A 106577-nucleotide genomic window follows, 5' to 3' on the forward strand; every position below is an offset into this window, starting at 1 on the left:
TCTGTTGTTGTTGTCCTTTATACCCCATTGTTTTGATGTTTTTTGACACTTCGTATATGACCATATTGCGTTATAGCGAAACGATTGAACTCCTCGCAATACATTTTCACGACTTCTGATGATGTTATTTAAATTTACACATTTACTTTTTATCATTTTATCATTTTATTTATCATTTATCATAATGCATATAAATTTGTTGTTAATATGTTTGCTAAAATTGTTGTTTCATGAAAAAGATGTTGATACATCGATTGCGGTGTACCCAATGGGTAAGGAGCGAAATCCTTTACAGTGCCATTTTGACTCATCTTCCCCTACATTACTGCGGAGTGTTCACGCTGGTGCTGCAACTCCAGGGCAATGGCTTCAACTAATTGCGACAGTAATTTAGTGCTTGTTTGTTTGGGTGGCGGTGGTGGCAGTTATTTAAAGAGGTACTTGGGAAATGGTGGAAAAAGAATGAGAAATGTTCTCCAAGGGCTTGCTTCTGTCGAAGACCCGAATCCGAAATGAAATGAATTTTAAACAAGGACCAAAAACCTTCGCCATCTCACGGGATAGGGAATGAAAAGTTGCCCGAACACGGATTGTTTCGTTGCTTCCTGACATACCGATCGAACCTCCAGAACGCACGGATCTTTGAGCCACGCCGGAAGTGGGTGCTCGTGCTTTGTGCCAACTAATTGGAAAATTCCACCAATCCACCTTTCCACCTTGTGGTGCAATTTCAGTTACATATTAAAAAAATGCACAGCCGAACGGAGTGGACGTTGTGCTACCTGCACAAAACAGTAAAAGTTGGTTCGGGCTCCATTACGCGGAGCCGTGATGTCATGGCGACCACAAATTTGTAATGAGTATGGCCAAATGGTGCCAGCCGTAGCTATCCCTCGCCCTTTTTAGCCGGTACGTGCGCGACAAACACAGCACCCCAAGCCCCCAGCCAACCACAGAAGAAAAAAGAAAAACTTTCACGTTGTCGCCATCGAAAGTTTTGGGCATGTTTTTGTCGGAGCACAAAACTCATAAAAGTTCCAAAGTGAAAACGCTGTGTGTGTGTGTTTGGCATCAGTTTGCGCCTATAGGGTTCGCAGGCTTTTTTCGTCCCTTGAGCCTAGTGCCTGGAGCGACACCACCACCACGCTGCTGCGACGCCTGTAGTACGGTAGTGCACAGCTAAACCGTTCAGCGTGCAAGAAAGAGGAATGGCTGCTTTCTCTTTTCCCTGACTCTTTTTATTTATGTTGCAACAGCCATGCCTCCCACACACACACATCCCTGTAGTATCTTTTTTCTTGTGATACTTTTTCTTTTCTTCACCCTCGTATTGAATTGCTTCGGTTTTAACGTCTCGGCGCGGGTGCCGTACGCAACGAGGAAACTTTCATTCAATACGTGCGTCTTCTTACTCATTGCTGGTGTCTTTGCGTGCCCTTATCTTTTTTCTTACTCCATTCTATTCCCGAATGTAGTACAATCTCACTCTTAAAGTGGTGAGGCGGGAGAATGCGTCAGAAAAAGGAGGACGGATTTCCAATTCTAATTTAGAGTTTCAGATTTATAACATTTCTGCAGCGTTTCTTTTTGTCTCGCTTTCTGCTCTCTATTTCGTGTGCTTCCTGGTTTGCTGATTATACCAAATTTCATTAAGAAAGGAATGGAGTTGGAGGGTTGAGGGATAAAGTCTAACCAAGGAGTGTCTATGACAACAAACGCATTGACGGCACGGAAAAGTGCTTGGGCAATTGTTTTATCAGAGCGTTTGCTTCTTCCTTGCGCTGGCCCTCTGTTCCGGTGCCGGAAACGAAATATGCTGAACGAAGAAAGCTTTAACCAAAGTTGGGCAAACCACTTAACTCATCAACAAAAAACTTGGAAGCGGAGAGTGCTTCACCAAAGCAAAAGGTACAGGAAGTCAACGTAAGCGATTTGGCTGTGCTTGCCCCCGTGACTGTTCGGATCTCGCCGCAAGCTCGAGCAAGCCTAATGTATCCTGCTCCTGCCGTACCAGTGCGGCGACAAGTGGCTTATTCATCTTCGCACACACTTTGCTCGTTTTTTCGCTGCTGTCGCTTCGGTCACGTGGGCAGTTGCAAGCAGTGAGATAATAATGTGTTACGAACGTGTGCGGCTGATTGGACGTTTCGCAGGAAATGATTTCTGTTTGCTTCTTTTTTGCTCTGTTGAAAAAGTCTTCAAGTTGCTTTCCAGGTTAAAAAAAAAATGATTCCAGACAGGATACATAATTTCAACTTCATCGCTTGCTTTGACACAACCCTCCTACCCCTTCTCCACTCGTTTGATCAAATTTGCGGCCTTGACGCGGTGAGCAAGTTGATTCAAACGCTGCCCCACGCTCAGAAACACCTGTCGCCCGGCATTACTTTCGCGGGCTAGTAAAAGATAAAGTGAGCTCGAATCGTCCAAAACCAACCCTCATCAACGGCATCTGATGACGCTACCGCTCATTCCGGCGGGCAGCGGTTAGTGTGTTTGTGCAGTAATCTAATCAATTTCCACGCAGTTTTGCGTAAAGGCTTCTGGCTCAAGTTGTTTTCCGCTATCGTTATGTGCTTAAATAATGGCGCACACAGCGAACACGCAGAAGCGGACGAAGCGAAGCGTCCGATCCGCGTTCTGCTCGATAAAATGCGGAACGATGGTAACTAAGAACGAGTGAGATTTGGAGCGGGGAAGTGCAAAACTTCAAATTTCACACCCCACTGCCCATTTGATTGGCGTGCCGAATTGCCGGGGACGCGGGTGTGCGATGGGTTGGAATAATTTGCCGGATTTCCATGGCGGGCGAAACCCCTGTCCGAATCCCGAAACCATGATCACGGGGAATCCACACCTGTGCCGAACGCGTTAATGGGATTTTGCTTTTCACTGTTTCTGCCCCTTCAACGGACACCTTTCTGTCGCGTTTCGATGGACGATGCACACGCTTTGCGCTAGAGATGTGCATTTTTTTGTAACTGCTAGAAATAAGGTGTAAAAGTGTAAAGGATACCTAGAATAAAAATGTGTAGCCTATATAATTTTTCAAGTTTATTTGAAGAATAGCTACAAGAAACAGTTATATACCTGCTACTAGTTACCTCAAGTACTCCTTACGTTCCCCTCAGCTGACCAGTTTATCGTTATTTGTAACTTGTAACTCGTTCCTTGTTTAAATTAGTTGATTTTTCCAAAAAAAAAAAAAAAATGGTAGTATATTATCACTGCTCGCAAAGCATAGCAAGTTGTCTCATTTTTGTTTTCTTCTGTTCATAAAAACTGCCATCTCTAAACACTTCTTTGTGGAAAAATAAAACCAATTTTGCAGGTGGTGCGTGAATGAATACAGCCCTATAGAGGTGGTAAAAGCCATTCTGCCGTCAGAATCGGTCCGCGGGTTTAAAGAGTTTCGTTGTTGGTCTGAAGCCTTCGGGTGGCATTTTTGCACTCCCTGTCATACTTAATGAGTCCATCGCACCCGCAGACATTTCAATTTTTGCTTCAAAATGCCCCACGTTGTGGCGGGAATTGATTACAAACTTGTCAGTGGATAATTAATTACTGGTGATACTGAAGTAACGAGAACTCAGGAGAAGGTGAAAGAATGTAAGCGAGAGACCAAAAGCACATACGAGCGAACACGATAGCAGACCGAATCAACAATATACTGCTGACTTTTTTGGATAAAAAATTCGATTTTGGAACAAAATATTGAGTTCAGCGCACACTAAAGGCGTTATGCTTGAAAGAGATTATCAGAAAATTTTAAAATAATGTTCAACATCACGTGGTTGTGTAAAATAATCGCATTGGTTGGTTTTGTTTTGGTTCAGTTTCTGATCCATTTTATTTCTTTTATTAAATTTTATTTTATTTCTCACATGAGTTATTATAATGCTCCATTGAGAGCCACTGCCACAAACACACATACAAACACGCACACATTCGCGCCCAGTCCATTTCGCCTCCAACATTGCATGCGCCTTCGCTTCCAGCGTAGCGCTTGATCGTTGATCAACGATACACACATACATCGTGCCAACATCGTTCTCCTTTCTTATTCCTTTCTTTGTTTTTGGTTTTCTCACTCTACTCGGAGTTGCAGTGCAGGAGCTTGATAATGCTCACCGCTAGCGAGCAGCTCACGGTAAACCAGGATCCCGGGTATGTGCCTGATTCGCCGGAGTGCGCCACAAAAACGTGAGAACGACAAAATAGCCGTTGAAAGGAGAACAACTCGGGACGATGTATACGGCTGGGGGATTGAAGGAGGGAGATTTTGTTTAAAAGACGAGGAGAGAGTGTGAGAAGAAGGGCTATGAAGAAGGGTCCGTTGAAACTGAGGAAAGGGAAAGAATCGCTAACATTCGAAATAGCAACTACATCCGCTACTCCGCTACTCAGCTCGATCTCGCTAGCTCATATACTCCCCTTCTTCGTTCTCGGATTCTCGTTTAGCCTACAGCGTGTGTTTGCGTGTGTGCGGTGTTTACTGCCGTGTAGTGTAGCTTGTTCTGTCCTGTCCGGTATGCGCAGTTCGCGCTAGGCGGTTGCTTCCATTTGTTAAAGGTGGCTTGTCCGTGTATGTTTGCATGTACGTGTAGAAATATAGTTACGAGTGCGCATGTGTCTGTGGTTCATTATATGTGTAGGTGTGTGTATTTCTGTTGCTGCCTGATCTATGCTCTTTCGTATGCAATCTGTTAACAAATAATACCGTCATTTCTGATACTGTTATTTTTTCTTCGATTTTCTCGTGCTTTTCTGAACTGTTTACGCGTGTACGCCTTACGGTATACACCGCACATATATATGTATATATTTGTAATTTATATTCAATGTACTCTGCTCTTCGCTCTCCATCCCTTTATCTCTTTCTGTTGTGCTTTTTTTTAGTAGAAATAGGGAACTTTTAGAAATCGTTTATGCAAAACAACGAAACCAACACAAAATAAATATAAATACACAACATCTCGTTCGTCCGTTTATCCTTTCATCTGTCAAGATTGTTAGTGATTATGCATGATTGTGTTTTTAAAAAGATTCTCGCTCTGTCGCTCGCTCTCTCTTTTTTGCTCTTAGCTGGAGAGTTTTTTTTAGTATTTTTTTTAAGTTACTGCGAAAGAAGTAACATTTTTCCCATTTTCCTCCATCCTCTACTACGTACTATTTATCCGCGGACAGACGCCCGGTAGCTCGCGGTTCTCCGCGTGTAAACCGAACCTGCGCTCGGCTCTTATCATGCCATTATACTCTGCGTGCTGCATACTTAGATTTCATACCTCGTGCAAACCGTCGAGAGCGTATTCGCTTTATTGATGACCTTATCATGGGTATGTTCTGCTCACCATCCTTCTGCTTTTTTTCTGATTCTCAAGTAAGCGGATATGGGAAATGGGGAAATTTGTGCTGGCCAGCCGTTGGGTGGGACAAGGGTAGGGGAGGAAAAGTTATTCAACTGTCGGATAAAGGAGCAGAATAGGGAGTGTCAGCAAGCCTTCTAGCATACTGGCCGGGCACGGCGTGGCTCCGTCTTAGTGCAGCGTCGAGTACAGCGGTTTCGTCTCCGGTTCGTACTCCATCTCCTGCGGGAACACTACCTGGCTCGGTTTGTCCTTGAGGTACAGTCCATAGCGCGATGGGTATCTGTAACGAGCGTGTGCCAGCGCCAGAAAAGCAATAAAAAATAAATATAAAATAGTTAAGCTTCTCTATTCGTTATTAAATGAGTCTGTGTGTTATTACAAGTGTGTATCTTTCTCTCTCTCCCCTGCTCTCTATCATACTCCCTCTTGCTTTCTTGCTCATTTCCGTAACGCATTTACGAGCCTTCGGTGACATTTCGAAACGGCATCCGATGACAGCGTTCCCTTGCAAGCCGAATGGTCTCACTGAGAGCTCTGAGGGGGATGCTGTGCTTCATGTATAATGTACCCCCCAGTCGCGGTAAAATGTGCCGAGCGCACACTTTAAACCACGATTCAATTCACTTGCAGTGCAGATGAGGTATGATAAGGGCTATCTTAGGTGTGGAAAAACTTGCCCTTGCTTGTTTGCCGTGCGCTCAATTCAAACTTTTCTCAACATGTCGGATGGGCCACGACAACTTGGGAATGCTCTCCTTTGAAGACGGGTATTATCATATTCTTCATAAACCGCTTGGTTCGTTATGATATCTCGTGATAGTAGGGATGGCGAGAACGTAGGTGGCCAAGTTTATGTAAATTGTATAATTTTATGTAGTTTTTTTTTTTCAAGGAAAAGCCATTCATCTTTTAATAGTGGCGTCTGATTTTTCTGCGTTTAGGGGTTCCTCTCCCTATAAATAAGTGCGGCTCCATCGGTTCAAGCAGAATCGCTTTATGACCACTCTTGCCATGTCGCCACTCTCACAGTGCCATGATGCTAATCGCTGGTGAAGCTCAGTGCGCGATCCAATATCCTTTCCCGGGACGGATCATGTCGGTCCCAAGGGGAGGAGTAAAAGCGAACACCAACAGCGCACTGAATATTTTCAACACTCAGCATTCTTCTTCGTATTTTCGACTGCAAAAATGCGTCCCACTCCACGCTAAACCACCCAACCACTGGGGGCATCCCAAACCGTCGGACCAAACTTCATGTCGGTACAATTTACACTTTAAGCTCATCGTGAAAGGCCACCAGTTTTTACTTTTTATTCTCTTTTGCCACTGCACACAGCCTTCCCCTAACAGTCCCGTCGTTCATTTTTTACGTGACCAAGTGGAACTATTCCAACGTGAAGCACCGTGCAGTACTATGCGTGGTAGTACGGTGAAAGATTTCCAGCCATTTCCTCCCACTTGGAAGGAGGCAAAAGAACAAAAAAAAAACAAAAACAAAATCCTACCAACGCGACAGTGAGCGAAGTACCCGCAAGCCGCTGGTGTTTTTTTTATCTGTCTAGGCATTTGGGCCGGGTAGCGTTTGCCTTGCCGTGTTCGAGTTTTTGTTTTGTATTTTTCCCGGAGAGGGTCGTGGTGCTATCGGAAGCATTGTAGTGTATGGCGTGTGCTGAATTGAATTAAATTGTCCCCACTCGCAAGTTGGAAATGAACAGAGGTTTTATTTCGGGGGCTGCATTGTTATTGTCAATTATGTACTGGAAAACCGTTCTTGGGAAGCGCGAGCTGGTGGTGCATTTTTCTCGGGAAAACAATGTACGATGGTAGCCTCTGTGCTATTCTGGGCTTTCATTTCCCTTTTTCTTGGGTAAAAGCTTTTGTTTTAGCACAAACGATTCATAGGAAACATGAAAATGGCATAATTTTTGGCGCTTAGGTTATACCGATTGCCTACAAGCTAGGCAATCCATTCGCTGCGCCTAGAGTTAGGCATTTTTTTCCTCAGCAACGACAACTCAGAAATAGAGTTTTTAAACTGATTACTAGCCCATTTATCTAGTCCACCCCGTTCGCTGGAAAATTGCTTCCCAAAATTTAATTTAAAATGTTCTCATACAAATCCTGTTTTAATCTTGTAAATGGAACAGAACCCTACCTGCGGTCGATATCCCTCATCCGTTCCAAATGGTCAGCCCAGGCTTTCTCCGCATCGGCCAGTCTGTTTACGCTTGCTGTAACAAAAACGAAACGAAATAATGAGCATCAATGTAATAAGCCGCGCGACTGCCCACCATCGACACTGTGGAATCGAGAGCACGGAAAGCGGTTGGATTAATGTATGCAACAGAGGCGCTTCGTGATGGGAAATAGTAGCACTGCCGATCGTTTATTATCTGTGTTATTAATTTTCACCGTGTGTGTTTGACGCAAAATTACCGGCCCGAGTAGCACCGAGCGTTGAGATCGAAAGCTAGGGTGTGTAATTACATCCGGCCGCTTGCCGTGCTTGTGGACGGTAAATCATGTGAAATTAGATTAATCTTCACGAGTCAAAAAATCAATAGTGCGCGTTTTTGAGGGCAAACTTTTGCACCCTGCCCTGGGAGATGAGTTTATTTAATGTACGTTGCTGAGTCTCAGCTGGACGCGCATTGCGGTTGTTGGAAAACTAAATGAATAGCTAAATTGTAAAATTGAAAATAAACGGAACGGCCGTTTTCCATTTGCCACCGCCAAACAAATATAAATATTTAAAGCTTAGTAATTAGGAGGGTACGCTATAGCTTCCATTTCCCTTACTCGCTCCATTTGCATATTAATCGGAAATGAAACTAGCTCTGTTAGCTTTCTCCCGTAGCAGAGACAGGGGTCTCGTTTTCCTTCCACCGTTTCCGTACTTACGTGCTCTCTGCGAACGCGTGTAGTGATGGTCGTAGATGGGACGGGGCGAGTAGCCATAGGTTTCGCGGTGAACCGGCAGGTAATGGTAACCGGGCGAATTGATGCGACCGACAGCAGTGTCCGGTTCGTCGAACAGCAGAATCGGCCGCCGGTAGGCCGGAGTGTCGTGTGCACGAATATCATCAGATCCTAAAACACGGAGGAATACATTAAGACTCCCTTAAAAATGGATGGCTGAACGTCAGAACCAACTAGTCAAAAGCCCGTTTTGGCTAGTGGATTGCATACTGACAAAAGTGACGGGAAATTTCGAGCAAGGCGCCAAAAGCTACACTCCACATAAATACTTACCCTTCAAGGATCTGATGTATGACTGCCAAAACTTGGCCTTTTTGTTTGGCGTCTCATTCATGCCAATCATAGCAAGATGGTTCTTGAACATTTTGGGATTGTGTTCTAGTCGAGTGTTTCGTTCGCTAAAAGGAAAAATGAACAAGAATAAGAGCAACAAGTGCACCCGGTGAGCTAATTTGGCTTTACAACCGAGAGCGAGGTTCATTTGCATAAGCTTGAACAAAAAAATAATTTCTTCCTATTTTGCGTAAACCAGGCAAAGGTAACAAAGGTAAGACCGACAGCACTGTTGGTTCTATAATGGTAGTAGAATTGTATGTCTAGGTAAAACGACTTTATCAGGCAAAACCCAACAACCACATAGTAGCGTTCTGACAGGAATGTGAATTCGTGTGTACAACTAATAATTTTTTAGTGCTTTACTCTCTCTTTTTATTTCTGGCCAGTACGATCCAACAATCAGTGTACAAACAGTAACAAAATGGGTTACGATGAATTTCACCTTTGGACCCGTCACTCCCGTACCGATTACCCATAGAAAAACTCAACAAGCGGGAATATTTAATTGTGCCAAGAAGATCGTCACTCTAGCAGTCTTGACTGAAACACAACTGAAAAACTCTCACTCCAACAGGACGTGTCAACAATTAGCTTGATTGCCTAAGCGGCCAACGGACAGATTGCACGGAAGCGAGACAGTCGAGAGATGGAGATCGTTATCTTAATTAAAATAAGCTGATAGTGCTTTTCGCTCATTGCTGGTGCCCTGTTATATTCTAAGTGGCACACGATTTCACCCTAACCGACGAAAAGTCGCAACCATTTACCTTGGGCTCGATTTTTGCTTGAAACAGCGGTGGAACGCTTCTAAACGGTTGCGAAAACCATTAATCAATCAATCAAAGCCACGACTTGGCCCATCAATACTCCCAAACTTGCTGACCTTTCACCAAATATTGAAGTAAGAGGCAGGAAAGAGAGAGCTAGAGAGCAGCGGCAAAATTAGCACAAAAAATTTCGGCACACCAAATCACATCGTTTGAGCCCAAGCGGTAAGCGCGGAAATGTATGAAATCGAGCGCTACAGCAACCGCAACGGGCGAAAGACTACCCGCCCGTTTTCAGTTTTAGATGTGTAATTGATTACACACCGCACACATTCTCTTCTCCCCTCCTCCTCCCTATCCATTCCTCCCCATTCCGTGGCGTCCAGTGCAGCCGATATATTATGCTGTGGAACATTTCAAATTGCCCTCTTCACTCTCGTCCCTTGCATGCTTCTGCATTTCACTCCCAGCTGCAAAGGAAATCGCACCTCAAAATCGACACTGGTTGCCCATGGCAGGGCAGCTCTATTAAATTATTTTTCCACCGCACTTTATAGCGGTGCCCTAATACAACGCCCGGCGGGATGGCAGCTTCTAGATGCTCGGGCGCACGGTGCAAATGACGCGGCGTCCGGCCCCAGCGGAAAAAGGGTTCTTGAAGGAGCTGTTATAACCGTACCTAACTTTCGCTTATGCTCAATGGTACGGTATGCATGTGTGTGTTTGTGGGTGTGCTTGCTAGAAACGTGAGCTGAATGCCGACAATCCAGCGGACGGGTAAAAATGTATGCTAGACCGGGGTGTTGGTGTTTAAGGAGCCAGCCAGCGCTGCAATTGACACGTTCATGATTGAAGTCATGTGTGAGACTTTGGCACCCACTTGGATGAGAAAAAATAACTCTACGGGTACGGGTTGCACTTTTCCTACTGTTCATTTCATATCGCAAAACCACTGCAACTAATAAAACCACACACACACACATGCATATGTATGGAGTTGCGAACAGAGATTAAGTAGTGTTTTACTTCTTGTTTCCTACGTACTCCTATCCCCATGCAGCAAGTACATTTCCTTTCATAGGTAGGATATCCGCCGTTCAGAGGTAAAATCCTTCAAAATGATTGTTTTAACCACCCCTTCAGAGTAGCCGTTTGTGTCTATCAAGGGCTATTGATCTCTCTTTCCTACGCTCGCTGTACCTATGTACCAGTGCACAAGGGAACGGTTTTGCAAAGTTGAATAATCGTTTCCACTCCTCACATGCGTACAGCAATGCTGTCACGGAGCAGGTGAAACAACATTTCAACATCCACCCATTGCCATCGGTCTTGGAATCCTTAGATTGAAATTCCTGCTAAACTCCTACGGTAAAATATACATGAGTTCACACACATATACACACACATATACAAACACATACACACACACATACACACAATTGTGATCAAAGCTGAAGGAAAGAAAGACTCCGGCTCTCGCTCCGGTTGGATGGTCTAAAAATAAAATCTCATCCAAACCGCGTGATGATCGTGATGCGGCCGCCGTGTGTTCACGGAATTGAGCGATGGCGGCGAAGGTTTTACTGACATTCTAAACCTGCCCCACTGAAATCATTAGTTCTCAACTAATGAAACTAGTGAAATAGCTGTTCATTTCATAACAAATTTAAATATAAACAAAGAAAAACAAGAACGTGACAAATGGCAGGACATACCGTCCCTACCCACAGAGAACTAACCAGATCAGTAAGGTAGTACCCAAACAATCAAATAATATTTCACACAATTACACAAAAAAAACCAATCAAACTAGTACCACAATGCACCACAACTGGAAAACAAAATCTCGCTCACTGGACACCGATGCGTTTGATTGTGATGGCCTGTGCGTGCGTGCCTGCGCTAATAACTACCTACTTGGCGTAGTGCAGCTGTAACCTGTGGGTAAAACCTACTTCAGCAAAGCTTAAACCGTTTCGGTCGAAGGATACGATCGTTGTCGCCGGAGCGTTCACTGCCAACTAGCAAGCCTGGGGGTCGCTCGCTACCGTACTACTCAGATCACTCGTACACAATCCCACCCACCTACATTCCCACATACATATGCACGATTCACTCGTTGGGCCCTCCCTCCATCTACTTGAAAATATTTGCCACCTTGGTGCCGTGACCAGGATCCTCGCGCATCTCGGGCCAAATCCAAGGTTACGGAATGGAGGGGATAGACAACCGGTAAGCCTGTATGTGTAGGTGTGTTAGTTTATTCCAAACAGTAGACGGAGTCAGACATAACCCCATCCCCGCCCTTTTCCTCCACTTCACACGCTTTCCTCTACCACCTTCCACTGTAGAAATGGACAAGGAATAGTTGCGCAGTGGGCGAAAGAGATATTTATAGCCGTGCAGTGCAGCCGTGCAACCAAAAAAGATGGATAGGAAATGGAAACGAGAAGCACACACACACACACGTCAGGAATTTATGTTACTTTTCTCTTTCTCTAAATATCTCGCTCTCTCTCTCTCTATCTGTATCTGTATCTCTATCGCTCTGCTCAAGCACATACGCTTCAGGGTTAGACGAACGATTAAAAGACAATCGATTGTCTCGGAATGCCCTTTTGCGCGCATGGCGATGATCTCATTAATCCAATTTTAAGATTGATGGATTTTTCGTGCAGGATGTTAAAAGGGAAGAAGCGAGCACCAGTGCCGATGAAGATAACCGATCTTATCTTGGCCACAGTTGAAATAAGGAGACTAAAAACAAACCTGTGGCTCATCGCGAATTGCATTACCTAACCATTGTTTATGCCCGCTGTTTCAAAAAAAAATTATTGCACATCGTTTGGCTCAAAACTGCTCAAAGAGAACGTCATACAAACATCCCCTTAGACACACACCATTGCCTGACAGGCATGCAGCCCCATTTGTGCAGGCGCAACTATTAGTGGTGCAAAATAGCACCTGGGATGTGCGCACGCTCGGCCTGCTCACGAGCTGACCGCTGCAACACTGCGGCCACAGGCCCGTGGGCAATCGGAAAATTAAACATAAAACCCGAAACACAATTCCCCATCGTGGGAGGAGTGGTTTAGGAGGAGCAAAAACTATTTTTGGACGGCTTTGTCCAGGGGCTTTTGCGTTCGGCTGTGGATCAAACATTCCAATCTGTGCACACACAGCCGACGTAGAGGAGGTTGATATATCAGCGCACGACTGTGTGCGTGAGTGTGTATCACAAGAGTTGTAGATGGGTAGATTGATGGCAGTCTGCGCAGTATACAGTCCCAGCGATCATGGCCGTCTTTGGTGTTGGAGAGCAAGCGTATACGCTAGGTGCCCCGTCTCGAATTGACGTCCACTCCAATTATGGAGAGGGAACATCACGACACTTTTTTCAGAATGGCTTGCACAGGTTGATTGGAGCTCGGCAGGCAAGATAACACACATTTATGAGCCACCACGCATCTTAGCACATTGGTAACTACTCCAACGGTTCTGTGCGAATGTCACTTTGTTTTGTTGAGTGATTTTGGTGATCATATGATCCGTTCCAGAATTGCTGGCTCTGGATGCACACACACACACACAGTAGACTGCATATCAGTGTTAGAGTACTACCGTACGTACCGTGCATTGCTCACACCAAGCACATCAAGCACACAATCAAAGAATGAAACGTAATCAAACAAAACAGCACAGTCCAGGCCCAGAAACATTCGCTTGCTTTCCCATACCAAGTTAGGATTAGGTTCACGCGTAATCTCGCTTTCTATCTCTCTCTACCTCTATGTCTCTCTATCTATCTATCTCTCTCTCTCTCTCTCTCTCTCTCTCTCTTCCTGTCTATTTCTCTATCTTTCTTTCTCCTCTTTACTTCGTCCCTGCCCTTGACTAGGTGTACAGATAATCTGTCAACACACTCACAGCAGGCACTTCGCACGGGGATGCGGTTAATCGAAAACAGGACTATTCTCCTTGGCACACTTTGACCACCGAACACGTAAGCACACACACACACACAACGGAAAGCGAACAAACGGATGATGCGCTATCCTTACAGAGTCCGGAGGAGTTTGAGGATGGTGCTTTTTCGATCCTGCTTGGAACGATTCTATCGTAATACTGATCGTGATCGGATCTTGTCCCAGCGAGGAAAGGTGCCAGCCCGGCTGGGTCTCGGTCGGACCGCTCCAATAATTCCAACACTGTTGTCCGAACGGTTGAGAGGGAGAAGGAAATGGGAGAATGGGACAGGAGTGGAGGAGTGGTTGGAGTAGGGAAGAAGGATGCTCGCGCTCTTGTAGCACGTTACAAACGATGTTGTTGGTTTTTTGTTTTTTTTTAAAAGAAAGTGTGTTAGTGTGTGCTCGATTTTAAGCCAGGGCTGGTAAAGGTGGCAGTATTGGTCGTGCTGGTGGTGCTTGGAAGTAGTTGAACCAAAATCTGAACTGATGCCAAATGGGTAGAAATAAAATTCATAATACAAATCATTTGCCCTGACACTGATTCTCTCTTTTCTTCCTTCTCTCCCTTTTTTCGTCTCTCTTTCCCCCTCTCTCTCTCTCTCTCTCTGTCTCTCTTACTATCTTACTCTATCTCTCTGTCATGAGTAAGGTTCGTTGCTATTTCTACACCCCTTTATCGATACACTCTCTCTCTTTCTATGTCTCTAATTTCTCTACTCTTAATGCGCGTCAGATTCGCTTGCTAGACCGCTTGGTCTGAAAAACAAACGCACCGAGAGTGAGATGCACTTTCGGCCTAGCGGGGATTTGTTACTTTTTCCTTCATTCCCGCCTTACCTCGCAGGCAGACTCGCTGTTTAACTTTTCGGACACGCGCGAGTAAGCAAAAATCTACAAAACTCATACATACTCACACACACACTAACACACACACACAATGTAACCGAAAGGGGCAGCGGATAAAGAACACATCTTTCACCGACAGGCTCTCTGGGCAGTGGAAACCGTGTGCAACCGTTAGTAAACTCATCCGTGCAGCAATCAAAAAGTATTGCACTGGTGCATCCTTGAGGAAGGGTTGTGTGTGTGTGTGTGTTGTTATCCCCCGTGTATAACCCCAGCTTGCGTATACAACCGATGAGTGCGGTTTGACCATCTCCTTTTGTGCAACAACAGCAGCAGTAGCAACAGCAAATGGAAGATATTATTTATACCTTCTAACATTTTATTCATCGCAGCTGCTCTATCTTTTGCCAACGCGCATTTTGCTCTCTGGTTTCTGTAGTGTAGGTGTGTGTTTTTAGTTGTGTTCTATTTTCAACACAAACCGCATATCGCTTTTGTTCACCAGAAGGGTCAATCGCGTATGGAGACGCCCGGTTGATGGAGGCGCCCGGTTGATGGAGGTGCCCGGTAGGGGTGGAAGCGCCCAGTTAACCCCATCAGAAGGTAGCCCATCTCAAAGCACCGCTTGAGTAGAATCGCGTAGAGTACAGCCGTGCTTTCACGTACCAACTAAACAACCAGCACATACACGCACGCGTGTGGTTGGGGAATTGACAGGTTAATTTTTCGTGCATTGCAAGCGCAACGCGGTGATGGATGGAGGACAAGGTCCGTTGTAAAAATGGGAATTAAATGGAGCTCGGGTGTATTTTTTGAGGTTGATGCTGTTGCTACGATTTAAGGTTATGCTTTGAACAATGAAAACGAGTGTTTCTAAACTTTATCAACATCTAGCACGAAACTTTATCATTTTATCGCGGCAAGGCTCTTGTTGGAAGCATAATGAAAAGGGAATGATATAACAAAAGTTCATTACGTCTGAATTGGTATGAATAATTACTTCATACTTCGTTTACATTTAATGTAACATATTTTATCGGGAATCATTACACATCATCACCTGGCGTGATGGGGAGCAGTGATTTGTTTGTAGCAAAATTAGGAAAGTTAAATAAGAAACATAACATGATGACATTAATTATATGAACTACAAAACAATCCCGATACATGGCGAATTACAGGATTTTCCTGGGGATCTCATAGTTGTGGGACACTTACTTGACTCTTTCTTATAAGAAGTGAATTTCATATGATGGAAATTGCACTCTATGTCACCCTTTTTGGAAAAGCTCCTTGGAATTTCCTATTGGATTTGCTCAACATAGCTCTTTTGTTGTCGATTCCAATTCCAATTACATTAGGTTCGTTTCACGCAAGTAAGAGTTAATAAACTGTCCCACAGTTATGAGAACTCCTGGAAAATCCTGTATTATGGAAGTACTATAACCTGCACATTTTAGGGAAAACAAAAGGAGCATTATCTGTTTAATAACTGAAAGCAGGTACAAACATCGAAAAAAATAAAAACTTTGAAAAAAGGAATGAAAATTGTTCAAAGTACAAACATAGTTTCCACCAAAGGTCGATTGTATGCGAAATTATGCCACATCGTTCTTTAAACATGACGCAACAGTCAATATCAAAGTTTAGATTGTAAGTAAAAAAGCTTCCTTTGTGGATAAAAAAGGCTCATATTTATTTCTACAGCTCCATATGCTTAGTTAATCTAATCTATAATTAGGTATTTATTAAGATTTTTTTAAATAAAATGATACCTCTGCAATACAATCTCCTCCCTCCTTCCCCCTCCCGAGTTGTCTACCTTACTCATCGTTACATGATGCCTCCCACATGGATGGCAACACGCACACCTGATGCTTGAAGCTGTACAGGGTGCCCGGCGCACACGGTAGCGCCAGCGGGGCCCAGGTGCCATTGATCCTCCGGCACTGGTAGAATTTGTCCGATGATTCGTGCACCCAGAGTGTGTTCACCTCCTTGTACGTGCCGCAGCGTGGCGCCGCACACCGCTGCTCATCCGGCAGCGCCGCACAGCCCTTCCAGTACACCGGCAACACGCACACCTGCTGCTTGTAGCTGAACAGCGTGCCAGGGGCACAGGGCATCAGCTGGAGGGCCCAACCACCGGTCGCCACACGCCGACACTGCTGGAAGTAGGCCGCGTCCGGGACGGCCCACAGTGTGTTCACCTCATCGTACGTCACGCACCGGGCCACCGGACACAGGCCATTGTCGAGCAGGATCGGTTCGACCGCTTCCTGGCTTGGGTTGACCACTAGCAAAAGCAGCAAAATAATCGGGAGGACCATCTTCCATCGGCCCGCACGGCACCGCACTCACGCAAGTTTTAACTTCCATTTTTCCAACTGTTTTGCTTTTATATTGCTTCCTGCTTGCTTGCTAAATTCCATTGGAGCTGTAAAGACAAAAAAATGGCTTTGTCGGTGACTTTTTGACAACATTCATTTCATTCGTGTGCGCTTATCAGTCGAGCAATAGCGGGGGATGTTTTTTTAACAATCACGCGCGTGCACACACATACATGAAGACGAACATCCGTAATCTATATAGAGCCAACAAAGACGCATGTAATTAAGCTGTACTGATGTTTGCTACGCTGTGGAGGCGCAATTAAACATATTGTTTTGCTTCACAGAACAACGTGCGCATTCAGTCATGTGCAAACAGTATTTGATGACTGGTGGTTGACCAAAAATGATTTGTCTCAAACTTTTAAGCGTTTAGAAAGCGAACTAGTGCAAGTTGTTTCAGAAGACTGCAAAAATATCCTGTTGTATTTAATCGCCGAGAAAAGTTGTTGAAAGCATTATTGAAGCCCTGGTACAAAACGGTGTGCACTGAGTACTAGCTAAGAAATAAACTTAAACATGCAAAGGTTACACATAGAGTTCGTTGACGTTCAAACTTGGGTCAGGTAAAGCGAAGAGTAGGCATTCGGATGTTTAAACTCAACCGCACCGGTTTCTAGCCAAAATGTCAAAAGAATTTTTCGCTAGTATAGTTTCGGTTCATGGGAACCTGTACCGTTGAAATGGAACAATTGAAACAGACACGTTTCAGATAGTACAGGTTGACTCAGATGATATTTAGCACATTCTAACAACAGGGGGGCGGTCCCATGGTACAGTCGTCAACTCGAACGACTCAATAACATGCCCGTCATGGGTTCAATCCTAGAATGGACCGTCCCCCCGTAGCAAGGTTTTACTATCCGGCTGCGTAGTACTGAATTTAGTCTTGAAAGCCTGTATAGGCCGGCATGTTGGCGTAGGACTTTACGCCAAATAGAAGAAGAAGAAGAACAACAGGACAAGAAAATTGAAAAGAATGTCGAGACGGTATCCCTCATGGTTCCGAATTAAATATTAAGTTTATTGAATAAAATTTTCTTCTAAAATGTACTTAAATGGTATATGGTATGGTATGATTGTATTACGTGTCTGTACACGTGTCGTTACTTGAGTGCATTGCTGTCTAATCTTGCACAATAGGTCTATTTTCTACAGGGTCTATTCCTTGGTCTATAGAAAGCGGTCCCGTGTTACAATCGTCTAATCCCGGGGTCTCCAAGCTTTTCAGTTCACGGGCCGCATTGCCTCACGAATAACGTCATTGAGGGCCATTTGACGTAACTTTTAAAATGATCAAATCTTGTTTTGATTTGAAAATACTAAATACACTTAATTTATTATACTTACTAAATATAATAAATTTCCACAGCTTTTTTTACATGAATCTTGATTATCGTCTTTCAAAATTAAATAAATAATGTTTGACTGATTAGTAAAAAATAAACTATTTATTATCATCGCATCCTTTACAAATCATCGCAGACCGCATTACACGCTCTTGAGGGCCGTAGTTTGGAGACCCCTGTTCTAATCGCACGAATTAGCAACATACCTATCGTGGGTTCACACCTCATATCGACAACCCCCTCGAAGCAAGGACTCCGGCTGTATGCTACTAATATAATAAAACCAAATTATTAAAAGGAAGTTCAATACGAGTCTGTTAACTTGTCAGATTTAAAGATTGCGTCATCCTAGCGTAGTAGTCCATCACATTATGTTCTTGTTTTTATTGGTTTTTGTTGTTTTATCTTTGCGTAGGTGTGGACAATGATTGTGTTGAATGAAAACAGCATTACGATGTTTATAGAAATACTGTTTTTTATAGAAAGCCCCAGTAAAGCAATTGTTACAAAATGGTATAAAAAAGTTCCCGTGTATTTTAACCAACATGCCAGGCGAGTCACGAAACAGTACGCCTCAGAGGTATGCTCAAATTTCTCAAACGCACTCAAACGCTGCGTGGGATCAGTGCAGTGTTGTGTGCGTATGTGTTTTTGTGAATCTCGTGGAAGAAATATTTAGCACGAGTTAAACCGAAACCAACCTGGGCGCAACGCGTTCAAACGTTTTATGTAACTGCGCTTTAACCTTACCGGAACACACACACGCACACACACACATGTATATGTATATATACATATATATATATTTAATGTGGTGTGTTCTGAAAATAGCAATTCGACACTCGACACGAGTGCCGGAGCGAGTCGATCGCAAGGTATGTGTGATGCAGCGCGTCCAGCAAAGATCGTGCCTTCGGTGGGTCAGGGCCAGCGTACGGCCAACGCTGCTGCCGAAAAGGCCGTATGCTTTTAGTGTATGGGGTAAGTGTTAGAAATGGAAAGACTCACACATACTCAGGAAAAAAATATACAGTCCTTGAGACTCAAGGATGGCATTAATTAGCTTGCTGCTCGTAGAAGCAGGTGCGTGCGGTGTGAACGCTATTTTTCCTTTCCACTTAAAGGTAGAAACTAATTTTATAAAAAAAGGTACATTCACTACAAGTTGAGATTTGTCACTGTTACGGTCGAGTGGAAAACTTCAACGAATAAGTCAATGTATTGCTAGACACTAACACTGCCTTCGGAAGATCGAACACATTAAGGGTAAACAAGCAAACAAACAAACACAGACACACACACACATATAATATATATACATTGCAACAAAATGGCAACATTATGTCACACGTACACAAACAATCACGCAATAACGATTAATTGAAAATCAGTCGGAGAATCGACCACAATTTGAATTAATTGAGTTCTGCGACCACAACCATGACATTTCTCAAAACGTTTTCGATTGCTTCTCGATGGACAATTGGTTTTAGATTTGATGCTCCATTTCAATCCTTTCTACTTTGCTTATGTTTTTACTTACTCACTCTGTGCCCATTTGTAAGTATCCCATTTAAACGCAGAGTAACACATATGTAACAGGCTACATCTTCGTATCGTACATCTATTCCAATTATGGCCCTCGTTTAGGCACAATTGTTCTGCATGGAGTTGCTTGATTTGGAAATTCCAACAATACTGCGAATTCCAAGTAAAACCTAATGCTCCGTTAGTAAGAACAAAGTGTCATATCGACCAGTGCTCTCCAACATTCACAACTCAGCCTTGCATGTATGTTTTCCGCGGCCCACATACATTGAGGACATCGTCTTCTTCTTGATTGACAACGTTGTTCAAACCTTCGTTGAAAACATATTTTATTGTTATTCAAGACATGTCTATTGAAAATATAATCTTGGTTGTGGAAAAAAAACAATATGTCTTGTACATTTTTCTTCTCAGCAGCTATTAGCAGCACTATGTTTGCCCATATTTTTGGACATACCATTCATCTCTGCCCATAATTAGTAGATGCTGTTTTGTCCTCTATCACCCCCCTCTCTTTCTCCTCCTTCTCCTCCTTCTCCTTCTCCTCCTTCTCCTTCTCCTCCTTCTCCTTCTCCTTCTCCTCCTTCTCCTTCTCCTTCTTCTCCCATTCCTCCTCTTCCTCTATTAATCCTATCAATATTTCATTTGTTGATTGGTCTACCGCACTTTTATTTTTATTTACGGCCAGCTTTTTGTTCGTAGCTACCCCTTATTATGCTCTGCTTTTGCGCGAAATTTTTTTTTGTGATCCTATGGCTACGCGAGCGAATTTAGTTCGTACCGTTGTGCGTTTTGCTGACAAGATTTGCCAAGAACACACAAAATCACATTCATCTTTTTTTATGTTACTGCGATCGTTTATATTTTTTTTACCCCGTTAAAACGCACCTAATATGCTGTTCCAAATAAAAGCGACTACCAAAAAGCAAAGCTGGAGATTTATTCGCTTTCTCGAGAAAGAAAAGAAAGTGACTCAGACAGGTAAGGCAACCAGACGTGTGAAAAAATGACCGAAAAATCTTTTTCTTTGTCCTGGATTGTTTTTTTTTTGTGTTTTTTTACGCTCCACATCCGCAAACGTTGTAAAATTCGAAGGATATTCATTTGCGAGCGGTCAAATAAAAAAGGATATAAAATTAAAGCCCTCGTTTAGGGAGCGGGTGCTGTGGGCCTGTGCAATGAACGTGGAGCAAGTGAATCTGCACGGTAATTGGCAGCTTGGCTGGTATGTTATAGCATGGACCTATATTCCTTGGAAAGCAACAGTGGAGTACAAAAAATGCACACAAAAGTAAGCGAATAACCTTTCCTTCTTCTTTTTTACACTATCGTTTTTTCTTTAGCGCGTGGCGCACACGAGTTTGTTGTTAAACCGATCGCTCCTGACGGTCCAGAACACAGCATAAAACAGGCAATCGCGTGGGACAACGGACAACACTTCAATAAAGTGTTACAAGCAAAAACACGCGTATCAAATGAAAAACAAAAAAAAAACTAAATAAACACCAACGAGCAGCCAACTCTTTCACCATTTTTTAGCCCGTTTCATGAGCACTGACTCTTTCTCAACACTGGGATAGTGTGATACTATATTGAAAGGGAATGCGAGACAAAGTCATGCTAAAGGAAAGCAGGAGGACGAATTTCTTTCTTGCAAGTGCCCCGAAGGGATTAAAGCATGTTGCTTTACGCTCGCAAAACCGGGCATGAGGGCATTTTTATGCCGCCGGGCGAAGCGTTCCGTAAGATTTCCTTCAAATAACGTTGGTGCAAATAAAAGTGAAAATACTCTAGAGCCGTTAGAAGAAGGGTATAAAAGAAGTGGAGAGGTGGTGGAGGAGAAGGAGGAGGAGGAGGAGGAGTACGAGAAGAAGAAGAAGAAGGAGAAAGAGGAGGAGGTGAAGGAAAAAGAAAAGTATGAAGAACAAGAGGAGAAGGAGAAGAAGAAGTAAAATTGGTGGAAAACAAAAGTTGTCCGCCCCTTTATCTCTATTCCGTTTCGAGTAGGGTTTCCTCTGTTGAGCGCGATGCGTTTGTTTATTGTAGCTTTTTGGTATTTTTGTTTCCTGCAGATATACACACGCGGGCAGGACGAAAACACAAACCAAAAAATGGAAAATAATGCTGGTGCCAATAAATTATGCTGCCTAAATTACGTTCACCTCAATTTAACGGTTCAAGGTTTCCATCAGGGGCCGATCGGGTGGAATCCAAACCTTCAACCGACACGCTGGTATTACCAGCTAGCTATTTGTTTGCCATATTGAAAAGCAAGAGTAGAAGAACACGCTCAGCCCCGAAAATAAACACGCGGCCCTGGAGATGGTGTGATCGTGCCTTGGTTAGGGAAGAGCGGAGTGATCTCTCTGCTGTGATGATCGATGTGTGGGATTGGGGATGTTTTGATAAAGGTCACCGGATATGACCTTGGAGAGAACGGTGTGAGGTGTAAAAGACGCCGAAAGGTAAATTCAAGCTCCGAATGATTGCAAGAACATTTCTGATGCGTGACTCATTGTTGAATGTTGACGATGTGAAAGAATGTGGCTTTTTTTGTAGAAAAGAGCCGTGTGATTCACTCGACGTTAACATTGAGGAACACACTAACACAAACAATCTTCAAACATGCCTCTGGAGGACAACACCAACTCAGCACTCAGTTCAAACTTCGATGTTTAATGTGGTGGGAGCATCTCTTGAAACAGAACAGCCACAGTGAACTGCACATATAAACCCGTACGACTGTAAAATAACCATTTCTACGAACGAAACAGAGGCGTGCCTGGTTGGAGTACTTTCCGATGACTGAAATGGCTCATTTTCACTGAAATGGCTTGTAACATGGCTTATCACGCTAATTGCTATGGACTATCGCCTCTTTAGTATCTTTAATAGTGGCACTAAATCTTCCCAATTATTTTCTTAGATAAGCACAATTACTGGCTATAAAATGTCTTTTGTCGAGTTGGAGCACAAGTAAATTCTAGCTTCTTTTTATTCTCAAACACCCTCACCGTCATCCGACTGGGTCTTTTTGGATTTTTAATTGGTTGTCTGACTAAGCACTATTTTTAGTATACGAAATGAGAAGCAATAACTTAACGGAAATGTTCCTAATTTATATAACACTCCTACGTGCTAGATATTTTCAATGTTTTACTGAACGTCATCATTTCTGAAGTGAATAGAATTATAATACCGAGATGATCCGATGAGTTATTATAATAAACTTAACACCTTAAAATGATTTTTGGATTTCACTAAGGTATATCCGCATCAAATTAGACCTTAAATCTCTTTGTAGAACCTTCAAAAGCCCTGCAAATATCAAATCATTGACTTATACTAGAATTGCGACTTGCCGTAGAATAGTATAAACGGAACTATGTCATCTTATTGAAAAGGTTGCAACTTCAAACAACATCATAAGCAGCGAATTTTTTCAGAGAAATTATGTTTTTTACTGAGAACTAGGCAGACTAGACGGGATCCATGCTCATCTTCAAAATCCAATAAGAGGACCTAATCTGAAACATTTAGTGAGATATTTCGGATTGCTGAAATGTGCAGCCACGATCTCTAAAGATTTCGAGTGATTCCATGCCCATTAGATACAGTACGGTGGTACAACCTTATCTACTGCGCTATTCCTCTTTATCTCGATATGGCACGTGCCTTGAGGTACTGATAAACCTTGCAAAACTGTTGTTGTTTACAACTTTTCTGTTGCTTGTTCGTATTCTTTTTTAGAACATGACCTGTTCGTGCAGATATCCGTTTGGAAGCGGATCTGCCGCGTTGCTCTGGACCTCATGCACCGCTCCTTCATGCTGAACATTTTGTTTTCCAATAATTCAACGTCCGATGTACTACGCACGAACGTATAGTGTGTTCCAATATCCCTCTCCCGCCCCCAGATTATCCAGAAATAGGAAACGAAACGAGAAAACAGTCCGTGGTTACGATCGTACCATCGTGATCAACCCTGTGCGCGCACCCGTCGTTGCGATTGCGACTTAATTGTCTATTTATAGAGCAATGAACTCACTACGGCTGATCGAACTTGCTAGTCGCACGATGAACTTAAGACGATGACGACGACAACGAACAGCGGCCGGACGCTACCAAGCGGTGCCCAAGCGTCCACGCGATGCGCGATGCAATATTTATTTCCCCGCCTATAAATTTGGCCACCAGTTCGTCAGTCACAAGCGAAAATAAAACGCCAGGACGCCCCGAACGTTGACGTCAGATGGATCAGCTTAAACGCATGACGCGCGAGCAGATAAACAGGACGGCCCACTCACATCTGGTCGGTTTGCCCTTCGCTTTCCCTTTTCTTGCTCGTGTTTCCCTTTCTTTGTCATCCAGATGCCGCAAATTGCAATTGTAAGAAAAGAAGTTTTTTTTTTCATTTCTTTTAAATTAAAGCCACACGTATACTTCGCTTGCGTTGTTTTGTTTATCTTCGTTCTGGGTGCTGCGTACCGTCATTTACATACCGATGACAGCCGCACGGAAAGAGTAAAAAGCGAAAAGGCAGTAGAAATGGACGTCAGTTGCGTTTTAATTGTTGCACCAAGCGTATATTTTGCTAGCGTTGTCGGTGTTTCAAACACACATGTCAGTTTTTTTTAAATACAGTAGATGCAGATTAGCATGTAGACTTCACGCCACTCAAAGAACGATTGAGAGAGAGAATAAAGAAGAAGGGAAAGAATCAACCTGTACGTCCCTGCCAGCCCACTCCGGACTCGGATAATGTTGACCTCGATGATCGTAGAACGCATTTTGGCCCCTCTTACCCGTTCCTACTCATGCGCCGTGATTTCCTCGCCGTCAGCGACGTTTTTGAGCCGAGGATATCGCCGACTGAATTTAATCATCGTGTTTCTGTGCTAAACTCTGTCCCATAGTACCGTACAATCGTTGAATCCGTAAACTCTTTTCAAATTTGTAATACTAAGTTTCGGACCCAAAACATCCTAATTCGAATCTGAAAATCCTATTTCATCAGAGATCTGCGAAAACGATCAACTTCCCTTTTCATATATCAACACACACATATTGGTTACAGCTGCTGGTCGTCTTCTGGATATCCGGATACCGCAAATTGCAAAACAATCACGAAATGGAGATATACTATGCTACCAAGACAAGTTGATTGATCAATGCAAAGTAAAACACAAAAAGTTTTGAGACCAGCAATAATACGCAAAAAATTTAAGTACCTACTTAACAGTAGATAACAATATCACCAACATATCTATACCGACGGATCCGTTGCCGAAAAAGGGTATATCATAATAATATCATATCGACAAAAATGCATGTTCCATTAAACTCCCACACAACACTAGCACCTTTTCAGCAGAAGCGATGGTCATGATTATAGCAACAGAAGAAGCAACAATTTCTACCAATTCTAACGCTATGCTTCAATTTACAGCGCAATTGTATCGCCAGTGCTAGAGCGAGAAAGTTATAAAGATCGTCATATAAGAATCCTAGAAAAGCTTCTGGTCTCAACAATAATACTAAATTTGTTGTACCAATTTTTTTAAATGATTTTTTTACTATTTTTTTCAGTTGATATTTTAGTTATCATTAATAATTAAGTTTTTTACTGGTCTATTCAGTAATCTTGAATGTTGTCGTAAATGACAACTCGTTTACAGAAATCATAGTTAAGCCATGCTGATATTACTGATTGTTCGATAAATAATATCAAATAAAAAGAGGCGAGAAAACAATCCGTTCAACTCATGTTTATGAATGTTTTATATTGTTTGATATAGTTTTTATACTGTGTTTTGCCGTAAAAAAATGATGGTTCAGTATGCGCTCACAAACACCACGAAATTTCATCATGCACAGTGAATTGTAGCAAAGATTTTACAGACCAATACGGCTACCAATGCTTTCAAATTAATCCCGCAAGCCGAAATCTCACCTGACATTTTACCGGGGTGTCTGTATGCGCCTACCAAATCAACTTTTTGCACACGAGCAAGCGAGCGTCGCATTGATTTGTTTTAAGTCTCTGACTGACCGATGGATTTAACAGAATGAATTGCTACATTTTTATTAATTTGATTTATTGATATTCAGTGAAACGACATATTTAACACTAATTCAGAAAAAAATATCATTACTGAAATGTATTCAGTAAATGGATTTACTAGAAATTAGTAAAAACATGACATTAATGCTGAAATTGAGCAAAACTATCTATTACTGATAAGCTTTCAATAAAAAAAACCTAAGCAAACATAGAAAATTTTCTGTGTACCTTTTGTTGGGTTCCAGGCCACAGTGGAATAAAAGTTATAAAGACGCAGGCAGCAAATGATGGTTTGTACAAGAATATTCTTTATCAAGAAAAAACATGGTCAATTGGACTGATCTTCAGGCCTGACAAAACGAATGGTGGAAACTAAAAGAAAATAAGCTTCGAATAGTTAAAAGTACAGCAATACCTTATGTTTTTAAAAACATCTTCCGGGAAGGAGCAATTCTTACTGGATTCCGAATTTTTATAAATAATATAAAACAAGTTTACAAATTTTCAGATGATTCGAAAGTACTACCATTGAAATACACAAGAAACAAATGTTTTCAATTTATCGTAGGTCTTTGGAGAGCTCAATTTCAATGCCAATGGTTGCCCTATCTTTAATTATTTACTCTCCTCAGAGTGACATATACACCGGGCAGCAACAGGTACATATAACGGGCTCCACTACACAGAAGACGCAAATATGTTTTTTTAGATTTGAATACCGGTAGTATTTTTACACTACATGGCCGAGGCGATTTCTTACGAATTAAAACCTAGGTATGATATTTGCTTTTAATTATTTTTATACTCGGCCTCAGCACCATTTTTCGATAGAAAAAGTTAGATAGGCGCTCATGTTAAATTGACAGTATTATTATTTCTTTTATATCCCTGCAAGAAGTCGATTTCCATCGAGTTCAATATAAAGTGAGAGCAAATTATTTTTAAAAATAATTATTAAATTATTTTTTATCACCCAAAACATTGAAAAAAGCCAAAACTGTTACCAACTTGCTTTTAGATAACATTTTTTTAATAACATCAGCCTTGATTTATGACATTTTTCTGATATAAAAATGGCATTAAAATTATTAAAACTTAAAGAATTCTTCAAAGCAACATTTTTCACGTAGTCAAAATAATATTTATTACGATATGAATATTTTTTACTGTTCTACAAACTGTAGTGTCCTATATCAAAGCATATGTCCCAAAATAATTGTCTTTTACGCTTTCTTAGAAGATACAACATGTTTTTTTTAATACCAGTTGTATGAAGTAAACGTCATCCTACTTTTTCTGATGAACATAGTAAATTAAAAAAAACCAGCAATATAAGTTTTTATAGCCATAATCAGATTCAGTAGAAAGCAAAGATCAAAATGGGAAATCATAAAGTTTATATTTACAAATGTAAATGAACTCAGTGTCTATCATGTACTTTCATATGTCAGTGTGGTCAACTTGCATGACTTTAGAACATGCCCGTCGTGGGTTCTATCCTAGAAAGGACCGTCCCCCCATACAAGGACTTATTATTCAATAAGCCCCGAAAGCCTGTATAGGCCGTTATGTCCACGTAGAACGTTACACCAAGTACCGAAGCTATGGTAGCGACCATATCATCTATGGCATCTATATACACTCAGCCACTTGCTCAAACTCGCTCAAATTTGGAAACGATCGAAGCGATTGTCAAAATGACATAAAAATCAAAGGAAACCTCCAGCTTATGTCATTTTGTCATATTGTACGTATACAAAGTAGGACTCATGTAATAAATTAAAGTAATCATTGTTTCCAGGCAACTGCAACCATCGTTTCTCGTCCATAGAGTTAGGGAATGTGGCGGACTATTTATGAACTGCATCTTATGATTTTTGTGAATGGTAGAACGGTAAATACTTTCATTCATATTCCTGCTGTACCAACACTAAAACATTCCGTAAACAATATTTAAAAGGCCAAAACAGTGAATAACTACGTTGAATCGTAGTTTAAATAGAATATAAAATCCTTCTTCAAAACAAAATGTTATTATGTAAAAACAACATATCACTATCTCAGTGTATGCATTGGATGCGTTTACTGTGCACTGTTTAACCGACAACATATGCAAGGCCATCCCAGTACTAGGAAAACTTCTCCAATAACAAAGTTCCACCTTCCGGGTTCGGTTGAAACGCACCGAATGCAAACGCACTATAAAAGCATAAAATTACGTTCTTCCTACCCATATTTTATCCATAGTTTTTTTTTTGCTTTACTACACTAGACAAGATGTAACTAACGTTTGCTTCTGTGCATAGAAAGTTACCAATGAAAAGTGCCGCCCATGAGTACCGGGAAGTCTATTGTCGAAAAGCAAACGCTGCAGAGACACAGTTCAACTAAGTTCCGACTGCTCATTAAGGGATACATTCCTATCAGGGCAGAAACGCTCGGAAACAGTACGGGCGTTGTAAATTACGTTTCCTGGTACTTCTGTACGTCATTTGCAATTTCAATAAGAAGGCAATGGGTTTCGAAAGTGTAGGAAGCGTGATATGTGTTGATACATTTAAAGTCAAATGATGTTTAATTTAGGCCCGATCGGACAATGTTTCAAGAGTGAGGAACGTGCAGGATGGATTTATAGTGACTGAACTACTGAAGCTGTTACGGAGGTACGAGTGCTTTATTTTTGTGCTAGCTATACGTCTTGCATACGAAGCCAAACCACATCACCGTAACCCCTATTCCAATTTGCAATTTTGCTGCTGCAATAATTAGATTAATACTAAATACAATCTTTCAATCTTTCAAAGTTTTAAATGCTGAGGAAATGTTACCAATTGCTACAATATTCAAGGTAGGCTGAGATACAATAACAATAACGTCTCGATTAAGCGAGTGGCTAAAAAAAGACAAATGGGCAATTACTATGGTTAGTTTCAATGTCAGAGAATCGATAATGATGCAATGTCCTGTTCCAGACATAACAAACGGAATAGACAATACAGCTGAGAACAAATGTTATGAGCTAGGGGGTCGCAACAGAAGCTCATATCAAAAAATGGGATAAGAGAGAAAATAAACAAGAAATGGCATACGTAAGCATAGTGGAAATTTATTTGATACTTATCATTATTGGGCCCTTTCCGTTGTAAGTTCGTAGGCTGAAATTTCAGCCTGTCAGTTGTTTGCATTGTATAGCAGTTTTCGAGCAGCTATCTAAGTGAGTATAATATACAGTTGGGTTTATCCCAAGGTGTATGAATTTAGAAGGCTGATTTGTATCGCTTCTGCTTCTGATTGAAGATTTTAAGAGTGTTTTGAGTCAAGCCTCAAGAAAGCTTTTTTGAACAAAAGTTTTCACTCATCCTGTCACAAAGTGACATTCAAATTTGGGTTTAAAAAAACATACTATGATACCACCTGCATTACATACACTTTGATTCTAGATTCCACCACCTGATGTCTTTAATGCACTTTGGGATAAATGTAAACAACACCGTGTTTTCGAGCAGGTACTCGAATCTAATTCTAGCTTTGAGGCTAGAATAATCTAGACTGAAAATTGCAGGCTAGTTTTTGTGTAGTTTTGTATGGAGTGTTTACATGATTTCAGCCTACAACTGTCAAACTCGATACAAAAAGCTGACTAGAATCGTGAAGGGCCCCATTATTGGAAGAAATAATGAAGCTATCCGAAAAATAAATAAGAGCCATGCGAGTCAAAAACCGATCGGAGTCAGAGTCGTTTTGGCTGCCAAGAGAAAGGCATCAGGATAGCGCGATAGTTAGATCAAAATTTATAATCAATATTTATAAGTGTTCAAGAAATCTACAATGTATTACTTTTGTGTTTGTCAACGACGAATGAACAACTTAACTAACTTGATCTTATCTTTCTGTGATTCTTTAGCAATAATAATATTTGTTTACGTTTTTGTTATTGTTGCGTCTTGACAGCTAGGGCTACGTTCATCCAGCATATTGTGTACGTATTTTCACTGGGTGAAGCGTTAGTGTTGCGTTTTGAATTGTCGATGAATTAGTGTTGGGTCCGTTAGGCTAAGAACAAAATTGTCAACCATTGTCGTTAAAGGATTCGGAATATACTGACGCGTACGCCAAACACCTTAAAACCTGAGTAATTTTCACTGCACTTTAAACTCAAAATATCACAACGTAGGGCCGATCACGAACAATATTTATTTAACACATAACAAAACGTTTCACACATAACGTACTAGATGATATAATCTATTTTCTCTGTCTGGTTAAGGCATATGGTGGAGGCTCACATAACTGTTAACCTGGACTGATACATTACTTACTTACTTACTTTTCCGGCGCTTCAACTGCTTTCCGGTCTTGGCCTGCCCCGAGAGTGTTCGAATTCGCTCACGGTTTCGCGCCTTCGTCTGCCAATCCACTATCCCGGCCTTAATGGCGGAGGCCTCCACGCCATCTTGCCACCTCAATTTGGGCCTACCACGCCTCCTCTGTTCTTGTGGACGGCCTAACAAGACATTACGGGCTGGGTCGTCCGTTTCTATGCGTACAACAAGGCCAGCCCACCAGACCCTGGCGAGCCTGATACACTGCACGACATTGATGTTGCCGTACATCTCGTATAGTTCGTCATAACGGGGCCTCCAATGTCCTTCCACACATACGGGGCCAAGTATCCTTCTGAGCATCTTCCTCTCGAACGCGGCTAAGAGGGTTTCGTCAGATTTGGACAGTGTCCATGTCTCAGAGGCGTATGTGAGTACCGGTAATATATAGGTACTATATAGTCCCAGCTTCGTCCGTCGCGACAGGTTCTTTGAGATGAAATGATTTCTAAGGCTGTAGAATGACCGGTTGGCACCCAGCATCCTTGCGCGCAATTCAGAAGCTGTCTATATACTATTGCCGTTGCTGACATTTGACCCTAAATAGGTGATTTGAGGGGCGCCTTCAAAAGCGCGTTCACCTATCTGTACATCACGCCTACGTAAGTTTGGATTTGTTTTTGGCAGGGGCGATGATGTGGCCACCATAAGTGTGGACTCTGCCTTGTTTATCTGCAATCCAAGGTTTTCTACCGTCTGCTCAACCTTTGGTAGGCTTTTGTTACATAGGAGAGCCGCAGACCAATGACGTCTATATAATCAACGCATGTCAGGATCTGGGTTGACTTATAGAAGATGGTTCCCGTAGTCTCCACCCTCGAGTCGCGGATGGCCCTCTCTAGCGCCAAGTTGAATAGGAGACAGGCAAGCCTGGCGCAAACCTTAGCAAAAGGCCCTGACAGTTTTCCATCCACCTTCATCCGGCAAGTGATGTTGGTCATATCTGATCAGTTTGGCAGGTATTCAACTCCCTAATACCCCTATAGTTGTTGCAGTCCAACCAGTCTCCCATCTTGTATACGGGGTAAATGCCCAAGTAACATTTTAAGTTTTATCATAGTTCTAACAATGTTGTTATTATCATGGCATTAAGTATTCAATTCATAGGAGTTTTTCTTGTATGTCCTCATAAAACCATAATAAAACTCTTTTAAGCCTGAAAGGGCCCATCTACAGAACTCTATTAAAACTATTCGTTGCAACCTTCTCTAGACTTAAAGATCTTGCACCTTGAAAATTTAATTCATTCTCCAAGTACATGTTACGACTGAGATAATCATACTTTAACAAGATTCAATGATCTTTAGAAAGTCTTTAAAACACATAAAAAATGAAATCATGGGATAAAAAATCATAATCCGTTTCACTGTGAAATTGTTATTCTTGAAAGATTTCAATGACAATAAAAATACAACCATAACATTATCTGCCTGTGAATCGTGAAAGTCAACAAATTAAATAGTCGTATTTTTATGTTAAGCAATATAACATTGCCGAAGGGCAAATTTAAATGCCAAGAAAGTTTTACTGTGAAATATTACATTGTACCTCGAATTTAGACGAATCGCCGACATAATAATACACTTAATAAATAAATAAATAACAATAAAAAAATTTATTAAAAAGAACTGCCGAGTGTTCTGCTATTTTCAAATAATAAAAAAAAACCTTTGACTGTAATCCCATATTGTAGCATAGCAGAAAGTAATATCATGTTTAAAAAAGTCATGTATTATTAAATATTTAAATTATAAGCATGAAATCAAATACTTGCATACACAGAAATTCAATATGGCATACACATTTATGTACCAATAAATGTCAATTTCATTAATAAAAATGGTATCCATTGCGTTAAGACACTTATATTTTGATTTACGACTCTTTCACACACATTTTGATTTAACATGTATGGCAACAAACAATGTTTAGTCTTAAAACTCTTAGTTTACCTATTCATGTGCTCTGTTAAGCATAAATGACTGTACAGCACTGTACGCGATGACATGTAAAACATGTTAACCTGTTAGGCAGCACTGGCGCAAGCTATTGTGTCTTAGGAAGCTTCATCGTGTCAAGTGTCAAACTTATAAACAAAAGCGTCTGTCGTTGTAGTGCTCCCGAAAGAATTGGAAATTCAGTGTTGCAATTAAACAAAATTGTCCTGTAAGTTGAATAGTTGACCGGTATGGACAGTCATTAATTCAGTCTTAAAGCATCAAATGCAGCTTCCATTGAAAGAGCAGAGTCAATGTTCTACACCACACATCGTCTATGTCGATCCAGCTTCAACTGTGCAGAACCTAGAATCAACACAGCTCGCGACCATCATCAATAACCAAATGCATATAATGGAAACCCAGGACAAAATAATGCAGGCTCAAGCGATGCTGCTCACATATTCCGAGTACGTCTTACAAAGTATCAAAGAAAACCCGATTGGTGCATGGCCACTGCCAAATAAAAAATATGACAACCTTTTGTCAAGTAAACCCATAAGCGACTTCATAGCCTTTTTTCTTATGTAGAAACCCACGGACCAGCTTTGAAGATCGTTGTACAGTAGTTCATCATTATTAATAGAGTTTTGAACGGGAGTTACACTTGGGCGATGAATTTCATCATTTACAGCTGGGAAAAACATTTGCTGTTGTCCCAATTGTAGAGATTGTGTGGATTCCCGAGGCGTTCGTTTGATGTTTGTTGTTCAACTGCATTTTGAAAAGGCTGATTTACTGCTCGTAATGTTTCCACTATTCTTATAGGATGTGTTTGCACAATTTCCAGATAGTTTTTAGCTACATTTCGCCTAAAACTTCCACTCGATTTTATTCTGCTCGATTTGTCAGACATGATAGCTACTTTTGTTGGTACAAAAATATGACAACTAGCAACTATTCTTCCAACATTCTTTTTATAATCCTGACGTGTCGGTATTAAGAGATTATAGTTTTAACGAGCGTAAAATTAGACAGGATGGTCTTATTGCTTTGAGTTTTAGATAGATCTTAAATCAACGGTTTTTAGAAGCTCTTTACAGCACATCTACAGTGCGATTAAAATCACCCAAAAAAACAACAATTTTGGTTTTAATAGGTGGTTTTGTAGGTGTTTTAAAATGTTTTAAAGATGCTCGCATTTCAAAAACTGCTTAGCTAGTAAAAATTGTGTATTACGACATTTAATTCTTAGGCCAATCATGATAAAACTTTGATAAGACATGTTTAAGCCTAAAAAGCGTAGGAAATGTTCCTTGGGTGGGTACACTGATGTACACTGATTTCCAAGCTGCGTTTGATAGCATCAATCACAACACCCTTCTTGCAAAACTCCCACAGCTTGGTATTTCACCTCTTGTCATCGATTGGTTAAAATCATATCTGACGGACAGAATGTATTCTGTAAGAATAGATAACATCTTTTCGCAACCATTCACAAATACTTCGGGAGTTCCCCATGGCAGCAACTTGGGGCCGCTATTATTTACACCCTACATAAACGACGTGACTCTTATTCTCCCAAAACATTCTGTACTACTTTATGCTGATGATATTAAACTTTTTTCATTTATCAGCTCAATCGATGACTGTTTCGCGCTCCAGAACAATCTCAACCTATTCAGCAATTGGTGTGTGGCAAACCAACTAAGCCTCTGTGTGGATAAATGCAGCGCGATTACATTCAGCAGGAAACGAAACCCTTTAAACTTTTGTTACTCATTGCACAATTACAATTTGTCTCGCGTGTCATCAGTCAGGGATCTTGGTGTGATCCTTGATTCATCACTATTCTTTCGGGAGCATTACCACTCTATTATTAGCAAGGCCAATAGGATGTTAGGATTTGTAATCAGGCAAACTCTTGAGATAAAAGATCCAATATGTCTAAAAGCATTATATACCGCATTAGTACGTTCCATCCTAGAGTCTAATTCAGTTCTTTTCTCCCCATACTGTCACGTGTGGACGGCTAGGATAGAAAGCATACAAAAAAGATTCTCCAGAATAGCAATACACCGATTACAATGGGCTTCATCACAACATTTAGATTACCTGTCACGGTGCATGGTTCTTGGTCTACAAACCTTAGAACATAGACGTCGGGCATTGTAAGCTACATTTGTCGCGAAGTTAATCAGTGGGGACATAGACTCTCCCTACCTGCTTGAATAGCTGAATCTTTTTGCTCCTGAACGACCTCTCAGGATACGTGAGCTGTTAAGACCTACGTTCTCAAGATCTGCACATTCCTACAATGCGCCTATTAACCAAATGATACATAGCTTCAACAAATACCAAAGATTCTTCGATTTCAATATTAGTATAGCTCAGTTTAAAACCAATTGTCTCTCGTTTCCTTATTGATAGCGCTGTAGCTAAGTTTGTAGATGAATTAAGGATTTATTATATAAGTACGTGTCCCAGTAAATCTATGCAAGATACTAAATGAGAAATAAATAAATAAATAAATAAATAAATAAATAAATAAATGATGCCGAGATTCCAATCACAAGCAACGATTCGCTATTCCATACCTCAGTAACAATTTAATGAATCTGGTTTTCCAATCATGCACCAATCCATTCTTGATCAGTTCAGCTGCGATTCCATCGGTTCCGGATCCCTTGTTATTTTTCAGCAGACGGTTACCTTTTTCATCGATGCTAGGTGGCAATAGCATGACACTATCTGCTAGTGGAGCTAAACTGGTTCGTTAAACTGGTCGTTGAGTAATTCATCAAAGTACTGAGCCCATCGCGAGAGGACCTCTGGCTGGTTACTAACCAGATTTACATCCTTGTTGTGTTAGCAAGTTATCTTAGGTGTAACGTTGTTTTGGTAACCGCACGCCTCTCTGGTTTGCTCGTACGCCCAAATAAACATCTTAGTAGGTCGGCCGAATTATAAAATAGCCTAAAAGAATTTAAAAGAATCAAGCGGTGTTTGTTATGGAGCAACGACCTAGCAACAAGCAGTCCGTACTTGTATTTATTTATTCGATTATTACGGCACGTATAAATCCGTATTTTCAGCCCAATAATGCTGAATTACATTGATCTACAATAAGGTATTGCCTCCATGCGTAGTAAAATCATTGTGTGACCCTGAAAACGAGCTAGCAAATGTCAGCTAAATCAAGATAACGATTGAAACAACGACATCAAGCCATCTTTCCGTATTTATTTTTGAAAATGTTTCCAAAATCACTTCAAACAAACTTCTACTTATGAATTCCTGCTTCAGTGAAACCTCACACCCTGTTCTTAAAATTCACGCGTGAAAAAACCGTAACAATTCTTGAAACCATTGCCCATTTTCTCATTACTGGGGAATTCATTTCATGCACGACTCAACCGACGACTCAATTAGAATTTTCCTTCTTACTCAAACCCCCCCCCCCCCTCCCCACTCGCCTTCCCCTCCTCTAACAAGTAAATTTTATTTCCGCTACACATTTTCTACCTTTTTTTTTGTTTCTGTATATGAACCGTCACTATCCAATCTACTGGTATAAAAAAGTCACACTACCTTTAGTGTATGGCTTGAACGAGGAGCGGTGAGAGTGGTAATGGGATATTTTTTAATTCTCCTGTCTGTCCAAAAAAATCCACAAAAATATCTTCCATCCTTAATGAAAGGAATCGATTGATTTGTAAGAAATTGGTTATTGCCGGATGCTTTCCTTTTTTTCTTTTTAATCTGTATTTGCATCTGTCTTTGGTTTCAGCCTTCTGCTTTAGCGGTAATTCACACACAAACACAAACACACACACTTGGACGAGCGTAAAAGTATTGTGCGTGTTGTAAAAGTGTTTTGTGTTTTTGTACACGAATTGAAGTCAGCCTGTAACCAGAGGCGGATTTATCCAACTCTGTAACCAATAATTGTAATTTATCCAAGCCTGTAACCAGAGGCGGATTTATCCATCTCTGGGCCCTAAGCGGGAAAACAAATAGGGCTCAGAAAAGCGAACATGTCGATGTTTATGTAGAGGCCCTCTTTGGTCGGGTCCCCCCGCGACTCAGTCCACTTATAGGAAAATCCACCTCTGCCTGTAACTCAAGTGACCGTACTTCCGGTTCTCTGTGTTACAATACGGATGTTCCCAGGACTGTTGTAATGTCTTGCGAATGTCTTCCGTGTTTCTATAGCGAGATGTAATGCTAATCCATGGCCCTTCCCCAAGAAGCATACCGAAAGGTGAAACCATGGGGAAAAGCAAATCTTTCGAACATTCCCCCTCCTTGTAAAACAAAAAAAACACACACACACGTAACACAATTGTTATCTGCCAATGGTTGCTTCAGGAACTATCCAAATAGATTCCATCATGCAACATTGCCAAGTTGTCCATCTTGTGCGGCAGTAGACGAGACACCGGCGACCGTACTATTCGAATGCCGGAGATTTGAGGAGCAGCGTCGTGAATTGTACTCGATTGATTAGGCTGGAGCAACTGTAAACTAGGCAAATCTGGTGCAACTGATGCTGAAGAATGCTGAACCGTGGAGGGCAGTTGAGAACATCTTTTTTATCTTCAATTAAGCCACTGTGCCCGTTGAATTAAATCAGCTGTGTCAAACTCATTTCATCAGAGGGCCGCAAGTACAGATTTTCAGTGATTCGCGGGCCGCAAAGTTGAGAATAAAAAATATATCTCAATATTTAAATAAAATACTGTAAAATCATTATTGTTGATTATGATGAGTCCCACCTCTTTCCCCAACATAGGTTTGAGAAGGACGGAAGTATCTTTACGATAATATTACTCTGATAGGTATATTAAAATATATTGTACGAGCAAGTGGTGGCATCGGAAAACTCTCAGAGGAACTGTCCGAGTCATACACACATCCAAGATAACCAACATAGTTTTTTCATCAAGAAAAAAACGGGTCATACTCTATCGAATACAATGGTATTCCCTAGCATCCTTTACGTAGCCCGCCAACAACCAATAAATGGATCTGGCGCACCACTTATCAGGACACAACTGCGACATGCATATGGCCAGTTCCATTAGTGCCAACCGCTGGTCCCAGGGTCTCTGGCACCAATGGCAGGCTCCAGGGCACTACCTTCCGAAGCAGGTGAACCTAATTTATTGTATGTGGAATTTGCCACTTACAATCATCAATGAGTGAATCCTGTTGTGACCTCCCAGACCGTGTGCAAACCGTTAATTACCCCAAATAGATCCCGAATATCCACTTGTACGTGCGCGTGTCTCAAACCTATGTTGAATCTTTCTTATATTTTTCTAATTTTAATTATAGTATATAAAGAAAAATCTTATCAGCATCATAAAGATCGTGATGACAACTGCAGTTACACATCTAATAATGACATGGGACATCTACACATATTTCATTGTTAAACAAATTGAATTTTGGGCCGATCTGGTGTATTAATTGTAATGCAAGTCGTCAACTGCACGACTTAACAACATGCCCGTCACGAGTTCAAGCTCCGAATAGACCGTGCTCCCATACGTAGGACTGGCTATCCTGCTATGGTAACAATAAGTCACTGAAAGCCAAGCTCACTTCACTACTGGGTACAGGCAGGCCTCGACCGACAACGGTTGTTGTGCTAATGAAGAAAATGAAGAATTGACTTTTTGTACTCCTTGCTTCAAATCTGGAATCGTTCCTTATTTAAAAATGTGTGATTTTAGTTTTCATTGTGATCTTTAAAAAAAAATTAATATACTTTTAAAGTTGATCCGGTCTCGTAGTACAGTCGTCAACTCGTACGACTGAACAACATGCCCGTCATGGGTTCAATCCCCTAATAGACCGCGCCGCCATACGTAGGACTGACTATCCTGCTATGGGGGGGGGAATCAATTTGTCACTGACCTACAAGTGGGCACAGGCAGGCCTTTTGACCGACATCGGTTGTTGAGCCAAAGAAGAAGATACTTTTAAAGTCACTTGCTATTTCTTTTATCCTTATTATTGAAATAGCATATTTTTCATTTGTCGCGTTCTCACACGGCAGTTCTGTTAGAAAATATCGCTCAACCCTATCGCCTGTTCTGAGCTATCCATCGCTGGATGCATAACAAATAATATGTGCCTGCAATTTTTTGACAGTTTAAGAGAAAAATTGTAATAAATCGTGTTTAAACATTAGTTTTTGCTCATTTCCAAGTTCCAAATGTTCTGGTGGTATATTCATTTCTTATAACAAGAACCCGTTGTTTATGAATAATTTTGTTAAAATACGATAATTTTATCCGACGCAAATAGTAAGAACAGATTTTTGGTTTGCAGTGCTTACAGCACTTCTCAAAATATTCTCGCGGGCCGCATGCGGCCCGCGGGCCGCCAGTTTGACATACCTGAATTAAATAATAATAATAATGCGAATGGTTTTGAGTTAACTTGACCGGTAGTCGCAGGAGGCTCAGCTGACGGGACAAGCTTAATAGTGAAGTGCCTGTGCATTAATATACTTACGCGTGAACATTTACGGAACTTTCAAAAACATGAGCTGAAATTGTCTGTGTGTGTGCCGCTGCACTGCTCCTCTTGTGATGTTATACCAAAAGGAGTCTGTGAGTGCGAAAGAGTCAAGGAGAGTTGTTTACTGGGTTAGAATCCCATGTTCCCAGGTAAGGGTTCTGGGTTCTTCCCCTGGGTGTCGTACGAAGATTTGTCTCTCCTTGTAAAAAAGTATATGTATTAATTTATATACTCACACATACACATCCAAACAGTAGAAAGAAACATTTCACTCCTTCTCCTTGCATTTGTGCCTCCTTGCGCGCACGTGTGTGTGCGCGCGTCTATGTGTGTAATTAAAGTTACGCCAAAATTTTCAAATTTTCCAGCGAACGTACCTATCCTGTAATTTATCGCAACCGACGATGTAAACGAAGGAGTAAATATAATCTGACCACAGCCGGTGCTTAAGGTTTTGCTACTCAATCGCAAAAAAACACAACTGCATCACGATTGTCTGCAGCGTCTTGCCCCATAGGCGAACCTCTAGGGCAGACATGTCAAACATACGAAGACTTTCAATCCGGCCCGCAAAGAACTTTGGCAGTGATTTGAGTGAAGCAGGAATATTTTGTAGATTATGATGTTAAGAAAACCGGGTGTACTAATGTTTATCCTCTAAGGAAGAAGGTTTCAACAGTCAGTCTTTACAGTTCCATTAACGATCTGTGAAGTAAATTACATATTGTTGCTTGTTTGGGAAGGTATCCGCGAAGATGGTATGTAGGATGTGTTTAGTAGTTGTTTCTTGGCGGCACCCTAAAGTCGGACTCCCCATATTTTAACCCATTATCTGACTTTGAGGCTTTCCGGGAAGTTCGGAAACCATGTATCGGAATACCATTTTTTTAATTCATTGAGGAGGGTATTCTTTTAGCTATAGTTCTGCAAAAATCAGGCCGATATCTTTAAAAATCTTGACAAAAAAACAATCATTTTAAAATGGCATGAATTGTATGAGGTGGACTGTAAGTTGGTAGTCTCTTTTCCTTAACAAAATGGCCGCATAGCCAGCCAATATTTGCCGATTTAGTGCTAAAATTTTGAATTATCGTTATTAGTCGGTAGCGTTTTTTCACTAAAGTAAAGAATCAGTAAATTTCATGAACTGCTTTGGTTACTTACTTACTTACTTATCCGGCGCTACAACCGCTTTGCGGTCTTGGCCTGCCTCAGGAGTGTCCGAAACCGCTCACGGTCTCGCGCCTTCGTCTACCAGTCCGTTATCCCGGCCTTAATGGCGGACGCCTCCACGCCATCTTGCCACCTCAATTTGGGCCTACCACACCTCCTCTGTCCTTGTGGACGGCCTAAAAGGACTTTACGGGCTGGGTCGTCCGTTTCCATGCGTACAACATGGCCAGCCCACCGGAGCCTGGCGAGCTTAATACGCTGTACGACAGTGAGGTCGCCGTACATCTCGTATAGCTCGTCATTATATCGGCTCCTCCATTGTCCTTCCACACATACGGGGCCAAGTATCCTTCTGAGCATCTTCCTCTCGAACGCGGCTAAGAGGGCTTCGTCAGATTTGGACAGTGTCGATGTCTCAGAGGCGTATGTGAGTACTGGTACTATATAGGTACTATATAGTCCCAGCTTCGTCCGTCGCGACAGGTTCTTTGAGGTGAACTGCTTTTTCAGGCTGTAGAATGACCGGTTGGCTACCAGCATCCTTGCGCGCAACTCAACTTCCATACTGTTGTCGTTGCTGACCTTTGACCCAAGATAGGTGAATTCTGGGACGACTTCAAAAGTGCGTTCACCTATCTGTACATCACGCCTACGTAGATTCGGATTATTTATTGGTAGGTCCGCTGATGTTGCCACCATCAGTTTGGTCTTTGCCTCGTTTATCTGCAATCCGAGGTTCTCTGCCGCCTGCTCGATCCCTTGGTAGGCTTCTGCTACATAGGAGAGCCGCAGACCAATGATGTCTATATCATCAGCGTATGCCAGGATCTGGGTTGACTTATAGAAGATGGTTCCCGTAGTCTCAACCCTCGAGTCGCGGATGGCTCTCTCTAGCGCCAAGTTGAATAGGAGACAGGCAAGCCCGTCCCCCTGGCGCAGACCCTTGGTGGTAGCAAAAGGTCCTGAGAGTTTTCCATCCACCCTCACCTGGCATGTGACGTTTGTCATAGTCATTCTAACTAGCCTTATCAGTTTGGCCGGGATTCCAAATGAGCTCATGGCGTCGTACAGTTTTACCCTGGCTATGCTATCGTATGCGGCTTTGAAGTATATGAAGAGATGGTATGTGTCGTGTCTGTATTCGGCCATCTTCTCCAAGATCTGCCGCATGGTGAAGATCTGATCAGTGGTTGATTTTCCGTTTCGTAATCCTCTTTGATAGTTTCCTACTATCTCTTCGACGTGCGAGACAAGCCGATCCTGAAGGATCAGGGAGAATATTTTATAGGCGGTATTCAACACCGTAATACCCCTGTAGTTGTTGCAGTCCAACCTGTCTCCCTTCTTGTATACGGGGTAGATGATGCCGAGATTCCAATCACAAGGCATCGATTCGCTATCCCACACCTCAGTAACTATTTGATGGATTTCGTTTTCCAGTCGTGCACCTCCATTCTTGACCAGTTCAGCTGCAATTCCGTCGGTTCCGGGTGCCTTGTTATTTTTCAGCCGACGGATAGCCTTTCGTGTTTCTTCTATGCTAGGTGGCAGTAGCATGACACTATCTGCTAGTGGCGCTTCTAGCTGTTCGTTTAACTGGTCGTTGAGTAATTCATCAAAGTACTGAGCCCACCGCGAGAGGACCTCTGGCTGGTTACCAACCAGATCTCCATCCTTGTTGCGACAGCAGGTTACCTTAGGTACAACGTTGTTTCGGTGACCTGCTATCGCTTGGTAAAACTTTCGTGTTGGTCCGTACGCCTCTCTGGTTTGCTCGAGTTCCCGCATGTTTTGCTCTTCCAAAGCATGCTTCTTGGAGCGGTGAACACGTTTCTCTTCGCGTCTGAGCCGTGAATATTCCTCTGCGCATGCCCGCGTTCTATGCCGTTGCTGCATTGCTCGGTATGCAGTATTCTTACGTTCGGTCACTTGTCTGCATTCATCGTCGAACCAGCCAGATTTGGTGTTGCCACGACGTGGTGGGAGTATATTTCTTGCACAGTTTATTATTTTTGTTTTTAGACCGTTCCACCTCTCGCTCGTAGTTTCATATCTGTTTTCTGGTAGTAGAGACTCGTCTAAAGCGGCTTTGAATTCCTGTTGGACAGTAATGTCCCTTAGAGAGTCCGTGTTGAGCCGAGGCTGCGTGTTTTCTCCACCCCCATTGGCGCGGGGGCGGGCGATTCTACAACGTATCACTAAGCCAACCAAGTAGTGATCGGAATCGATATTGGCTCCTCGATAAGTTCTGACGTTTAACAGGCTCGACTGTCGTCGGCGGCTTATTAACACGTGGTCGATCTGGTTGAAGGATTCGCCATCCGGGTGCGCCCACGTCATTTTGTGGATGTCCCTCCGCGCAAATTTGGTACTTCCTACAACCAGATTGTTCGTTGCGGTGAACTGGACCAAACTACTACCATTATCGTTACTGTGCTCATGCAGACTGTAACAGCCAGTGTATTGGCGGTACATTGGCTCCCTACCGACTTTTGCGTTGAAGTCCCCCAGGATGATTTTGAGGTCATGCCTGGGGCACGCATCTATAGTTCTAGCGAGGCGGCCGTATAAAAGGTCCTTCTCCTCTTCCTCTTTATCTTCGGTAGGGGCGTGAACGTTTATGAGGTTTATATTAAAAAATTTGTCTCGCATGCGCAGGGTGCATAGCCTATCGTTTACAGGGTTTCACACTTTATCTCAAGACCGCGGGACCCCTTCCCGAATTTGTCTTAGCCAAAGCCAAGATTGCGGTATGATGCTTGAAATCGTTGATGATACCTGAATTCATCGGATGCAATGCTGAATCTGCGGCACATTTCTCGAAACACACTGGTCCGCGCCGAGGACATGCGGTCGAATATTTTTTTACACGGATAACCTTTGTGTACATCAGTCTATTAGAAACACTCAATTATCCTTTTCGTCTTTTAACCAAAAAAAAACAGTTTAATAAAATGAGTGAATGCATATTTGTTTAATTAAAATATTTACAAGTGTTAAGAAAGTAGTTTGAACTGTTTAAATAATATTTTCTGGTAAAAACACGAAAAAATAATTCACTGTTTTCAGTACACTGATGTACACAAAGGTTATCCGTGTAAAAAAATATTCGACCGCATGTCCTCGGCGCGGACCAGTGTGTTTCGAGAAATGTGCCGCAGATTCAGCATTGCATCCGATGAATTCAGGTATCATCAACGTTTTCAAGCATCATACCGTAGTCTTGGCTTTGGCTAAGACAGATTCGGGAAGGGGTCCCGCGGTCTTGAGATAAAGTGTGAAACCCTGTATAGCCTTGAAATCTATGATTACGGATTTCAGCCGGGGACCTACGGCGAAACCCGTTCCGAGCACGTGGTGGCGGTCGTGGCAGCTGTAGTAAATGTCGTAGCATTGCTTACCACGCCTGTTGTGCACACCGTTCCCTAGCCACCGAATCTCTTGTAGAGCTACGAGGTCCATGCTTAGTGTGGCTAGGGCGTCATCAAGTTGTTTCAAGGCTCCGGCTTTGCTAAGAGTGCGTACGTTCCATGAGCCCATTTTTATCGTTGTCCGGGGGCATTGCGTTGGGTCGGTATCGTTAAGTCCGTTTCGTATCCTTCTGATGCTTTCTGTAGTCAGTTGTTACGTGAGACTGGGTGACTGACCCTGCGCCCACGTGGCCGTTTTATTTAGCGTCGGGTTGCCCCCCCGACGTTCAGGCACCCAGTTTCCCGGGATACCCACCCCCCTCCTGGTTTGCCATATGTCACCATCCGCCCAAGGGGTTGGATCTAGCCCGTGTAGCCAAGCTAGGATATATAGAGGCACATGTTACCACTCTGCACGACGAGGACGTGTCGGAATAGGAGTTGGATGGGAGAGCCTATGTTATCCCTCGGAGGGCTTCGGATCCCATCCCATTAGCAGAGCTTAAATATTATAACCAAACATAATAATGTTATTTCCATTATTCCTTATTTCTACCCAATGAAATATGTATGATAGACAATCTGTTATTAAAAGCTTTGTTGGGGGCTACGAAAAAATATAGATAGATAGATAGATAGATAGGTAGATAGATAGATAGATAGATATAGTCCTAAATGATTTTGCCCGATGGAATAAACCCCCCCCTCCTCCTCTCAACAGCAGCCCGCGAGAATATTTTTAACCCTAATCCGTCCCGCGATCCAAAACAAGTTTGACATCACTGCTCTAGCGACTGAAACGAAAAGGGAAGAAACAAAAAAGGGTAACTGTATACCAAGGAAGAATGGTGGAATGAGCTGGGAGGGGCGACAATGTTTATATGCCATTCTCGTTCACGACTCTGTCCGTGTGGATCTAGCAGTGGAAAAAGGTAGCTAATGGCGAATGGGGACGCCGTGGGTACGGTGCGCATTGTGAATGTTTGGCGCGTGGTTGTGGTTTGTTCCCGTTTCTCTTTTGGTGGTCGGTCAATTTTGAAATAGAATTCATACCACCCTACTACAGTGGAAGTGAGGAAAAGAGGGCTACTGTGAATGGTAGGGAAGAAAGCATGGCCCCGTCCTCGATTCGGCGGGTTGACGAGTAAACAATTTTTAACGTCGTGAATGAAATGCCTTCGTTCCGTTACATTTAGCCAACACTAGCGACGCTGTTTCCTGACCCACCGCAAACGCAGGATTGAAAGTCAGTTAAATTTAGACCCCCTGCTTGGCCAAACACACTGCTGGCCATACACTCCCACGCGACTCTTGCAAACGCGTGCGAGCGCCCAACCAGGATGTTGCAGCACTGTGAATTTCACCTTTTACAAAGATAATTGTGTTTCTTATCTACTTTATCTAAAACTCGCTTTTCACGGGAGCAACTCAACAAAACGGATATTTTATTCTATTTCTAGTTTGAATAGATCATTTCGTCTCAGCTTTGCAAGTATGCTCACTTTTGCTACATTTTTACGTGACATTCCGCTGTACATAGCTTAATGGGTTGCGTTCGTCCGTCCGTTGGGCGTGTATGCGGTCCCAAGGGACCGACTAATCGTTGCGTATACATCGTGACACGCTTCTTTTGGCAAAGGGAGGAAAGATAAGGGGTTAGTAACTTCTTCTCTAACTTTAAACCTGTCGTTCCAGCGATGTTTTGCAAACTTTTTAAGGCATCCAACACGGAGTCTCTAAATTTCACTGGAAACAAAACAAAATTAAACAAAAACGAACAATGGCTGCGTAGGCTGTCCGTCAGTTGCTTTTAGGTGAGTGAGTGTTTGTGTGTATGTGCTGCGAAAGTTTGCCACCTGTCGGAAGGATTAATTTTAATTTGCAAAACTCTCTCCACATCCTGGTGTGGCCCGTATATTAAGTAAAACCTGCCAAAGCACTTGGTGAAAGTGATCGCAACCCAAGATATAAAAGACAAGAGAAAAAAATAGAGACAGAGAAAGAGAGCGAAGAGAGAGAGAGAGAGAGTAAGAGGGAGAGAGAGAAAGAGATTACCAAGATCCAGAGCAGCCAGGTAAATAACAAGGAAGAGACGAATCATTGTTAAATTGAAATTCCAAGAAAGGGAGCGACAACAAAAGGGTCCTGCGTCTAGATTCCCAAGCTTTTCTCTTCCCCGCCCTTCTTTTGCTGTTCGATTCGACTCCGTCTTCCTCTTAACCCTTTGACTTTGCGGGATTGCAAGAGCTCACCCTGGACCGAATTAGCAGGAGGGGTGCGAAAGCAAAGCAAATCCGAAACCATGCTTCATATGTCAGCCAAGCCGTAAATAATTAATCGCGTAACAAAGTCAACGAGCCGCCGAGCGGATAATAATTGAGCTTCACAGGAAGGACGTCCCGCCACAACGCAAGAAGTAGGTTGCGGGTAGCTGAAAAGGTGAACTGAACCGCGTAAGCTGATCATTTATTCAATCAGCAGCCTACTGCTGCTTGTGCTGCTGCTGATGCTGCTGCTATACTACTCGAGAGTTTTTCCCTGGTCGACGTTGAATTGAGGAACAAGATATGAAAGAAAAAAGAAGTGAAGTGAAAGTTGGTGTGAAAAACGAAAATACCAAAGAAAGACATGAAGCCCTCATAGACGAGAATTGTTTGATTAATATTTTTGTGTTTGTCAAATTCTTAAAAGTGTAGCGGGTTTGACGTGATATTCCTAATTACGAGATTCCTAATCCTAATTAATCATTTTATGCGTGTATTGCCCGTATGGTTTTGTTGAAAAGATATAGCATGAAGTAAATGGTAAATTTAATAGAAATCTATAAACAATCTATAAACATAAAATAAATTGTCATTTTACTGTTACAGTTGACTGTTTGAAATTGACGGTGATAAAAAATTGAAATTGCTTACACATAGAGAATTAAACAATCATAAATCAAAAACTAAAAATAAGATATTGATTGCTTTCAAGAGAATCAATTAATTTAAAATACAAAAAAGCTATACAAAAGTGAAAAAAACGGTAAAACTCTAATAAATTGAGCAACAAAGGAAAATGATAAATGAATAAACGTATGGAAAATAAGTTCGAATTCGGAAAAGAAGGAAAAAAGGAATAAATATAATTTGCACGTAACAAATCGACGGAAAAGAACCGAAATCATGATAATTCAATTCGATAACGCAAACGAATAGAAAGGGGAAAAGATGGCTAAAGATTGAACCGCGCAGTGCTGATTCCACGAAAGATTTCAATTTACTCGCTGATTTTATTTAATTTTCTTGTAGCCAGCAGCATCGGCAAATTAACCATAATAACAGCCGTTCCCCTACCCTGCCCAAACCAGCAACCGAAGAAACAAAAAAAAAATAAAAGAACAAGACACGCTTCCTTCCGAAACCGTCTATTCCGGGAACGTTTAAACCCTTCTCAAAGAGGCTTGCTCGAGCCTCCTCTCCTTCGCCCAGGATTCTGACATTTACCGAGCAGCCCACTGACCTTGGCTCAAGAGCGCACTTTAGAGCGGTCTGACGGACTCGCTCATAAATTGAACGCAGCGCACAGTTATCTGCTTATCCTGTTGATTTGTGCCCTGAACCCCCTTCCTCGCGCTCATACAAACAAACACATACCGCCCATCAGTTGGCTTATCGGAGGTTGCTTTCGTATTAGCGCATTGAGTGTGTTGCCTGGATGCCATAGCGCGTTGGAAGTGCTTTTCCGTGTTGGGTGCGAGACCCTTTGAGATGGCCGGCGCTTGTGGACGCTCACCTTGGCCGCAGGGCACCGTTTGGTTCATAAACGCACGAGCAAGTAAACCCAAATCCTCTTCCGCCTCAATCAGAGCCGTGCGTTAGGTGAGAGCGGGGTTTTTTTAACATTATTCATCCTGATTTTCACAGCGCTCGGGTTGGATTTTTCCTTTTTCTTTTCCGAGACTGCCTAAAAATGGTCAAATGTCTTTGAACTAGTAGCCCGAGGAAAGGTACGGGAGAGGACGAGAATAACAGCAAAGCAAGGAAAAGGATAACTTTCAATGCGCCACACCGAGGTGACGCGTTGTCGGAACCATTCTTGCTTTCGCCGTACTGCCGTCATCTCATGAAATATGCAACACATGGCCCACACACACGGCGCAGAGCACTCGTAGGCAGCAAAACTTGGGAAAGAAAAGCCCGATAAATTGTGACACACATACAAGCGATCAAAAACGTGATACGGCGAGTGTTAGATTTTCATCGTTTTTTTTTCCCTGCCTCACGGTGTTTTGCATCCCCTGCCCCCGGTTAGCGAATGTGGGAAGGGCGCAGTAACGGTTTTTCGCACAAGTGTTCGAGACCTGTTGGATGAGGTTTCTTAACCGAAAAAAAACAAAAACCCTTCAGAAGAAACCCCAAGGAATGTTAATTTTCCTCCCGTCATCTCACTTTTCCACCGTATCACCATCTTTTCACTCCCTTCGTCTGACTTTCTGCAACGTATCGATGACGGCGCTTGTTTCATCGATAAAGGCTTAACCGAGGCAATCTGGCCGGTGTGTAAGAAGTCCTAGAGGAGCAAAACAGTTGAGCACAACTGCAAAAAAACACCAAACAAAAATAAAACGTGAAAAATGCTAAATCCGTGCAAACGCAAAGCAGCGTTCCAAGTTTTGAATCTCCATTGTTAAAGACTTTGCTTTGCGAAGTTATTTGAGCTATTTTTCAAACTTCCCGGCGTTGGTGACTATTCCTCACAGTGTTGCTTCATGTCCACTTTTGGTTTGCTTGTTCTACACTGCACTGTTGTACTGTTTTCACTTTTAATGAGGATGCCCACTCGCGTGGCGATAATACTCTTTGCGCTAATTAAAACGGCACGGAATCAATGCCTCCTTGTCCAGCGCAGTATTGATGGCGCCTTGTTGACAGTGCTGGCGCTATAAACAGGAAAATGGAAGCACAAAGCCAATTGTTTGCATGCTGTGCATGCATCCGAGGCCTTGCTGCGGCAAGCCATCTGGTTGTCTCGGCTGGTTAACGAGGGCCTGGGCGGATTTTTAAAACACAATTATCTGATGCCCACAAACCCACGGCACCACAATGTGGTTGGAATAAAGCTGAAAAAAAAAAAGAAAATTGGTAAGTACCGAGCAAATGCACTTCACATGTATCAGGAAAGTGTGCTGGTAAACAGTGTGTGTGGGTAGTGATTAAACGAGCGCTATTTGTGCCCACAGAAAGAAAACACACAAAAATATTGTAAATTTAAACACAAGAAAAAAAACTGAAACTCTCACATACACAATATTGCAAAGCAAACACGATTGAAGTACATGTTGAGATACCAGGCAGGAGTTTAAAAAATAAGTGAGGTGAACTGTAAATAACCAAATAGCCCATATACAGGGTTTGCCAAGCCATAAGCAATACGTCACACCATACGTCATACGTCATCCCAACTCAACTTTGTCAATCGTGTGTTTAATGGTCCGATGCGTTGGTTGCTTGCACCCAGCTGTAAAATAAGCACCCGCAACAAGCTCAGGAAAGGATTTACTTTATTTGAAATAATATATATATATATATATATATATATATATATATATATATATATATATATATATATATATATATATATATATATATATATATATATATATATATATATATATATATATATATACAGCCTATTTAAACCTGATTGATTAACTAAGTGATTGAAAGAAGTTGGACGATGTAAATCGTCCGACACAACAATTGACACCAACAATAGATAAAGTTGCGTTTGGATTGAATATGTGAAATTTCACAGAGCATTTTATTTAATGCAGGTTCGCTCGGCATATTCCATACCTTTAGGCGGATATTTTCTAGAATCAGTTACAACAATAAAACCATCGCACGACGAAATTATTTGATTAATCTGTCGGTAAGCGCTGCAAGACCCACCCCTGTAACCGTGAAGCAAACCACCATGAATAGATTACGGTTCGCTTTCGCTGCTAGGCGATAATGCTGGTGCAAATTGGATTATGGCCAGAACCCCAGCGCTGGTTCATCAAATTACATGCCAACCTTTCTGATCGTTACAGCCACCCGCGCACACATCGGCACACAATCGCAGGTAGTTATACCAGTTGATTATGCGCTGCAGAAAGAACATGCACACCAGCCGCTAACCGATTTTCCTACATCCCTTTGCGCGTGGACACTTTCTGTTCATTGTTCGCAGGTGTGTGTGTGTGTGTGTGCGTATGGTTTTTTTTCGTCTCATTGTTGTCCCCACGTTCTCTGTGCATGTGAATCCATTTATTTTTATGCTCCCTTGGCGGGATGCACGATGCCGGCAGGCTTCAATTTTCCCGCGTGCGGTTAATCATTCAGCACACCGAGTTCCCCGAGTACTCGCCACGGTCACATAAGCCATCAGCGTCATCATCATCGTCACATCAAGCGCTCACAGTGTACCCGACAGGGTGGAAAAGGGGTGGAGAGGAGGGAGTTTCCGTCATACCACTCACCCCAAAACCCTCCCGCTCCCACCCACCCCTGAAGCCGTTCCACTTTCTTTTTACTTCCCAGCTCTCAGCCGAAGGGTCCCAGAGTGGTTTTGGGCCTTAAGGCTATGGGTAATTGGCATACCTTACACTGCGAGCGCGGTTGGTTGATGGGGATGAGGAGCGGGGGAGGGGTCTTGCGACGCGTGGAAGCATGCGAAAATTATGTTCTATTTATACACAATAATCGTAAAAAAGTACAAAAAAGACGAGTATCATTCCGCACAAATCCAATCCAATCCTGGCTTTGCAGCGGGCCCGTCCGTTACGTTCGGAAGGGGGACAAGGAGGGAAGGGAGGGGACGGGGGCTGAAGGTCGTAATACGCGGCTAGCGTCTGAAGAAACTCATCAAACGCACAACACACGGTGCGACTATCCACCTTTAGTGTGTCATTGCCTCGTCGGGACCGTTGTGCGTACCTTTGCGTTTTGCTTTGCGTTTGTGTCTCGCTCTCTTTACTGCAAACACCCCATGGTAGCTCATCCTGCACTTCGTCTAAGCTGTTGGGGGGGGGGGGGGAGAAGGTGTAGAGTGTAAGACGCTAGTTTTGCAACGAGCAGCAGCAAAGGCCCCTCAGTCGCGTCAGCACCATCGATTTCTGGGGGAAAGGATTTTGGTTTTTTGTTTTGTGTTGCTTTTCTGTACCGTTCTTGGTTGCTGTTACTTTGCTACCGAGAGGAGCCAATCAAGCCGGAAGCGATGGCACAGATTAGTGTGCCGTAAAGTTTTCGCCCATTTCGAGTTCCGTCAGCTGGTGCCTGCCGTCGGGGTGGGTTTTTAATGGATGTGTACGCGGAAAAGGCACCGCAATTGCTGGCGGGAGACGCGGGAGCTGAGGAAATTCGCGCCAGATCGGAGCGTACATTTCTTAATTTCATTTCGCGCTTCGCAGCTCGCCGAAACGTTGCCGCCGGGTACTGGGGACGAAACGGAACTTCATTGGTTGGCGACGACGAGCGCAAGTTTCGTCAAATGATAGCCCCCTTCGAGCAGATAATGAAGTCACGCAGGCTGGCCTACTCATTCCGAATGTCGAACCCCCGACCCGGTATGTCAGGATGGGTTGCGTTGGGGGTCGCTGCTGACATTGATTACCAATATTGTATATCGCTGAGTCAGTACAGGCAGCCAGTGTGAGTAACCTTCGCACTACGAGGACCACGGGCGGAGCGTCGGACAGGGTACAGGAAGAGTCAACGGCACTGACCACCGAAGTTGGTCGGGTTTTGCAAGAGACAGGACATGACCTAGATTAAGATGGATGTTTTAGAATGCAGTGAAAAAAAATGTAATATCCACTCCGGTGATCCCTGACGACAGCGGAACATGAACTTCAGGCATAGCCTCTACTGCTAGTTATTCTCCCGCATCCAACTTCCGACAGGTGGAAATTGTTTACCCGTTAACCAATCAGAAAAGATTGCAGCGTGAAACAAGACGAAGCAATCCTACGCCGGGGAAATTCTCGAAATTCATTCGGATCAGGCGAAATCAGGGAACAGCGGGACACAACAACAAATCTTAATTTGTTTCAATGGAAAATAAAATGTAATTATTTGCCACCCTGGCAGTGGGTGAATGTATGCAACAATTCTGCCGCTTGCCGCGCACGCTAGACAAATGTGTCACAAATGGTGTTACGCGTTAATATTACTCTGCGGTCGGTCGGTTGGAGCGAACCAAGCTGGAGTCAATGCTATTTATTGCCATTAGACATGCACGCACCAAGTACGGCGTAAGGCATCGTGATTTTTCAGTATACATTTACAGCGAAAAAAATAAACCTTTCGCCACGCTTGCCACATCGTGGCCTATTCACAACCGGAGAAAACATACAAACCAGTTGAACAAACCCGCGGCAGTGGTGGTGTGCTCTGGGCTACCAAAGTGTCAGATTTATAGGAATTTTTCCCCGTGCAAATCTATATTTATCAGCACACGCTCTCTCCCACACGCGCACGTTTGCTGCTGGCACGGTTACTTGCCAGCTTCCCGATCACTTCTACCCACTCTGCACCGTCGGTTAAGATTATTGTTTTGGCATGAAGCTGGTGCGCCTTGCGATTATACATTCGCGAGGTGAATATTTCATCGGAAACGACACGTAACGCGACAAATGGCGTATCATTGGTGCCGAAGAAAAATAAACAGAATTTAGAATAAGGAAGAAAAAATAATCTGAGAAGAGAAAAGTATCTTTCTAAACCAACTAGAACGGTGAAGGAAACACGACCAGGCAGAACCGCCTACGAACTTACTAGGTTGCTAGGTTTGGTACAATGGTTTTCCGCTGCGCACACATTACCTGAATTTCCCTCGGTTACGTAACACGAATATTGAATACTTTTTGCACCACCTCTATTGAATAAACGCACCGGTCAGCGCACAGCTTGCTTGCAACATTCCCCTACCGATTTGCAACATTCCCCTAAGTGGTTGAACTATTCCCTTATATGATTCGAAACCCTGTATCCTATACATCACAAGCGTTACGTCATTGATGGATGTCCCCTTCGACGACTGAGTACAGTAAAGATGAAAAAGCAAACAACACTGCGTCCTAAACAATGTAAATGATTTTTTTTTCGACTCCCTTTCCCCTTCCTACCCACCCGTGCGTTGACAATGCGAACTGTCGCACATAAAGAACAATTTTGTCACCAATTGTCAGTATAATGCTGTTACCGGTTACGCTGTCAAAAATTAAAACTAATAGGTAAACCTGCTTACGGATGAGGGAGAGAAAAATAAGATTATAATTGGTTTTGCCCGAGTATTACATGCTTTGGTTTGTTGTTGGCCGTGCCACGAAATGAAGAAAAACAGCGTGCCGTCGGATGTCATTCTGTTGACACACGATGGTAAAATGTTTGTCTCGGATAGCTGTGACAGGTGGACGTAACACGCGCACCTCGCGGAGGTGTGAGGGACGGGCAAACAAAAGCAGGAGGAAAATGGGCAAACTTCACGGCGTTGTCTAAAACACGGCCACTTGTGTGAGGGTGTGCGTGTATTGCAGCCAGGTTCCACTATGAACGGGCGGTTACTATCACTTTTCTGTGACAGCTTTCGTTTACAATACAATTCACACGTAACATCAAAGCAAGAAAGGCACACTCAAGCACATACCGCGCATTCAATAGTATCTTCAGGCACCCGTAGTCATGTCGATGATCTGAACCTAAGGCACTTACTGTGTACAAGGAATATTAAAGCAAAGCCCACCAAAAAACCAGATACTGGCGCAGTAAGGCGGCACAGCAGAACATTTACCACTCTGTAAATAGTATAAGCGAGCCCTAGACGGTCTGGAAAAGGGTAGTAAGGCTGACACCACAAGCAGCAAACCAGAAAAACAGAAACTGTTCTATTGCAATGAATGAATGCAATGAAAAGATCAACGTGGAAAAACAATACGCGGCATTCCACCCGGTCAAAATAATGACAGAAAGGGTGGGGGAAAGGGTACTGGGTAGAAAATATCGTAATGAAACGATAATGTCGCTAGTCACAGATTCCATGTTTTTCATTCCCGGCCGGCACGCTGATGAATATTAACGATTAATGAAAGGGAAAACGCCAGGGAGTTTTTAGACTGAAGAAGGTGAGGGTGCTTAGGGGTATCGGGTAGCTCAAGGGCAAAAAGAAATAAATGTGCCATTCCCCTCACCCGCTGGAGCGCTTCATAACCGACCAATTGAACACACCGGCGCCCGCCGTAACCCATGCGACGCGACGAGAAAATTTCACTTAATGCTTTTTGGCAGTATTTCAGACCCTGGCAATGGGTGGGGGGGGAGGCGGTTCGACAACTGGCCGCAACTGGAGGGGGGGAAAGCCCGGTTTTTCATGAATTTATTTATTATCTGCACGATTTTCTTTTCCGTATCTGGTGGTGCGGCAGGCATGGTTTAGACATTTTACTTCACCTCTAAAATATGTCGATTAAATGGAGATTGCTTCGTGGCAAGAAGAGGAGCATGGGAGTGGAGGAAATGAAGGGAATGCGAAAACGTAGCATAATATAGAAGATGCTAAAAGTAGTCCAGATGTGCCGATAAGCGTGTTGTGCCGAGTGCCCAAGGGTTTTACTATGACTACGTGCGAATACGAACCATTACCCCCGCCATTCCCTGGTTAACAGATATTTATTCTTTCTTTTGCAGATTATATTTTCTCTTTTGCCAGCGAATATTTAGTACCCAGCGCGGGCTAATAGCTACCTTTAAAATGCTTACTCTTCTTCCATCCCTTGCTGAAGTTCCGAATTTCACCAGAGCATCTGCCTTTTCATCGTGTGTCATGTGTGCAATTCCGTGCCGTGACCAGGATTTGCCGATAGTAATACATTTTAAAGACTCTTCAACTACGTGACTGTGACTTAGATTGCACAGCCTCAGACTCATTGTTCCTTGTGCTTATTCGGTCAATGAAATCACCCAGCATTCATTTTGATAAACTGGCTAATTTCCTTCCCAGCTCGCCAGTGTTAGATAAAAGGGAATTTATCGCTGAAGGATTTGAGTGCCTTAATCCACCACCTCTCCCTTGCCCTCTCGCTCTCTTCCTTTCTCTCTCTCTCTCTCTCTCTCTCTCTCTCTCTCTCTCTCTCTCTCTCTCTCTCTCTGTTTCTTTCTCTCTCTCTCGCACTCTCTTTCTATGTCTATCTCTCTCTTTTTTCTCTCACACACACTCTCGCTCTTTGTGCCTTGAATTGGGCATATTTATTGCTATTAAATTCATCGAAAATGCGTAAAGACCGGCCTAATCAACGAGCTATTCCGTGTGGGCATAAACAAATCCCCTGTTCCCCCCCTCCCACTGAACCCCCCCCCCCCTCCTTAAACAAGGCAAAACAGGAGGCAAATATTACAGGTCTGCATCCTGCAAGCCCAAGCGCGCGCGTATAAAACTCGAGAGCGGTTGGGGATGGGCTAAATTGGCAATGAAGATACCCATCACCCGAAGCCCGAAAGCTCATCCATTTTGCGCTCCAGATAGGGCGCCAAGAGCGCCTCTAAATTGCGCATTTCCCTGTAGCGTTTCCGAACGTTTTGCTGTTCACGCTTCAACGTGGCCTTGTGGCGCCGGGCCACAAGTTTCGTTCTTAAAGTGCAAAAAGAAAAGGAAACGACCCAAAGCAACAACCCTAACCCGAAGGTGAAAAGCAGAAACAGAGAAAGGCAACAGGGAAATGAAGCAACAACAACGGCAGAACGACCAAAACGACCTGTTTAATGACGTTGCCTATTAAGCAGGCTTTATAAAGTGAGCTTGTTGTTGTATTTTTTTTTGTTTTGCTGTAAAACAAAATAGGACGAATAAAACAAAAAAAAGACAAACCAACGTGCCGCTAAGGGAAGATTTTATGAAGCCCTCAGCCTCGCCACGATATTTTCGCGGTTTCCCTCCCTCCTCGGTAATGAGAAAAATATGAGCAAAAGAAATAAAACCACTTCCCGTGCCTTTTTTTGTGTTGGGATCCTTAATAACGCCTTAATGCAGGCTACATACGGTGTAAATGTAATGTATGATGGAGGGCCGGGGGAGGCAAAAGTTTTTCAATGTCACGTAACGGTTAGGGTGTCTTTGCTCGTGCGGTGAAGGCAAGGATATGGAGGCAGGAGTTTGTATTAACATCAATATTCTCCTGCATCCTTTCACTTCCGCTCCCGCAGGCTGCCATCTGCCTGCTTTACACTTTACATTATGCGAAGGCCCGCACAGTTGCACAGGCTCCAACGCACACACACACAACGTAATTGTTGCGCCCTGAATCCATGCCGTAGAGTGCTAGCCGCTAAGGAGCTCTCGATCTCTGGTTTGCTGAAGTGTGTCTCCACCGATGGGGCCGGATAATGCTCGAGCGATGCTAAATTGATTAATTGTACGCTCGCTTGCGGAATTCGTTACGCGGGCCGATCTTTTTAGTTAGCACGGATGGACGTGTATGTTTGCGCACGTGCCCGGTAGATTCTGTGACGCTCGGATTACCTGTGCGAAGATGGCAGGCGGATCAAAGGAGCGTGCTAGAGAGCAGTACGTGCCTGCACGTTCTGCGCTAGGAGGAAATATTTAGGCAAATTTAGGTAGTGAAAAACTGTACACCTTTTTGGCGGCATAGAGGGTGTTGTGTTTACCACGAGTGTAGGGTGTGAATTTAAACGCAACGAACGCGCGAAACATTGTAAACCATCGCCCTGATACGGTGAGTAGAGTAGGCGGGCGCGGGCCGTGACATGCAGAAAAATAAATCTCATTTCCACGCTAAACTAGTTAGCAAATGCTGTACATGCTTGTTCTGGTTCATCCTTCAGTCACCCCTTGCAGGCTAATCGGTCACACACCCCCGCATTCTTGTTGCGCACCCACAAACTTATTTATTGTGTATATTTTGTCTCGCTGTTTTCCAATGCTGGAGCAATGTATTTGGCTTTCCGCACACGGGAACCAATGGTTCAACAAACTTAGCAAAAGCTGAGGCGAAGAAAATTCTGCTACTGTAGGTCTGCAAGGGGATGCTTTACGCTTTGGTTTGCCTTTCCCTTTATTAATAGCGTTTTCTAAGAATGTAATGTAGCTTCAACATGTTTGTTAATTCTTGCCACAATTTATTGACTTCTGCAAGAGCAATTTTGCGAAACTCTTTTCTGCTGCTGGAAATGAGCTAAACCTTTTCCAAATTGTGCACAACTTTCGGACAACCTCCATTATTAGCGAACATAATTGATAAAAGTTTTGAAATTATTGTACCTAAACGTTCCACCTAAACAAAACAACTTTAAACAATTCCAATTAAAGCGCTCCACTGTTTTTTAGTCCGAAATCAAGAACTGCTGTTCGCTGATAATTGTCAAGCGACGCCGAGAATCAACCACGGCACGCATACTCCCATACATGCACATCAACACAACCACAACCAACAACGAAGGACTGAATCAATTACTGCCCACAAGCGTGTTTTTATTGTCGGTTGGGTTTTAGCACAAACCACGGTCAAACCAGTGCCGACCAACAGGCGCACTCGAGAGGTATTTTGTGCTAACAATAAAAAGCTATGCTATACCGTGCGTTCTGCAGATTGCATACCGGGCGCAGCGCATTCGTCGCTCCAATCTCAACACCCTCGCGCGGCACGTGTAAAGAAAGGGAAAGCATCAAACCGAAGGTGCATGGGAGGTGGCAGGTGCAATATTTTGTAGCATAAGATTCCAGACGAAATACTAGTGATGGGAGCTCCGAATTGGATTCGTGTATCCGCTCCGACATTCTTAGTCCGGATCCAACTCCGAAATAAATCCGCTTCGAATCCGGCTGTTCCGAATACAGATCCAATTCGATCCAGATTACTCCGATCGAATCCGAATGGCTCCTATTGCATCCGAATCGTTTTATTACCGTGCTTAATTTGTAGAACAAAATACTTACGCTTCAAAAGCAAGGTTGCAAGAAACCATAGCTCTTACTTAACATTGCACAGCGGGGCAAGGGCGGTCGAAATCGTGTTTATTATAAAGTTAAATAGTTAGTTAAGAAAATGCTGTAATACAGCGCCTACCACAACTATATGGACAGTCGTTTTTCGCGATTTGCAGAAAATCCATAGGAGATATATCAAAATAGTGAATGTATGAGTTGTGCAGAATACTATTTCACATCTTTGTATATTTTTTTCAAATTTCTTCAATACATTTTTGCACGACTTATGACGAAAAAACAAATTTATGGCCGTGCCATAACTATAAAGACACTTCGAAAAACAGGTTTTATGCGCTAACTAACGCATTTAAAAATCGTTCAAAAAAATAAATAACATATTCTAGAAAGGATTTAGGAAAATTGATTTTTGAACGATTTTTAAAAAGTGTTTTTATAAATCATTTTAATGTTTTATAAGTTTTATAAGAGTAATTATCAAAATATATTTTTTTTTAAATGTAAAAGAAAATCAGAATTTTTTTTTCGACTGTAATTATTGTTTTGAAAATGCAAACCAAGGTATGTAAAAAGTTTTTCAAACATTATTTTGAAATTGCCATGAGAACCTTATCAATTTTATGAACAACGGTTCAGAACTGATCCGATCAAACAAAAGCGACACAAAAAGCTCAACAACGATTTTTTAGCAAAATCTAAATATCTGCTGCTGTTACATACATAGATGAGGAATGTAATCTTAGTCCGATATTTTTTTCCTCCCACCACCCACTTCACCATCGATGTTCTCTTAGGCCGCTAAAAAGCCGCCGGTAGCCATCTGCTTGTAAAGTTTAGTAGTGAATTCGTTAGGTAGTTTATGAGCCTAAATAAGGACTGGCTGAATTAATCATGTGGCATTTACATGTATTCAACTCGTACGACTTAACAACATGCCCGTCCTGGGTTCAATCCCTAAATAGACCGTGCCGCCATACATAGGACTGACTATCCTGCTATGGGGGGGGGAATCAATTAGTCACTGAAAGCCAAGCCCACAAGTGGTAAAGGCCAGGCCTTGACCGACAACGGTTGTTGAGCCCAACGAAGAATTTACATGTATTAGATAAGTATTTGTAAAGTCGGTAAGAATATGTGCAAAGAGTAATACTCTAGGCCCATTGCAATTGAATATCGTGTTCGTCTGCACTTCCTCCACAACATTTACGGGCGCCTTTGTAGCGAAATATATTTTGATAATTACTCTTATAAAACTTATAAAACCTTAAAATAAGTTATAAAACACTTATTAAAAATCGTTCAAAAATGTATTTCTTTGAAACTTTTCAAGAATATGTTATTTATATTTTTGAACGATTTTTAAATGCGTTAGTTAGCACATAAAACCTGTTTTTCGAAGTGTCTTTATAGTTATGGTACGACCATAAATTTGTTTTTTCGTCATAAGTCGTGTAAAAATGTGTTAAAAAATTTGAAAAAAATATAGGAAGATGTGAAATAATATTCTGCATAACTCATTCACTATTGCACATTCACTATTTTGATATATCTCCTATGGATTTTCCGCAAATCGCGAAAAACAACTGTCCATATAGTTGTGGTAGGCGCTGTATTATAACTCTATCATTTCAACTTCAGAAGTTATGACTGGTCAAAGTTGAAAAATCTTTAAATACTACGTTTGGATTGGTATTCCCCGATTTTTGTCCTATTATCGCATAATAAGTTTAGGTGTGAATATTTGTAGTAGGTGGACCTTTAATATATTATTGGAAAGGAAAATTTATATATTTTTAATGAAAAATAAAACAAAAATATTTATCATTTTATTACAAACTACAAAAAAAGCACTAAAAACAACATATTTGGACTTTGGTAATAAAGTTAAAAAAAAGAACTATTGTACATCTTCAATTTTTTCATCAAACCTCATTTTACTTATGTTTAACAAGCTGCCAAAAATTCAGACTGATCATATAATCTCAAATATGAAAAAATGATTTCAAACTTGTTTGGAGCGCGCGCCTCTGCAGGGTGCGCTATACATAAATCGTTCACTTGCACTGCCGCGCAAATAAAAGTACGCCCTGTACTTGTGGCGTGTTCGTTATTTTAGAACTTTTGGAAACCCCGCAGTAATTTTGTGCGTACCTGACATTTTGTAAACAATACATCCAGAAACAATCACACATGTTTTTGTATCCGCGGAACGCTTAAACATTCTTGACACAGATACATCGAATGAACTAACCGCGCTAAGTGGAGTTGAAAACGTTGCGTTAAACAGATCAATATCAGTTGACAGTATTGATTTTATTCAAATATTTTTATTAATTCAAAAATGTTGAAAGAGATAAAGTAGTTGCCTTAATCATTATTTTCTTTTCCTTTTAAATAAAGATTTTTTTAAGGTAGAGTTCTATGAGCTCTTGGAAAATTGATGATACCTATTTTTCTAAATGAACTCAGTAAAACCAAAATGAACTTTAAACCACTGTTAAAAAGAGTTCATTTATTCGCGATGCTGGCTAAGTGCCTTCAGTTCAATTGCTCCATTTCTTTCCTTCTTATTTGATAATATTGAAGGCTCTCCTGGGCTTCGGCGGTGGAAGTGGGCAGGATTTTAGTGCGTAGTGCACCTCCCTAAGAAGCTTGTGTGTCACAAGTGTGAGGTGTATTGATAGGTGTGTTCTTGCATGCATTCTTGATCTACTTGCTCATGAGGACGAGAATTTCAATACCAAGAATTGGTCAATGGATTATTGTTAACGCTTGAAGGTTCCGTAAGGTTGTGATGCATATAATTCCTATATACCTGTCCCGGTCCATATGTACCTTTCTTGGCGTGGAAACAATTATTTCTCTTTTCATACAAATTAAATGCAAAAAGGCCACCCGGATAACGAGTGAGTCATTGGAACGGAATAAATTGGTCATGAGGGGTTCCACTGTATATGTTTTTCTTATTTCAGTTCAAAATTTGTGAACATAACACAATAAAGTAATTTTTTTTTTTCGCAATGTCAGATTTTCAAATTTAACCAAGAACTTCAACAACCCTTCCCTCTTCTCGTCATCCCCCCTCCCCTCACAGTATTTCGAGAGTTGATTCGGATTCGAATACGAAAACGGCTGGATTCGAATCAATTTAAATCCGACTGCAGGCCTATTTTGCCCATCACTACAAGGTACGCCAAGCGTTTCAGGCGTGTGTACATGTCGCGTGAAAACAACAGGAAGTTACAATTTCATCACTATTGAATTTAACCACTTCTACATTGACTCGCTCGCGTGATTCGTTGCGAGCCAAGCGTGGGACAAAAAAGGTTACGCCACCTTTTTTTATTCTGAGGTTCGTGACGAAGCGGTATTTGGCGGGCTTCGCCGTTTCGGGGAAAAGCGTAACTGGGATTGCGTGCGATACCGCGGGGAGAATGGCATCGTTGAACCCCATCGTTGAACCCCATCGTTGACACACACACACACACACACACACACACACACACACACACACACACACACACACACACACACACACACACACACACACACACACACACAGACACGTGCGCAGATAAGTCCCCCACTAGAAAAAGGTGTCATGCACAGCAGAAAGCGATAGCGAAGACGAAGCAGCGGACAAAGCAGCGGGGAAAGTCATCGTCCTAAACTATGCGAAGGGTGAAGGGTATCTTCTAAATCCCGGTGTCCTTCAATGTCCTTGCGGTTGGGTAAGTGAATTTTCACACATTAACACACACACACACACACACACACACACACACACACACACACACACACACACACATACACACATACACTGTATCGATAATCATTCTGCCGGAAAAAAAGATTACACCCTTCAACGGGAAAGGAACCAAAGGGCAACTGGTTAAGAAAATCCTTGGAATTTATTCTCAAGCACCCGGTCAATCATCGGAACGGGCGCCAGGATGCGTGGAAGCTTGAGGACGGGGAGGCGTGGGTTGGCTTACATCGGTTACAGAACGCACTTCGTTTTTTTTCGCCCGGCACGGTTGAGTGGTTGTTTACGACGAGCCATTTTCCTTCCCAACGCTGCTGACGTCCACGGTTGGGTCCGTTTTGGCAATGCACTCCAGCTCGGCTCTTGCCGTGCGCCATTCCTGTCGTTCGGGATCCTACCAAACAGGAGAAGGGAAGCGAGGGAGGGTGGTAAAATTATGTGCTATCATTATGTCCTTTTCCCGGGCGGTGGGTTGTTTTTTTTTTTAATCTCTGCCGAACTTACCGATAAGACGCCGAGCGCATGTAGGGTGGCGAGTGCGGACCCCAGCTCCAGCAGCAGCTTGGCACGGAAGGTGCTGTAACCGGGCTCGAGTCGCTCGGCCACCGCCAGCAAATCGCGGCACAGCTCCACCGTTCGCCGAGCGGCAGCTTCCGAAGGCGGTGCTGCAAGAAAGTGAAAGTGAGTTCAGTAAGATGCGGCCCGGCTTTTGATGCGTCGCGACAGCGTGCGTCCTTGGCTACCTTTGGCTGGGCGGGCGCTGCCTAGCAGCTGCGTCAGCGCATACTTCGCCTGCAGCATGTACGCGTTCCAGGGGTGCAGGGTGGTAGCGTGGCGTGCGAGAAACTCCTCGTAGCCGGCCGGTTCGGTGCGATCGAGCGCGAGCAGCTCCTGCTGCATTCGTTCGCAGCGCGCCACGTACTGGTCCGGCCGCTCCTGGTACGCGCAGCGTTGGTTCTGGCAGCGCCAAACGGTCCGGTAGTTGGTCGGTTCCGCCGCCAGCACAAGGCTCGGCGTCCGGCGACAGTTGGGGCACCGGAATCCACTGGCGCTCGTGCCGTACTCCGTCGGATCGGCGCATCGCTCGCAGCAGCAGTCGAAACACTTTGCCTGTCGAAGGGCAAGCCGGCGCTGGACCGTCCCGAGCAGAGGTTGCGTGTAGGACGCGTGGATGACACCACCGGCCGGGATGTCGACCGTCGCCACCAGCACCATATGCAGCCGGTCGTCAAAATAGTGCTTCGTGTTCGGGCGACAGTCGTGCGACAGCATCGCACCGAGCGGGTACAGCCCGCGCACCTTCACATGCTGCTCCGGCAGCCGAATCTCGTAGCAGTTCGTGTCCAGGATGGCACTCAGCTTCAGCACCGTCTGCTCACTGTACTGCTGCAGCCGCAGCACCTGGCGCAGGAACGGCACCAGATTCGAGCGCAACACGCCGTACAGGGGGCTAGCCAACCGTTCGTCCAGATGCGACTCGAACCCCTGCACCGTTGCATACCGCTCGGGCGCGATCCGTTCGAGCAGCAGCACGCGCAGCGGCACTATCACACAGTACGCCGATTCGCGCTGCTCGGGATTGGACGGGTTGGGCCGGATGTTGGGGCGGTAGCCGCTGCCCGCCAGCACACTGCACTCCGGCCGGTGCTGGGCCACCTCCTCGCAGCCCGGCCCGCAAAGCGGCCAACCGCACCGGGAGCATTCGTGGAAGCGGTCGAGCCCGCGGGTCGCATCCCAACCGGCCATCAGATTGCGGTTGCAGCCGAGACAGAGCGGCACGTTCGCTATCTTCGGCCCGACCGCGTACGGCTCATCGCGGTAGATGATTTCACCCTGCTTGATGTGTCTCGTCGCCACCAGATGGCGCCCAAGCCGATCATTGCGTACAACCTGAAGAGAAAAAAATGGGGAGAACGTTGAGTGCTGCTTGAACTGCGGGAGGCACGGCAAGGACGACCGCATTCCCCTAGGCCGCATTATGTCACTGGATCTTGGGTGGGTTCCTGTCATTCCAGCTCCTTAATTAACGATTTCTCTAAACTCCACTGCGAGCTCAAATGTCAAACGGTCCTTTCAGGGCAAGGTTTCGGGCTAGGAGCTGATAGAACCTCACTGCCGTTTCTGGGAGCAGACGCCCACTGTTGCTATTTATGGCCCATTCCACACAAGCACTCCCGGCCCGATAGCGAGTTGATTAAATATTCCTTCTCTTCCTTACTTCCGACCCAAGAAGTATCGCGTCAGTGTAGCCCTTTTCGTGGGGCGATATGTTTGCTCGAGCACCGCTACTACATTGTTACCGATTCTTTAGGAGCGAGCATCACGGCGGGACTCGGTGCGCGGAAACCGTCCCAAGAGTAGTACGAGGGGCTTATGAATTCTCCAGAATTTCTTGACACTGGGAAAGGTCTTTTTTGAAGCGGATTTAGTATGTTATGGCACTGGGATGATAATTCAAGCAATTACGTGTTTTGCTGTCCCTCCCGACGATTGGGGCTCATTTTGAGTGTAAGATTTCAAAAAATAGACTCACAAGCACAACGCTCCTGCCACACACGCAACATCGTCGAACACATGCACCCGTCTCTGTCAGGCCAAAGCGGATGTAATGAGGTTGTAGGTTTTATTCCCACTTCACGGAATTTAATCCACTCTCGAGAGAGATTGAGAAATAAAGTGTGAGGACATCGCACGAACGTCGCACCCGCAACAAAAGAACAGCCAGAAACGCATGGAAATGAGACAACGGCAAACTCATTAACTTCCAACCCCGTTGGTGGTCCAGCTGGCATATCCTACTTTGGTTGTCGAGATTTTAAACTGTAATATCAGCTCAAATAGCTTACCCGCTCCCCTTCCGTGCTGGATGCTTCAGATACGGAGCTCAACAGCCGGCTGTTGTGCTCTGGGTTGCTTCCGCTTGTAGGGGATATGTCGTTTCTGTTACATTTGATCGTTGGCAGATTTGAATGGTGATGGACACTTGCCGCGCGATCCAAGCAGAAAGTATATATAGCTTATAGCAACTTTTCGTCAAGGGAAGAGAATCCCCCTAATGGTCCCACTACGACCTTCGCACTGAGCAGTGATTGAAGCTGACGGAAAGAAAAATAGTGACCGATTTGCTGCGTGTCACAGTCTGCCAAACTCATCGCCACCCGTGTGCTGAAACAGTTTCCTACCGATCGATGTGGTTTTTTTTTTGTTTTACTTATTTTTTTTTAACTAATTTGTCCACTTGTCAGCGATCCGCTTGCGTGTGTTTAGAAGAAAGAAAGGATGACGCAATTCTGCCTGTCACTCCATTGGGACTAATTTCCTCGCAACGAGTGCTCAGGCCAGCGAGGACGGGGGGCAAAACTCACTTTGAACCGACGACACTGGTCACGATGCTGGGCCTTCCAATCGGCCCGCTGATGGTCGCGGCCACAGTACCCGACCTGCTGACAGCCGGCACAGCGCTGCAATGCTGGAGCACTACAGACACGGCAGACAGTGGATGACATCACACACGTTCGCCCTCGTTCGCTCGCACGCCACCTAAAAGCGGACAGTGCGGACGGACAGACAGATCGCACTGGCCAGGCCGAACCAGTGCTGACAAGCAGGCTGACTGTTCTTACGCGTGTCCGAGGAAAAGTGTTCAGTTCTGTGCTGGGCGATAGGAAGATGGTGAGCGTGCAACTTTCTAGTAGCTTCAGATAATACACGGCTTCGTGGATAATTATTAGTTCCACTGGTTGTAACCTTCTATGGAGATTATGCAGAAAATTATGAAGTTGGAAAGGAAAGCCAGAGCTACTAACTGACTCTAACTGACTGCCTAACTCGATTCTTATTTCTGGGCTCTTGAGCAAACGAATTCCGTTGGTTTCCAATATGACATGTCGAATGTCTTGTACACTCAACCCAAGATAAGGCCTCTATCTCACGGTCTGTCTGACGCTGGGAGAAAATCTATCTGACTCGTGAAACCATGTTATCGGGATGAATTTGGATCCACATCAGTAGGACAATAAGAGATTATTTTCATAGTAGTGGGAAAGTTTGAATCCATAAAACAACAGAAAATTATTTCACACCAGTGCTGCATAAAACTAAATTTGTTAGTTGTAAGTTTATTTATTTATTAATGGAAGGACAACCTGGTTAGCTATATGTTTAATTTAAGTAGAAATGAACACCTAAGCAATACGGCTTATTACGGCTGTTCCGTCTGGTTTAAAAAAATAATCTCCTTTACAAAGTTTATAAAATGTTATGTACATGGGTTCATGCAATCCACTTGTAAATGATTTTTTGTGATGATTTTTACCTGTAATATAAATTATTTCTTCGCTTGGTAAATGTCTAATTCACAATGTTTTCATGCCTTTATCTGTTTTTTCTGGACGAATCTTTTTCACATGAGTTGACTTGACACTTTGAGTTTGATTTCGTAAGCCGGTACTGCTTGACTACTAATTTACTTAAATTTAAAATTTGCAATAGCTTGAAACCCATAATGAGAGTTCCCTTAAGCTAATTGGCCACTTGTGCGACGGTTGACTAGTCGGTTGCTAGTAGACGTTTATGTATGCCGGTGGTGTTTATGCAAGTATACATTTTCATCTCTTTTTGCATGAAGACCATGCCAGACATAGACGCCAAATAGAAGAAAAAGAAAAGAATAGAAAATTAGGCTTATTATATTCTTTTACTCGAGTCGAGAAATTCGCCTGGATTGCTTATCGAAATATGCTTGTTGTTGTAGAGTCTGATGGCGAAAATCAATGGAGACGGGCCACCGAAATATGTCAAAACATCGTTTTCGATCAATTTCCCGCTAGGGTTTTATGTTCGTTAACGATTGGCTTGAATCGACTTTTGAATCGAATGAACAAGTAGGCACATTCATGTATAAAACTCTTCTACTTGACACATTTCTATCGAAACTTCAAAGCCGTTTTTAAAAGAGGGGTAGTTTAGCAGCAAAGTAAATCTGATTTCCTTAGCAATATTCAACTCGACGTCGAGATATCTCGAATCGCAAGAATGAAATAGGCCTGAATATTTTGTACTATGTGCTCCGAGGAATCCGCAAAAATACGATATTTTTTAAATGATTTAAACTTTACATCCAATCATTCAATATAGATTTTGTAGCTCATTTGAAAAATAAATAAAACAATAAAAACCACGAGCAGAGTTCCAAGGCTATGTGGTATTTCTTACAATAAACAACTTTTGAATACAGTTCGCTTTTCGGAGATCTACATATATTTTAGCTAAAGTTATTGCAAAATGCTAAACTGTGTATGAAATGCATTCACCATCCCTCAAGGGCTGATGATGATTTTGGCTGAGCGGTGTCCGGGTTCAGTGCGCCGGCGTACTCGGCACGTTCATGCGGGTGGTGTAAAATCTCTCTCGAGACGGTTGATATGTCTTTAAAAATTCTGTTGCAATGCAGCGCCCTGTGCGTGTAGCCGCTTATAAATATAGCCGTACGATGAGAATTGGCGGAAAAAGATGGGCCCGGAGATGGTTTCTGAGCCGCATCGCTCAACTGACCAGAAGAGAGGTGCTGATGTGCTGCACGGTGGTGGTGGGAATGCACGACCGCTCCATCCCCTCTTCATTTCACCTTCGACTTTCATTTCTACCCCGATTCAAACCCGTAATCCTCAGAGTTTGAAATCATTTCCACGTGATGGCAAGCGTAGCGGGTAGCGTACGCGAAGCTAACAGCAGAAAGAGGAATGCGAAGGATGGAGTTGGGTGGGGCTCATTAAGAGATGTTGCAGTTTTTTTTATATCTTCGCTCTCGTTGCCTCGTCACCATACAGAAGGCTCATCATAAAGGCGGTTAGCATCTGATCTTTATGAATGCTATTTTCTACACGTGCTATACATAAAGTGTGCGAGTAAAGAAAGAAAATTAGCTACATAATAAATCAAGCTGTTGTGTATAAGTGGAGGCACCCGGGAGCGTAATTAACGCCTGCATTACACTCAATTCAGATGCGCGCGCCAATGCTTTTGTTTATTAAGTTTGAGCTCCTCGTGGTCAAATGAAGTGTGATACAAAATTTCTTCCAATCCATTCGTCTCATTAAACGAGGTCTATGTATTCGTAACAATGGGGCACGCACAGAATGATTGGAATTCGAGTGCCGTAAATGTTGAGTGTACCATTTTCCCCAAAGCCTACCTTTTCCAGCGAAAATCTTGCCGTACGTGACTCGAGTGCGTAATGCGATCGGAAGCAGTAGCTGTGCGGCGTGATGCAATCACACTATTTTTACATATCACCTGGATTTATTTCGCTGTTGTTTTTTGCCGTTGGGTCTTATCTTTAAAGCCCGCCTGGAGCCTGTCCGAAGGAACCCTTTGAGAAAGCTAATTCAAGTGGGGCACAATAAATCGGAAACCCGAATGGCACTTGTTTTGCCGGAAGCAAGCCGAACAGTATCTTCAAAGGGGAGGAGGGGAGATTGGTATCGACTAACGCGAGCAAATTTGTTTTGTAATACATGACTGCTTGGTTGGCGTTTTGAAGGACCGAAGAAATGAAGACCGATCTGAAATTGATGCTCCCTCTTTCTTTCCCCCTCACAGATTGAAAGCAAACGACTCACCACGCGGTACAACGTTTTCTCCATGGGTTGGCTTTTTGTTTTTACTGTACACTTTCCCGTTTTTCGCCTTTGCTTATCTTATCACACACTCAACTCCACTCTCACGCACAGGGGGAACAAAAAATCGATCAATTAAATTGGCGTATAAATTTAGCGATGTATGTTCGCAGGTTCGATCAGCATCAGCCACGAAGGGCTGTCGGCTTCGGGTGCCACGAAGATATTTTTATTCCTTCCCTGCTTTCCTCCCTTCTCGCCTTCCCCGAGGGCGCCCCCTAGCTATCATAGTAACCGAGGCGGGCCGCTTCCTGCACGATTGCCACGAATGCCGCGAGCGTTTCCTTCCCGACCAGCCGGATCTGGTCCGCCGGCAGTATGAACATGTCGGTGGAATCGGGCGGCCCGCGCAGCTCGAACGTCAGGGACACCGGTACGCCACCGGGACGGTAAGCCCAATCGATCGAGCCACCGCTCGACGGGTAGATCGTTTCGTACTTGCTTCCCCCGCGGTACGATGTTCCGCTGACTGCCGTCAGCGCGGCGATTCCTTTCTCGGTGATTGACCGCAGATGGTCGTAGTTCGGCACACGGTCCGCCGTGTGGCCGTACGGGAACATCAGCAGCTGCGAGTACGAGTGCAGCGCAATGTACGTCCGTATCCGGGCCGGGCCCACATTGTTCCGCACAAAGTCAGCGAGCGCGACCGCTTCCGGCTCGGAAAAGGGGCCACTGCCGGAAAAATCGTAACTGCACGGATCGTCGCTCGAACCGACCCCGCCCCAGTTGCTGTCGAAGTTGCGGTTCAGATCGACACCGCGACACAGGCCGTACGGTTTGCGGTTTTTGCGCCACAGCCGGTCCCCGGTGAAGGTGAACCGGTACCCGTCCGGGTTCACGATCGGGAAGAAGAACCAATCGTACGCGGTGCCGAGCTCGCGCACGGTCGGGTCCTCCGACGTGACCAGCTCGTGCAGCAGAAATGTGGCCGTGGCGGGGGAAATCCACTCCCGCGCGTGTATGCCACCCTCGACCACGATCGCTTTGTTGCCGGGACGGCGCGACAGCTTCACTCCCCTGATCGGGCGCCCCTCGTAACTGGTGCCGATGTCGAGCGTGCTGACCGCGCCCGGGAAGCGTTCCGCCAGCAGCTCCATCCAGGCGTAAATCGTCTCGAGCTGAAAGTAGTGGTCCCAGTCCATCTGGCTCGGGTCGATGCTGGCCGGCTGTACCGTGGCCGCTTCCCGCTCGATCAGCTGCTGCATGTTGCGCTCGAGCACGCGCCCGCTCACTGCGTGTAGCGCGAGCAGATCCTCAAAGTCCGCGACCTTGCTGGCGGACACCATGATCGTGAGCTGCTGGCCCGGTTGCCGCGCATGGCCGTAAAAGGTGCAGCTGTCGCTCTTCGCCTCAAGCTGCTGGAACAGCTGCACCTGCTCGTCCGTCGCCAGCTCGACACGGTACAGCCGGTAATGGTCGTACCGGGCGGCTCCATCCACGGCGGCAGCACCTTGGAAAAGCGGCGAAACAGTGAGTATTAGTGTAAACAGCACGGCTTGAAGGAAATCTGTTTTACCAGACATCTTGCCTGCGACTGAGGAGAGGATTCGCGCGTCCGGCCTTGTTCGTCGGGATCGGGGTTTGCAACCTACAAAGAAAAAAAAACACGGATGAACGAGATCAATCAAATTCAATTCAACCGTTCATCGGATTGTTCTCCTTGATGACCTTATTCTCTTACCGTGTCTCTATGGATGTTGATGGACACGCACCGTCATGAAAGCTATCTTATCTCTCTGTACGTTTGTCTTATATTAAAAAAAGGAATCACCACCAGACCTGTAAGACAATCTCCAATTGCAGTGTCGAAATACCAAGAGACGATGACGAAGGATTATTGTAGCTCGCTTTTATCTCACTAGATGTTGCTGGGAAACGAAAAAAAACACACTCACGCTCGCTGTTTGTTTTGGTTGCACGTTGCGGTGTACCCAAATAGAGATGTGTACGCCATGGTGGTATTTGATTTAAAAATATAAAAATGAACGATAAATAATACAAAGTGCCCGGGCGTTTATTATGTACTACTCCGCAGTGAAGTTTCTAGCGGTACTTAAACAAGATTTAAACGACAAAGGAACTGATCTCGAACCTATACCAGTTCTGGAGCAAATGCCAAACGCATACCGATTCTCGAACTGATTTATAGTCAATATTTAGCGACGGGTACAAACTCAAAGTGGAAAAATAAACATTACACAGTAATATATTGCAATGCCACAATATTTCATTACTGGCAACGAATTGCATAGTACCTAGTTACTTTTCGATACTTTCTCTTCTATAATCCCCATCTCTATGGGACGCAGAAAAACTGTGCTAAAATGAAACGCTACTGTCAGCGGCCCTGTGCTAAAAAGCGCGTTCGAGCAGCCATTCGAGCTGCTAACAGAATCGAAAAATCCGGAATTGAAATTGGTTTTTGAATCAAAATCGGCTCCATAATAGGAATCGGCTCCGAAATCGTTTTAGGTATCTCCATAAGAATAGGCGTTTGGCATTCAAAATTTACTTGTTAACGATCCATTCTCATTGAGATTCCAGAACTGATTTCGCTTCTGAAACTTCTTATTTGAATTCAAGAACCGATTCTCATCCCGGAGCTAATTCCAATAGTGGAGTCAATTCTGATTCCGTTACCGGACTAATTCTGAGCATAATAATGTCAAATGGCGCTCAATGGCTGCATGAAGCCAGCAAAAAGCAATGGTTTGAAATTTCAATCTTTCGAACCATCTATCTTAAATAGTTAACAGTTGGGCTGTGATGAAATACTGTGTCCAAGTTCTTCTGCCTCATTCTTAAGAAACGAATTCTTCCATTAGCTGAGAAAATAAATGTGCTGAGCATGAGCTATTCAGATAAGTATCTCTAAGATAGGAAACAATAGACATCATGGACCACGGGCATTTCTTATTTAGCTGAGGAACACACTGCAGCCGAACGAATTGTTTGCCGAACCTGATAAGTAAGTAAAATAAACCCTCATAAATCATGGCATACCGCCGCTCCACCGTACACTAAGCTTTTGCTACATTCCATTCCACCTGCGCCACCCAATTCTCTCCATCATTCCCCACCTACAGTTCCTGCCGCTCACCGTCGTAATAGCTTAACCGAGTCGCCTCACCAAGCATCGCAATGAACGCGGCCAATAGTTCCTCCGCGGTCGGGATGATTTCCTCCGCCGGCAGCACGAACATATTGGTACTGTCCGGGGGTCCGCGCAGCTCGAACGTGTACGCGACCGGTACGCCCAGCGCACTATACACCCAGTCCACGCTGTCCCCGGACGAGGGGTAGATCGTTTCTATCATCGCGCCGGACACGTACCGGGCGCCGTGCGCACGCTCGATCGCATCCACCCCTTTCCGCCCGATCGCCACCAGATCGTCATAGTTCGGCACCCGGTCCACCTTGTAGCCGTACGGAAACATGACCAGCTGCGAGAATGAGTGGACCGAAAAATACGTCCGGATGCGCCACTGCGCCACGTGCCGCTCCAGAAACTCCACCAGTGCGCGCGTTTCCGGCTCGCTCGCCGCACTGCCACCAGCAAAGTCGTACCGACAGGGATCGTTGCTTGCACCCGGCCCGTTCCAGTCGCTGGCAAAGTTGCGGTTCAGATCGACGCCTCGGCACACCCCGTACGGTTGCATGTTTTTGCGCCAAAACCGGTCGCCCTCGAACGTGTACCGGTAGCCGTCCGGGTTGACCACCGGAAAGATGATCCAGTTGAAGCGGTCCGCCAGTCGGCGCACGTCCGGCCGGTCGGAGGAGAGCAGCTCGTTCAGCACGAACGTGCAGCTCGCCGGCGAGATCCATTCCCGGGCGTGTATGCCGCACTCGACAAAAACGCCACTGTTGGCCGGGTTCGTGCCCAGCTTCACGCCATACAGCGACCGATTCTCGTAGCTCGCGCCCAGCTCTAGCAGCTGCAGCTCCGGATGGCGCCCTGCCTGCCACCGGAGCCACTCGTTGATCGTGTCCAGGTGATGGTAGAACTGCCAGCCAAACTCTTCCGGCCTTGTGCCTTTCGGTTTGATTGTTGCCTTTTCCCGATCGATCAGTTCCTGCATGTTGTAGAGCTAGAATAAATCGCGCGAGCAGGGAAACGAGAATAAGTAAATTAATGCAAACACAGCACAACATAGAGAGTGAGAGAGAAATAGGGCCCTCTCTTCTACCTACCAGTATGCTGCCCTGCAGCTCGTATCGCTGCAGCAGCTCAGTTATTTCGGCAATTTTGTGCGGCGCCACCATTATCGTGAGGTTTTGGTTCGGCTGCCGCGCATGGCCCATGAACGCGTAGCTATCGCTTTGCTTCTCGAGCTGCTGCAGCATCTCAACCTGCGCCGGTGTTTCGATCAGCAGCCGGTACAGCCGGAAGTGGTCGTACCGGGCCGGATCGGCGCTGACCCCGGCGAGCAACGCTAGTAGCGTCCAACACGCCAGCACCTGACCGCAAGCTACCATCCTCGTTGGGCGCTGCGATCGCTCGATTTGCTTACGTGAGAGTGGAATTACGTTCCGCACCGAGTGACAGCTGGGTAGGGACTGTTGCGTTTGACAGGATGTAGGCATTTGTTTCATTATCGAGATAAGGACTGCGAAGAAAAGTGGGATAAAGAACGCAGGTAGAAAACTAACAGCACACTGAAAGTGGATAACGATACTAGCGTTGGGTAAATTTGAACCTGAGTAAATCTGAATCTCCAAAAATTCAAGAATCTCGAAAGACTCATGAACTTCGAAAGACTCATGAATCTCGAAAGATTCATATATCTCGAAAGAATCATGTATCTCAGAGAAAACATAAATCTTCAAAGATTCATAGTGTTTCTCTTTACTCTTCTTCTAGACGTTACAACATTCGTGGTCATGGCACCTGTATAGTTCGAGACTTATGCACCAAGCAGCTGGATAGTTTGTTTTGCTACAGGAGGCGAGGCTTGAACCCACGACGGGCAAGTTGTTACGTGGCATCGCGCATATTCAATATTTTGAAAATCATACATCATACAAGATTCATGAATCTCTTGAGATATATGCATTTTAATGGATTCATGAACCTTTTTGAAGATTCTTGGGAGATTCGTGAATCTTTCAAGAGTCGATTTGAGATTCGAATCACTAAGCACTGAAGATTCGTATGAATGATTCTCGACGAAAGATTTATGGAACAACTTTTCGATTGTGACCGAGATTGACTATTTGTTTTGCCGAGCAGGACTCGGTTAGAGTTTATAACAACTCCATGGAGCCCATTTTCCAGTCTGAATCAACATTTCTCAACATTAAAAAAACCCTAAAAACCGTTTAAATCGTATCTTGTACTATTGTTTAATTTAAAATGTCGTCATTACCCATACTTGTCTAGTGATTTAAGCTATTTTCCATTCAATGCTGCCTCGAATCAGTCGCTCCTACTCCTACGTTTCCCCCACTTTGGCGTTGCCTATGTTCAGGTTCGCCCCGACCAAAGGTGGCCGTTATGATCTCCCATCCCTTTTTGTTCTACATATCACATCGATGGAACACGACGATTATACACACTCAAAATATAAAAAAAGAACTAAACCTTACGGAATATGTAACCACTACTAGCCCCGGTCCCTCATGCTCATGCCACCTGCGCCGGTCGCTCATCCCGCTCGTCCCTCGGCTCGGGCAGTCCGGCCGGTTCGTCGGCGTTCAGCTTCTCGCCCGCCAGTAACCGCTGGATGTCGTTCAACGATTTGCCCTTCGTTTCCGGCACGACCAAAAACACAAACACCGTACCGAGCAGCGAGATGCCGGAGAACAGCCAAAATACGCCCGCCTCGCCCATCGCGTCCTTCAGGTTGGTGAACACCTTCGTCACGAGGAAGGCGAGCAGCCAGTTGAACACGCCCGCCACCGGGCTGGCGAACGCTTTCACATTGTTCGCGAACAGCTCGCCCACCATCAGCCACGGCACCGGGCCGTACCCGATCGAGAACATGGCAATGAACAGGCAGACCGCCAGCACGGCCAGCCAGCTAAGGTCGTCCACCTTGGCCGGGTCGTCCTGCTTGAGCTGGAAGTACACCGCGAGCAGTATGGTCGACACCGCCATCATCAGGTCGGACACGAGCAGCAGGATGCGCCGGCCGACCTTATCCACCACGACGGAGGCGAGCAGCGTCGCCACCACCTGGATGCCGCCGACGATGATCGACGCCGAGCTCATCTCCTTGCCCCCGTTAGCGCTGGCGAAGATGGCCGAGTTGTAGAAAATGACCGCGTTGATGCCGGAAAGCTGCTGGAAAAACATCAACCCGAGCGAGATGGCCAGGGCGCGCACGGTCGCCTTCTGCCGGAAGGCCACCAGCATCGGGATCGCTTCCGCCTTTACCTTCTCATCCGCCTGCTTCAGGTCTTCGATCTCCGCATTCTCGTCGTACTGGGCGCCCCGGAGCCATTTCAGCGAGCTGGCCGCTTCACTGTACCGTCCCTTTTCCACCTGGCGCGAGGGAAGAGGGAAGGTGAAATTAAATCGGCAAGCGCTACTGGAGCTACATCAATTAGCCCCTACTTACGAAATAGTACGGGCTTTCGGGCATGAAGAAAAAGATCGCACCGAACACGAGCGGAATCACGCCGCAGATAATGCTCAGCACCTGCACGTCGACGCCGGCGCCCACCGCGTACACGAACAGTATGCCAACCGTCACCATCAGCTGAAAGAACGTGCCGAGCGTACCGCGAATCGACGGCTGCGCTATCTCCGCCGTGTACGTCGGTGCCGCCACGCAGAACGCACCGCCCCCGACGCCGAGGAAGAACCGGCCGACCATCAGCATTGCCACGTTCTCCGCAAAGATGATCAGCAGCCAGCCGAGCACGAGCGGCAGCACCATCGCCAGCATGGACCATTTGCGCCCGATCAGCTTCATCATGTAGCCGATCGGGAAGCACATCAGGGCCGCACCCAGGTTCGAGATCGAACCGACCCACGAGAACTGCTCGTCCGACACCGGGAACCCGTACTCGCCCTCGACCGTGAGCGGTTTGTCGGTCGGGGCCGTCCAGCCGAGAAATGTGCCGGCCGCCAGTGCACCGCCGGACGCCGCCAGTCCGGCAATGTACTGTGGCAGCTTGCGGCCAGACTCGCCGGCCACGTTGTTTACCACGAACTTGGACATTGCGTCACGTGCCTGTGTGGGGGGGAAGGAAGCAAAAGAAGAAAAAATGGAAACGGAACGAGCGGATTAGTAGGGCTTCGGGAAAAGATTCGAGGTTTTTGGGTTACATCTTCAACCGTGCCATAGCCGGATCGGTTCGCCGGCAGTGCGGGTGTAATGAGGGGCTCCCTCTCGTCCTGCGCCGCCATGGTGTAGCAATGCGGTGCTGCTTTATTTAAATTAAATTATCCGTATCGGGTAGTGCAATCCGGCCTCGCAATAACCATTCCCATCGACATCACTGTTAGTCTTGTAACCACTCGTACGCCCCTTTGTTTACAGTTTGCTCTTTGTTTGGAAGTTTGACAGCCAGTTGGCGGAGCTTGTTGTTGGTAAAATAACACAGGGTGACTCTTTACTAGTTGTAAAGCATGGCATTTATCATATGTTTACATGTTCCCTTTCAGGTGAAAATTACAAGAAAAACAACCGACCGATCTAGTAAATAAGAAGAATATTTACATTATCTCTAACGATACTCGCATATTTTCCAAGAGCCCACCGCGTCGATTATTACAGTCTATTGGTGTAATTATTTTACACAACGCGCAATGTGAACGTACAATTACTCCGTTAAAAGCAATTTTCGGGCATTACGCGCGTTATTTGCTCCTCTTTCGAAGTCGTTTTTTTTACGTTTCATATTAGCTAGAATCATCCATCCATAATGCTTAATTACCTTAAATGAATGAACCAATCATTCTGAATAATTTCGGGGCTAATGATTTTCGAAACTTTCCGGCAAAGGACTGCGCATTAAAGCACGTGCACATTGCCTGCTGCGTAGTGCAGCACATAAACAAGGCAATCGCAGCAGGGGTTTAAAATCGATATACGTTTTCTGTTTCTCAAGCAAAGTAAAGCTTATAGCTATGATCTTTTTAAAGCTTAGCGCTGCTTCTCAACCACGCGGTGGTTGTAAAGTGTTGAACAAAATGCTAAAAAGCAGCTCGATGCAATTTGTTGACCTAACAAAATCCCAAAAACCAACTGCTAACTCTACTTGAAACGTTGCTGTGCTCGAGGAAGACGAGGAAGAAATGGTAACGCCAGACGGAAATAATAACAATGCGTTTTGTTTTCCTTGGTTTTTGGTACGGATGTTTTACACCTATCAAATATTTTGGCGAGCTGTGGGTTGAAATATCAGTGGTTTCCACAACTCTTTATTTACACATTTGCACACGCAAATGTGCTCACTGATGTAGCTAACAAAAAAAGTGATATGAAATTGTTCCGCCAAGCTCCGCGCTCAACTTCATCGACAGCTGATTTCGGTAACCTTTAAATTCAGTAACACGGTGTTAAGGCCTTGAAATGAAAAACAGGAAAACATCCTCACACCCCTTTCCCCGATAATGGTTGGGAAACGTTTATCACTTGCTGGACGTTACCGTTAATAGCAACAGGTTAGCGATTGCATGGGCACACAGGGCATGAAACGACACGCGCTCTCGTGGTCGCCTTTATTGCGACGAAAAACGATTGGCAAAGCAAAAAAAACGGCCCAAAAACGGAGGCTTAACGATGTAACGATAATGCAACACAATGCAATATCATAATCGATTTACCAACAATGCTAAATATTTTTCAACGGTTTTTTTATTATTACGAACGACACACAGCCATACGAATGTGTCATACGAACACGCGTCAAATAACTAGAAACGCCTGTAGTACAGGTGGTCCCTGAGAGACACGGCTAATGGGGACCAAAAACGGCCGCAAATACCGCGTATCTCGATTTTCTGTGTAAGTCGAATCTCGTAATTGCCTGCCAAAATATCATTAATATTCGTTTAATTTTGCCAGGAGGGGGTAATTTTATCCTACGAATTATTTATTTGATATGTTTCTGACTGACTGTAACAGTTGTAAACCCTTTGAAATGGTGTTTAACATTCGATCAAAATATAAATTATTTGGAATTTTACAATTCATGTATCAAATCAGTACAATTAGCTAAAAAACTGTCAAATTTAGAAAACCGCGTATCTCCGAATCCCCGTATAAGAGGTACCGCGTATCACGGAGACTGCCTGTATTCCTTTTGGGTGGAGGGGAGGGGGGGGGGTCAAATATTCTAGCATACCCGTGCACACCAGCATTTGCCTGATTGTCAATCAGGCATGCTTCCTTCGCGAGCGCCCTTCTAGCGGGAAAGTCGGTTCGTGCGTCTCCGCCCATGCACGCTTTCTGCACATTCACCCACTGCAAGCGTACGGGCATGCATGTGCATTCACATGAAGGGCAACTATTTTCTATCTTGTGCTCGCACATGCCACACGTGCATTCCAAGCGCTCCACAATGCACTTTCCACAAAACCGGTCTCCTGGGCGGATATTAGATTCCAAACCGCGGTACAATGCGCCCATTTCACTCGACGCACACACAATCCGTCACGCGGAATGTGAAGGAACAATGTAACGCTCGCTTGGGGAAGTGAAATAGAGAGCGCGGAGAGAGGTATGGTGTAAGCAGTGCAATTGCACTAGCACAACAACACTGCGAGAATGCAGAAAAGGAGGGGGGGGGGGATTGAAGGTGAGCGATCGGAAGTACGCTTCACTCAGTGAGACAGTGACACGCGGGAACGATTTGATGTTGTTTGTATCGGATTTGAACACTGCCGTACGATTTTCCTGCCACAAGCACAAATTCCAGGAAAACCGGGCTAAAATAACTCACCCGCTTCAGCACCGTTTGCACCATTGTGTTGCAGAATTAATAGTGGATTTGATTGATTGAGAACTGGCTGTGCCTGAAACTCCCGCCAAACCATAAGACACTAAACGTTTGCGATCCACTGTTGTATCGGGAAAAGGCTTTAAACACCACCTCTAAAAGAACGTGATCAACCTGATAGCGAATGTCTAGTTATAAAGCGTATGTGCGAGTAGACCCCTTGCAATGAAGGTGTAAACCGTCGGACTTCCGTCGAGGAACTGAATCGCAACGATCGCCGCTCGGCACGTGAAACCCCCAGCCAATCGAGTTCGAGCCGCGTGCGATCGCAAGGGAAACCCCTGAGGAAGTACGCCGAGTGGCGCATCAGTTTTCCACGATCGACAACTATGTTATTTCATTCTTTTTCTTCGTTTTTGTTTTGTTTCAGAGTTGTGTGGAAGGGATTTGTTCAGTGTGTTCCGGAGTGGTACGTCGGGTTGATGTTCCGAACTGGTATGTCAGGTTGCGATTGCTTTTTATTGTTGTTGTTGTTGTTGTTGTTGAACAAAACAAACCGCGGTTTGCAGGGGAGACAGTGGCAAAAGAACCAATAAACAATCCTTGTCTGCTAACAATTGTTGGTTGTTTTTTTTCTCTTCAAAATTGATGCACCAATAGGAATACAAATGAATGAAATCGTTTTTTATTTGGAGCATCAAAAGATGTTCCTCTTCTCCTCCGTTTAAACAATTTAGGGGCGTTTAGATCCTCCCTATTTGTTTTTCTTCTTCCAGCGTCCAAATAATAAAAATAAAAGTAACGTGCTATTGTTGCAAAAAAAATCACGATAAAACTCACGTGTACAGTATAGCAAAGCGTCATATCGTCGGCCTTGTTCGTGACATCGGATTCTATTTTATTTTCTCAAATTGGTCACACGTTTTGCCGTTGTTTATTCAGCTTTTTATTGCGACGTGTATAGTAAGTCACTATGCATGGAATAGCGAAATTATGATTTCATTTCCTCAGAGCTTGTTGTTTGAGAAGACTTGAAATTTTAGGTTTCACGACAAATAATCCACACACAACTTCAAGCAGACTTAAAGAACTTATTAAGCTATAATGATTCATTTGGCCGAGCTGACCAAATGGCCCAATTATAGACGCGCATACTCCTGTACGGCCGGTGGTGGTTCGTTTCTCACCCTGACACGTTCTGGTCATGCTATTCACTATTAAGAAAAAAGCCAGGTCGCGTATGGACCGTTTAAATGAAATCAAAGGTACCACAGTCGGGTTTCCATCGACCATCAGGTCACATTCGATACGCCGCACTCGTGCACAAACCAGCCAGACATCATAGACCGGAAGTGATGCGGTCGATCGCACACCTATAAGCATTGACCCCCTCTCTTGCACTTCAGCATTTTGTCAAGTTGCTGGGCTTCGGAAGTTTCCTTTCGAATAAGTGTGCCCACCACAAAGTGCGAGCGCGCGAGAAACGAAACGATGGAGCGCAAGCCCGTCCGACCATTGCCAAGGTCGCTTGGAATGTTTCTCGCTCTAACCGAAGGAGCGAATGCGTAAGATGAAATTTTCACTATGTCAGAGGTGTTCTTTGAAAGATTCGCAACACACCCACCTGATGCAAAATCTATAGCACAGCAGCGAACTGCATATCCGGTAATAAAGCCTTGTTCGCATTTAGGACCACGTTCACATTTACGGTGATAAAAGTTGATCGTGTATTTCTTTACGGAGCGGTTTTGCTTCCTGCTTATTTGCCATTACTGAACGGTACTACTAAGCCATTGACATTAACATCCACATGCAGATATCTCTGAACTATGTGCTAAACATCTGGGTCATATATTCAACCACTTCAAGCTTGGATGTTACAATAACATCCGGGGCCAGTTCATCACACCAAAGCTATCAGGGGTGCGTAAGCCTTAAAGCCCCTGGGAATTACACCCAATGATAATGACACACTCTCAATAAAGTACCCAATATATCAAAACCATCTCGATGTACAACGATAATACAGGCTGTATCATATTAAAAGCGGCTGTACATAATTCGTCGACCATTTCGCCGACCGCGATAATAGCTAAAACGACATCGTATCGAAAAGCCGACTCGGCAATCAATTAAACATGACATAGCACGTGTCCCAGTAATTTTTATGATCTCCCTTACACACAGGACAAAACAATGGTTCCAGGGTTGCGTATGTGTTGTGTGACTTTTTGCCGACCCAATAGATCGCTATGTTGACATTACAAACAGGCTCTGACTAATCCCTGCGCCACTATCGCGCCGCTCGCCATCTCGGCGTATGAGCGATAATGTACATCTATCTCGCATTCGGCTTGCAAACAACAAAATTCTTCCTGGGAGTCGGCAGCAGAAAGGGCAAACTAATCAATGTCCACTTATCGGTTAGAGTCCGCAAAGTCAAGAGGATCTTGTTGAGCTGGGATGACTATTGAGCCATGGCCAATGGCAGGACTCTCCCACGGTCATATCTGCTCTCGAATTTTAAAACCTCGGTTTGTTCATAGTGTGGCTGCTCCAGATTTTTATCACTCATCAACTATTAAATCTTCTCTATAAATGATGAATTCCAGTGAACTGAAACGTCTAATGCAACCAACTCTAGAACAACTAGCCACGGTTTGAAAGGGCCTGATTTACTGCCCCGCTCCTTCCGTCTTCATCGCTTTCATCATTCCGATTGCTTTTCCTCCTTGGCGTCGGTTCGAGAATGCATTGTTATCTTAAATAGCCCCACTGGGTCTCCATAGCAATCCCCCTCCAATTCCATTATCAACTAATAAAGATTACGCAAAAGGATGTGGGATTTAGATAGTGCCAGGGTTGCTTGTGTGGCCGCTTGGGGCAAGGTTGTGCAGCGAATATCTTGCCTTTCTTATGGACGACCGTTGGCGCTGGTGGAGCTTGGGTTTTGAGAGAGGGTATCACATCATAACCATTTCACTCGCTATCAACCCTCCCGAGTTGAATATGCATGGCGTGGACATTCGAGAACGCCGACCAATACCGACACAATCGCGTCTTTGTAAGTAATTTCTGCTATCATGTACCCCCTGGAATACTTGCGGATCCGGTCCTCCTCCGATCTAGATTGGGCAAGTTTGACAAATTATCAAAGTGTACCTACGAGCGTGTCGATGCATCAATGAGCAAAATCGAGGATGACATCTGAGGCCATAAATAATGTCCCGCCATTGTTCTTGTCACATCCAACACAGCCTACTACGTAACGCCAATAATTTTTTTTATCATTGAGCTACTACGAGGTTATCTCATCGAATGGGGGCACCAGAAACCGATGCGGTAATAAAGGTGACACTTCTCGAGATGGATCACGAATTTTCAACTGGCTCTAATTGAGCAGACACTTGTTGAGGCTTCGGGTAATTTCACTGCGAATGAGATAACTGTGGTCGCAGAAAGTGTTCGAGTTAAGAGAGAGCTAACAACCACAAAAACGTTGGAAGCGATAGCCCACTATGTATTCGCATGTCGAGTTTAAGCCAGCATAGTAAAGTGACGCCGTCCTGTAATGCAGTGCTTTTCAATCTTTTTAGGATCGCGGATCACTTGGTTTTCATAATACATTTTCCGCGACTCATATCTATTGAGGGCATACATTTTGTAGACTTGGTTCAATGTTTTTGGTCAAAACTATATTTACATCTTATTCGAGACAAGCCTGTAGCACATTTAATTTTTTTTATTTATTTTAATTCACATTATTACGGCTTCGGCCGTATTTTCAAAATTTAATTTTAACTGTGGGAAAAAATGCACGACATGTAGAGCTTTTCTAAAAAAATCAATTATTTCGCGGGCCACTTCTGTTAACGCCATGTACCACAGGTTGGAGACCACTGCTGTAAGGGGTCCGACAGATGAAGGGAATGATGGCAGTGACCGTAAAAATGGTCCACACAATAACGGTGCAACGATAGCGGTAGCACGGTGTATTTTACCTGTACTCAGCCCTTTCGCGGGAGGCACACCTCACGCACTAGGGGGTTGCTTCCGCATACAAGTCTCCGACGAGGCCATCCGCCATAGCGAGCGCGTGTGTATAAATTTACAGGAGAGTAAATACCCCTCATTGCGTTTGTTGCCTATTCTAGGCTGTGATTGTAACCAAATGGTTTCACGCGTCAGAACATAACTTCGAATCCACGTCTCTTCTCTCCAAAGACGAACACATCGCCTCTCCTTATTAGCAAATATCTCGGCGATGATCAAGTATAGGACTAAATGTTCCCGTAGCAAACAAAATCCCCCGGGTGATCGATATCAACAAAAACACAGAAACATGGGACATTATGACGGGAATCCCGCACTTTACGGCAAACAACTTTTTTTAAGCCAATGAATTCCCGTACCCGGATTCCTCAGTGGAATTTCATACACATTAAAACTGGAATAGGGTGATTTTCTTGCGCCACGTATCGAAACGTTCGTGCCGAAGAATGCACCGAACACCACGGATCTCATGTATCGTTCCACCGTTCGCACAGGTTAAGCATATCATTAAAGCAGTGGCTGGCGCGGTAGCCTCCGGGTATTTCCCTTCAACAGTCAGAATAAAAAACGGGGACATGGCAAATAGGCGCAAAAAGAAAAATCTAAAATCGCATGCACTTCGACCAAAATCGAAGGGTCTTCCCATCTGCTGCACCTTACCACGTGGGATGGGTATATGGCCGGGACGCTGGCGAGTTGGTTCTGGTAGGTTCAACGACCATTCCATACGTTGCTCACGGATCGTACGAGCGATAATTGGAACGTAAACCTGGGCTTTTTACTTCTACTTGTGGTGTGTGGAATCTGACAAAGGTAATGAGCACGCCAAGGACAAACGAAAGTTACCCAACGGGAGGCTCGTTCTCGTCGTACGGGAGCCATTGAACTGCGGTGGGCCTCTGATCAGTTCTTGTCTGTGTATCAATGAGGAAACCTAGCTCGTTCCCTCCTTCTCACTGCTGCTTTTCCAGTAACTCTCGGGGCAGATATTGCTAGCGGAGACCTTGAAACCATTGCAGAAACGTTGAAAAATGTTCCAAGATTCCAACGCTAACCGATTCATCGAAGTGCATGCACTACCCCAACCGCGGGCACACGTTTTACTGAGATTTTCATATGCCTCCCTTTTTGCTGTTGAGCTCTTTCTCGCTCCAATCCGTTCGTAATGCTCAGCTAATCTCGTGGCGCACCAGCGAACGTCTTTTTGAAACGCATCGAAATAAATGGTATCGTTAGCTGACCAGCGCGTAGCCACTACCACCATAAGACAACAAACACGCGCACTTTTACACGCTCGTGCACTTTCAACAATACCTAATATCTTGTAAGCGCGTGAAGCTGGTGGGTTCACCGGAAACCACTGTCAACTTCTCAATATGCCAATCAGTGCCTGCTGGGAGCATTCGCAGTCATACGAAGGTCGGATATGCTGTACCGCGTAATTCAACTACCGTTGTCGCCATTGAACTCCAACGCTTTGAAAAAAAAATCCCATTTCTTTGCGGTTTACTCTGTGCGGGCAGACCATGTCTGCCCACGGCGAAGTTGTCACTTGTTATCATATCGAAGAAGGGCCGCGCTGGTCATTAGAAACCACACTCACGTACCTGTTACGCAGGAGAACCCGCTCGCTGAGATCACGTCAAAGCGAATGTGTGTTTATAGAAGAGCACGTCGTCAGCAGACAGAAGCCTACACACAGAATCACTACTAAAAATAGGAGTTTTGTCCGAACTAGTAGAGCCCTCACCGCTTTAGCAGTAGTATCGCCCTTGACCTGGCACGAGTTGATCGAAGAAGCATCCAAACGGGCACTGAAACCGTCCCGTACCGGTCGCGTCCGTTTTACGAGAAGATTATCAACCCTCGAACGCGCGTTGTCGTAGATGGGAGGGTGTTTTTCCCTCTTCTCCTGTCCCGTCTCCAGTCCGCGCCATTACCAAACCATCGATCCCGACTACTATCACACTGCTCGGGCAGTACTGCGTTGGTGATGGTCTCCCATCAACTCCTTATCGAAGATAATTTCTATCGGTACCTATACTCGAACCCAATAAATAGAGTCTTATCAAACGGGTAATTCAAAGCGTACACCATTTCGCCCTTTTTCCACCATCAAACCCGCGCGCCCCCGCGTGTGTGTATTGATGCCCACACATGTGCATTGATTTCCACTTTCCGCGCAGGATCCTCCACATTGAAAATGATGAAGTGCACCGAAATATCTTGTACATCATTCTAGCACTACCCCCACCAAACCCCACTACGCCAACCCTCGGAAATCATTTGGGTAGCCTACCTCCACCCACCATGAACAGCCGTTATAAATAATGTGGCCGGATGCGACACGACGGTGTAAAAAAGCGGGGTGAGAAACATCATATCTAAACAATGTTCAATTCTTTCTTCGATTATGGGACCCTACACAAGCTTTACTATTTGCAGCGGGATAATTGCTTCACTTCGGGACGCAGGAAATATCAATCACAGACACAACACAGTGTGGGTACACATAAAGAAGCGGCTGAATTATTGAATCTATTCGTTCGCCCAGAACGATCATTTACGGTCTTCTTTCGTTATGCCGTAGAGATTACGAGATTAGTATTTTACCACCCCCCGCAAGACAGGTCGAAAGTACGAGAGGGTGGCAGTGTACCCACGTTGCTTTATGCAAAACTCTTGGACCCGGCTCGAAGTTTCAGATGCTGGAGACGGGAAAGGAATAAAATGCTGAAAACTTCAAATTTTATACACAGTAATAATTTCAATAAAATTGATGTTTTAATTTACTGGATAACAGCGGTTCCGACGAATGGTATTTTTTATAGAGACGTTGATTGATCTCATTCGCCTCTTTAAACAGTAATTTAAAACACATCTTAAAATCAACATTATTCTTCGCAAGCCATTTGTGGCTTGTAATTACCTTATCACGGATAGTCTTGGCAAACATAATGCAAACATCACTTACCTACTTATCCGGCGCTACAACCGCTTAGCAGTCTTGGCCTGTCGCAGGAGTGTCCGAAACTGCTCACGGTCTCGCGCCTTCGTCTGTCAATTCGTTATTCCGGCCTTAATTGCGGACGCCTCCACAACATCTTGCCACTTCAACTTGGGTCTATCACGCCTCCCCTGTTCTTGTGGACGGCCTATCTTGCAAACGCGACACCTTTATTTTATGAATTTCATTTAATTCAATTTCTCTTTACGAGCGATCGCCACGACGATCTCTTTTTGAAACTTAACAGATAGTATTTTCAAATTTAAAATGAGCAAACCGCTCAAAACGCTTGTTACCCTTTTTAAGTACCCTGGCGACATGCATCGGTGCGATAAACAGCATAAGTCTAGGAATATGTCACGCATCCAGTAAGGCCATCTAGTTCTTCTTGACTTGCACGATCATAAAAAATCAAACCTAAAACACAGGCTCGTCACCAATTTCAACCGGGCAATAAATTAAAAAAGCAGAAACCTTAGCCATTTGACAATGCAGGGATACATTCTAAACATGCACCAGAAGATTCAAGTGTTAGGTACAGTTCTGCCCAAAGGAAAATCCCTACGCCCGCAATCAATGCAACCAATTCGTCCTCACCAGGAGAAAAGCAATAATAAAAGGGATCGCATTTCTATCCATAGCACTTGATATTAAACAGATCAGGCGTAGGCATCGGCCTTGTTCTATTCTAGTCAACTTTTAAAAGATGGTATTGCCAGCGCGTTGCCAACGGTCTCGTTCAGTCGTCTGATGAAAAAAGTCTTGGGAACGCCTCAAACTTTAGCAATGGTGAATCAATAAAAATGCTAGAAGCAACTGGTTTTTCACCCAGGTTTTCAACGTTTACAATCGATGGCCCAAAGCCTTGTATATTGGCCATTAATAGACATGGAGGTTGCCGCATATAAACATGCCACGCTTGTGCGAAAGCGTTTAAACCACCAGGCGAAACATCGGGATTCTGGATAGCGACTGAACAGCCACGGAAGCGGCGAACGATCCCCACGCTGTTATTAGAGCAACACATGCAGAATAAGCAGGACGAAATGCCTCGATGATTTCGGTAGCGGCGAATCTGGATAAACATATTCAGCGCGGTGAACTCGATTATGCCAAAATATTCGCGCAATAATCGTGGAAATGGGTCATGGCGCGAGTAACAAGAGCTTAGTGTTTGAAGTTAAGACGGCCGATCATCGGATTCATCGTTGTCATGTGAACCAGCTGCGTAAGCGCGATTCTCTTATCGCACTAGGGTTGAGTGATTCTGCAAGGCAGAACCACTTGCCAGTGGATCTGCTCACGAAAAGAGTGAAAACTGGAAGGATTGCTCCAGGAATGATCCAGCGAATTAGCACAACTCCTATACAACCATCCCAAGTCCAGTCCCTTTGATGACGTGCAGATATCAACACCCGAGTACCGTGGAGATATCAGTACGATCGCCACGCCGTTCGTCTAGATTCAAAAGGGGCCGCGTTAGCTTGAAAGGTGATGATGTGAGTTAACCTAGACCAGATGAATTTGCCAGCGGTAACTCTTGGTTGGCGTGTACGTGCAATCCATCCGGTGTTGTCGGGCAAGATTAGCGGGCGGGCGTGATAGGGAATGGCGGGAAGCAAATTTTATGTTATACATTTATGTTGCAATTTGATGTGAATTTGATCATATGTTTTGATCAAAATTTAATAAAAAAGTGAAACCAAAAAAAGTCGAATTCTCTAAATAGACCGATTTGGAATGATCTTTTATCGGTTTGTGTCCAGGCAAAGTTTGTTGTTCCATTGGTAAACATATCCTACAAACTTTTTTTGCAAAATAAGCAAGTTTCATCATACTTGAATATTTGTTGTGGTGAACATATTTACTAGTGTTAGGTCATACGATTCATTTCACGACCCGACCCGGAGTCGGGTGCGAGCCAGCCGGAATCGATTCCGACCCGTGGGTGCAGCGGGTGCGCTAGGTCGGAGTCGGAATCAAATCCGACCCGCGGGTGCAACGAGTTCGGGTCGACCCGCAAGATCAGTACCCAACCAGCAAAACCGAAGCTATTGGAAAACTTTCCTGTGTGCCAAAGCGAGAGAGCATGTCTTCTTTCTCTAGATTTTGGACGGCACAACGCCGATCGTGTGGCCTATGAACGAAAAACGGGAGAAGGGGAAACCGATATCCTTCGAGTGACACACACGCATGCATCTGAACTTACCACCTTGGCATAACACAAACGATTTACACAAAAGAAGTAATTTAGTAAAAATGGAAGAATTTATAGGAAATTTAAATGGAAATTACGCAAACAAATGTAGCCAGAGCTCAATTAGCATAATCAATCAACTAGTTGAACAACGTATCTAAGCATAAAATATGAGTTTATAATTTTCTGTACAAAGCACTCCTCTTCTCTATCTAGTTAAGGATTAGGTCTAGCAAATGTAGGTTAAGATATAGGTTAGATATATATGTGTTTAGGTTAAGTCTAAAATTGCATGGGTTTTTTTTGCACTTTTCCCATATACTCAGATTTAAAATCAGCAAACAACATATATTCTACTCAGCTATGCTATAAACATTCCCGATTATTGAGGAGAGCACATTGGGTACGCAATGTTAAAGAACGTTCGATTCTATATGTTTTTTTTTCTTTCTATCCACAATAAACATCTCTACTACTACTACTACTACACGCATGCATCTGCATGCGTATTCAATACCCGGTATATTGAACCCCAATAGGTTCAATACCCGACCCGAACTCGCTGCACCAACGGGTCGGAGTCGCTTATGCTTTCTCGCACCTACCCATCAATCGGGATGACCCGAACTCGCTGCACCCTCGGGTCAAACTGAACCTACCGCGGCCCGGCCCGACCCGAACTCGTTGCACCAACGGGTCGAAGTCGCTTATGCTTTCTCGCACCTACCGGAGTAGTTGCACCCACTGAACCTACTTGTACCTTTCGGGTCGACCCGAACGACTCCGGGTCGCTTACGGATGGCTCCGACCCGATAGGTTCGGGTCGACCCGCCCACCACTAATATTTACCAATAAATAATATCAGCACGAGTAAAGTTATTAAACGTATAGATAAATCCATTGGAATCAAATCTACAAGCACACCGCAACGACCTTCGAGACTTTTTCAATACCACACAGCCAGATGATAGTAGTCCTGGCTACGGGGGGGACGGTTCATTCTAGGCTTGAACCCAAGACGAGTATGTTATTGAGTCGTTCGACTAGCCGACTGTACCACGGGACCGTACACCTTACTATATATAGTCATACAAACAAATTTTCAATCATGCGCACGTTTGTGTACCTGCCAGTTCTCATTGTTTGGTTCTGGCCTCCTGCAACGCGAGTTTCCTTATTTCCACACGGTTAAATTTGTATTTTTTTTCAATTTATTTAAGTTTGGGGTTCGGCTGAAAGCTAATCTTAATAGCTTAGTTATTATTAAAAAAAAAATCTTGGACAAAGCATTAGCGCTGTGTACAGTAGGAAATGAATCAGTCAATATTTTCTAAGTTTATGTTAGTCAACGTGTACTTCTTTGCTCTACGTATGCTTTTTTCTTCTTCTACGTGAGCGTGACGGCATTACATCCTGAGTGGACATGCCAGCCCGTAAGGTTTTCGAGACGTGACAGTCCTGTGTGTAAAAGTCCTCTAACTTGGATGGTCCTGTCTTTCAGGAGCTAACAGAATTGTCGAATAAAAATGATTTAAACGTCCTTCGATACCACAAAAAAAATGTTAAAAGTTACAGTTTAAAAGCGCTTAATTAAGTTATATAGCCCCATCAGCATACGATTCACGTCTCTATACAATTACGTGCCATTGTAGGCTAATTGTTATACGCCTAACCCTGCAGCACACTCTCGTCGAACTCTACACCAAACAGTATCTTGCAGGCATCGATCGCAGCCGCCTTGCGAGCCAGTTTCTTCGAACGTCCCTTGCCGATGAAGTACTGCCCGTCCGACCGCAAGCCGGCAATGAACTCGCGGTTTGTCTGGTCATTGTTGGAGCCGAGATCTTCGTATGCTATTTGTGGGCGCATCTAGGCAAAGAAAAAGAGCAAAAAGAACATAGACATTAACTCTCAACGGTTACTCTTGTTACGTGAGAGGAGCCTCCTCCTTTTTTCTTACATATGCAAACAGTGCTGTTGGGTGGCGCTTGGAAGCGTCCGATGGTAAATCGGCCACCGTCTTCGTCACCTTAGGCATGATCCCCCCGCCTTGTTCGGGCTGGGCATTGGCGGCAGGCGCCGTCTGTCCACTGGCGGCGGGCACCACCTTCGTCCGGGACGGTTTTATGAACGGCACTTCAAACCCTTCCGCCTCCCACTGGGTGAAGAGTTTGTGAAGTGCAAACGCAGCCAGATGCTCCATCGGTAAGTCCTCCGACTCGATACAATCCATCGGTTCGGATTCTCCGGCAGCGGCGGCACCATCGTTGCCGTCGCCGTTACTGTTGCCGTTTGCTCCATCCACATTGTCATCGGTGTTGGAAGCGGTGGTGGATTTAGTGGCACCCGCACTGCGCTGCTGCTTCACTCGCGCCATCTGCGCAAAGACGAGATCGCGCAGCGCTTTCTCGGACGCCTGGGCTTTAGCGAGATTTTTGTTAGGCGCCGTCGCCTCATACCGGACGTTGTTGATCACGAGCTCTGCCTTGGTTTCCTGTCCGTTCGTGTTGATGGTGAACTCAGTCATGCCTGGGCCCTGCAACTCGTGCAGGGCGACGATCGCATTCTTCGGCATCAGCCACTTGCGCAGCCGACGGAGCTGGCGCGCTTTGCGCTGTTTCTCTGTTCAAAATAACAATATAACGAGTCATGAACACTTTCCAGGAAAGAGAGGATCAGAAGATTGAGGGAAGCGTGGGATCATTCGCTTGTAGACAGTCTGATCATTGTGTGAGAAATGGTTTAATCTTTAGCTTTGGTAACTATCTCTCATATTTGCGCAGTGAGTTTGTAATCATATCCCATACTGTATTCGGTTGCAAACTGCTTTGCTGTTTTGAATAAATGAACTACAGTGAATCTTAGATAAAAGAGAACATTAACTTCATTTCTATAACCACCTACCCGGGTATGTTTTGCTTATTCTTTTTATGATAACTTTTTATTGTATTATCGAATCGATCCAAAAAAATAGAATGCCTAGAGAAACATGTTTTACAAAAGTGGTGAAAAATTCAGAATTTTTCAATTTTTTAAAATGTGCTTTAAAAAATAAAATCAACTTTTACCCCTTACTTCTATAACCACCTACCCGGGTAGGTAATACATACAATAAAGGATTTTGGTTTCGATTAGTCGCAAATTTTGTAATGATATGTATAGCAATGCATATAGTTACATTTATAGAATCTATTCCAAAAGTTTTCTAGCTCCTAATATTCTTCTAAAGTCACATAGATTGAAATGATTGCCCCGACAGTCGGGAAGACATGGCGGTGTATTAGTGTCAGTTGAACTAATTGCTGTACATTCAATTTACGTTACTAAAAGCCATACATCATAAATTTATAACATAAAAAGAAGCATTATCTTAAGTATTAAGTAGTTAACTTATCCTAAAGTCTCTATTATCTGAAGTTTTTCACTGTATCTCATCGCATAAATATTCCTTTTAACAGCTGCAACCTTCTCTTTAAAATTTTGGCGAAAATCAAAAACATTCCTTCATCCAACATACCGCTTTTCTTGCGCTCCAAAGCGTTAAGTGGTTTTTTGATGAAAAACCGCGAGTCTTTCGCTTTACTGCCACCACCACCTTCCTGCTGACTGCCTTCCCCGCCACTGAGTGAATCGGGCGTGTTCATCGGAGCGTCTAGGGCCATAACGTTGTGTTTCGCTTCCTTAATTTGGTGATCCGCTGTATCGGCGACGGTTTGCTAAGTTGGGAGAAGATGGGCGAATCATTAGTGGTCACACACTCTCCGAGTATCCTTCGACGTGCTATCATGTTTGTCTGTCGTGAAAAGAAGGAAAAGCCTTCTCACTCTCTCGCTCTCACTCTCTCTCACTCTCTCTCTCTCTCTCTCACTCTCTCGCTCTCTCTCTCTCTCTCTCTCTCTCTCTCTCTCTCTCTCTCTCTCTCGCTCTCTCTCGCTCTCTCTCGCTCTCACTCGCTCTCACTCGCTCTCACTCGCTCTCTCTCACTCTCACTCTCACTCTCACTCTCACTCTCACTCTCACTCTCACTCTCACTCTCACTCTCACTCTCACTCTCACTCTCACTCTCACTCTCGCTCTCACTCTCACTCTCACTCTCACTCTCACTCTCACTCTCACTCTCACTCTCACTCTCACTCTCACTCTCACTCTCACTCTCACTCTCACTCTCACTCTCGCTCTCTCGCTCTCTCACTCTCTCACTCTCTCACTCTCTCACTCTCTCACTCTCTCGCTCTCTCACTCTCTCACTCTCTCACTCTCTCACTCTCTCACTCTCTCACTCTCTCACTCTCTCACTCTCTCACTCTCTCACTCTCTCATTCTCTCACTCTCTCACTCTCTCACTCTCTCACTCTCTCACTCTCTCACTCTCTCACTCTCTCACTCTCTCACTCTCTCACTCTCTCACTCTCTCATTCTCTCACTCTCTCACTCTCTCACTCTCTCACTCTCTCACTCTCTCACTCTCTCACTCTCTCACTCTCTCACTCTCTCACTCTCTCACTCTCTCACTCTCTCACTCTCTCACTCTCTCGCTCTCTCGCTCTCTCGCTCTCTCGCTCTCTCGCTCTCTCGCTCTCTCGCTCTCTCGCTCTCTCGCTCTCTCGCTCTCTCACTCTCTCACTCGCTCTCTCGCACATACATACACACGCACGCTCGTTCACTCTCCCTTTCATTAACGCCTTCGATATTAACCAAAATCCGATTGCGAAAACCGAGGAACCGTGGCCGGTTCTGGGACCTGGACTGGAATACCGTTCGTTTGGGAGGTTTTTGTGTATATATATGTGTGTGTGTGTGCTTTTGCCAAGCCTTCTCTCACGCACCCAATTACGGCAGCGCGTGCGCACCCCGATGCTGGAAATACAGTGTGTGCCGAGGGAATGTCTTGGGCGTAACCGTATCCCGTACACGCGTCTTGCTGCTGGCACCGCGCCAATAAGAGGGTGTGGTGTAGGGGGAATGGGGTGGGCAAGCAACACAAACCCGACCTGTCGGGCCCGGGGACCCGGGGATGAATGTGGCGTTACGCTTCCGCAGCAGCCACAGTGTGGCGCAGTGGCGCACAACCACTGCGGAGACCCTGTGGCTTCACACCCGCCCCGAAAAGGTTTCCGTTTTCGGTACTCCCTCTCTCCCAGTGCCCGCTACTGCTCGCTAAAACAAAACAACCATCCAGAACGACCGTTTCCCTTCGGCCACCGCCGCCGCCGCGGTTCTTGAACATTGTGGAAAGCTCTTAATTGCTATTGAGGGAGATTATTAGTGCTATTTACTGTTCCAGCGATATACATACTTTACCCCCGGCGAAGGGGAAAGGAGAGGACGCTCGCCGTGGGGACGCGGCAATAGCCTGAGCTCCGGTGGCTGAAGTTGTGGGGCGACGCGCATTTCGCTCAACCGGACACAATCGCCCAGCGCTGTGCAACCGCCTGCGGCTCGAAGACATCCACCATCCACTGACTGAAGGGAACACCATTAGGCATTAGCTGAAGCAATTGTCGGTTACTGAGATGATGGGGGTTGATGGCGTATTTTACCGATGCTCTCAACAAGTTCCGATTTAACACAGAAGTTCCACATGAAGCTAATTTTGAGTCAGGCCCTGGAGAAACCATGCTAACGCTAACCACTTCACATCCCACTCCTCGATTGGTAGCGAGCGAGCAGTATCTGCCGCCATGTATCTACCCTTTCCCTTCCCATTCCACATTGCCTACAACCCGACCGTGCATCAACCGAACGGGTGAGTGTCCACGGTCAAGTTCATGGGATTGTGGATGGGATACGCCCCGTCTCTCCCTCACACCTAACTGAACAATGATTGAATGACGTCGGTGCACCATAGGTGAATAATTAGGATCCGGAAGAAACCCACCCTCCCCACCCAGAACTGCTACCGAATGATGTGACTAACATCGCAAGCAGCACCGGAAAGCTTCCGGCGGATTCCGGCGAAAGCCGTGCAGCCGATTTGCCGGGCCAGAATAGACAGCACACACTATGCACGAGTCCCACCCCCCCCCCCCCCTCCATTTCCCTACCCATCACAAACCAGAGCCCTCTGTGGTGTTGGCCCTGGCGTTTCGTGGAGTGGTCGCCCAGGCCCACCCCGCTTTATACCTGCTCCATATCCAGCGCTTTATCTGCCGCTACGAAATGCTGTTTGTACTGGGTTTCGATTTTTTCCTTTAACTTGTCACCGAACATTTTCAGCAGCGCACCAAATTGTTATTTTCCCTCAGTGCACACACAAACGCACGCGCGCGCTACCTCTGGAACGAATGCAAGATGGACGGTTTCGATGCTGTCAAAACCAGCCAATCGAGTGCGGCCGGTTGAACCGAACTAGAATGGTACGTTCCCAACAAGCAAAGTGGCCAGATAATTTTTGCGGTTTTCGATAGGCGCATCAAAATTTTATCGGTAATTTTATCGGGGGGGGGGGGGGGGGGGGGGGGGGTTGTCGGAGATGGAAGCTAATCTGTCCCATGAAGAACAGCACGAGAAAATAACATCTTTCATTCATTTAAAGGAGATAGTTTAGATTTGGTTCATAGCGGTCACATCCCAAGCGCCATTGATTAAGCTTAAACGACTGGAAAATCAAATATCGGGGGCCTTCACGATTCTAGTTAGTTTTTTGTATGGAGTTTGACAGTTGGAGGCTGAAATCATGTAAACAATCCATACAAAACCACACAAAAAACTAGCCTGCGATTTTCAGTCTAGAAAATTTTAGCCTAAAAGCTAGAATTAGATTCGAGTATCTGCTCGAAAACACGGGTTTGTTTACATTTATCCCAAGGTGCATTAAAGAAATCAGGTGATCGAATCTGGAATCAAAGTGTATGTAGTCCATGTGGTCTCATAGCATGTTTTTTATAACCAAATTTCAATATCACTTTTTGACAGGATGGGTGAAATTTTTTGTTCAAACAAGCTTTCTGGAGGCTTGGAGAATACACAAAACACTCTTAAAATCTTCATTCAGAAACAAAAGCAATAAAAATCAGCCTTCTACATTCATACACCTTGGGAAAAGCCCACCTGTATATTATACCTACTTAGATAGTTGCTCGAAAATTGCTATACAATGCAACCCGCTGCGCAAATTCGAGCAGTTTCCAGCGCAGAAAATGTACCAAAATCTGCGCTGGCCAGCGCAGATTTTGGCCCGATCCCCGCGCTGGACTTCAGCGATTCCTGCGCTGGGTCGAGCAAGTTTAGCGCCATCTGTTGGCGAAATGGACGAACTATTTATGGCGGCGGAGCAAAAAAAAAAAAGCAGTAAAAAAATTTAAAAATATTGGCGCCCATTTTTTCGTCCGCTTCTTCTCCCTCCCTCACCCTGCCTTGCCTTACTTGCGCTTCTGCCCGTTCCTTCCGCCGCCAGCTGATTGGCTGTTGCGGTGTATGCGTTGATACTCATATGTGCATTGCGGTTGTGTATTGTTATTGGTGGGTGTTAGTATTTATTAATTTGTGTGTGACCTTGAGACGCTGTGGGAGAAGCTGGATTGGGAGGATTTGAAGTGTTATCGGTGTATTGATGGTTTATTTTATTTCGTGCCGCTGCTGATGAGACCATTCGATGCCCCTGCCAATTGAGGGTGAAGAAGCCTATTTAAAACAAGCGTTGGAGAACGTCTAACACTAATCTAATATTTTTTTTATTTGAACATGTTTGATGCTTCAACGACCTTCTAAGCATCATGTAGCACAATGTATAGTGGCTATAAATTTTTTTTTTAATGTGCCGAAATCTGTCTCGAGTTTTTGGGTCTCGTCACACACACACACAGCGCGGGGAAAGTGGCCGTTCACTCTATCATGTCGCGATCCCCCACCCCGCCTGGCGCTTTGGATGAGGATGCTACAACAATGCTGAACCAACCGTTCTACCGATAAGGTAGCCGTAATCGATCATGCGGGGAGGGAGGGGGGGGGGGGTGGTCGAGTGGGGGGGGTAGTGCGTGCTTGCGCGACTTCGGGGGTGCGTGCTCGCGAGCGCGCTTTCGTGGGTGCGTGCTGGCGTGCGCGCTTTCATGCTCGCGGGCGCGCGTATGTGCGTGTGTGTGTGTGCGTGCGTGCGTGATGGCGTGCGCGCGTTCATGCATGTGTGCGCGCGCGTGTATGTGTGTGTGTGTGTGTGTGTGTGTGTGTGTGTGTGAGCGAGTTTGCGTGTGTGCGTGCGTTTGGAAACCTCAAAACTATTTGATTCTGATGCGTACATTTTCATCCGCTGCGGCTATAAAAAACCACGCATTTTCGATCTCGCTACCTGAGAGACAACACAACCATTGGCATTGGCATCTTTGCGATCGGCTCTGCTGTTGGGGGTATTAAAAAGACACACGATCAAAGCAAACGTGCGTGTGATATGTTGCACATTTATTTCTAATTCAGCTAGCGGATGCAAGTGGAAACAACATTTTGAATTGAATCCATACAAAAGAGGATTCTGGATTTGTTTATTGCGGTGCGCGTATGATACTGCACTTGTCCGTCCAGAATCTGGTGGCTTGTTGGTTTTGAGTCGGTATCATGACACCGTGCGACCGGCACTGCGTTGGAATGGGTTCGGATCGGTAGGTTCATGTTTTAGTCGAGTGCATTCCGTGCATTTGTCGCGCCACAGCAGTAGACCCGGCAGCACCAAAGTCAAAACAAAAACCTTCCCCGAGTGTGGACTGCTATGCTAAGTTCTTCTTCTTATTATTATTATTATTATTGGCGTAATGGCCTACGCGGTCATGCCGGCCTTTTCAGGACTTGAGTACCACGTAGCCGGATAGTCAGTTCTTGCTACGGCGAACGGTTCATACGCGGTTAGAACCCACGACGGGCATACAGATGTGCGGAATGATGGCGGTGTCGCGGGCCCGCTCCTATCCAGCGTGCAACTTGCATACTGCCACACTGTCTCCTGCTCGATGCATACGCTGCAGGCAGGGGGAAGGATGCACCTCCACGATAAAAAAAAACACCGTCATGAACCAGCGGTGGACCTAACGGTAGGCGGACTAGGCGGTCGCCGAAGATTTCTAGTTTGTAGTATGCCGTATGTCTACAAGTGGACAGAGTATTAACGACAAGGGCCCCCGGAAAGATGGTCGTTAGCCCAAGTGCCACAAATCCACTAAACGACCACTAAACGGCTTCTAAACGACTCAAGTTCTCTACCTAAACGGAATATAGAAAGACTTCGTTTAGCAGACGGCAAACGACTCATGCATTCTAAAAATAGCGAAAAAGCTGATGGCGCTCTCTGTTGGTGGGATCCCAAGAGCCACAAATCCATTAAACGACCACTAAACGGCTTCTAAACGACTCAAGTTCTCTACCTAAACGGAATATAGAAAGACTTCGTTTAGCAGACGGCAAACGACTCATGCATTCTAAAAATAGCGAAAAAACTGGTGGCGCTCTCTGTTGATGGGATACCCCAACCACTTGAGCTTCATCGCTTGGAGGAGAGCTTTCTCATTTCCGCTGTACTGTTGTATGGTTTCGCATTGAAGTTATGCATCGGTAGAACTAGAACGGCGATACGATTGTTTAAATACTAAACTCCAACGGAAATCACCAGCACTGAAGCAAGTGAGATTTGAGTAATGGTCGTTGGTGTTGATACCCACGTATCTGACCACACGACCATTCATGTAGATTTTTGCTCAGAAAGTTAGAAGGCTATATAGGTCATGATAAAATGAAACTTGTCGAAACACATTGCAAGAAAAGGATAGCAATATAATGATGAGTTGTAATACGCCATCTATTGATCAAACCAATGAAGCTGTGGAGCTTTCATTTTTTTCTATGGATATTCAATTTCATTTCATTTCATTTCATTTCATTTATTAATACAATATCCGCCATCAAGGCTAAATAAGGCAGACTTAAAACTAAATAAACCCTAACAAATAAACAAAATAATTCATGAAAAACTAAGCCTAACTAAACTAGTCTAGCCCTAGCAAAAAAATTAAACAAAAAAGCATAGGTAGAGCGTAGAGACTATCAAAACTTAATGAAACTTAGAAGAATAATTAAAGAGAATTAGAAGAAAAAATATGGTTACGGAAAGAGTTGAGAGAGGAGTCGAAATCAAAGAGATAGTAAAAGTGGTTGAACAACCTGAAACAGGATAGAATAGGATCATTGAAAGTATAAAGAGTATGACGTGTTTCAATTGACAGAGGATCACGAGGACGAAGGGAACGAGAGGGAACATACAACGAGATGGACGAGAGTAAATCAGGAGCATCAGTATCAGAAAGTAATAAGCCACCAATAAAACATGCCTGAGACACTTGGCGGCGGAAGCTTAAAGAGTGAAGATTGAATAACTGCAATCGCGTTTCATAGGGAGGTAGTGAGGCAGCACCGAACAAACGACGAAAAGCAACCCTGGTAAAAAGGCGCTGAATGCTTTCAATTCTCGAACAGCCATCAATAGTAGGAGGATTCCAGATGATGCTAGCATATTCAAGAAGAGGCCTTACCAGAGCACAATAAAGGTTTCTTAAGAAGCTTTGATCTCTAAAAATAGAGGTAAAACGTAAAATAAACCCAAGAGTTCGATTAGCTTTTAGTAGAACCTCATCAAGCTGCAGTTTAAAGTTAAGACGACTGTCGAGTATAATACCAAGGTCACGGATGGACAAAACACGAGAGAGAGACGAGTTAGGGAGAGTATAGTTAAATGAAATAGGAGAAAGAGAGTGAGAGAAAGAAATAACAGAACATTTATCAGGGCACAAGCGAAGTAAGTTGGATGAACACCAATGAACAAATGCATTAAGGTAATGCTGAAGACTCATACAATCAGAAGAAGAGGACACAGGTAAAAAGATTTTGATATCATCCGCATAAAGGAGATGACCATCAGGAGGTAAAACATTACAGACATCATTGATGAACAAAGAAAACAGAAGTGGACTTAGCACACAACCCTGAGGGACACCTGACGTACAAAAAAACTCCTCAGATAAGCACGACCCGTTTTTAACCCTGCAAGATCGATTACTTAAGTATGAGGACAGCCAGCTAATAATGCCATCACCAAAACCAAGTTTAGATAGTTTAGCTAATAGTAAAGAGTGGGGTAAACTATCAAATGCAGCATGAAAGTCAGTGTATATTGCATCAAGTTGGGTACCTGCCTCAAAAGATCTGAAAATATTGGTAACAAAAGACATGAGATTAGTAGAAGTAGACCTACCAGGCATAAACCCATGCTGTTTAGGGCTAATAGCGGAACTACAACTATGAAGTATGGTTGGAAAGATACATAGCTCAAAAGTTTTGGCTGTGGCACATGTTTGAGTTATCCCACGATAATTAGAGACAATGCTACGGCATCCCTTTTTGTGTACCGGAAAAAGCCAACAGGATTTCCAAAGAGCAGGAAAGACCCCGAGAGAAAGTGAAAGGTTGAAAATTTTAGCAAGGTGTGGAGCAAGCACGTCCTTACAGTTTATTAAAACTGAGGCAGGAATGCCATCTGGACCAGGAGTAAAAGAACGTTTCAACCCAAATAACACCTGTACAACTGTTTCAGAGCTAACCGAAATATCGGAGAGATTAATTAAGTTCTCTGGCGTGTAGAGTAGCCCACCCTCAATAAGGTTAGGGTCACTAACCGGTGGTTCAAACATTTGGGAAAAATGTGCAGAGAATAGCTCACAGATCTCAACAGGCGTAGAGGCAGTTCGAGAACCAAGTACCATTTCATTAGGTAACGTATTGCACCCTCTTCGAATCCTAACGAATTGCCAGAAGGATGCTGGATCAGAACGGAAACGCGATTGCAGTCTTCTCGAATAGGCCTCAAAACAAGCCCTGTTGTACAATCGATGCGCAGAGGCAGCGTACTTAAATAAACGAATGTTGAAAGCAGATCGGTTCAGACGATACCTCCTAAGATATTTCATTCTATCCTTTTTCAGGTTGCGAACAGTATGATTGGACCAGGGAGGATTAGGAGGGGAACGAAAAATAGGTGTACATGAAAGGAGTGCAGAGGTTAACAAAGCATTAAACGATTGGACAGCCTCGTCGACCGATGTACATTGATGAAAAAAAAGACCAGTCGGCACGAGATAGAATAGAATTAAGTTTACGATAGTCTGTAAGACGAAAATTAAAACGAACACTCAATGAATTAGGAGCAGAAGGCAATTCATTCCTAACCCTACTAGCCCTAAATAAAGAAGACGGTAACGCAATTTCCAGAGCAGGATGATGGGCATCCTGGGGCAGGAGCAGTGACGAAGCAGGATACACAGAAGAACAAGCAGCAGCAGCAGAGTTAGAGAGCACCAGGTCCAGATAATGATTTGAATGGTTATGCACCCCGTTCAGCTGATAGAGTTCATGCAAATTTAACACATCCAAAAAGCAGGAACTGGATGAATTCAAAGAGATATGAGGCACATAATGTCTCATAGGTAAAGATGAATCTGACCTTACTGCGGCTGCAGGCGACCACCCTAACGCCGGTTGATTGAAGTCGCCAAGAAGGATAAGATGATCATTCGGTTTCATATGCATGTATGAATCGCTGATGAAAGCAGAAAGGGATTCGAAATAGTTGCGGTCGCTGCTCAAATATGGTGGCACATAAACAATCCCCACATAAAGACGAAACTTAGGAAAAGAAACACGAATACATAAAGCTTCAAGCGTAGGTTGATTCATGTTAAGTGCCACAGACGGATAACGACTGGAACATGCAAGCAGCACACCACCCCCACGCGATCGTTCATTGTTTAACCTGCCGCGATCGCAACGGTATATATTGTAAGAATCACTATCCAGGACCATATTGGATGGAATCGATTCATTTAACCAGGTTTCAGTAAGGGCAAGCATTTCAAACCCTGATTCATTCGCAGAAAGGCGCAATTCATTATATTTGGTGCGAAGGCCTCGAACATTTTGGTAATAGATCACGAAGGGGTCTATTAATTGTGAGCTATCCGTTTGGCAAACGGGCTGATCTGTGGTGAGCGATTCGTGTTGCTGAGATTGTTCTGTGATTGAAGCCCCACCCCCGGTGATAACTGAGGGGGTGTGGGAGGAAACTCCGGTTGGATAGCCTCTAGGATCTCGGTCATCTGGGATAGTGATTGATTCCCGCGCTGTGGGGATGGCGATCGATGATCCAAAAAATGATCCGGATGAGCGGTGCTTTTTGGCGCAGCTGAAGAGCAATTTGCACTGCTTGAACGATGCGAAGTAAGCGCAGAAGGGTCAAATCGGGCCCTTTCATGTATAAGTTGCTTTGGTAGGCCACGATCAACAAACTCACGAACAGTAAGTGAAACTGGCCAAATAGTAGATTGAAGCGCCAGATCCTTAAGTGATTTAGGAATACTCACTTTAAACGATATAAAGGACATCAAATCAAGGTTTGCACCAAGGTGGAATGTATAATGAGGTGTAGTTATAGCGCTTTTGGCGATCCCCCCCCTGGGCTCCGATTTTGACAGATGGTTTTCCGCTTGTATATGTATTGATGGATTATTTACGTTTTGCATGGTCAATATTTGGTGGAGATCAATTTGGGTGAATATTTTAGTTTATTAGAACACAGTCCGTGATTTAAAATGGAAATTTTCCTTCGAGAACTTGAAGCGTTCGCCAAAAGTGGAAAACTAACTGTCAGTTTTCTTCGTCAATTCTTCTTCCACCTAGCTGTCAAAACGGGCTTATAACTTGACCTGATATCTTTACGGTCCTTGGTTTGCACCCTTTTTCGTGAGACGGTAAACATCTATGTTGTCGGTTGGCAGCACAGCTTTAAGCCACACACGCATATCATCAGCGGAGACATGCGATTTGATGTTCGTGAAGTATAACCATACTTTTTCTGCTATGCCAGTGTTCGTGGTATCATGGTTCAAAACAGGATCAGAAGATGATTTTGTATTTGTTCGGCAGTGCCCAGCACTAATATCACTAGTCACCTTAGTACGATGAGTGTAGTGGTTGCAGCTATCAGAAGCTTCCACAGTGTTGGTATCGTTCGCTGCTTGTTGGATATCTGCAGTGAGCTCCATTGAGTTGGTAAATGTACGGCGAGTGGATGCTGTTTTAGTCGTTCTGGTATTAGTGGCGTTGAGTGACGATGCATTAGTGGACGTGTGCGTTCGCGATGCGTGAGAAACAGACGGCTTAGCTAATATGGGTGTTAGCTTATCAGCGAGAGCGAGGATCTCAGCAAGCAAATCGCTCTTGATAGCCGATCTAAGAGAAGAGAGAGATGAGTCAATCGTGGTGAGAATATCTGCTTTCATCAACTCGAGTAGGGCTGCTATCTCACTTGTGAGAAGTGAGTTTGTGCCATTGCGAAACTCGTTACAATTTTTGTACAACCACAACAATTGATTATTCCGCCCAAGCTCACGAGTAGAATCACGGGACAAACCCGTGCAATGGGTATGATGCTTGGAACCACACACACCGGCGCAGGACACCGAATTTGCACTATCGGTGGGTGCATTGCAGGTTGAGCACTGCATAACGAATGACACAGCACAAACTGACGAGTGACAGGAGCAGGAACGAAGCCAAACAATATCTCGGCAAAACTGACGAAATAACAGGAGACTAGGTGCAAGAACTCAAGTGCAACTTGATAACAATCGAAGGCACGCACTAGCCAGTACAAGCAACTCAGCAGCACCAATGTTGCAAATGTTGAAAATCAGGCAGTAACACGGCAAAACAGCATCAAAAATCAGGAGCACAAGGAAGGCACAACCACTCGGTTTGACAGTCGATCTCTCTCTCAGTCAATTTTCCAGTCGTTTAAGCTTAATCTGTGGCTCTTGGGTATAGTGTGTTACTTTGTGTTATTCCGTGAATTTATTCTATAATTCATTGAATTTTCGACATTTTTAATAATAAAAACTAAGAAATAATTATTTTTTCAATTTTCATATTAATTCCTCATTATCTACGAGTCGCATGGACAATTTACGTGAGATTAGAACTCTTAATCAAATGGTTTTAAATTTTGTGCATAAACAAATCATCAGATCTTTTGTTAATATATCTCATTTTTTCGATAAAATCAATAGACACACAAAAATGCACATAATAACAAAGAAATCTGTTCTATTTGCTAAGCTTTCTGTGCGGAAACCAATAGCTGGTATCGCGAAAGAATTGGTTTAAAATTAACAGTCGTTAAAAATTAACCAGAGTCGTTAAAAATTGCTAGAATTTGGCATCGCGAACGCATTGAGTTCATTTGTTAATTTTAACGACTGGTCCTATGCCGCCGTTTAACAAACGACTGTCAAGAGCGTATGTGATACAAATTAACAGTCGTTTAATTATACTGCTCGAATTTTTTACCCGTGTTTGCCTATATGCGATATCGAGCAGTCGTTAACTGTTTTGACGGTCGTTTATTTTAACAGGAATGAACAACAAATGAACTCGGTTAAACCAAAATGAACTTTAAACTACAGGCGGTCCCCGAGATACACGGTTAATGGGGACCGAAAACGGCCGCAAAATACCGCGTATCTCGAATTTCCGCGTAAGTCGAATCTCGTGATTTCCAGCTAAAATAACACAAATTTTCGTGTAATTTTGCAGGTAGGGGGTGGTTTTAGTCACTTTATGAATTATTTGATGTGATTCTGACTGAATATAACTGTTTTAAACCTTTTGAAATAGTTTTGGCGGTTATTATTAGTGAAATAGTTTAAAACGGAAATTATTTGGCAATTTGCAATTGATGTGTCAAATCAGTACAATTTGCTCAAAGAATTGTCAAATTTAGAAAACCGCGTATCTCCGAATCCGCGTATAAGAGGTACCGTGTATCTCGGGGACCGCCTGTACTGTTAAAATGTGTTCATTTATTCGCGATACCGGCTAATGGTTTACGGTTCAAAAATGACGTAAAGTCCCTCAACTATGGCGACCCTCCAAAGGCCCTAATCCACCACCTGATATTTTTAATCCACCTTGGGTTCCATACACGAACCGGGATTATCTCGCCTATCTGTCAGATTTTATAACATAATTGACAGCTCAAGTCATACGCGATTTTCGCGGTACCGCGATGATCTCGGATCGTCTATTTCCAGCCCCCAAGCGAGTGAAAAAGTCACTTTTCGGCTGTGTTTTCGATTGATATTTCGTGCACGATTTGACAAACGAAATAGTGTACGAAATTCAGACTTTTTTCGGCACATACCCAAACGAGTGAAAATGTCACTTTTCGGCTGTTTTTTCGATTGATATTTCGTGCACGATTTGACAAACGAAACAGTGTACGAGATTCAGATTTTTTTCGGCACATAACCACAACAGCGTGCAATGGCATATTTGCTATCTTCATTGCACGTCTAGCGTTACACATTTTGAGGTTAAATAGTTTTTAAATTGTTGGTACAGGCGGTCCCCGAGATACACGGTTAATGGGGACCGACAACGGCCGCAAAATACCGCGTATCTCGAATTTCCGCGTATGTCGAATCTTGTGCTTTACAGGCAAAATATCACTAATTTTCGTATAATTTTTTAAGTAAGGGGTGATTTTGGTCACTTAATTAATTATTTGATATGATTCTGACTGAATTAAACAGTGTTAAACCTTTTGAAATAGTTTTTAACATTTGATCAATAGGTAAATTATTTGGAATTTTACAATTGATGTGTCAAATCAGTACAATTTGCTCAAATAAATGTCAAATTTAGAAAACCGTGTATCTCCGAATCCGCGTATAAGAGGTACCGTGTATCTCGGGGACCGCCTGTATTTATATGAATGATACGATACGAAAGAACACAACTGATGCAAGCTAAACGTAATACACAAAAAGAAATACACATAACCTGCTTCAACGCTTGGCTTGGAGAGCGAAATGTTACGAATGGAAGAACCACACATACAATCATATATTGCTTGTCAAATTATGAGAGTGTATGAGTTATCGTCCGAAAATTTCCGCTTGGGCCTTAGGGCTTGGTACTTGTTTCGACGCAGCGTATCGCAACGCATTGCGTGACGCACGCTGGTATCTGTTCGCTGCGTTCTGCATGGATATGTCAACACATTTTACTAAGAAAAACATCAACAAACAGCAATAATGCCTCTTATTTATAGGTTCTGATGTGATTATAGTGTTAAATTACAACTGTAAAATCATTTCCAGTTGTGCTCAAAACAGTGCAAAGCACGTTTTCGCTTTTTTATTGCATATTTCATACTGACCCGCACACACATGTTTTGCAGCAATTACGAAATTACTTTCTCTACATTTATTTTGTTTTGTTAATAAAATTATTTTGTAGTCCAATTACACACAAAACTGCGCTCGAAACAATTTAACGTGGAAAAATATCGATTTTCACCCGATATGGTGAAACCGTTTTGACAGACGCATCACGACGTGCGTCGAAATAGAAATTTTTCTACTTTGACGCTGCGTCGTGCGTCGTTAACGCATGCGTCTGTCAAATCCCATACATTTTGGCAAAATCGCAACGCATTGCGTCGGAACAAGTACAGGCGGTCCCCGAGATACACGGTTAATGGGGACCGAAAACGGCCGCAAAATACCGCGTATCTCGAATTTCCGCGTAAGTCGAATCTCGTGATTTCCAGCTAAAATATCACTAATTTTCGTGTAATTTTGCAAGTAAGAGGCAGTTTTATTCACTTTATGAATTATTTGATATGATTCTGACTGAATATAACAGATTTAAACCTTTTGAAATAGTTTTTAACATTCGATCAAAACGGAAATTATTTGGCAATTTAAAATTGATGTGTCAAATCAGTACAATTTGCTCAAAGAATTGTCAAATTTAGATAACCGCGTATCTCCGAATCCGCGTATAAGAGGTACCGTGTATCTCGGGGACCGCCTGTACCGCTCTCTTAGGCTTAGGGAATTGACAGATAACGTCGGACGTGCGATTTCGTCGTAGGCTGGAAATAGACGAACCGAGATCTTCGCGGTACCGCGAAAATCGCGTATGACTTGAGCTGCCAATTAAGTTATAAAATCTGACAGATAGGCGAGATAATCGCGGTTCGTGTATGGAACCATCCGAGGTCTGGTGACGATTGAATGTGCCTAGAAGAAATATTTTTCTATCAATTTGCAAATCAAATTATTTATTTCACATAGTTTATTCAAAATAAAATACAAAACTCATTTCTCGACACGAGTTTTCACACAAATCCGCCAGAAAAAGTAAAAATAATCGGTTCGCGCTACCGCGAAAATCTCAGCAATACCGAAGTTGGGTATCTCTGCGAAACAGCAGGCGCGATTGGAGGCGCGGAAGATTTGACAGCTCAACTGTTCTACAACTGTTATAAACAAGGCGCGAATTTCGCGGTACCGCGACGATCTCGGTTCGTCTATTTCCAGCCGTACGACGGAATCAAAAATTTTTGATTTCGTCCATGGACCGTAAAGATATCAGGTCAAGTTATAAGCCCGTTTTGACAGCTACGTGGAAGAAGAATCGACGAAGAAAACTGACAGTTAGTTTTCCGCTTTTGGCGAACGCTTCAAGTTCTCGAAGGAAAATTTCCATTTTAAATCACGGACTGTGTTCTAATAAACTAAAATATTCACCCAAATTGATCTCCACCAAATATTGACCATGCAAAACGTAAACAATCCATCAATACATATACAAGCGGAAAACCATCTGTCAAAATCGGAGCCCAGGGGGGGGGGATCGCCAAAAGCGCTATAACTACACCTCATTATACAGGCGTCCCCCGAGTTACGACCCCCTCGAGTTACGACGATTCGCAGATACGACGATTTTGATTTTGACAGTTAAAAGTTGTCATTGAGACGAAATTGGTATATTTTTTTAATTTCTGTGCTGATAACCGTTACAAACACATTTCCACAGATTCCACAACTCTCCGGTCTTGAATTTCTATATCGCTTTTGGAAAATTAATACATTATCGTACATTTTTTTAAATAAAATACACGATTTCATAGATTCCGACTCTTCAATTTAGGTTATAAACTTTATATTCACATATATTCGACATACGACTACAGGCGGTCCCCGAGATACACGGTTATTGGGGACCGAAAACGGCCGCAAAATACCGCGTATCTCGAATTTCCGCGTAAGTCGAATCTCGTGATTTCCAGCCAAAATATCACTAATTTTCGTGCAATTTTGCAAGTAGGGGTGGTTTTAGCCACCAATTGAATTATTTGATATGTTTCTAATGAATTAAACAGATTTAAACCTTTGTAAATGGTATTTTACATTCGATCAATACGGAAATTATTTGGTATTTCACAATGGATGTGTCAAATCAGTACAATTTGCTCAAAGAACTGTCAAATTTTGAAAACCGCGTATCTCCGAATCCGCGTATAAGAGGTACCGTGTATCTCGGGGACCGCCTGTATTTCGACTTACGCCTTGCTTTGGGACATTTTTTCGGGCCCAAATACAGTCGTATCTCGGGGGACACCTGTACATTCCACCTTGATTTCGTCGGACGCCGCATCCGATTTTATCTGTCAAACTAAATGTGTGGTGTTTTGTAGAAACAATCTCAAATTAATTTTTCATAATCGTTATATTATTCAAATCATCCAATTAATCGCAATATTAGGCTGGAAATAGACGAACCGAGACCGTCGCGGAACCGCGAAATTTGCGCCTTGTTTAAAACAGTTGTAGAACAGTTGGGCTGTCAAATCATCTGCGCCTCCGATCACGCCTGCTGTTTCGCAGAGATACAGTATCGGACATTAAGATAGCACCCTGGTTTTTTGAACGCACCGAGCACTTGTTTTACCACGTTACTTGTGTTTGTGTGTGTGTATGTGTGTGTATGTGTTTGTGTGTGTGTGTGTGTGTGTGTGTGTGTGTGTGTGTGTGTGTGTGTGTGTGTGTGTGTGTGTGTGTGCGTGAGTGTGTGA

At 44.1% G+C, this 106577-nt stretch overlaps 5 protein-coding genes and 1 long non-coding RNA gene across 19 annotated transcripts; 1 reads left to right on the top strand and 5 right to left on the bottom strand.

Annotated features, from left to right (window-relative positions):
- Positions 1 to 3816: 3816 nt before the first annotated feature.
- On the bottom strand, positions 3817 to 13644 carry LOC120947910 (uncharacterized). 7 transcript variants are annotated; one of them, XM_040363753.2, is made up of 5 exons: positions 13513 to 13644; positions 8622 to 8746; positions 8271 to 8459; positions 7525 to 7600; positions 3817 to 5649 (listed from the first exon to the last, which is right to left on the bottom strand). In XM_040363753.2, exons 2-5 carry the CDS (start codon positions 8710 to 8712, stop codon positions 5538 to 5540), a joined length of 468 nt encoding a protein of 155 aa, XP_040219687.1. In that variant the 5' UTR covers positions 8713 to 8746; positions 13513 to 13644; the 3' UTR covers positions 3817 to 5537. The 7 variants fall into 7 exon arrangements, with proteins under 7 accessions (XP_040219687.1, XP_040219679.1, XP_040219670.1 ...); XM_040363745.2 differs by lacking the exon at positions 13513 to 13644 and adding an exon at positions 13379 to 13506; XM_040363736.2 differs by lacking the exon at positions 13513 to 13644 and adding an exon at positions 11407 to 11538.
- A 47285-nt stretch (positions 13645 to 60929) lies between these two features.
- On the bottom strand, positions 60930 to 67529 carry LOC120959828 (SET domain-containing protein SmydA-8). 2 transcript variants are annotated; one of them, XM_040383515.2, is made up of 4 exons: positions 67422 to 67529; positions 61545 to 62691; positions 61306 to 61466; positions 60930 to 61195 (listed from the first exon to the last, which is right to left on the bottom strand). In XM_040383515.2, exons 1-4 carry the CDS (start codon positions 67443 to 67445, stop codon positions 61085 to 61087), a joined length of 1443 nt encoding a protein of 480 aa, XP_040239449.1. In that variant the 5' UTR covers positions 67446 to 67529; the 3' UTR covers positions 60930 to 61084. The 2 variants fall into 2 exon arrangements, with proteins under 2 accessions (XP_040239449.1, XP_040239441.1); XM_040383507.2 differs by lacking the exon at positions 67422 to 67529 and adding an exon at positions 64167 to 64530.
- LOC120959847 (zinc carboxypeptidase) lies at positions 67429 to 69367 on the bottom strand. Its single transcript, XM_040383539.2, has 3 exons — positions 69160 to 69367; positions 68995 to 69066; positions 67429 to 68928 (listed from the first exon to the last, which is right to left on the bottom strand). The coding sequence occupies exons 2-3, from the start codon at positions 68999 to 69001 to the stop codon at positions 67697 to 67699; spliced, it is 1239 nt and encodes a 412-aa protein (XP_040239473.2). The 5' UTR covers positions 69002 to 69066; positions 69160 to 69367; the 3' UTR covers positions 67429 to 67696.
- A 107-nt stretch (positions 69368 to 69474) lies between these two features.
- LOC120959815 (zinc carboxypeptidase) lies at positions 69475 to 83263 on the bottom strand. Of its 4 annotated transcripts, none has more exons than XM_049609108.1 (3): positions 83030 to 83263; positions 71670 to 72085; positions 69475 to 71566 (listed from the first exon to the last, which is right to left on the bottom strand). In XM_049609108.1, exons 2-3 carry the CDS (start codon positions 72069 to 72071, stop codon positions 70559 to 70561), a joined length of 1410 nt encoding a protein of 469 aa, XP_049465065.1. In that variant the 5' UTR covers positions 72072 to 72085; positions 83030 to 83263; the 3' UTR covers positions 69475 to 70558. The 4 variants fall into 4 exon arrangements, with proteins under 4 accessions (XP_049465065.1, XP_040239428.1, XP_040239419.1 ...); XM_040383494.2 differs by lacking the exons at positions 69475 to 71566; positions 71670 to 72085 and adding exons at positions 72803 to 73962; positions 74039 to 74656 and having other exon boundaries at positions 83030 to 83255; XM_040383485.2 differs by lacking the exons at positions 69475 to 71566; positions 71670 to 72085; positions 83030 to 83263 and adding exons at positions 72803 to 73962; positions 74039 to 74656; positions 77373 to 77787.
- Positions 72073 to 72802, top strand: LOC120959853 (uncharacterized). Its single transcript, XR_005752261.2, has 2 exons — positions 72073 to 72163; positions 72340 to 72802. It is a non-coding gene; the product is annotated as an uncharacterized LOC120959853 (long non-coding RNA).
- A 4556-nt stretch (positions 83264 to 87819) lies between the features above and the next one.
- Positions 87820 to 92958, bottom strand: LOC120951829 (double-stranded RNA-specific editase 1-like). 4 transcript variants are annotated; one of them, XM_040370802.2, is made up of 5 exons: positions 92750 to 92958; positions 91923 to 92089; positions 90144 to 90342; positions 88587 to 89248; positions 87820 to 88495 (listed from the first exon to the last, which is right to left on the bottom strand). In XM_040370802.2, exons 2-5 carry the CDS (start codon positions 92073 to 92075, stop codon positions 88295 to 88297), a joined length of 1215 nt encoding a protein of 404 aa, XP_040226736.1. In that variant the 5' UTR covers positions 92076 to 92089; positions 92750 to 92958; the 3' UTR covers positions 87820 to 88294. The 4 variants fall into 4 exon arrangements, with proteins under 4 accessions (XP_040226736.1, XP_040226745.1, XP_040226725.1 ...); XM_040370811.2 differs by lacking the exon at positions 91923 to 92089 and having other exon boundaries at positions 92750 to 92957; XM_040370791.2 differs by lacking the exon at positions 92750 to 92958 and having other exon boundaries at positions 91923 to 92634.
- Between the last annotated feature and the right edge of the window lie 13619 nt (positions 92959 to 106577).

The sequence above is a fragment of the Anopheles coluzzii genome, chromosome X (genome assembly GCF_943734685.1).
Source record: "Anopheles coluzzii chromosome X, AcolN3, whole genome shotgun sequence".
NCBI classification, from domain to species: domain Eukaryota; kingdom Metazoa; phylum Arthropoda; class Insecta; order Diptera; family Culicidae; genus Anopheles; species Anopheles coluzzii.

What these genes read in the sequence shown, in the direction of transcription:
- LOC120951829 (XM_040370791.2), bottom strand. Translation starts at nt 92,105, where the DNA reads ATGGTGTTCCCTTCAGTCAGTGGATGGTGGATGTCTTCGAGCCGCAGG. An exon ending in TTTGGAGCGCAAGAAAAGCG is followed by an intron (nt 89,249 to 90,143) that starts GTATGTTGGATG and finishes TATTTTGAACAG; the next exon opens with AGAAACAGCGCAAAGCGCGC. An exon ending in CAACAGCACTGTTTGCATAT is followed by an intron (nt 88,496 to 88,586) that starts GTAAGAAAAAAG and finishes TTCTTTGCCTAG; the next exon opens with ATGCGCCCACAAATAGCATA.
- LOC120959815 (XM_040383475.2), bottom strand. Translation starts at nt 74,832, where the DNA reads ATGGCGGCGCAGGACGAGAGGGAGCCCCTCATTACACCCGCACTGCCG. An exon ending in GCTATGGCACGGTTGAAGAT is followed by an intron (nt 74,657 to 74,751) that starts GTAACCCAAAAA and finishes CCCCCCACACAG; the next exon opens with GCACGTGACGCAATGTCCAA. An exon ending in CCGAAAGCCCGTACTATTTC is followed by an intron (nt 73,963 to 74,038) that starts GTAAGTAGGGGC and finishes CCCTCGCGCCAG; the next exon opens with GTGGAAAAGGGACGGTACAG.
- LOC120947910 (XM_040363753.2), bottom strand. Translation starts at nt 8,712, where the DNA reads ATGTTCAAGAACCATCTTGCTATGATTGGCATGAATGAGACGCCAAAC. An exon ending in ATACATCAGATCCTTGAAGG is followed by an intron (nt 8,460 to 8,621) that starts GTAAGTATTTAT and finishes TCCGTGTTTTAG; the next exon opens with GATCTGATGATATTCGTGCA. An exon ending in ATGAGGGATATCGACCGCAG is followed by an intron (nt 5,650 to 7,524) that starts GTAGGGTTCTGT and finishes CGCTCGTTACAG; the next exon opens with ATACCCATCGCGCTATGGAC.
- LOC120959828 (XM_040383507.2), bottom strand. Translation starts at nt 64,307, where the DNA reads ATGTCATCCACTGTCTGCCGTGTCTGTAGTGCTCCAGCATTGCAGCGC. An exon ending in ACCAGTGTCGTCGGTTCAAA is followed by an intron (nt 62,692 to 64,166) that starts GTGAGTTTTGCC and finishes TTTTCTCTTCAG; the next exon opens with GTTGTACGCAATGATCGGCT. An exon ending in CAGCGCCCGCCCAGCCAAAG is followed by an intron (nt 61,467 to 61,544) that starts GTAGCCAAGGAC and finishes ACTTTCTTGCAG; the next exon opens with CACCGCCTTCGGAAGCTGCC.